This window comes from Aedes albopictus, chromosome 2 (assembly GCF_035046485.1).
Source record: "Aedes albopictus strain Foshan chromosome 2, AalbF5, whole genome shotgun sequence".
NCBI lineage: Eukaryota > Metazoa > Arthropoda > Insecta > Diptera > Culicidae > Aedes > Aedes albopictus.
The window spans coordinates 202,595,178-202,739,356 of record NC_085137.1 but is presented as its reverse complement, the minus strand read 5'-3'; the positions used below and the strand labels follow the sequence as shown (position 1 = coordinate 202,739,356).

The 144,179-nt window shown below is 40.4% G+C and overlaps 1 protein-coding gene across 1 annotated transcript; it reads right to left on the bottom strand.

Moving 5' to 3' along the window:
* Positions 1-28,095: 28,095 nt before the first annotated feature.
* LOC134288789 (uncharacterized protein DDB_G0271670-like) lies at positions 28,096-133,683 on the bottom strand. Its single transcript, XM_062854664.1, has 6 exons — positions 133,606-133,683; positions 121,712-121,929; positions 37,042-37,184; positions 32,340-32,355; positions 32,097-32,290; positions 28,096-28,100 (listed from the first exon to the last, which is right to left on the bottom strand). Exons 1-6 carry the CDS (start codon positions 133,681-133,683, stop codon positions 28,096-28,098), a joined length of 654 nt encoding a protein of 217 aa, XP_062710648.1.
* Between the last annotated feature and the right edge of the window lie 10,496 nt (positions 133,684-144,179).

Below are 144,179 nucleotides of genomic sequence, written 5' to 3'. Positions count from 1 at the left end.
TGTTTGAACCCATTGTGGTACGCTTATGCGTTATTACAGTGTCCTTTTCAGGACGCTATGTGAACCCATTGTGGTACGCTTTTGCGAGTTTGACGATCCTATTCCCTTAACTGTCCTTTCACATGTCCAATCCTTTTTCCTTCCCTTCTCCGTCAGGTAAATGATGAATAGGCTCATGTTCATGGCGATGGCACAAATTTCCCGAATGGAGGAGAACGTGCCTCTAGAGCCGACCTACTGATACCTGATACCACAGGGAGCTCCATCTAAGATTCTTTTTGTAGTTCCCTTTGAAATTTTGAAAAGGTATCTCCAAGAACTCCTTCCGGGATTCCTTCAGAGATACTTTCTGGGACTTGAAAGGATTTCTTGTGGGATTTCTCAAGGACTTCTATCTTAGAATATCCTTATAGTTTTTTTAAATATCTTCAGAAGTTTTTCTTCCGGAATGCCTCCAGGAGTTCTCTGGTGGATTACTTCAGGAGTTCTTTTTAAATTTCCTTCACTATATTGACGACGACTGTTTTGAAGACTTTCGAATAGTTTTGGCGTTTCAGTCAGAAACTCAATCCAAAATCAGGGATTCATTCCAGGAGTTCCATGCGAGATTCCTCTCGGAGTTCCTTCTAGGGTTTCTTCAGGAACTCTTTCTGAGGTCCTTCCAGAAATCCTGCAAAAATTTCTTCAGGATTCTTCCAAGAGCTCCTTCCAGGATTTTTCCAGAAACTGCATCTGGGGATGCTTCAAGAATTCCTTCTGGGATTCTTATGGAAATTCTACTAGCAGCTCCTTCCGGGATTCCTCTAAGAATCTCTTCCGGGATTGTTGCAGAAGCTATACCTCCAGGTCGAAACATTCCAAAGAAACTATTAGAAGAAGCTTAGATGGAATTCTTGGAAGATTCCAAAACCCCTTGAGCAATCCCGGAAGAAATCCCTTGAAGTCCCAGAAGGAATCTCAGAAGGAATCCTGAATGGGGTTCCTGGAGGAATCTCAGGCGAAACCTTCAAGGAACCTAAGAGAAAACTCCTGGAAGCTCCCTCTGGAAATGGTAGAGGGTTCCTTTAACAATTTTGTATAGAAACCACGGAAAGAATTCCTGAAAAAATCTCGGAATTAATTTCTAGAGAAATCCCGGAGGGAATTTTGAAGAATTCCAGGAACTGCTGAAGTAATCTCAGAAGATATTTCGTAAGAAATCCAGGATTGTATCTATGGAAGGACCCCGAGAGGCAAGAGCTCTTGAAGGGATCCCAGAAGGAACCTCTTTAGGAATCTCAAAAAAAAAAAACTCTTAGAAGAACGCCAGAGTGAACTTCTGAAGGAATCCTAAGTAAACCCCCAGAAGAATGTCATCAAGAACTCCCTGGGAAACCCCGAGAGAAACTCCTGGAGAATCCTGGAACAAATTTGTGAAGGATTTTCAATAAAATCAAACTATTTACCCAAGTCCGAATCGTAAACAACAAGACCACGAAACGTAAAAAAATTAAAAAAAAAAGTCAAGGAATGTATTGATTTAGTTATTCCAAGATGATATGGAGCCTGATAATATGGTTGGTTCACACATGACGGCTCAGAATCCTGCTTACTGCCATGAGATGCGTCAATATTTTCCTATATCCGGTCAAATATCACTTTGCAGAGGATTCTGATAACGATACCTTGAACGATACATGATTGCATGAAGCCCTGCCAATTTTCTCATACAGCTAGCTCACCTTTTTGGTTACCTTTCGGCCGGAAATGTCGCGATTTCCCATATGTTGCAGAATAAATTGATGCAGCAGTTGTGCAGTGGGACAGCTTTGATCATCTCAGCTGATATGCAATCGACCCTCGGGGATCTGTTCGATTTCATGCTACGGATAGCTTTTTTATCTCCTACATTGATGGAACTTCGGTCATGTAACACGGGTAATGTGTCAAACCCTTGACGAATCATTGAAATAGGTTTTCAAAGAGCTCGAACCAGCGTTTTAGCTGGCCAGCCGAGTCGGACAATATCTGTTCTGGCATGTCCTTCACAGGTATCGTAGCATTCATCTATGTCCCACTAAGGCGACGTGAAACATCTTAGGGGAGACGAGTGTCGCCGTTGTTTGCTGCTTTCTCGCCTTCGTCGGCTAGGGAGTCCGCCCACGCTCTTTTTCCCCGCCTATATGAGCGTTTCACTTCCCACTTGAGAGCCAAATAGCGTTGACGGCTTGACGGGCTACGGCTTTGGCTCCTCGTGTTTTTGCTCGCTTTATCGCAGCTTTGGCGTTCCTTTGCCCCTCTAACTTGTTCGGGTAGGTGTCATCTGTGGCGATGAAGGTGTTCTTGATGGTGATCCATTGATCTTCTACGCTTCCACCTTCCGGAACATCCGCAGCACGGTTCTCCAGCTCCTCGACGAAGAACCTCTTCACCGCAGGTTCCTCTAGTTGACGTATGTTGGACCGGCACCCGATTTTCTCCTCCTGTCGATCTTTGAAATGAGCATCCCAATCTTGAGATTAGGAGATGATGTCTTTTTTTCCTGACGTGTCAAGAAGATTCTGTCTCCAATTTTGGCTAATGAAAATATGGTCGATTTGATTTTCCGTGACGCCATCACGGGAAACCTATGTCACTTTGTGCACTGGTTGATGGGGAAGAACGATTCCGCATGCAATCACTATGGCATTTTTGTCACAAAACGCGGCAAACAGCTCTGCGTTCTTGCTTATTTCACCAAGATCCAACGACGTGCTCATAGTCTGTTGGTAACAAACCTCGCGTTGAAGTCGCCTATGAGGAACTTGATTTCACCTTTTGGAATTTTGTCCAATCTTACGCCAAGATGAAGAAAAAGAAGTATGCAATTATAAATTCGCGCGCTTTCGCTGTTCAACCGATCTAGCACTGAAAATATGGCACAGTCGATTTGATGTTTCGTCGAGGAAACTATATTTAAATTTACACGCTGTTATCAGCCAAATTTAAAAGGTCATACAAATGAGCATAGCATGAGCATAATCAACCGCACAATTCGTAGTTGCTACTTGACTGACCACAACAATCGAAATTGCACAAGGAATCAATAAACGTAGTTGGGGAGTAGCTTACGGTCATTGAAGAAGGGACGGAATGTTAGTATGGCGTGCATGGCTGATAGAGACCGAGATCACTTCTACACGACTGTCACGGGAAGGAGTTCCTGTTAGTGGGGAGGGGTAACAGTCACATGAGCTGGATACACTTTGGCAAGTGATGTGATTATGCAACCTCTATTCGAATCATAACACTTATTTTTCTTTTGATTGAAATGTGCTAACATCTACACCGTAGATAACGAACCATTCAAAATTTTTCGTGAATCATAAAACAAAATAAAAAAAATAGATAGAAAATATTATTAACATTAACTGACTCAAGAACCGGAGACGACTCTTGATGTCACGAATTTTGCAATATTTGTTAGGTAAACATACGAAAAGTATTGTTCATTTTTTATATTATAAACTGTTAATAATTGTAATAATTGTAATAAAATGGAACGAGCTCACTAATCAATATCCATCCAGTATCCAAGTATGTCTGGGGATGGAAGCAGCATCTGGCCACTGACTTATTGGCATCACCATAGCGTATCACACTGAACTACCCCGGCTTCACACGAGAAACGACGACGATATGATAGAATGAAACCAGCAAATTGCTTTGAATCAAACGCTTAATGCTTTGGTCAAAACGAACTCAACGAACCAAAAAAACTTCTACTTGATTGCAAAAACAAACGAACGGCGCGATGAAAACAGGTAAATCACCAAATCGATTATCTTCCAACTTAACTTTCACTTGATCTTCCAGCGAATTGAAATATTGACTTGACCTCCAAAGAAAAGAAAAGACCAACAAGCCACACGCCATTCCACAAACCCAGCATTCTTTCATTGGTTTCGTTTTCCCGCTCGTTTATATGTACCTACTTTTGTCAGTAAAAACTACTTATCTTAATGCACAAAAATGAAGCGAGCACCGTTTTGGCAGATCGTTTTTCGTCTTTTCTCCGATGGATTCCATTCAGAACAAAGCACCAGCCAGCCAGCGGTGATACAGCTCTCGGAAGAGTTCCTCCCCCTCCATCATCATCTACTAAACCGTTGACCATGTTTGCCCGTTGCGTGCCGGATCATCATTGTTGGGTTTCCCCCAGGGCACCTAGTGGCTGGCGCACATTTTAATAGCGCCAACACTAGCAGAATATTTAATTTATATCTATTTATATTACTATCATGTTTTCTGCAACTTGGTTTTACAAGATTTTTCGGGTCAAAAGTTTTCTATCCTTCGTCCATCCGGGGAATCATCATCATCGTCGTCCTTTTCGTCTCGGGTGATCCGTCATGAGTCACGGGACCCCACTACCGTGCCTGCTCGAAGACTTTCTCCGTCCGAGGACCAAGACATTCATCCGGGAACATTCTTATTCATTCGGGTTGAATCACGGAATGATGGCGGGAAGACGCAGAAGATTTATTGTCGGAGATGATTGTGAGAGCGCATCAGAAAAGATTAATTTCGGAGTACGGAAGAAAGCAACGCACAGTGGCTCTGTTAGGTGGTTAAAATGCTGATCAATTATTATGACTTTTTCAATACTCCCCATATGATTTAGCTCTTTTGTAGATTTTTCGTAATCATTGAACACCAGGTAGAAAGACTCTTGAAATTCATTGATTTGTTCCAGGATGGTATGGAGCGTGACAATATGCACTACACAGGATTGTCCGGCACGGAATCCTACTTGCTGCCGTCGGAGAGTTGCGTCAATCTTCTCCTGTATCCAGTTAAGGATCACTTTGCAGAGAACTTTGAGAACGATACATAGTAACATGATGCTCCGCCAATTATCGCATACAGTCATCTCACCCTTTTTGGGTACCTTTTCTAGTCGACCGGAAATGTCGCAGCCGTATTGCAGTCGTTGAGCAGATACTCCGGGTTAGCTTTGAGCTTCTCGGATGATATGCGATGGACTCCCGGGGCCCTGTTTGATTTCATGCTACAGATGGCTGTTTCCATCTCATGCAATGATGGAGCCTCGGAGTTGGCACGGGTATTGCGTCGAACCTTTGACGGATCATGCTGAGGTGTTGGTGGCGTGGCCGACACTTCAAAAAGATTTACAATGTGCTCGAACCAGCGTTTCAGCCCTCAGGTGACGCGAGATATCGTAGAGGAGAATAATGTCACCGGTATTTGCGGCTTTCTCGCCATCGTCGGCTAGAGAGTCCGTCCACGCTCTTTTGTACCACCTACATAAGCACTTCACTTCCATCTCGAGAGCCGAATAGCGCTTACGGACTACGGCTTTGGCGCCTCCTGTTTTTGCTCGCAGTATCGCGTTATTTCGCTCCTCTTTTCTTTTTTTTTTCTAAACCATAGGGGATAATCTGCTCAACAGACACCCTAACAGGAAGGTTAGGGTAGTGTAGGTCTGAGGCCGTCTTCTACAACAAAAGTAAAAGCCAGGAATACTCTCTCCTCGTACCCACTAAACCATTCCTATGGTCGCCAAACCTTACGTATCTCCGAAACCACCAAGAAGGTATTGCTTCAGAGAGGGGCTAGTGTACATCGCACCCTCAAGGTTAGCTGCGTAGCCTAGCAGCAACGAACATCGATGACTCGCCCTGAAGAGTCCATCACGGTAAGTTTCCCGAGTGGTCCTCGCCACTCCCTTTGTCCTCGGAAGGCGGGCAGGGTCAACCCCACCCGCACCCAACTGCTTTGCAGACATCAAGAACTGATGCCCACGTGCAACCCGATCTGACCTGCTGATGGCAAGGGTATCACTACCCTTCAGGTCCTATCAGCTGCACCAGAAGGTTGCTGACAGCAGGGTCTTCACCTGCCCCGACCCTTGCTGGGGATCCCTTTGCAACCGCGGGCTCGGATCCAACCCAGTAGACCGACGCCACGACAGCACCGCTACCGGGACTTAATCGCTGTAAGGGTCGATCTCGACCGCAGGGCACCGGTATGACCTACGAAGCCGACTCCGAACCCCTGGACCACCTCTTGTACTGCATCTGGACTAGCCACTCTCCGAGTCCACGCGCCACCTCTTCTGTAGCTCCCAGACGATATGGGTGATAGCCGTTGAAACGACGTTCCAGCCAAACTCATCCCTACACATCCTCTGGACCAAGGTGTCCGGGTTTGTGTCCTCCCCGCATGTGGCAAGCATGCAGTCACGCATTGTGCGAAAACGCGGGCACACGAACAAAACGTGTTCCGCCGTTTCCTCTAAATCATTACACACTGGGCATTCGGGAGAATCCGCATGCCCGAAACGGTGTAGATACTGTCGGAAGCAACCATGGCCTGTACGGACCTGTGTCAGGTGGAATGTAACTTCCCCATGGCGCCTATTAATCCAACTATCTACCCTCGGTATCAACCTATGGGTCCACCTTCCTTTGGTGGAACTGTCCCACGCGCGCTGCCATTTGACCATAGAGGCCATCCTGGCAGTCCTGCGTATGCCTCTTGTGCCGCGCATTTCGAAGCACTCCATGTCCTCACTGATAAGAATGCTGATAGGCACCATACCAGTAATGACGCAGATAGCGTCGTGTGACACGGTACGGTACACGCTCAGGCACATTAGCCTGTAAGTACTTTCCAGCTTCCGTCGGTAGCATTTAGTACTTAGCGCGGTGCCCCACGCCGGGCCGCCATACCTAAGTATGGAGGTAGCAACACTAGCCAGAAGCTTGCGCTTACTGGCGTACACCGCAGAGCTATTGGACATCATCCGGGACAGTGCCGCAATAGCTGTGGAGGCTCTTTTACAGGCATAATCGACGTGGCTACCGAAGGTAAGCTTATCGTCGATCAACACGCCCAAGTGTTTGACGGAGCGCTTTGACAGGATAGTGCACTCTCCTACACTGATCTCCGTCTGCTGCTCCGACTTCCGGTTGTTAACAACCGTCACCTCTGTCTTGTGATGAGCCAGCTCCAGTTTCCTGGATCGCATCCACGCCTCCACAACCTTGATCGAGTGGTCGGTAGTCAACTTCACCACCTCTATTGATTCACCGTAGACTTCGAGCGTAATGTCATCGGCAAATCCGACAATCTCCTCTCCCACTGGGTACTCTAACCTCGACACCTCGTCGTACATGACATTCCATAACACCGGACCCAGGATGGAACCTTGCGGGACTCCTGACTCATGAGTCCTGAGATTATGTGAAAGCACTTCCGACCCACCTCCGTACACGATTCTGAAAGTAACTTCCGAGAATCTTGTACAGGTACTCCGGTATCCCCAGACGCAAGAGCGCATCGGCAATAGCAGACCAGCTGGCGCTGTTAAACGCATTCCTTACATCCAGAGTCACTACCGCGCAAAAGCGAATTCCCCTCCTCTTAGGCTCGAGTGCTTTCTCGGTGGTTTTTGTAACCAACAAGATAGCGTCTACGGTGGAGCTCCCCTTCCGGAAGCCGTACTGGTTGCTCGAAAGACCATTTTCGCCCTCGGTGAACCTCAACATTCTATTGAGGATGATCTTTTCGAGCACCTTCCCCGCCGTGTCAATCAAGCATATTGGTCTATATGCCGACAGGTCTCCGGGTGGTTTCCCCACCTTTGGCAATAGAACCAGGCTCTGCCTCTTCCAAGCTTCTGGGAAAACTCCCTCGTCCAGGCATTTCTGCATAGCAGACCTGAACATCTCGGGAGCCTCTGCAATAGCTACTTTTTGGGCCAGGTTCGAAACTTCGTCCGGACCTGGGGCCTTACCTACGCTAAGGGACTTAGCTATCCCCGCAAGTTCCACATCGGTGACCCTCTCCTCATCGCCAGCCCCAGTCCCCGGCTGTCCTACGAAAGGAGGCCAAGGACTAGGATCATGACACGGAAGAAGTCCTCCAATGATCCCCCCCCAACATCTCTAGGGATTGCTCTGTAGGAACCATCACACCTGTCGTCTTGGCCATAACGATCCTGTAGGCGTCACCCCACAGGTTCGTATTGGCACTCTGACAGAGACCCTCAAAGCAGGCCTTCTTGCTTGCTCTTATCTCGGTCTTAAGCGCGGCTTTTGCGGCGGCGAACACCACCCGCCGTTCGTTTCGCTCTTCCTCTGATCGTGCTCGCTGCATCCGCCGCCTAGCCCGTAGGCAGGCGCGGCGCAGGTCCGCAATCGCGTCGGTCCACCAGTAAGCTGGTGGCCTCCCATTTCTAGGGTGGACTCGCCTAGACATGGTCGCATCACACGCACGTGAGAGCACCGCTACCAGCTCGTCGCCGTCTAAACCGATTAAGTTTCGCTCACGGCGGAGCGCCTCCCTAAATAGGGTAATTCATGTATTTTGGACAGGCTGAGGACAACGTTGAAAAAATCGTCCCCTAGCTTCCTTAGAAAACAATTGATTATTTTGCAAAGTTACCAATACGCTTACAATATGATTGTACTTTGCGTTCCTGGTGACAAAAACCTTAACGAAAGCATTTTAAGCTGAGAAAGTCGCAATTTCCGGTCGCCTGTAAGAATTGCATTTTGGACACCGAATATATGTTTTGGACACCCTCATGTATATATAATTTGGACAGGGCAATTATCTCAATGTTTAGCCATGAATACTGCTAAATCATGGAAGTAGCATAAATTAACAAATATTTTCTTACAAATAATCAAATTTCTCCGCTTAACAGGCATCTATTTTGATAAATATTACAGTTTTTGTTTAAATCGAGGAAATATCGCCAGACCCACAGAATACGCCTCCAAGTATGCAATCGCACAGCATCCCCATGCAATTCGTCAGATGACCAAAATATATTAACAGTAGAAAACTAGTAATGTATTTTGGACACCAACTATTTTAAGCGTTCTAGATAAATGTTAAGAGATTGGCTGCCTAATGCTTCTATATTGAACATTTTTCATTGCAATAAGGCTTTCAAATTTCTTACAAGTATTAATTCAACGATTTTAAGGTGAATATTGTATTTGACTGTGAAGCGTATGGCGTCTTGCATACCTGTGCATTTGAGGGGTTTTAGTGACATAATTTACATTTTCGGTAATTTTGAAGTAAATTCTTAATTGTTAAGCGTATTTTCAACGTAAATCATCAGAATAGGGTCTATTTGACCCAATTATCGATATTGAGAAGTATCTTCTTTTATTAGCTCTCCGGAACAAGGCATGCAACGCCGTGCATGTCCAAATTATATACATGTCCAAATTATATTTTTTACCCTACCTCATCGTCAAAGTATGATGTGTTCCACCTGCGAGGGCTTGGCCTTGGCCTACCCGCCTCTTCTTCTATCCGCTGTCTGCTGTTGTTGTAGTCGATACTGCCAGGTGGTCGCTGTAAGTGTAGCCATCATCTACTCTCCAGTTCGAACTACTTGTTAGGCCAGGACTACAAAAGGTCACGTCAATAATTGACTCCGCTCCGTTTCGACTAAAGGTACTCTTGGTACCGACATTATTTCGCTCCTCTGTCCTTCTCCAAGTGTCATCTGTGATATATTGCTTTCTCTAGATGCGTAGATCATTCAAATTTCGCCGGTGGCGATAAAGGCGTTCGTAAAGGAGCTCCATTGATCTTCTACGCTTCCACCTTTCGGAATATCCGCAGCACGGTTATCCAGTTGGCCGACAAAGTACCTTTCCACCGCGGCGTTTTCCAGTCGGCGTGTATTGAACCGGCGCCCGATTTTCTCCTCTTGTCGATTGTTCCTCGCAATGCGCAGCCGGATCTCGCTGATTAGGAGATAATGGCCGGACGCAAACTCGATGCTACGTTTGTTTCGTACATCAAGAAGGCTCGAATTCAAGTTGTCGGAAATAAACCTTCGCGTTGAAGTCGCCCATGAAGATCTTGATAAGGACTGTATCGTTAATCATGAGTACACCTGAAAATGGCTGTATTTGGAAATGTTGTATTTATTTTATAAATTAAATTCAATTACATTATTTATTGACCATCAGAAAAGCCCATGACATAATTGTATATTTAATTTTTCGTGGTTCTTGCCACTTCTCGAACTTTCTTCTTGGTGTTCTTCATAAGGTTTTGGACAACCGTTCCGACGATGGTTTTGCTTACGCTGACCCAGTTTTTCTTGAATTTTGTGACGTCCTCTGCTCCTCTATCCTTTATCCGTAGTTTCCCTTTCATCAAAGTTAACTATTTCTCAACGGGCCTTATTTGCGGGCGATTTAGAGGATTCATTGCCCTTTCCACAAATTGACCATTGTTTTCTTCGTACCTGTCAAAGGTGTCACGCGCATAGTGGCAGGATGCCAAATCCGGCCAAAGTGATGTAGGACCTTTGTGCTTTCTGATAAGTGTCAGAATAAGTTTCTGGGGACATTCCGTCCGGTATATTTCGACGTTCATACTTGAGAAGTTCAAGAAAGGTGACGATTTCATACACACTTCGAAAAAATCTTGTAATTTTGTGTCATATAAGTCCGACATATAAAAGCAACACATTTGACGCAAAATTGTGTGCGATCTTATTTTTACAGGAAACGGAATATGATTGACTCATGTAATTTTACCGCAACAGCTCAGCGCGTCGGCTGCTTGTATACATGATTGAGAACTGTGCTATTTATAGCAACAAATATTGAAACAAAAAAAAAATACAAAAAGTTCCATTCGGGAATCGAACTTCGATCCTCAGAGTGTCAGTTTTCGATCTTGGTCTCTCGGCTGACTCACTACCTTGAAGAGATGGCAGTCGAAGATGAACAACTTCTACCATATACAAACTTGCCGGTTCGGCTGTCGCGTCGTCACTGTTGGCGTGTGTGTATGTACTGAGACAGCCGTCATCGCAGCCAAGCAGACAAAGCCGCCTTCTGATTGACTGAGCGTGGCTGTTTTCGTTTACCGCTGCATCGGCTGAAGGCAACGGATTGTCATTTCCAGGTTTGTGACTCAACTCGGTGTTAAATTTATGAGCGGTTTTCATACTGTTTCACCTTCGTAATAAACAAATTTCCAATCGACTGCAGTCTTCATCTGATTTTGTAAGGTGCTGTTTGACAGTTCAACATCAGTAATCATTATGTTTCTGTAACATATCGCGTAAATTTACAGCATAGAGAACTAAATTATCAGTTCTGTGATTTAAAATTATGGCTGGAAGAACTCAAACAATATAAACTTAATACGTACGTCACAAAAAGTGTAAAAATGTGGCACATTTATGTCTATGTCAAAGCTTTTTCAGGCAGTTCGATCAATTGTGTCACTATTAAAATTGAGATTTTTTTAGTGTGTACCACATTGTCAAATTGCTTGCCAAACCAACACATTTTCCCAATTTTTTCGCAAAAAATCGATTTCTCCTACTTCGTAACATCCGTGCCACACTTCACAGTGAAAAACTGTGCTCCTGGAAGTGCCTTGTAGTTCAATTTGACATACGTTTCATTATCCATGAATACACACATGCAATTTTTGCTCAAAACATCGTCGTACAGTTTCCAAGCCCGTTTTCATATAATCCGCTAGAATTTGACTGCGTTTTGGACATTTCTGTTTTGGGTAGGTCTTAAGGGAATTACGCTCCTTGGCACGTTGAACCATACCAACAGTCGTTCCGCACTTTTTTGCGTAATCTCTAATGGATACCTCCTATTTTCTTCAACGATTTTGCAAATTTTGCTGTCCAAATTTGACTTGGACGCACCTGTTTTTTTGCCGCGTCCGGGTAAGTTTTTCAGTGTGTTATGCATACCGAATCGTTTGATAGCATTTTGGACAACAAAAACCCTAACACATTTATTTTTTGCTAATTTTCTTAGCGATGATCATTTTTCATTGCAGTGCCTGGTCACAATCGATTTTCGCTTCTCCTCCGTAAATCCTCGCATTGTTCCACTTGAGGAAAAACTTTAAATTTTAATGAAGGTTATCGTTTGTTTACAACGTTAGTAACACATATACACATAGCAGTTGTCAAAATAAGGCATAGTCTTTTTAATACAGAGCCTCAAAGGTGTACTCATAATTAACGATACAGTCCTTACATCACCTTTTGGAATCTTGTCCACGACATCATTCAGTTTGCTGTAAAAGTTATCTTTGTCTTGCAATTCGGAAGCATCGGTTGACGCGTAACATTGGATCATGGTAAGGTTTCGAACCCGTGTTCTGAATCTGGCTACAGTTATCTTTCCATTGATAGGTTCCTACTTCATGAGCGCTGAGCATGAAGCCAACCCCACGGTGGCGAGGAGCGTGTTCACCTCGTAGGCCAGAGTACAGCAGAATTTGGCCCTACGCCAATCTATGGTCACCAAAGTCCACCATTGGACTTCGCCAAGTCCTAGGATTTCGAATTCCATACGGCATGCCTCATTTGCTTAGTTATGCAAGATCACCCTGCTGGGCTAGGGTTAATACATTCCAAGTTTCAATTCGTGTCCATTCACGCTAAATGCCGTTGCCGTTGAATCAGTTCGTAATCCTTCATTTTCGGTTTCTGTAACGATTTTTGAATTTCGTTTGTTGGCCTAAGGTCCCCTATCTAGCATGATGGGGCTGCCACCTTAGGTATAGCTACTGGTAAGGAAACATTTTATACTCAGCCGCTGGATGCCAGAACAGACGCTGTTTGACAGACGCTGTTGTTGACGCCGCATCTCCTTGGTGACCAGACGCTCGAGACGTGCCTCCTCAATCTTGCTGAAGTCAGATGGACAACAGTGCTCAGGCTACACAACTAGCTAAGCGCACAACTCTTAGCTGGCGGTCTTTGTCACCGCTTGACCCGTGGAAGCATGAGGTAGGAACTTGTGAAGACCAGAGCTATGTTGGATGCTTTCCCTATCGACTCGCCGTTTTGTAGCCCAAATATAATGCGTTGAACCACTAAAAATTAGAAATAAAAAAAAAATGTTAGTTTTAACCCATCATGGTACCATTGTGCAGCATTTCCTGAATCTGCTTGGAATGGCATCGTGAATCTGGACGGGTTACGTACACGGGTGATGAACTTTGTTCGGTAAACGCGGTTGTTCCCCCGCGCCCCTTCAACAAAGGCCACGACTCGCCTGGTTCGAACATGAATTCTTGTCACGAGTTTATCAATCTTCTTCTCTGCTCACTTATGCATCACCATCGAAATTTTCTTTCGCTTGATCCCACGGCTTTCGGCGGTGCGAAAGGAGGTTGGCCTGCCGAGGTTGGCAAGGGCACCGACTGACTGGCTGACTGTGGATATTGGGTTTATGGTCCCATACGGATGAAGTCGGGCGATGACGACGGAGGCTATAAATTCAAATTAGCTGCTAAACTGTTATGGGCGGTCAAGTTTGACAAAGTGCTAGTGCTGGTGCCAGCTGAATGGAAGAATGATCGGGATTGCAAAAGGGACTCATTGTGTATCGGAGCAAACGGACTTAGAATTGTCCTATGGGCGTGACATGAATTGATGTTGATAGATTCAATGAACAGTTTACAGCCAGTCCTCGCGTGCATCAGACGTGTTTCTTTTGTCGTGATCACATTCGTTCGCAATTCTCGGAAAATGTGCGGTGTGCGAAAAAACACGATAGTGATTGACTTTAGCGTTCTCCCGGCTCGCCCCGAGATTGGGAAGATACAGACTTTTCTAGATAATGTGATAAAAGTGCAATATGAAGACGTTATCAGCATCCAGTTGCACCATGCACGCAACTGTGTGTATGTAGAAATGAAGTCTTACGAGATTGCTTTGCGCTACCAGTCAGAACATAACTGGAAGCGAACAATGGTTTGTGTGGATAAAGAATTCAGAATTCCTATTTACGTGGATTGTGAGGCGGTAACCGTCAGGGTACACGACCTCCCTCCGTCGGTAAGCCATTCTGCCGTCGGAGAATTCATGTTGAAGTTTGGAGAGGTTATCTCTATCAGAGACGAAATGTGGATGCACTATTTCCCCGGCATATCGAATGGCGTGAGGGTATTGCGAATGAATTTACTCCGCCACATTCCATCATACGTTACCATTGATAATGAAATTACAATGGTCTCGTACTTGAACCAGCCTAAGTCCTGTCGCCAATGCCACAAACCTATCCACCCCGGTAAGAAGTGCTCGGAATCAAACAGCGCAGCATTAGTAAACCACCCACAAGCAGTATCTGCATCATCGACTCCACCATCCGACGGGCTTTTTACTGAGGCCGATTTCCCACCAATAAAGCAAGCACAAAAGGCATCATCTCTATCATCAAACCTACCTACAATTGAAGAAACAAAGCACCAAAACGACGACGAATGGACGGACATCGACGACAATGCTTCGACGAGTTCATCATCCGACTATATTGAAGCTACAAACAAGCGGCGGCGATCAAAGCGAGAGAAGGCTGAAACGAAAAAAGTTTGTAGTGAGCAGTGTTCCCCAAACCCAAGGGAACATGCTACTCGCGCCTCATCAAACCAAGTGTTTTCTTCGAAAAATAAGAGCGGTAACAGCTCGAAATAGTTTTTTATTTTCATATTATAGATTGTCGGCTCTGTAAAGCTGGTCCCGGCGGGTGAGCCATTAAATAAACGAACTAGAAAAAAAAAAAAGATTCAATGAATAAACAGACTTCAGTTCATTCAATGCTAGTATAGGATACCATGAACGACTGTCTTTGAAGGAACCAATTTCGGGACCAACAATTTCAGCCACACTGATAAATAATACGGCAAAGAATAAAGCTCTCTCTTTATAAACAAAGACAATGCAATGCAAAAAGCTGTAAGGCAAATAGTACAAATTGCTTAGAACGTCAAATGCTAAGAATATAATAGGTGGGTCAAAGTTGTATGGGAAAATACAAGTTTGATCACCTCAACCCGGAACATTTTTTTTTCGAGGTCTTTAATTCTTCAGGACGCGCGCTGTTGTAAAAAGTACAACACTTCCTAAAAAACCTCACTCGTCGTATACAGCTCGAGCGCAGTGCACTTCCGGTTGCTTGATGGAGTGCATTCTGATGGGTAGTACCGTAGTACGCAGATCTTAAGAAATTTCTTGGCCTATCTCGATGAGTGGAAAATTCAGGCAAAGAATCGCTCAAGAAATGATAAAGCGTCGGATCCTTGTACGGAGCTGAAACGAAACATCAAATCAATTGGGCTTGCTGTGTTAAATTTCTTGACCATTCCAGCCACGGAAAAATAATGCACTGAACGAAAATTACTTGAGCGATTCCGTGCATACCTCGCATGAAAGGTTGATGGTCCCAAACAACTGTGCAGAATTTGGGCACGATCGGATGCGTCCCCACCCAACATTCCATATTGCGTTTGAAATTTTTATGAGAAAACATATTTCTTGATGATTAACCTGGGCTTGTTAGGGGAATATCTATATTTTGTTTTGCAATGATGTAAAAGTATAGCCCACTGATGATTTTTTCCAAAAAGAGTTAGGTGCTAGAGCGACTCTGAAAAAAGTCATATCTGTCCAAAGTGGTTTCACTACTGGTGGAAACTTTACGAATTTACCTTAATCTAGGTTGCGACGAGCGGGCCCATATAGCCGAGGCGGTAAACGCACGGGAATTCAGCATGACCATGCTGAGGGTGACGGGTTCGATTCCCGGTCGGTCCAGGATCTTTTCGTAAAGGAAATTTCCTTGACTTCCTTGGGCATAGAGCATCTTTGTGCCTGCCACACGATATACGCATACAAAATGGTCATTGGCAGAGGAAGCTCTTAGTTAATAACTGTGGAAGTGCTCATAGAACACTAAGCTGAGAAGCAGGCTTTGTCCCAATGAGGACGTTACGCCAAGAAGAGAGAGAGAGAGAGAGGTTGCGACGAATGAAACTCCATGGCATTACAAAACAAGTATAATGTGAGAATTCTTGACTTTATTAGTGGAGTTCTGGAAACTCCATGAACCCCTCTAGTACGACTAGAAAACATTTTGGCCTTTTTGATCGAATGACCACCACCACCAAGGTACATAACGGATCCAATTTTCGACAAATTAGATTGCCGCACACTTAATTTTGAATACCGTGTTCGGTAATTTTTTGACGAAATTAGAACAGCTGAATACAGCTATAATGGATTGTTTACCTTTTGCACCCGTTTTTGACAGTTGGTGCACTGAGCCTCAGTAAAATCGATTACCGAAACTACCGAAATCGTACTGCTGTTCTATTTTCGTCAAAAAAGTACCGAACAGGCAATTCAGGATTGAGTGTGCGGAGAATTCGATTTTCGGAAATTATTAGCTGCATATTGAAAATCTAGTAGGCGCGTTCATCGGAACAGCTACCTACATCAATACAGGTTGTCGTGTGGAAAGGAAAGTTTTTCGTTGTATCAGTAATTAATTTAAGTGTTTGATCACAAGTGGTGGCGTGAACTTTGGAAGTGTCAAAGCGAAGAAGACCTTGCCTGTTACGTTCTGATTTTGATATTCCGTTGGTGGAAAAAATGGTGCCGAATTTACCCGACAACGTGATTCCAACAATGAAGGAACTTCTTAAGGATGGATAAATTTAAACGTTTCCAAGAGGAGTTTAATGCAAAGTTAAACTCGAGTGAAACGTTGAAACACCGAACGTGGTTTCTGTCGCTCGCTTGAACGAGATTATAGCATCGTGACGTCATCGTGTTATTGAGTTTTGTTCAAATCAGCGAACGGAAAAATGTGAAATTCAGAAAAGCAGAGAGTATCAGCAAGCACGTTGGATGGCTCTGAAAATCTGGATAAACCACGATAATTTCCAAAGTTGCGACGAAGAATTAATAGACCTACGCATATGTATTTTTATCTCGAAGTGCTATGTCCGTTATTGGATCAGTCTGATCAATTCAGTAGGTATATTAGTTGTTGTGCTGTAGAAATGAAATAATAATTTTATTTCAGATCACCGGCCCTCGGATCGATATGGAATTTGGGATGGCGATCAGTCGCTTTGAATGCTATGCCAAAACTGCCGTAAAAGCTCTCAAGAATCAGCTGTAGTACCAAACACCGAGGAATGTCGCACTGGCATTTTTCGACGACACCGTAAGTGGAGAAGAAAAAAAAAGTATGAAAAGAGCGTTTTCTCCAAAACTGCGGCAGGTCACAAGTGCTAGATGTTCCGGGGTGGCCATATTAGTTGATACTGACTCAGTCATTCGAAATTATGAAGATTGACATGTTGCATGGCATGTTTGGGTTGAAAATCAGAAGTGTCCCCAATGAGGCCCTGTGGAACCTGTCACGAAGATTCGGATGAGTCAACTTGTTCAAATCTGGTTATCGCAGTTGTATTTCACTGTTCGCAACAAAAAAATAGCTGAAATCGAAGGTTTAAACAAAATCACAAACGGAATAATCACTTGTAGCCATTTTGGCAACCCCCTGACCCCAGCACAATCCGGAATTACCCCGGAATGGTTTTGGATACTACATTGCCACTTGAGTATAATAAACTTGCACCAATTTATGATCGATTGAGGGCGACTTCAAAAGAATCACATGAAAATTTAAAAAAAATGTCAGTATTTTGAAAATGAGATTGGGGGTGGGGTACGTGAAGGTTAAACCGGTCAAGATCCCGATATATTTTTACCTTTAGCCATCGAGGATGCACTATTCGCCGTCATATCTTTCCTCTTTGAAACGAGCCGGAACTGATTTCGAAGAAACTCTAACTTATCAATTTACACATGTGGATAGGGGATGTAATGTCAATAGAAAAAAAAAACAATAACCTTCCAGCTTATGGCTAGTTCCAGTGTCTAACTCTGTCAAGCGCTCCATGCTCGTGGTGTTGAATTTGACACCGGGGCAGCTCCTGAATTAATTCCCGAGTTTGAGAAAAGCGGCAGCAGCGGTCAAAAGCAGGTCACCGGTCAACACCAAACGGTCCGATACAGGATTACGCAACGGGTGATTGCACCTAAAAAGCAATATTTATATTTGAATTTGTTTCTAATAGGCGAATCCGGATGACCCCCAATTGTAGAGGTGCTAGGTGAGATGAGGAGAAAATCGTTTGTTCACATCAAAAATGCAATTTTTCGTCTTCAAAATTAACTTATATTTTGCCTTGGTAGTTGCTATTTTCCATTGGTAATGGCTCCTATTACACTGCTCGACAATTTTTTACAAAATTTTATGTTATGGGATGAGAAAAAAAATAACAGGGGTTTGGGACCCTAGAAGTGTCATAGTGAAAGAATTTTTGAAAAATATTGGACCGGGCCTTCACAGTTTAAAAACGAAGTTTGTATGGAGAACTTGGGGTGTTCAATTGATATGTGCATTAGAACTTGCCGTGCATATTTTTAGGCGTTTTCGGCATTTGGGTTGGTTTCGTTATTGTCTAACGCCTAAATATATGCACAGCGTGTTCTAATGCGCATATCAATTGAACACCCCAAGTTCTCCATACAAACTTCGGTTTTAAACTGTGAAGGCCCGGTCCAATATTTTTCAAAAATTCTTTCACTATGACACTTCTAGGGTCCCAAACCCATGTTGTTTTTTTTTTCTCATCCCATAACAAAATTTAGTGTTGAACGGTGTTATCATCAATCTCGATGCCCACGGCGACAGACATCGGATTGGCCAGCTAACAAAAAATCCGGAAGATCGCCCGCCGGAGGCATAGCAAGAGCTCCTCAAATTTATCACATAAAATTTTCGTAAGTACCTACCGGATCTAAGCGCATCTGAGAGAATTAAATTTTCTTTCCAAAAAGTGCTCGTTTGTTTCTCTACGATGCGGAATTCGATATGAAAAAGTGAACAAAGTGCACTTTGCCTATGCTGCGCCATGTGAAATTTTGGAGGAGTCACGTTTTTCATAGGGTTCTTATTCCTGCCACCAGATGCGGTGGGATCGTTAGCTTCCGTTGGATTTACCTATTCTGCAAAGAAAACAAAAAAAGACTCACTTTTGGGAAAGCGGCAGCAGCGGTCAAACGAAGGTCACTGGTCATCACCGAATAACCAGATACAGGATTGCGCAGCAGCAACGGTCCCTATACAGGTAGCGGTGCCTTCTGCCGTATATCACGGTACGATAAGTTGGCAGCAGGATCAATCGGACACCGGCAGCAGAGTTGGGCAGCGCCAGCGGGACAACACCGGATGGCCAATGGCGGATTCAGGTGGGCACCGGCTGCAGGATTGTGGAGCCACAACGGTCAATACGCAGGCAGCGGGCGACGATTAGCGACTGGTGCACCGCCGTAAAATTGAGTTTGAAAATAGTGGTTTAATTTGCGCGAAAATCCGCGACGCGACGAAAAAATTTCGAACAGCGCCGTCAGAAAACGAAACGGAAACGACCGAGATGGCAACGGCAGCAGACTCTGCAGTACATTTTCACGCACGATTTTACTAACACAACAAAATATGGTGTATCCGACACAAGTGACAGCTAAACGATAAGAGTAGACAGTAGCGGCACTTCGAGGGACCCCAGTTGATGACCGAAATATGTATGGAAAACTTGGGGTGTTCAATTGATATGTGCATTAGAACGCGCTTTGCATATATTTAGGCGTTAGACAATAACGTAAAAACGTAAATAATGAAAGCGCCTAAATATATGCACGGCACGTTCTAATGCGCATACCAATTGAACACCCCAAGTTCTCCATGCAAACTTCGGCCATAAAGGGCTGTTTGCAGATCCGAAGGAATTTTTTGGCCTATCTTGATGCATGGCAAATTCCTTGCCCGAATCACTCAAGAAACTGTGTTTCTTCGATCGCAGTACGCAGTTGCAAAGAAATGATAATTCAAATGGCAGTCACTGTAGAAAGTTTCTGCCAGGAATGGGTCAAGAACTTTCTTGAGCGATTCCTTTTGAACACAAAACTGTGAAGGCCAATATTTTTCAAAAATTCTTTCACTATGACACTTCTAAGATCCCAAACCCCTCTAGCTCCTCTCTGAAGCAACACCTTCGTGGTGGTTCCGGAGAGACGCAGGGTTTGGCGACCATAGGAATGTGTTTTAGTGGGTCGAGGAGAGAGTAGTCCTGGTTTACTAGTGTTGTAGAAGACGGCCTTAACCCAACACTACCCTAACCTTCCTGTTAGGGTGTCTGTTGAGCAGATTTTCCCCCTATGGTTTAGAAGGAAAGAAAACCCTTAACACCATATTTTGTAAAATTTTGTCGAGCAATGTTATCGACGATGTCGCCGAACCAACACCAAATCAACTAGATATTCTGAGCAGTAGCATTATTTGCTGCAAGTTGTAGAGAAACCAGTATCAAACAACCCATGACATCGTTATAGCCAATTTTATTTAACAATCATAAAGGATGTCGTAAACAAAACGATGGAAATTCAACTATTCAAATTTCGAATAAAATTGTAGAAATAGTTAAATCCTTGGAATCTCAATGATGACAATAGAAAGCGTATGAACTGCTTTATTTTAATAGAGTTATGATATTGAAATCATATACAAAGATTTCAGAAAGAGGGTTCTAAAGTATAATTGTAATTTGATTGCAGAAATCATAACAATAATGAAGTGACAGTCTCCTCAACCATTAGCGTTCATTCGCAAATTTAATAACGCCAATTATTGCTTAAAACACTTTGCCACCCCGTTTGTACCGCTTTTTGTGTGGTTGTCCCAGCCTTATGAAATTTGTAAATGAGTCCTTATGCAATGGTTTTCAGTTGTTACGCGGAAATATCAATCTTTGAACAATATTAACTTTTTACAGCACAATAACTTGGGGGAACTGATGATACTGTGCCTGCAGGGAGTGGAAGGTCGTCCCCTTCCAAACGCTCCTTTCATGATCCGGAAATCGATCTCCAGGTTTATTAACGGCAGGATCGACTCTGCCTTCAAGGAGGGCGGCGGACGGTCCTACGCTCTAAAAACTCGTAGCCCAGCCCAATTCCAAAAGTTGATGGAGATGACGAAACTCGACGATAACACGCCTGTGGAGATAATCGAGCAGCCGATCAACAATTCAGGCAAATGCATGGTGTTCAACCGCGACGTCATTGATTTTTCGACCTCGGTACTCGAAGAGGAACTCGCTGATCAGGATGTCACGAAAGTCCATCAAATCACCAAGCGGGTAGGTGACTCGAGAGAGAGTACCCCTCTGCTCGTGTGTACCATTCGCAGAACAGTCAGGACCGAACATTTGTATTTTGGTTACGACCGAATCCCCACCAGGCCGTATTACCCGGCGCCCATGCAGTGCTTTAACTGCTGGGCCTTCGGGCACACTAAACTCCGTTGCAAAGTATCCTCTCCAGTATGCGGCACCTGCTCTGGTACGCACCCGATAGCGGAGGACCGAAAATGCCAGGAGCCCGCTTTTTGCAGGAAGTGCAACAGCGGTGAGCACACCCTGGCTAGTCGAGGTTGCCCGGAGTATCAAAAAGAAAACTCAATCCAAAAGCTGAGAGTAGACCACGATTGCTCCTACCCGGAAGCCAGACGAAGACTAGAAGAAAACGCCAACAACCAGCGCCCAACCTACGCACAAGTCGCCGATAATAGCCAGAACACAGCGAGATTCCCACCGGCAGAGGAAAGACCTAGTAGCAACCCTGAGTTCCAGATGCTTAGCAACAAAATAGAACAGCTCATTACCGTCATAGAGCAAAGGGATCGACGGATCTCGGCACTAGAAGCTTCCGTCTTCAGTGGCCCTGTTGCAACCCCCTCAACACCCTCAGTCGAAGAACTGCTGGCCCGGCAAGAGGCTAGATTCAATACGATCATAGCCAAGCTAGAGAAGCATAATGTGTAACGTTTTGACGTTTTTCATCTTTTTAAGTAAAATAAAGTTTGAATTCAGTTTGATAAATTTGGATAAATCTGTTTTTTTTTCTTTAAATTATTACTATTTTAGTTAATTTGTAGCTTTTGACGTTTTTATCTTTTTTAAGTAAAATCTCGTTAATTAGATTCGTTGATTTTGGCTTGGAGTTTGAACCGTTTCCTATAATAGAGATTATCCGTTTCATGTAAGGTTTGTGTCTAGACTAAGCTAATGACGATTCATGTTGCGTATCTTATAGGACTTTTTTTCGATGGCGCAAAATAGATTTACAGCCATGTGCGAGTTGAATTTGGCGCACTTGTAAATAATTGTTTGTACATTCAATAGACGACTGCTTCAATAGCAGGAAATTTACTTGACTAGAGAAATCGACTTGACTCCATGACTTCATAGTTGAGTCGGCTGGAGAGCAGAAGTGAGCTTCGGCGACCTTCTCCCAGTTTGTTCTGTTTAAAGTGTTTAAAAATTGGATTTTGTCGCCAGGGGCAGACACTCTGCTTCCTGAGCATTTGTTTAATTTTCGAAAAGCGTCCAAAAAGACGCTTTTTATTTTGGGCTTTAAGCCATTTTTGCTGCCACAACGCTCGTCCTCGCCCGCCAGTAACTGGCAGTTAAACGGAGTACAGGGGAATTATTTCCGGCCTACCTGCGTGCGGTGACGCACGATCGGGCAGAGTACCGGACCGCCGACGCCCCTCCGCACCTATAGTCCGGCGAATATTTAGGACAGCGAGCTAACGTCGACGATTGGCCAGGAGAAACCACCGTCGACGAATAAAACCTGCGCAGGTACGTTTCTGAGTTCATGGCCATGATCACACACACACACATACACACACACACACACTTGACGAGCATATTTGTGAAAAGAATATAGACTAGAATGAATTCAATTGTTTTTTCGTGTTTCTATTGTTTCTTTTGTTCCTTTTATTTAAATAAATTCACGTCAAATTCTTGTAATGGTTTATTAGTTCTTGTTCATTCAGTTGTAGTTCCCTTTTAAGTAAATTTCCGTTATAGTTTCAGTCCGTTTTGTGTAAATTTCCGTTATTGCTTCAGTTATTTGTGTATTCGATTTGATAAGTTTAGGGGTTTTATTACGGCCAACGACCGTTCGAGAAAGCCCTTGAGATAAGAGTCGTTCAAGTCGGGCAAACTTTAGAATGAACCGGTGGTCTCTCGTTCGCGAGAGTGGCGCAAAAGCCACCGCGTTTTATAATCTCTCGAGCAAATTCGACGAACGGTTACATTGGCGCCCAACGTCAAAAACTATAAATTTCAAAATTAAATAGAAATTTGTATGTTTGTTTAAATTTTCGTATTTTTGATTAGTTTTTTTTATGTTGAATTTTGGGTTTTGGTTTAGGATGGATTGAATTTGTTAGTTTTGATTACGGTTTTGCATTTAATTGAGTTTTATTCAGTATTTTTTTTTTACTTTCGTACAATTTTCGTTAATTTTTCGGTATTTCAAACTTTATTTCGTTAAATTTTTAGTTCTGTTCATTTTTTTAGTTAAGTTTGAGCCAAATTTGATGCTAAGATCTACTTAAAGCATAAATAGCATGTAAGTTGACCTTTTTCTATGACCAATTGATGTTTTTGTCCAGATTTTCGTGTGTTTTCATTTGATATTTTGAGTTTTCTTTAGAGCACTTAGGTTTTGCATATTCTATTAAAATTTCTTGTTATTTTTTATTAATTTGAGCCGATTTGACCAATATTAGTTGAAATATATGTAAAGAAAAACGTTTTCGACGTTTTTCTCTTTTTAAGCAAAATTACCATTGAATTCGATCAATGAAATTTTGTGTTAATGCAAAAACTTTCTGTTGTTGTTTTGACGTGTTTGGATGACTGCTTTAAGCAAGTCAACCAAATATTTCTCGCTAAATATTTTGCTTTCGTTAGCGTAAAGGCTTACATGGCTAATTTAGTTTCTTTTTCCTTATACTACGTTAGCTCTAAATCTAGAATTAGTAGAAAAAGTAAACTGACTCACCCGTTGATCCGGTTTTTCGTCGCGATAACGTCTAGCTTCATCGCCGCTGCGTATCCATGGGATGAACTTCTCCGTCGTCAGCGTTCCAAATGATGAAAACCGTCCGCGGGAGCCAAGCAGTTCTTTCTCGTTCCATTCCGGATTTATTCCTAACCGCCGTCAAAGAATTGCCGGAATTGTCGTCTGGAAACCTGTAAATAGAAAATATTAATTAAAAAGCTTTATAAATATATTTTTTTTAGTTAGTTTTGTTTTAGTTTGTAATTGAACTCGGAAAAACGAAAATTATTGTGATCAGTCTCGGGTACATTCCCCAGACAACAACCGCAATAAAAATCTATGAATTAATCGGTCGCATCGGAAATGGAAACCAAGTCCACTAGCGATGTTTACTTTCCCCGACGTCGTCGCGAAGAAAGATTTCGCCATCTTGTAACACAATTGAATTCCAAATATACTTTACCTTTTTACCGTTTTCTATCCTGCCAGACGAAGTCCCGCGACGAATTCCTGTAATTATATGCAGAAAGCAATTAATTCTTAGAATAAAATAAACAAGTATTGAATACTCCCCCGGTTTATCGGAAAAAATCCGTTTTTCGCGATTTCCGACCGCGATCACGACGAACACCACACCGATATGTAAACACAAACTGATTAGTGTTTTTATTTTTTCTTTTTCCGTTCCTTTTTCGTCTCGCGTCGGTGACAGCGCAAACGTCACTCGCGTTGACAGTACGTTTCGTTGCAGTTGGTAGTAGAACTTGCATGCAAGATTTTATGCTGTCAGTTTACATTGGATGTTTACATAGAGCTGTTCGATATTTTTCGCAGATTCCGAGTTTTGTCAAATTAAGTTTGATGTTTGGAATTTATTTCTGCTTACGTTTATGCAGCGTTCGATTGCAAATGAGTCAAACAGAGTTTTGATGTGTAATCAGCTGTGGTTTAGTTCCGTTACGTTAAGGAGAGTCAGGGAGGAGGTCAGACGCAATGGGCTGATGGACTCTGACGATCCGAGTTTAAGCAGTTTGGTTTGCGATTATGTCAACAAGAGTGTTGATGATGCAACCAGCTGTAGTTCCGTTACGTTAAGGAAAATCAGAGAGGAGGTCAGACGCAATGAGCTGATGGACTCTGATAATCCGAGTTTAAACAGTTAGATTTGCGAATGCGTCAACGAAGGGAAGGCGTTGATGATGCAACTAACTGTAGTTCCGTTACGTTAAGATCACGGCTATGTAAGTTTTTTGACATTGCGGAGTTTCCATTGTGGTAATCGTTCAAAAAGTAACGGTTATGTAAGTTGTTTGACAATGGAAAATTCCCTTTGTGGTAGTCGTGTTCGAGTCTTTCCGTGTTGTTAATTGCTCTATGACCATCAATGTAAACTGGACATAAGTTTTGTGTTTTACGTTAAGTTTGATTCAACTGTGCAGTTTTTTTTTTTGAGTATTTTGTGAGTTATGAAAATTTGATCAGTTCCTCTGATCAAATTTTCATAAAACTGGGTGGTGTGATGTAACGTTTTGACGTTTTTCATCTTTTTAAGTAAAATAAAGTTTGAATTCAGTTTGATAAATTTGGATAAATCTGTTTTTTTTTCTTTAAATTATTACTATTTTAGTTAATTTGTAGCTTTTGACGTTTTTATCTTTTTTAAGTAAAATCTCGTTAATTAGATTCGTTGATTTTGGCTTGGAGTTTGAACCGTTTCCTATAATAGAGATTATCCGTTTCATGTAAGGTTTGTGTCTAGACTAAGCTAATGACGATTCATGTTGCGTATCTTATAGGACTTTTTTTCGATGGCGCAAAATAGATTTACAGCCATGTGCGAGTTGAATTTGGCGCACTTGTAAATAATTGTTTGTACATTCAATAGACGACTGCTTCAATAGCAGGAAATTTACTTGACTAGAGAAATCGACTTGACTCCATGACTTCATAGTTGAGTCGGCTGGAGAGCAGAAGTGAGCTTCGGCGACCTTCTCCCAGTTTGTTCTGTTTAAAGTGTTTAAAAATTGGATTTTGTCGCCAGGGGCAGACACTCTGCTTCCTGAGCATTTGTTTAATTTTCGAAAAGCGTCCAAAAAGACGCTTTTTATTTTGGGCTTTAAGCCATTTTTGCTGCCACAACGCTCGTCCTCGCCCGCCAGTAACTGGCAGTTAAACGGAGTACAGGGGAATTATTTCCGGCCTACCTGCGTGCGGTGACGCACGATCGGGCAGAGTACCGGACCGCCGACGCCCCTCCGCACCTATAGTCCGGCGAATATTTAGGACAGCGAGCTAACGTCGACGATTGGCCAGGAGAAACCACCGTCGACGAATAAAACCTGCGCAGGTACGTTTCTGAGTTCATGGCCATGATCACACACACACACATACACACACACACACACTTGACGAGCATATTTGTGAAAAGAATATAGACTAGAATGAATTCAATTGTTTTTTCGTGTTTCTATTGTTTCTTTTGTTCCTTTTATTTAAATAAATTCACGTCAAATTCTTGTAATGGTTTATTAGTTCTTGTTCATTCAGTTGTAGTTCCCTTTTAAGTAAATTTCCGTTATAGTTTCAGTCCGTTTTGTGTAAATTTCCGTTATTGCTTCAGTTATTTGTGTATTCGATTTGATAAGTTTAGGGGTTTTATTACGGCCAACGACCGTTCGAGAAAGCCCTTGAGATAAGAGTCGTTCAAGTCGGGCAAACTTTAGAATGAACCGGTGGTCTCTCGTTCGCGAGAGTGGCGCAAAAGCCACCGCGTTTTATAATCTCTCGAGCAAATTCGACGAACGGTTACAAATGAGAACCTCCGAATCCTCAACCTCCGTCTTGTTAACGAGGTCAGTGAGCTCAGGAAAGCAGTCGGTCAACCCGCCGCCAGCTCAGCCGAATCTGAACCTGCCAACCAAGTAATTCCGCTGATTCTACCCCGACGGCACTAAACCCTGAACCACGTACCTTGGGGTCCACCCCCAGAAATCTCGATCCTTTCCTGGAAGGGGTTTTCTCCGACAACGAGAACCCCTCCCCTGATGACAGCCCGAACCCGCCGTTTAGTGGCAAGGATACTCCTCGCCCTAACAACAAGGAAAACATCTTCACCACGCCTAAAGGGCAACGTAGCCAGACCCTAGTCACACCGAACAACTCGAAAATACCTAAAAGAAGTCTAGCCACTGCGGAACTCTCCTCGCCCCAGGAAGTTAGAAAACCAAAACATAAGGGAGCCCCAGGTAACCTGGGGAAACCTCCGAACAAATAGATGGCTCCTCGAGGGAGGCACCATAAACCGCCTGGTAAAGACGGTAGGTCCCTCCTCCAGCCATCCAACATCAACGTTTTCACCGTAAGAACACGAAAGGGAACCGGTGGGCACCCCCGAAGGGAAGGCCGGGGGGTAAGTCCCACCCAACATTCGCTACTACTATACGTACAACCACAGAAACACGAAGCTTGGAAGAACTGCGGAAGCGAGTACCCAAAGAGAATTTGGAATACCAGCAGCAGCAGGAGCTGCCGCTACCTGTCTACCCCGCTCACAGGAAGTATCAGTAGTCTTTTGTCCACAAATCCATTCTCTATCGGAAAAGTATCCAAGGGCACCGGTGGGCATCCCCGAAGGGAAGTCCGGGGAGTAAGGCCCACCCCACACCCACACCGAAAATCTCGTCAACTGCAAACCTGGGAAAACCGGATGAACGCAGCCACTGGCAGCGTGAGCGGCGGCCATCCGGAAGCCGGACGGGGACCAGAATGGCCGAAACGACTCGCGCACCAGGCGGGCGAAGTCAGGAAAAGCTCCAAAGCAGGAAATGAGGACGGAAGGAACACTGAAGAAAATGCCACTGGCAGAAGGGGCGACGGCCAACTGGAAGCTTTGTTGGGACCAGAATGGCCGAACCGACCCCTGCACCAGGCCGGCAAAGGAAGCAGGACGGCAGCACCAAAAGCAGACATACTCCACAGCACGGATCCCAGGCAACCGAGGACCCAACAAAATACGAAAGGACCAGACCGATCATCGTACCAAACCACCGAAAACAAGCGCAGAACGGTAAACCAAGGAAAAATTCCCAACAAAAAGCTTTGGATTTCTCGCATACCTACCTCATCCGTAGCGTATTCCAGTGATTCTCTTACCAACCAAAAATTCTTAACCGAGAAGAAACCAAAGGGCACCGGTGGGCATCCCCGATAGGAAGTCCGGAGAGTAAGACCCACCCCACACCGAAAACCCCCAACTCGATGTATCAACCTAGCGCTTTACTCTCTTCGGAAATATTGATCAGCATCCCCTAGTCTAAAATTTAATACATATCGTTGGTCACATAATTCAAAACAAATTTAAGCATATCATTAGGAAAATGCAAAAAAGTATGTTTTCCCTTTTAAAACTCCAAGCAAATTTCAAAAGCAATGCAAAATGTGGACAGGCGACCAATCGCGCCTAAATTTTGCACAATTTCTTGGGACGATAAAAGCTTGGATAAAAGGTAATTCGGTTCACTGGTTTCCGAGATATGACAGTTCAAAAATGTCCAATTGTCTAAAAAATAGTGTTTTACCCGAACGGTTCTAACTTTGCGAAAAATTATTCAATCGAGCCCAAATTTGTACCAATGATGCACGTATAATAGGTTGACAAACAGTCAAAATTTGAGATTTTTTGATGCACTCTATGAAAAATTACAGCATGTTTAATTTTTTTGTGGGAGAAAAAAAGTGGCCTATCCCAAACATTTTGGCCATCACCTGTAGGTCTATTTCGAGTAGGAGCGGCTGTGCCGGGCCTAAACTGTGAAGGCCCGGTTCAATATTTTTCAAAAAATCTTTCACTATGACGCTTCTAGGGTCCCAAACCCCTGTTCTTTTTTTTCTCATCCCATACCGCCAGTCGGGGTGACATTGGGCCTGGGGGGTAACTTTGGGCCAAAAATCAAGAAAGATGTTTCGCTCAAAATACTAACATTAATCAAAGTGATTATCAAAAAGTGGATGGTATACGGTAAATATAACTAGCGTTGACCATCCGATGTAGAAAAAAGTCACATTTAGTCAATTTTCTATTAAGAAAACTTGATGTGAATTTTATGGTTAGGCGTACTGTACAATATCCTTGTTTTAAAATGCCCAGCAGAAAACAGCTGAAAACCGAACATGTAATGAATTACTATTTTCGCGGTGTGTTGGGTAGTTGTTTTGAAAAGTATAATAAGTTTTCTTGGTTTTGTATGCTATTTTGCATTAAAAACTTATTTACTCAAGCTGCAGTACAAATACCGTAAACCGGGGTCAAATTGATCAGCGGGGTGAAATTAATCACTCGGGTACTACATTATAATTCCATACTAGGAACTCTTAAGCGTCGTAATGATCTTAAACTTTTTACGTCATCTGATTCGTAGATGTCTAGAGATGAGTGTAGACTTTTAATTTTTTGAAAAAAGTTAGTTTTGCCTTATATTTTCAAGGCATTCGCAATGTATTTCTCATTTAGCTGAAATCATTGCTACTAAACAATCAATTGCTAATAGGACTTCCCGTGAATTTTCTATTTTAACATTTTCGTGGAGCCTTGGTTGGGGTGTTATGCAGCTAATCAGAACATGAAATAGTTATCAAAAGTTCATTTTATGAAGAAATAGTCATTTATTGTAATAGAAATCACTTATTTCAAATGAAATTGCCTACCTTTAGGCGTTTAAGGGGGAAATTTCAAAATTTAATTTTGTATTTAAAGTATTAAATTCACTTGTTGTAAGATTTCAGACGCGTTATTCGGTTTTAGAAGAGCAAAATTAAGCGGTGTAGGAAATTTCCCTGTCCAACCGATGCTTAACTATACTGATCAATTTCGCCCCAAAGTATACTGATCAATTTCGCCCCAAAGTGGCATTTCCAATATTTTGATATTTGGAGTTATTTAACTTAAAGTTTAAATTTGTTGAACAAAATTCTGTCACATGGTTCCATGTAGATCCACTGGGTACTGGTTTCACAAAAATTCTTTTGGCAATATTTGAACAGGCACTGATGTTATCCGCAAAAGTTGTTTTAAAGTGATCAATTTGACCCCGGATTACGGTACTTTGTTTTGGGGGCGACTTTGGGCCATATAAAAGCAATGCAATCAGTACGAGAACCTTACAAATGCGAATTAAAACGACATTATTTTATGCACAATACGGTGTAAAATTTGGGAAATAAATGTTAGGTGCATGCAAAATTAAAATTCACGCATATCAGTTGCTAGGCAGATGATAAAGAAATATTACTTTCGTCTTTAGAGAATGTTAGATTGAGTTATATTTATGTGATATCGGATATATTGTGTAGGAACGTTGATCGTTTACAATGAATGTGGTAAAATTGTTACGTTTGTTTGTCTGTGATGTTATTTTGAAGTGACTAGACACTGAGAGGTTGTGGGTAAGTATCTATATATTTGATAGTTTCAATTTTCAAGCGATTTTATCTCACATTTAACTGTTTTGTTTGAATTTTAGTGTTTGGCCCAATGTCACCCCCTAGAAAGGGTGGAATTGGGCTAATTTCATTTAAGCTATATCATTGTCAAAATTAAATTTAAAACATTTTCACTTTAAACAATCCTAAACAGTATAAAAATGAACGTGTCTACCGAATACAACATTGATTTAGAGCTAAAATATTGTTGTAACGACCTACTAAGAGATGAACTATGCAATTTTGGCCCAATGACACCCCCACTGACGGTATCAAAAAATCTATATTCCGGAAAAATTACCATGTTGAACACGTCTAATAGCCATTGCATTGCACAATACATCTGACAGAAATACTATATAGCCGGAATAATGAACTATTTGCATAAAATATAGAACTTAGACGAAGTCAAAACACTTACCTTTTGTGCTTATAGAGAGATCTGTTCTCAGAACAGACACATCCCAAAGGCCCTTGTTCCGACAGCGATCAAATTAGCGAGAATATTTCCTTCATTATTACACCACCCGCATTAATCTACAAATAGCCCCACGTAATGGAATGGCCTCACAATCAATTTAGTTCAGCAATATGTCTGACGCCGTCGCCGCCGTCTCTCTGGTAATAGCCAGCAGCTGCAGCATCCTGGGAGCAAACCAAACACCATGACTTCCCTCACTTCCGCTCGAACTCGATACCCCAGCCCCCCGCCCTCCTCCCCCCAACCCAAGCAGAACAACGCCAACAACGAAACAGCAGTACATCACTGCATATTCCCATTTCACCTATTTCTGCGAAGTGCTGAAGTAAAAGTAACCCCATTTTCATAGTTGTCCGATACATTGCACACGTTCTCTGCCGCAGTAGTCCACGGACGCGCATCCGACGAAACCATCCGACAGGCAGCCAAGCAGCCAGCCGACGTCGGTCAACGGATGATGGTACAAGGCAACAGTTTCCTTTCTACTTTGTTAATATATTAGTTTATGGCTTTAATAGCAAAATAAACGAGGAAAATTGTTTCTGCCGCAAACTCAGTTCGGCGATCGGCAGAGATGCGAGGCGGCCAGAGTGAAAAAGCATCCTATACTGCTGGGAAAATATTCCTCCTCTGCCGCTTTTTCCGTAACAGATATGGGTGGTTTTGCTCTTCAATGTAATATGTTAACTTTCTACTGAAACTAGAACTTGAAGTAAAACTATATGTAGAAGTAGAACTAGAATTAGAAGTAGAACTAAAAATAGAAGTCGAACTAGAAGCATAACTAGAACTTGAATTAGAACTAGAAGTGGAACTAGAGGTAGAACTTGAAGTAGAAGTAGAACTCCAAGTTGAAGAAGAACTAGAGGTAGAACTAGAACTAGCACTATAACAAGAACTAGAATAAGATCTCGAATTAGAACTTGAGCTAGAACTAGAAGTAAAAGTAGAACTCGAAGTAGAAGTAGAACTAGAAACACAGTGAACAGACGTTTAAGCTCGAACAAAAATACATCGAAATCGCGTGTAAAGGATGGAGTTGTATCCTTTGGTGTACCTCAACGCTATCAGCGGAGACTGTCCGACATATAAACTCGATTTGACCACACGATGGCAGTGTTCATCGTTGAAACACACTAGCCCAAAAAGTGGCACGAGCGCTCATATACCGAAAACGGCGAACACCGGAAACAAAAATGTCAACACGACAGCTTAGATGATGGGAGGCTAGCGCCACGCAACGGGAGCATAACGACATACTCTGACATTATCGTTACAAAGTTTTACACAAAGCAGAAAGCAAAGATAGACGTCTGTTCTCTGTGCTAGAAGTAGAACTATAACAAGAACTAGAATTCGAAGTAGAAGTAGAACTATAACAAGAACTAGAATTCGAAGTAGAAGTAGAAGTATAACTATAACAAGAACTCGAAGTGGAAGTAGAAGTAGATCTGAAAGTAGAACTTCTAGAACTAGAATTAGAACTCGAAGTAGAAGAAGAACTCGTAGTAAAAGTAGAACTCGAATTAGAAGTAAAACTAGAACTAGAAGTGGGAGTAGAATTAGAAGTAGAACTAGAATAAGAACTCGAACTAGAATAGAGCTTGAACTAGAACAAGAACTCGAACTAGAACTAGACCTAGAACTTGAACTAGAATTACACTGTACGACAAAAAAAAACTTTTGCCGTGATCAGAGACCCCATTAGTAGGGCATACAAGCGCATGGAAAATCTAGAAAGATGCCATTTTCAAATCTGTTGGAGCACCCCAAGAAACTTTTTGAGATGAGTTTGAATTTTATTAATTTTTGAAGGTTTGACACGAGCTTCAGAAATCATCAAAAACACTTTTGAAATACAATATCTTTGAAATGCAATTTTGTGTACCGCTGAAATGTTCACAGATCTAAGAAGTAACTTTGATAAATAACTAGTCAAAATTTCAGCCTATTACGACATTCCGTTTCATTGATACATATCGGGGAAGAATCAAATATGACAAATATAATACAAATTCTTGAAGTTTTCTCTTAATTCAATCACAAAAAGCAAACCCCTATCCTTATCTAATAATAACAAAATAACTATTTCACTTTGATTAAACTTCGAAATTCTACACTTATGATCTAAATAATTGAATTCAAATTTTCGAGAAGAAAATCCGGTCGATTTTTCAAATTACTAACGTGGTAAGCCTGTGTAAAAATAAAAATAAAATCTAATACATTTATATTTTGCGATCAGTACAAAAAAAAAACGTTTCCAGTGTTTTCGTGGGTTGTCTATATGCACTTAATGTTTCGAAGAATCTTCTAGCCATACCAAGGTGGTAAAATTGATAACTTTATTGAATAAAACAAACCTATTTCAAAACAATGAATTGAAGCTGGCATTGTGCAGAAAACATGGTTTAAGTTCACGACTGTTCAAAACAATACAACCCTAAAAAAATGCAAGCCATATATGAGAACATTCTCCATTTACTATTAGTAATCGTTGTTTTCATCACATTTTAGTTAGTTTTACAATACAGAATGTGTGTGTTGGGACATTACCATTGAAGACACTTTTATGAAATTAATTAGAATTTGTCATGTAGTAAAATATTTCCAATCTTAATTCCAAGCTTAATAATGCCCTCCGCGATTGTAAAATTGCTTTATGAGTTCCAGCGGCATAGGGTCTGGAACCATTTGGGCAGGATCACCTATTTTGGGCACTTGTGTCTATGACTCAGTCAATTTAGAATCGATTGACTTGATTTTTGAGACATGATCAGATACGCATAGTATCTAGCTATGTGCAACAATTCAAGTCAATCGGTTTGGAATTAACTGAGTTATAGCAGCAAGTGCCCAAAAAAGGTGCTCCTGCCTAAATGATCCTAGACCCTATCATATATATAAAAGCCCAGAGTTGTCTGTCCTTCCGTCACGCTTCGAAATGGTTCATTGAAATGTTTCACAATAGCTGTATCACTTTAGAAATAATAAGAAGAACTGTTTTGGAATGATCCGGAACATGAATATTATGAACATTCCAAGAACTTTCTGGAAGTTACTGAAAGCTCCAGAAAATAGAAGAAGAAGGTTCTGGAATTTTCCGGAGTATTGAATTTCTTAAATATTCGAGACCTTCTAGAAGTTTCTGGACGCTCCAGAAAAAAGATGCAATATTATGAAACATCTTCTTCTTCTTGGCATAACGTCCCAATTGGAACAAAGCATGCTTCTCCGCTGCTAATTTTGTTGGAATTACTGAAAGTTCCAGAAAAAAAGAACGTTCTGGAATGTTCTGAATTATCAAACTACTTTAATTTTCGAGAACTTTCCGGAAGTCTCTGGAAGTTCTCTTACCCTCAGTATAATTTTGCTTAATACCCGCGAGTTTACTGCTCGGCTGTATGCGCTTCGCACATTAATTCACGGTGACTGAAATGAAATGAAAAAATCGCAGTTCCTGAGAAGCTTCTAGAAGTTTCTTACCATTTCAGAGATCAGAATCCTGTAACAGTTAAAGGTGTATACTTTGAAGTATACTTTCTGGCGTTTTTCATTTCTGAATACATGATAGTATACCTTCTGGCGCTTCTGATGAGTCCATTGCTGAGTGAAATGTTTCGCATATTTACAATGGCTTCTGAGGAAACTTCTGGAAATTGTTATTCCAGAATGCTCAAGAATCTCTTTGAGGGATGACCATTTTCTAAATCTAAATTAAGGAGATCAAAAACGGCATATGAATCCAGGTGTTGTCTATCTGTCCTCCCGTCAGGCTTAGCAAAGTTTGACTGAAATATTTCACGTATATTTCGGTGAGGCCAGCATGATATGATCTGAGTGTTCGAGATTGAAGTCGAATCGAAATCGAAGAATTGAATTCGAAGAAACTCCTTTTCGATCAGACCGTCAATGAAATTCGGTAGGTTTCTGTTTCAAATATGAAAACATTTTCCTAACTTTCCTGGGCAAAGAGGAAGAAGCAGAAGAGAAGAACAATATTCTAGAACATTGCGTATGACCCGTTGAGATGAAAATACTATTTATACAAATGCTCAAGAGTTTTCCAAACATAATGAAAATTCTCGGCTTGGAATACAAAAAAAAAACAAGAAGAAAAATAAGTTTCTGGAACATCCTAGAATATTCTTTGAAGGAATCAATATGCTTTTCTTCATTATTGGAAGAAATTTTCCTGAACTAAAACAAGGAAAAGAATATATTCTAGGACATATTTCGAAGGAAGGACAGGCGTATTTTAAAACTTTCCATAATAAATTAAATACATATTCGTGAACTTTTCGTTTCGAATTAAAAGAAATTTCTGAAACTTTCCTAAGCGAAGAAGTTGGAGAAGAGGAACGAGAAGGAGATAAAGATACGCATGTTTTTGGAATGTTCTAGAACATTTTCTGATGCAGGAAATTCTAAAAATGTTGTGAATTTTCGATAAATAATGGAATATTTTGAAGCTTTCTGTTTCTAATTCTAAAAAAAATAGGAACATTCCTGTGAGAATCGAAGATTCATGAACATTCTCTAACATTCTTCGTAGGAATCAAACCAATAACATACATGTTAAAGTATTTTTCACAAATCATAGCATATTTAAAAACTTTCTGTTTAAAATTCGGAGAAGTTTTTGGAGCCTTACATTGCAAAGAGATTAAGAAGAAGGAAATTCTAGAACACTTCAGAGGAATAAATATGGTTTCTGAATTAAGTTGTAGATAAGCAAAAAATGCATACCAACATTTTTGAGCCAGCGTCATAATTCTCGGGATTGTGAAAACGTGGCTAGCCACGTCGGGTCAGCTAGTTTGTTAATATAGTGTTAAATACTATCTATCCAGAAGCACTAAGGCGAGTTAATATAATTTATTTAGTCCAAATAGTCCAAATTTGTTTCAATGCAGAGGTCGTTGGAAATATTTTCCGCATCGTTTTTAAATTTTTAAGAACATGGAACTGCTTGATATCCACCAGGTCAAGCAATCTGGAATGGTAACTTAGGTACACACCAAATTATTGAAAAGCATTCTCATCCATATGCGATATATGGATATTTCAATTTGGGCACGACTCGAAATTCGATCAAAACAAAATACTTCCTTGAATTAAGTGGACGAAGTGTATTTTGCCTGAATTGTGTTCCTAATCCATCGCATTAAAAATCGCAGTTTATTGGTATTTAAACATGATTATGAAAGTAACATTTGATGTCAAATGTTACAATAAACTTTGTTCATTTTCATAAGCGACAGAAAAGTTTTTGAAAACTGCAATTAGAACATTAAATTTATTTGGAAAAGTTTTTCCTTAAAACAGTCATGCTGACCTCAATGAATTAATCTAGCTTTCTTCCTGTGGATCCTTTGCAATCATATCCTAAAATTTCTCGTATAGCTTTCCAGAATCATACTTTTTTTTTTCCTCCACTGTTGGGGAATTTAAGCCACTGCGTCCAATAAGCTGAACTTTTGTGGCAGAATCATACTTAGTTAAACCAGATGTTTGAAATACAATTTTCATCTTCTTTAGTCAGAGACTGAAAAATACATTAACACTAGAAAACGGACGTCACATCTAGTGACCTAGTGGAGCACTTGTGAAGAAACGTTTTCTCCTACTGGAGCGGAAATCCATCCAATATTCCGAGGCGTTCGAAGTATCCGAAAGACTGACACTGCACGACATTAACGCATAGAAGTTTTTTAAATGGATATGAATATGGGGGTGCTTTATGGGATTAGATTAAAAAACCTAAAAGATTTTCACTATATAAGTCAGAGTTAAGCCTTCGCGGATATGTATCAATGGAACGGGATGTCGTAATAGGTAGAAATTTTGACTAGTTATTTATCAAAGTTGCTTCTCAGATCTGTGAAAATTTCAGCGGTGCACAAAGCTGCATTTCAAATATATTGTATGTACATTTGAAATGTGTTTATGATGATTTCTTAAACTCTTGTCGAACCTTCAAAAATGAATAAAATTCAAACTCATCTCAAAAAGTTTCTAGCGGTGCTCCAACAGATTTAAAAATGGCATTTTTCTAGATTTTCCATGCGCTTTTATGCCCTACTAATGGGATCTCTGATCACGGCAAAAGTTTTTTTTTGTCGAACAGTGTTAGAAGTAGAAGTAGAAGTAAAACTCGAAGTTGAAGTAGAACTCAAAGTAGAAGTAGAACTCGAACTAGAACTAGAAGTACAAGTAGAAGTAGAACTCGAATAAGAACTAGAGCTAGAACTAGAACTCGAGGTAGAAATAGAAATCGAAGTGTAAGTAGAACTAGAAGTAGAAGTAGAACAAGAAGTAGAAGTAGAACTTGAAGTAGAACTAGAACAAGAAGTTGATCTCGAACTAGAAGTAGAAGAAGAGCTAGAACTAGAATTAGATTTACGACTAAAGCTAGAACAAGAACTAAAACTTGAACTAGAATTCGAAGTAGAAGTAGAAGTATAACTTTAACAAGAACTCGAAGTGGAAGTAGAAGTAGATCTGAAAGTAGAACTTCTAGAACTAGAATTAGAACTCGAAGTAGAAGTAGAACTAGAAGTAGAACTCGAAGTAGAAGAAGAACTCGTAGTAAAAGTAGAACTCGAATTAGAAGTAGAACTAGAACTAGGAGTGGGAGTAGATTTAGAAGTAGAACTAGAACAAGAACTCGAACTAGACCTAGAACTTGAACTAGAATTAGAAGTAGAAGTAGAAGTAAAACTCGAAGTAGAAGTAGAACTCAAAGTAAAAGTAGAACTCGAACTAGAAGTACAAGTAGAAGTAGAACTCGAATAAAAACTAGAGCTAGAACTAGAACTCGAGGTAGAAGTAGAAATTGAAGTGTAAGTAGAACTAGAAGTAGAAGTAGAACAAGAAGTAGAAGTAGAACTAGAAGTAGAATTAGAACTAGAACAAGAAGTTGATCTCGAACTAGGAGTAGAAGAAGAACTAGAATTCAATAATTCAATGCATCTTATACCGCTCTGGTCCCAAGCGTTCCACTACGTATGAAGCCGACCAGTAACCAAACTGAAATATGGGTGGTTGCGAAAGTGAGAATCCCTGGTCTGCAACCGACGACGACGCAGCAGCGTGGAATGGGAGTGAAACTACACCCGTCCAACTGGCCATCAGCTATATTGCCTGTAAGCGGAAGCGCTGCGCTGGCTGCTCGTTCTTGCCATCAAGGACTAGAAGGCTTCTACCTACTTTTGCCGTTTATTGCCAAAGCTGAATGCTGCTGTCCGGTGTCGGTCGGCTTCGGCCCAAGCCCGGGAGCAGCCAAAGTTGAGGCGAAGATGTTCGTAAATAATTTAATTTTCTTTGTTTTTCTTCGTCTTCTTGATCTTCGTTCCGGCCGAGGACCAAAGACGCTGGTGGTTCAAGCTTTTCCCTCCTACTGCTGGCTTTCACTCACAAGCACGACGGAACGAACGGTCGCGCTAGGCTCACTGCAGGAGTCCGTCTTGGCCCGGGGAGTATGATGCAAAAGTTTGTTTCACAATTTTCAATGTTCCTTTTTGCTTTCCTTTTTTTTTGTTGAAACTCTCAAATCCAGACGATCTGATAGATAAGATTTTGTTGATGGTTGCTTTTACGAGCAGACAGAAGACGAACAGTAGCAGAACTGTCTTACGGTCGATGATTCCAGGCAGATTTCAAGGGCAGCCAGCGATGGACGTAGTGAATAATGTAGCATTAAGTGGAGTTATTCCGAGCTCTTCAAAAATCATCTTGAAGATATGGTGTTTGATGTCTTATCCACTCGGTTGTGATATTTATTTGCATAAACACGGTTCATTGTTACGAAACAAACAAAAAGTTAAGTGAATGGACTTCTATTTTTAAAATTCCTTAAATTCGTATTTGTACCTGTATTACTGAAAATTCAAACTTGAAGTTGAAAAATACTTGTTGCCATACTTTAAAAAAAAAAGTTTCAATAGTTCATATTAGGAGCCGATTTAATGCATAAACCTTTGACAAGAAGTGGCGCCTTAAGTCTTACACTTGAATATAAATATCAACATCAACATTCTTGTCGTAAAATAAAACTAAACTGTGTCCAAAATTATCGTTTAGATTTCTCATGAATATACAAAAAAGCAATGACCCGGATAAATTGTCAAATACAGAGGCTAATTATGACACACGATAGTAAATTTTTCCCTCGCAAAAGGCTAAAACCCTTTTCCGAAACGTCGGGTAGAATAAAATAAATCGACTGACATAGTCGTTTCAACGCATTAACATAGAGTTCCAGTCGAATAATCCCAAATCGTGATGGATAAGAAGATGCGACTGAAAACCAATGTAGGTAGAAAAAAATGGATTCACTAGCTAAGCTTTTCATAAAAATACGAAAGAAATAATCAAATATTACCTTGGTGATCGTGACGTTTAAGCAGGAAAATATTTATCGCAGCGCAGGATTTCAGGCGTACAAATTTCTAGCAAGCTTCAAACAACAATGTATTTTTTTTTATTTTGTTCTTGCTCAATTGAGTATTCCAAGGAAGCGGGGAAAATGTGCGAAGATTTGAAGTTTGTGGAACTTCTCATTACCCACGGGAAGGTGATGCTTGAGAAGTTTCAAGCACCTCCTGTGAAGGCCCGAAAAAAAGGATGCTGCCAAAGAAATTTGAGTGCAGATGATTGTGCAGTATGGGGTGGACACGACATTTACATCAAATTTACATCAAATATTCGAAAAATAGCGGTTTTTTCGTGACTTTCTTGCAGAACTGGTCTAGCCGCACAAGTTTTTCATATACCGTAATCCGGGGTAACATTGATCAGAATTTTCGATCTTTCTTGAATAAATCTCTTGTCAAAGCAAATGTTACATGTTTTATATTTTTAAAAGAAGTACTGGCCCTCTGAGTTTGTGTTAAGCTACTCGAAAAAGTATTGTAAAACTTAAAAACATGTTTAAAACGGTTTTTAAATCTAATTTTTGATTGTGTTGATTTGGGGTAACATTGATCATGTCAGTGATCAATGTTCATTTGTGTTGAAAATACCCTTACTTACTAAATTCGGGGTCGCTGATTTCGAATATGTTGTCTAAATTCTTACAAATAATGTACTTTTTAAGTTATTTTAGGATTAAAATCCTCTAAACCACGAATAACGCCTAAAGGTAGGCAATGGCTTAAGGAATTGATAGTCGACTTTTAATAAATCGTAAATTTTACTGAAAAATAGCATTTTCATAAAAGTTTCGTTTATTAAATCCAACTCTAGGATATCATATTGAAGTAATACAGTGATTTCGAACCTCATATTATATCTAGTATTCACGCCAAGCATGAATGTTTGACAGTTTATCTCATTGCGTTACGAAACACAGTTATGGAAAAATCGATTTAATTCAATGTTTATGAAATTCAATTTTCATAAATTGCATGTCATTTAATAGCTAAATGATAGCAGATTACGATATACCATTCCATAGTAGAAACTGATTCAATGTAAAATGCTTGTTTGAAGATTTCATGAGGTGGGTCTAGCCGATCAATGTTACCCCGCTGATCAATGATACCCCGGATTACGGTACCGTATTTTCAGGTTCAGCTTCTAAAATGAGCGGTAGGTGGTTGAATTTAAATATGACGAAATGATATTTTCAGCACTGAAATAAACTATTCTACCCGCTGATATAGCAGACTCCATCCCAAATTTCACTTAAGTCTGATACCCCTTGCATACCTCTACATTTGAGGGTTTTTAGTGACACAATTTATATTTTCGATAATTTTGAAGTAGGTAAATATTTAATTGTTAACATAAGTTCACATAATAGGGTATCAAATAATTGATATTGAGAAGTAACTACTAAGTTCTTCAGAATAAGACATACATGTCCAAATTATATTTTTTACCCCACTCACCAACATGCAATCAAGGATTGCAGAAGGTTAGTGGTTGTACAAATGAAAAGAAGCCTAGCTGCGGAGCGGACCTGGTGTGATGGTTAGAACACATGACTATCACGCCGAGGACCTGGGATCGAATTCCACTCCCGACAAAACTCACAAAATGTGAGTTCTTCCTTCGGAAGGGAAGTAAAGCGTGGGTCCCGAGATGAACTAGCCTAGGGCTAAAAATCTCGTTAATATAGATAAAAAAAAAAAAAAAAAAAAAAAGAAGCCTAGCTCAGTACGCAGTATATATGCATCCAGAAGGTATACAATGTTCTAAACTCTAAATAGGTTGAGCAAGCTCTGAACGAAATCGAGCGAAAACAATGTTATGATGGAAATGAATTCATCCTTGCGATGTCAGAAATATTCATCAACCTTGCTATTTATCGATACGGAAATAGTAAGGCAAACCGGTCGAAACAATGCTGATTATACTACCACGAATTTCGACACTTTTCTGGAAGAAGCTCGAGAGCAAACCATTGTTATGACAGCATTGTCAAATGTGCGACCGCGATATACAAATGGACCACGCCCAGACATATCTGGAGAACTGAAGTTGAGCCACCTGGTGGCTAGAGATGGGAGGAAATAAAACGCGAAATTCTTCGAAGGACCGCCGCACTCACCGATCCTACCGCAATATGTCTTCAAATGCGTGGCATAGTGTCTTCATCATGGGGGATAAACGCCTTGCAGCTCCAATATAAAGTAGAGCAGTTCAGAAAGAATGAGCACGTCAACATGGAAACTTATTTTGGCAGGAGCCAACAACGTTTTATGTAAAAGAATGACAATCACAAATGAAGTTTGCGAGAGATTGGTAGAAGTGGTTCCAGAAATGCAACTCGAAAACACAAAACTGAATCCTTTGTTTTGATGCAGAGAGGCACCGAATGGGCAGCAGCCTGACTTGCACAAGAAAATGGGAGAGGATGGTCTGGGGCAGGAATTTACTCCAAAATTATCGAAAATATAACCTGTGTCACTAAAACCTCTCAAATGCACAGCCATGCAAGAGGACATACGCATTATCGTCACATACAATATGCACCTCAAAATCGTCAATTAACCCATTGCAAGATATTTGAAGGCCTTGTTGCAATAAGAAATGTTCAATAAAGAAGCATTAGGCAGCCAATCATTTAACATTCATCTGGAACGCTTGAAATAGGTGGTGTCTAAAATATATTACCGGTTTCCTACTGTTAACATATTTTGGTTATTTGATAAACGACATGGGGATGCTGTGCGAATGCATACTTGGAGGCGTATTCTGTGGGTCTGGCGATATTTCCTCGATTTCAACAAAAAACGGCATAAGCTACCAAAACAGATGTCTGTTAAGCGAAGACATTTGATTATTTACCAGACAATATTTGTTACCTAATTTAAATTACTTCCATGATTGAACAGTACATACATACATTTATTTGTTCAACATCATTAAGACAAGACATAATCAACAATACTCGGTTTGTGGCTGCCGCTCTCCATCCTCGGTCGCGCCCAATGCTCGCCAGGTCACGCTCCACCTGGTCCGTCCATCGTGCTCTCTGCGCTCCACGCCTTCTTCTGCCAATCGGATCAGTTGCAAACACCAGCTTTGCAGGGTTGTTGTCCGGCATTCTTGCAACATGCCCTGCCCACCGTATCCTTCCGGCTTTGGCCATTTTCTGAATACTGGGTTCGCCGTACAGTGCAGCGAGCTCGTGGTTCGTCCTTCTCCGCCACACACTGTTCTCCTGCACACCGCCAAAGATCGTCCTTAGCACGCGTCGCTCGAAAACTCCGAGCACGGGGGTGCTATGGTGATCTGATTTTGTTGCCGCTTATCATGCGCAACCAGAGCTCACTAATACCAACGTTCACTCAATACAGCAGCGGGAGAAAATAAGGAAAAACGCACTTTGGCGAAAAGACGTGTTGTGTGTCTTTTCACAAACAATTCCCTCTCTCTGTAGAAACTTCACCTAAACATTGACACTCTCAAATTGAAAATTATCAAATATGCCCCTTTTTCATTATCAACACTTCTATGAGATCTGATGTGATGTAAGCGTTTTGCACCAATATCCCTCGTTAAAAGGTAAACATTCAAATTTCATGATTGTTTTGGTGAATATTTTGGCTGGAGCATAAATTTATGCTCCACGTAAGGAGGCACAATCTAACCTGTCAAACTCCATAGTGAAAAAATAGGATGCCGTCCCCTTGACTCCGAGTGCTTGCAGGTCCATGTCTCGTGCCCGTAGAGGACTACCGATCTTATTATCGTTTTGTACATGGTGCATTTGGTGCGTGGGTGAATCTTTTCCGACCGCAGTTTCTTCTGGAGCCCGTAGTAGGCCCGACTTCCGCTGATGATGCGCCTCCAAATTTCACGGCTCACGTTGTTGTCAGCCGTCAGTGAGGATTCGAGGTAGATGAATTCCTCCACCACCTCAAAAGTATCCCCGTCTATCGTAACATTACTACCCAGACGGATCCTGTCGTGTTCTGTTCCGCCTACCAGCATGTACTTTGGGCTATGGCTTATTTTTCAAAAGTTGTTGAAATCTGGAATTCGTAAGCTCTTTTGGATTTAAATGACACAAAAAGAAAAACCACTGAGTTTAAGCCAAAAATATTGAGACTTAGGGGTCGCGCAATCGCTTCATAGTTGAATTTTCTAGTAATAAAAAGGTGTTTCTACTTCAAGTGCCATAACTTACTTAATTTCCAACCGATTTTCAATCTTTTTTTTATGAATTTCTCACAAATTAAATTTCGAATAAACTCGTAGATTATCATTTTTTTTCCAAAGTCAAGCAAAATATGAATTTTTGAAGGTTTTTTTTCCTTCTTTTTACAAAAATATTCAACTTTAGAGTCCTATAACTTTTTAACCGTTTGTCCAATATTAAATTTTTTAGCTTGCTTTTGTAGATATTTTTGTTGCCTATCTTTGTCTTAAACAAACTTTTCATCAAAGTAGTCATTTTTATGATACTTTTTGCCAAAAACTGCCAAAACATGCCTTAAAACTTGATTTTTTTTTTTATGCAAAATTGGAGTTTTTGACGATTATTTGCAATTTTTTACTCCAAACCAGATACTCAACATCATATTTAGGGATATGGAACACATTGGAGGATTTTTTATTCAAATTTTTTCCTCGCATTTCGAACATGAAAATATTTTTTGATTCATAACACTTCAGAAACTGAAGTTTAAGGCTTCCATATGATTATTGAGCATAATTTTTTCACTTTAAGCCAAAAACAACTATTAAATTTTTACCAAAATTCTGATTTTTCCAATAAAATACGTGTTTCTGAACAGTTTTTGGTATTTATCTATTTTGAAACGTTTTTTTTTAAGGTACAGTTTATTCACAGCATTCTTAGGCAACAAAAATATCTACGAAAGCAAGCTAAAAAAATTCAACTTGGTCAAACGGTTAAACAGTTATAGTACTCTAAAGTTAAAAAAAATTGTAAAAGAAGAAAAAAATGAATTAAATCTTCAAAAACTCATATTTTGCGTGACATGGAAAAAAAATGATGTTCTACGAGTTTATTCGAAATTTAATTTATGAGAAATTAATAAAAAAAACCCAGAATAATCCACCTAGTGGTGATAGTGCCTTTCTCGTCGAACATGTACTCATGATCTTTCCTTGGTTGGGATACGACTGGGATAATTTAGATTCACAATGTTGGCTTCAGCCTTTTGGGGGAATCGGAAACACTAGTTAATGATTTTTTCCGACGTTTCGGTCCGTATGGGGACTTTTCAAGAGTTCAATCGGTCAAGGTTTCCTGGTCAAGATGGCCTTGATTAACTTTAAAATGTCACACGGAAGTTTTGGTATTTATTAAGTCCGTTCGGTTTGAAACCGTCGTGATGCGGACAATCTCCTACCTATCGGGCGGTCTAGAATTCGGTCCCTGTTTTTGGAATCTTCGAATATTGCTTTGTTTAGCTAGTTTCTGTGCATGGGCCATCATTCCGAAGCATGCTATTTCCGTCGACGTAATGCGAACTGAGAATACCTTATTTAGAAAAGCAATAATTTTAATAAAATTGGGAAACTTAATAATTGAACATATTCCGACGTTACGTTAAACGTAAGACAGAGCTGAAAAATATCAGAGTTTTCAGTTGACTGCTTGAGCACCTTCACTATCACTGAAGACCGATCAACATCAAGACGATTATTACAAGCTAGTATATAACGTCTTTCACAATCACAGATGACTTTACGGTGTTTGACATAGTTTTTTCTTCACACTTTAGGCTATATTTTATTATCATAGGTTTCAAAATTCATGTAAAATTTGACAAAAAATGCAAGCAAGTGAAATTTTCCATCTAAATCCCATAAAAAAATTCCCAGTAGTTTTAGACGCAAAAGAGGATTGAAAAAGCTTTGATGCGATAATTTTCATTTTCTCATATAACGTTGACCTATCCTACTGTATATTTTTACACCTCAGTGATTTGATGAGATGGCTTTAGTACAGAAAAAAAAGACATATCATTTGTAACATATTGCTATTATATTCATCGTTACAAAAAAATAATCGCCAAATGCTAATCAGGTTGCGTTTCACAAGCCGCTGCTGGCTTGATGTTGGTAGTGAGTAGACGTCAAACGAGCAAAAACGATTAATATTTGATTCAACCGTTGAAAACAAGGACGATGGAGAGCAGTCCTGCAAAATATCAGTGTCAGGGTGAAAACACTCAAATACAGAAAATTGAATGGAAATTTAGCCCGGTCAGCTCTCGCTTTCAGCACGCTGCATGTGAGTGTGAGTACCTATTTCATTTCGCTCCCGTGTTGCTAATCGGAAAGCAACATTGACAGGAAAAACAAAACGAAGAAAATGAAAAAAGCAAAATATCGCTATCATAAAGGCCTGTCGAAAAATTGCAGCATTGCTACTCACTCTCCAATGGAGAGTGAGTAGAGTAAGACGTCTGTATGTATGTGGCCTTAGTTCAGTCATGATTTTGTTCTCTTACACATATTTATCGCTTGCATTGACTTTGTTCATTTTTGTAGTTCCTGCGAAGCACCCTAGGAAGCACCCAATGCTGGTTTTGCATCACTATCGGTAGCCTCTAATGTGGTCTGAGCCTATTTTCTTGCTAATCGTTCCTCATGGTTTACAAAAGACCGCGGTTTGATGTGTCGCATGCTTCCGGCTGGACACCCTAGATCGGTCCCGGAACACTATCGGTAGCCTTTATAAAGATCTTCGTTGTGGTCTGAGCCTATTTTCTGGCTAATCGTTCATCACGTTATTCAAAAAGTCGCTGTTTAATGTGCCGCAGGTATGGGTTTTGATCTCTACTTACTACATTTGACCACTTCCAGCGGGACACCCGGAACCGGCTCCGGAACTCTATCGGTTGTTCCAAATATGAGCTGAAACTATTTTCTTTTATTAATCGTTTATCAGGTTGCCTGAAGAGCTTGCGATTTGATGCGTCGCATGTAAGGTTTTGGTTAACTTTTGTACTTGACTACTTCCGGCGTGACATCTGGAACCGGTTCTGAAACACTATCGGTTCCTATATGGTCTGAGAATGTTTTCCTGCCTACTGTTCATCAAGCTATCGAAAAAGCCGCTGTTTGATGTATCGCATGCATGGGTTTGGTTTACTTTCATATTTGGCCACTTCCGGCGGAACACCCAGAACCGGTTCCGGCATACTACCGGTTCAGATATTATCTGAGGATGTTTTCCTGCCTACTGTTTATCAGGTTATCGAAAAATCCGGTGTTTGATGTGTCGCATGTATGGGTTTGGTTCACTTTCATATTTGGCCACTTCCGGCGGGTCACCCGGAACCGGTTCCGGAACACTACCGGTTCAGATATGGTCCGAGACTATTTTCCTGTTTACCGTTCATCATGTTTTCGAAAGTGCCGCAGTTTGATGTGTCGCATGATTGGGTTTGTATCGTTTTCATATCTGGCCCCTTCCTGGGGTACCGATCCGGAACACCTAAATGGCCGTAACTCCGGAATGGCTGGACCGATTCGAACCATTTTCAATAGGAAACAATGGGACCAGATTCCGCGTCGAATGAACCGTTGGTCATTAAAATCGGTTGAGGTTTACTGCCAAAAAGTGATGTGAGTTTTTTTTGTACACACACATACACACACACATACATACATACACACACACAGACATCACCTCAATTCGTCGAGCTGAGTTGATTGGTATATGTGACTCGACCCTCCGGGCTTTCTATCAAAAAGTCATTTTTGGAGTGAACATATAGCCTTTCCAGTACACTTAGTGTACGAGAAAGGCAAAAAGATTTAAAATCGGTTGAAAATTGAGAAAGTTATGGCACTTGAAGTGAAAACACCTTTTTATTACTCGAAAATTCAACTTTGAAGAGTTTACGAATTCCAGGTTTCAACAACTTTTGAAAAATAAGCCTAATGTACTTTGTTTTTGAGGCATTCACCACCAGTCCGACCTTTGCTGCTTCGCGTTTCAGGCGGGTGTACAGCTCTGCCACCGTTCCAAATGTTCTGGCAATAATGTCCATGTCGTCCACAAAGCACACAAATTGTCCGGATTTTGTGAAAATCGTTCCCCGGCTGTTGAGTCCGGCTCATCGCATCACATCTTCCAGAGCAGGGGTTTCCAACCTTTTTGAGGTGGCGACCCCCAAAACATCCGCGGCCCAATGAAAATTTTTAGAAAAAAACCCTAATTAATCCACCTAGCGGTGATGGCGCCTTTCTCGTGCCTTCGAAAACACATTTCAACACAACTCAAGTGACATGTTGATGGATATTGCACATTCATACATTTAACAGAAATCCATTTCATGGCATCAGAGACCATATCGTTTATCTGGTTTTTGATTCTTGAGCCGCCGTTTAGGATTAAAGTCCGGCAGCTTGGAAATTCTGGTCGCTATTTTTGGACTCCAGACTTCTTCCCCATACAAGATACACCCATATTGTACGGTTTTAGAGCCCAAAACTCTATTAAACAGAAATCATTTTAAGTTTTGAACTGCCATCTTGGATTGTAGACCACCTTCTTGGATACTCTGTTTGTCATTTTTGGAGTAAAGATTTCTTCCCCACCATTGCATGGTTTCAAGTCCTAAAACTCAATTAAACAGTCACCATCTTGAGTTTTGAGACGCGATCTCTGGTATTTTGGTCGCCATCATATTTTAATCGTCATTTTTGGACTTCCCACATCTTTCCAATACCAAATATTGCATGGTTTGAAAGCCTGAAATTCCTTTAAACAGCCGCCATCTTCAATATTAGGATGCCATCTTGAATTTTGGACCGATATCGTGGAATTTCAGGTCTCCAGTTTTCATTTTCGCATAAAATTCGTAAACCATGCTAAAGGTTACAAAAATCGCCGCAGTTTGATAAGTCGCATAATGGGGCTTGGTTCAGTTTTATATACGGCCAGTTCCACCGGTGCTGGTCTGAATCACTGAAATGGTCATAACTCCGGAACGCCTCGACCTATCCGTACCATTTTTAATAGCAATACACAAAAGACTGGATCAACAAAGTCGATTTTTTGGAACACAGCTTTTTCGATTCCTTTTGGCGTCCAAAACAACAGTGCTAAATTTGGGAGCGATTGGTTGCGTTCCCGTATTCTGCATTGCGATTGAAATTTGTATGGAGTTTAGTATGGAAAAACGTGTTTTTTTTGCATTTTTCTCCTAAATTGAATTTTTTTGTCTAAAACGATCCAACTGATGACGTTGAAGTATAGCCTAGCCTACATGCTGAAAACTTTGCCGAGGATCGCAAAATAATCCGACACTTGTGAAAAAAGTTATAACGTGCAGATTGCCCAGTGGTGCTTAACATTTAACATGTAAAGGAATAACATCAATAAAATCTCAACTTTTGGCCTAAGTTACCAAAAAAATAACTTTTTTCACAAGCGTCGGATCACTTTGCGGTCTTCGACGAAGTTTTTCGGCATATTCTAGGCTATACTTTAACGTCATTAGTTACATGGTGTTAGACAAAAGAATTCAAATTGAGAATAAAATGCAAAAAAGTACGTTTTTCCATACTAAATTCCATACAAATTTCAATCGCAATGCGGATTACGGGGACGCAACCAATCGCTTCCAAATTTTGCACAGTTGCTTTGGACGCTAATACAGATTGAAAAAGCAACGCTTTTTCAGCTCCATACAATGTTGACCCACTCAAATTCACACATACAGACATCATCTCAATTCGTCGAACTGAGTTGATTGGTATATGTGGCTCGACTTAGTGTTCTTAGAGCACTTTAATTGAAGGGCTTTCTTCGCCCGCCATTGCATGAATTTGTACATTGCGTGGCAAGTACAATGGTACATTATGCCCAGGGAGTCGAGAAAATTTTCCCGACCGGAACGGGAATCGAACCCGCCGTCTCCGGATTGGCGATCCATAGCCTTATCCATTAGCCTAACTGGAGACCCCTCTATCACTCCTTAAAAAGTTTGCATCCACCCATCGGGACCCCGCAGAACCGGTTCCGGAACACTACCGGTTCAGATATGGTTTGATACTGTTTTCCTGCTAACCGTTCATAAGGTTACCGAAAATGCCGCTGTTTGATGTGTCGCATGAATGAGTTATGTTCAATTTTGGCCTCTAATATTTGGCCACTTCCAGCGGGACACCCAGAACCAGTTCCGGAACACTACCAGTTCAGATATGGTCTGATACTATTTTCCTGCTAGCCTTTCATCAGGTTATTGAAAATATCGCTGTTTGATGTGTCGCATACATGGGTTTGGTTCTCTTTTATATTTGGCAACTTCCAGCGGGACATCCGCAACCGGTTCTGGAACACTCCCGGTTCTGATATGGTCTGAGACTATTTTCCTGCTAAGGTAATCGAAAATGCCACTGTTTGATGTGTCGCATGAATGAGCTATGTTAAATTGTATATTTGGCCACTTCAGGCGGAACTCCCAGAACCGGTTCCGGAGCACTACCGGTTCAGATATGGTCTGAGACTGTTTTCATGCTAGCCGTTCATCAGGTTATTGAAAATGCCGCTGTTTGATGTGTCGCATGCATGAGTTTGGTTATCTTTTATATTTGGCCACTTCCAACGGGACATCCGGAATTGGTTCCGGAACACTCCCGGTTCTGATATGGTCTGAAACTATTTTCCTGCTTACCGTTCATCAGGTTACTGAAAACGCCGCTGTTTGATGTGTCGCATGAATGAGTTATGTTCAATTTTCTCTCTCTCTTCTTGGCGTAACGTCCTTATTGGGACAAAGCCTGCTTCTCAGCTTAGTGTTCTATGAGTACTTCCACAGTTATTAAGCTTCCTCTGCCAATGACCATTCAGCATGCGTATATCGTGTGGCAGGCACGAAGATACTCTATGCCCAAGGAAGTCAAGGAAATTTCCTTTACGAAAAGATCCTGGACAGACCGGGAATCGAACCCGTCACCCTCAGCATGGTCATGCTGAATACCCGTGCGTTTACCGCCTCGGCTATATGGGCCCTGTTCAATTTTATATTTGGCCAATTCCGACGGGGCACCAAGAACCTGTTTCGGAACACTACCGGTTCAGATATGGTCTGAAACTATTTTCCTGCTTACCGTTCATCAGGTAATCGAAAATGCCGCTGTTTGATGTGTCGCATGCATGGGTTTGGTTATCTTTGATATTTGGCCACTTCCGGCGGGACATCCGGAACCGGTTCCGGAACATTCCTGGTTCAGATATGGTCTGAGACTATTTTCCTGCTTAGGTAATCGAAAATGCCGCTGTTTGATGTGTCGCATGAATGAGTTATGTTAAATTTTATATTTGGCCACTTCAGGCGAAACACCCAGAACCGGTTCCGGAACACTACCGATTCAGATATGGTCTGAGACTGTTTTCATGCTAACCGTTCATCAGGTTACCGAAAACGCCGTAGTTTGACGTGTCGCATGCATGAGTTTGGTTATCTTTTATATTTGGCCACTTCCGGCGGGACATCCGGAACCGGTTCTGGAACACTACCGGTTCAGATATGGTCTGAAACTATTTTCCTGCTAACCGTTCATCAGGTTATTGAAAACGCCGCTGTTTGATGTGTCGCATGAATGAGTTATGTTTAATTTTATATTTGGCCCATTCCGGCGGGGCACCAAGAACCGGTTCCGGAACACTACCGGTTCAGATATGGTCTGAAACTATTTTCCTGCTAATCGTTCATCAGATAATCGAAAATGCCGCTGTTTGATGTGTCGCATGAATTAGTTATGTTAAATTTTATATTTGTCCACTTCAGGCGGAACACCCAGAACCGGTTCCGGAACACTACCGGTTCAGATATGGTCTGAGACTGTTTTCATGCTAATAGTTCATCAGGATATTGAAAATGCCGCTGTTTGATGTGTCGCATGCATGGGTGTGGTTCTCTTTTATATTTGGCCACTTCCGGCGGGGCATCCGGAACCGGTTCCGGAACACTACCGGTTCTGATATGATCTGAGACTATTTTCCTGCTAACCGTTCATCAGATGATCGAAAATCCCGTGGTTTGATATGTCGAATGCTTGGGTTTGCTGCATTTTCATGTCTGGCCCCTTCCAGGGGTACCGGTCCGGAACACCTAAATGGCCATAACTCCGGAACGGCTGGACCGATCTGAACCTTTTTCAATAGGAAACAATGGGACTGTATGCCGCGTCGAATGAACCGTCGGTCATTAAAATCGGTTGAGGTTTACTGCCAAAAAGTGATGTGAGTTTTTTGTACACACACATACACACATACACACACACGCACACACACACACACATACACACATACACACATACACACACACAGACATCACCTCAATTCGTCGAGCTGAGTCGATTGGTATATGTGACTCGACCCTCCGGGCCTTCTATCAAAATGTCATTTTTGGAGTGAACATATAGCCTTTCCAGTACACTTGGTGTACGAGAAAGGCAAAAATATGAATTATATGAACGAAACCGAGTTTTTTGGGTACAGTGAGTAGCTATAAATTTATTATGGGAGGGGTTTTCAACGATCAATGACACTCACATTTCGTAAAAATAATGTCATCAACATTCAATTTGAATCATAGCTGAAAAATAGCGGCGCAGCCGACAATTTTTTCTTCTGAAGGTGTTTTATACTGAAAATTTGTTCCACAAATTGTGGCTTTTGGGGGTGGCGGTATACAAAATTAAAAATTGATATAATTTGCACAAAATAGAATACAAATTTAACATTTTTGTTGGTAACTTCGCGGCCCCCCTAGACTGGCTTCACGGCCCCCCAGGGGGCCGCGGACCACCGGTTGGGAACCCGTGTTCCAGAGCGATGTTGAAGAGTAGGCATGAGAGTCCATCACCTTGTCTCAGTCCCCGGTGAGATTCGAATGAACTGGATTGCTCACCCGAAACCCTTGCGCAGTTTTGCACACCGTCCATCGTTGCTTTAATCAGTCTAGTCAGCTTCCCAGGAAATCCGTTTTCGTCCATGATTCTCCATAGCTCTGCGCGGTCGATACTGTCGTATGCCGCTTTGAAGTCGATGAACAGGTGATGCGTTGGGACCTGGTATTCACGGCATTTCTGGAGGATTTTCCGAACGGTAAAGATCTGGTCCATTGTCGACCGGCCGTCGATAAAGCTGGCTGGATAACTTACCACGAACTCATTCGTTTTAGGTAACAGACGACGAGCTGGGATAGCACTTTGTAGGCAGCATTCAGAACAGTGATCGCCCTGAAGTTCTAACATTCCAAATGGTCGCCTTTCTTGTGAATGGAGCAGATTACCCCTTCCTTCCACTCCTTCGGTAGCTGTTCGGTTTACCAGATCCTGACTATCAACCAGTGCAGACAGGTGGCCAACTTTTCTGGGCCCATCTTGATGAGTTCAGCTGCGGTACCATCCTTACCAGCTGCTTTGTTGGTTTTGAGCTGGTGAATGGCATCCTTAACTTCCCTCAGCGTGGCAGTTGATTCATTTCCGTCCTCCGCTGCACTGGCGTCGTCGTTTTTTTTCGTTGCCGGGAGCCTAAATTCTCCACGCCGTTCAGGTGCTGATCGAAGTGCTGCTTCCACCTTTCGATCACCTCACGTCCGTCCGTCAAGAGGCCTCCGTCTTTACCCCTGCATATTTAGGCTCGCGGCACAAAGCCGTTGCGGGATGCGTTGAGCTTCTGATAGAACTTCCGTGTTTCTTGGGAACGGCACAGCAGTTCCATTTCTTCCCACTCCGCTTCTTCCAGACGGCGTTTTTTTCTCCCGAAAGAGGCGGGTCTGCTGTCTCCGCTTCTGTTTGTAACGTTCCACGTTCTGTCCGGTCCCTTGCTGCAGCATTACTGCCCTCGCTGCGTTCGTCTCCTCTAAAACCGTTCTGCACTCTTCGTCGAACCATTCGTTCCGTCGATTCCGTTCCTCGTACCCGATGGTGCTCTCGGCTGCGTCGTTGATGGCTGCTTTCATTGTACTCCAGCAGTCCTCTAGAGGGGCCTCATCGAGCTCGCTCTCGTCTGGCAACGCGGCCTCGAGATTCTGCGCGTATGCTGAGGCGACATCCGGTTGCTTCAGTCGCTCTAGGTTGTACCGTGGCGGTCGCCGGTACCGTACATTGTAGATGACGGAGAGTTTTGGGCGCAGCTTGACCATCACCAGATAGTGGTCGGAGTCGATGTTGGCGCCACGATATGTCCTGACGTCGATAATATCGGAGAAGTGCCGCCCGTCAATCAGAACGTGGTCGACTTGAGATTCGGTCTGCTGTAGTGATCTTCAAGTGTAACGATAAGGGAGGCTGTGTTGGAAAAAGGTGCTACGTATGGCCATATTTTTGGAGGCGGCGAAATCAATGAGTCGTAGACCGTTTTCGTTCGTCTGCTGGTGGGCGCTAAACTTACCAAACGTCGGTCTGAATTCCTCCTCCTGGCCTACCTGAGCGTTCAAATCTCCTATGATGAGATTGATGTCGTGATTCGGGCAGCGAACGTACTCGCGTTCGAGCTGCGCGTAAAATGCGTCCTTGTCATCATCAGTACTTCCGGAGTGTGGGCTGTGCACGTTTATTATCCTGAAGTTGTAGAATCGGCCCTTGACCCTCAACCTGCACATTCTTTCGTCGATCCGCCACCAACCGATCACGCGCCTCTGCATATCACCCATCACGATGAAAGCTGTTCCCAGCTCGCGTGTGTTGCCGCAGCTCTGATAGATGGTATGATTACCGTTAAACGATGATAACCTTTCAACATACCTCCTGCAGCGCTACGATGCTGAACCCGCGGTCCTTTAGTAGATCGGCGAGTATGCGGGTGCTTGAGAGATCGGCAGTTCCACGTACCGATTTTGCAATCGCAAGTCCTTTTTATTTGCTGGGGTCGTTGCCGTTGGTCTCGGTTCGTATTATTCTGTTGCTGATTTTCCGTTACAATGGTTTTTTACGGCTGGCTCGTAGGGCCTGTCACCAACCCCCTACTTTCCGGAGGACCATAGTGCACAGTTGAGCTTAGAGACCTTCCCTGGCACTCGGACGTAGATCAGCCGCCCCTAACATGGGGATCAGACGCTGTTGTGAGCCGCTTCTCCTGGAGAACAGACGCTCAGGTTTGCCGAAGCAAACCCCCCCCCCCCCTTCCCTGTCAGCCTATGACCAAACTTCCCACCGGGATTGGTTACCCGATCTTCCCTAAGGTTGCCCATAGTTTCCGGCCGGTACCACGAGGAGGTAGGGATAGGAGTTGCTGGGCAGAGGCTAGTGGATCACAATGGGATCTGAATTGCGCAGCATACCCAGCCTTTACCGTGCCTAATTCAGCTGAGAAAAATTCCTCCAGAACTTTTAAAGGGACTCTCCCATAATACAGAGGATTCCTCTAAAATTCTGTGAGAGATTCCTTCAAAATGCTGAAAATTATCACACCAGCATCCTGACAAACCTTATTCCAGAAAAGAGAGAAAGGCTCTTCCAATAGGAATTCTAACTGAATTCTGGGAGAGATTACTCCAGTTTTCTGAGATGGATTCTCTCAGAATCTTTAGAGAAATTGTACCAGAATCATGAGGGATTTCATCAGATTCCCGAGATGGATTCTCCCTGAGTCCTGTAATAGATTGTATCAGAATCCTGAGAGAAGTTTTTCCTCGGGATTCTCCCAGAATGCTTAGACGGATATCCCCAGAACTCCCAGGCGGATTCTCTTAGAATCCTAAGAGAAATTCTCCTGTAGTATAGAAAGATATCCCGTTAGAATCCTGAGATTGCCCCAGAACCCTGGAAGGGATCCTAAGCGGGGATCTTCCACATTATTGAGGAAAATTTTCAGGATTCTATGAGGAGATTTTGAAAAAAAAATATTGCGACCCAGAATAATGAGAAGGATGCGCTAGAACCCTGAAAGAGACTCTCTAGATCATAAGAAGAATTTCTCCAGAATCCTGAGAAGGATTTACTTAGACTACTGGGAAGAATTTCCCAGGGAACCTGATATATACAGGTATACCTCGATTTAGTGGACCCTAGGTTACATAAACCCTCAATTTTATGTATATTTTTTAATGGTAAAATTCTACAGTCCTCCTCTCCTCTTCTTGGCGTAACGTCCTCACTGGGACAAAGCCTGCTTCTCAGCATAGTGTTCTATGAGCACTTTCACAGTTATTAACTGAGAGCTTCCTCTGCCAATGACCATTTTGCATGTGTATATCGTGTGGCAGGCACGAAGATACTCTATGCCCAAGGAAGTCAAGGAAATTCTACAGTGCATTTCGGAAAAAAAGAAATTTAATATTTTTGGATCGAAAGAAAAATCGAATGTAAAAAATCGATTCTGTCGATTTCGTGGGGGTTCAACATCGATTCAAAAAATCGATTAATCGGAACAAAAACGTCGATGTTGTGAATAACGATTCAAAATTGTCCAACGCTCATTCTAGAATCTTCATTTTGTAATAACGAATCGCTCAAAATAAAAAGAAGCCTCGTCAAACAATTAAAGATTAGCCACATATCCTTCGAAGCTCCAGCAAGTCCCTACAACTGACCAAACCAATCTTCTGTTTAACTAAGTGCCGCAAATGTCATGAAAATTGGATCAAAAAACTCCCCAAAGCTCAACACACGCTTCTTGCAACACGTGCACGTGCCTTCTCATATTTAACTTCATAAAAAAAATCCATTGGATGAATTGTGTCTCAATTGCCATCATGCTCGCCGGCCGGATCTCGAAGAACAACGAGAGGAGAATTACATTCCAAACCCACTTTCCGAAAACTGGCTCTGACAGAATCGCATGATTGACTACACCGACCAGACCCAAACCAACCCCCACTCACTCAGTGGAAATGTCTGGCAAGAGAAAAGAATCGTAAATTGAGCGCTGAAAGACGATCAAAAGTGACAGCGAGCCAGTCCGCTGCGCTGTGTTCTTTTCCGAATAGGTATTCCTATCCAACGCCTCTGTCTTTTAAGGTTGCTGCTTGAGATGAGAGGCTTCATCGGAAACATCTTGTTCTCTGTGCGGGGATGGGATTGCGGGACCGCTTGGTTAGCATTATGCGATGGAATCAATTTTCCGACCGAAGCATTGGAAAACCTAATCGGGAAATCATCTGTCAATCGGATTGGGAAGCGGCCTTTCCGAAACGGATTCCGATGGATGCGCTCTTCTATGGTAAATAGGGTGGTGCGCTGCTGTCGCTGTTGGGAACTATTTTTGACTTGTTGGACGTTTTCCTTTGATGTGGGATATGCTGTGAATGTTGGGTGTTCGTGCGGAATAATACAATTCGGCAGGCGTGGTTGGAAACGTTATTATGCTGGATGAATGACGCTATTGTACCATTTGATATTTTTTTTTTAATTTTTGCAATTGCTCTTATATCAGCTTCGAGCTGATATTTTGGTATTGGTGATGGAAAGAATTACCATAGAAAGCTTGGATGGAGCTGCTGTAGAAATTGCTGAAGGGGTCCTCACATGAGGTTTCTAGTGGATTTCTAAGAAGCAAATTGTGAACTCCTGGAAAATTCTTTCTGGAGTTCCTTTAGGGAATATCTCCAGGAGTTCCTTTAAGTGATTTTTCTTGGAGAATCTAAAGGTGTTCTTCCTGGGGAGTACTTCTAGCTTCGTTCAAGAGATTTCGCCAGGTTTTTCGTCTATCTAGGCATACCTCTGGGAATTTCTCTAGAATTTCCATCTAGGGATTTTTTAAATGCTCCTTCAAGAGATTTTTCCAGGAGTTCCCTGTGAGGTTCTTGCAGGTATTTCTCTAGGGATACCTCCAGGAGTTTCCTCTGAGGATTCCTCCAGAAGTGCCCTCTGGAGATTCCTCCAGGAATTCGCTCTAGGAATTCATCCAAAGGCTCCCTTTGGAGATTCCTTTATGAGTTCCCTCTTGGGATATCTGCAGGAGCTTCCACAGAGGAATCATCTAGGGACACCTGCAAATGTTATTTCAGAAGTTCTTTCTGGAGATTCCTCCAGGATTTCTATCTAGGTAATCTTTCAGAAGTTTTGAAGACTCCTCCAGAAATACCAGTGTTTTTTTTTCAAGATATGGGATTCCCGCTGGAATTCCCTTTGCAGATTTTGGAGCCGAACATTTCTCCTGTAGTTCCTTTCGGGTATTTCCTAGGTGTTCCTGCTGGATTCCCCTGAAGATCAAAGAATTCATTCAACTCATTCCATCAGAATTCTCCAAGGATAGGCACTCTTTCACATTGTAATTCAGAAAATCTGATTATAATTTCATCGGAATTTTTTTCAAAGATTTCGCCAGGAATTCTTTTTCCATAAATTTAAAAAAAACGATTTTTAGATATTCTTTTCAATTCTTCCAGAGATTTCTCCGAAAATTCTTCCAGGATTTCCTGCAGAAGATGATAGAAAAAATCTTGGCAAGAATTCCAAGGAAGTGCCCTTGGGTTAAGGACAAACGTCATCAAATCCCGCTTCAACAGTGCGTCAAAACTTCAAACGCACAAATCTCAAGAAGGAAGCTTCAAGCGACAGTATGTACATTTTATTATTCTGTTTTTGGTGGAAATTTTGTTGTTGAAATGCTTAGTAGAACTCTTGGAGGAAGTATTACAAAAAGCAAATGTAGTAATTCCTGGAGGAATCGTTGGCAAAATTTCTGGAGTAATCTTTGGAGTTTATGGAGAAAGTCATAATAAAGGCATTTTTGGGACAATTTGGGAAGGGGGGGGGATACTGTAATAATTTCCGAATAAAAAATTCCGGAAGTATTTATGTAAGTTATTTTTGGAAGATTATTACAATATGAGAACTCCATATTGTAATAATTTCAATACGTGGAATAAGAGTTCAAATAATCTGAAGGAATGTTAGCAATATAATTTTTACTTGGATGAATGCTTAATAGAATTATTTAGAAACTTTCTGGATGATTTTTTGGCGAAATCCCTGAAAATACCTGGATGAAACATCAAAGAATTCCCGGAGAAGTCTTTGAAGCTTTCTTTCAAGATTTTTGAAGAGTCTTCAGGGCTAAAAAAATCCCGAATCAATGAAATCAAACACTCCCGAAAAAAATCTTTGCGAAAATTTCCGGGGTATACGTAAAAGAAATCTTGGAGACGTTTATGGTAGGATTCCTGGAAAATTCGTGAAACTGTGCTAGGAGGTATTTAAAGGTAAATCCTAATAAAAGCTGTTGGAAAAATGCCTGGAAAAATTAAAAAAAAATGTTTGAAGCCTTCTCGGAAAAACGATTGCAAAGTTTCTTGGATGATTGCACCGAAAAAATTCCTCATGGATACTTGAGGGATTACCTGCGAAATTCTTGCACGAGGACCAGTCTATCGTCTAGTGTAGTGCAGGTCGGTGATAATTTCTATTGTGTCCCAGTGCCCCAAAATTACCAAATTTAAGTTCAAAATTATATACAAGAAGCTCCCCCTCAAAAAACAGGCAAAAATCAATGTAACGAGGAACGCTTTCACAACCCTAAATGTACCAGAGATCCGGCTGACGATAGCCAGAGGCCATCATTGTAGACACCCTGAAGGAAGTTGTGACGTAATGATGAAAGTTTTTTTTATATACGACAATGTGAATATTCCCTGCTCTCGAAGAACTGGTCAAGAAGCATGCCGACCCTAAGGTCAAGAGTCTCAGGAAGGCTCCCCTTTGAACTAGTCGGCAGTTTTCGACGTTTTGTCTCTTTCGACGTTTCGGTATTCGACGTTTTGGCATTCGACGTTTTATCTCTAAACCTCTCCCCCACAGGAACGCTCCAAACGCTATTCCACAGCTGTTTTTGTCAGAACTCCTGCAACAATGCTGTGAAAAAAAACTTGATGACTTTCTGGACGAATTTTCAGAATCACTTCTGGAACAACTTAATAAGGAACTCTTCAAGAAACTTCTGGAAGATCTTCGCGTGGAACATCTGGAAGAAATCTCGAAGCAATGCTTCAAAGAATTTCCAGAGGATTTCCTGAAAGGGAGACTTCTTGAAGAATTTCGCGATGAATTTCTGGAAGAATTATAGAATTAACAAAAAATAAAGACATCACACCGCACAACTGACGAAGAAATCTAGGTGGAATTTATACAAGAACTTTTGAAAGCATTTTTGGAAGCTCTTTTTAATATATTCTCTTTCAGAAAAAAATCTAAAATTTAAAAAAATATATTTCGAAAAGAATTTCTAGTATGACTCTCACAATATTTCTGAAAGAAATTTTCGGGACGCTTCTGTGAAAGCCTCGCAGAAACTTTCATAAGAATTCCTCGTAGAATTTCATGGAAAATTCCCGGAAGAATTAAAAAAAACAACTTCAAAAGGAAGATTTCCGGGAAGAATTTCTGCATGTAAATTAGGACGATTCTGGAATTCTAGAACAAACATCAGGAAAAAAATAAAGAAGTTTGCAGAAGAAATATACGAAGAAGAATTCTCAGAAACAAGCTTCTGTCAGAATTTCTAAATGATTTCTCGAGCAACCTTTTGGAATAATTTTCTGAGAAATTTTTAGAAATATTCTCTAGAAGAATTTTTGAAGAAAGCACTGGAAGTATGCCATAACTACTCCTTGCAAAACTTCTTGAGAAACTTTTGAAAGAACTTTCAAAGATTTCTCTCTACAAAAATTACCGGTGAAACATCTGGAAGTATTCTCGAGTACCTGGAATTAAAAAATGAAACACGTCGAATACTATCAGAAAAAGATATAAAAATATTTTTGTTCCATCACGCTTAAGAAATATAACCTCTTAGAAGCACTACTTATTGCAATGCGATGCAAGATTTCTTTTGTTAAGAATTCTCACGAAAACATCGTTCTCTAAAATTTATAAACTCAAGGTACACCGGGGCAAGTTGAAACGGGTGGGGCAAGATGAAACACAAAGTTTTGATATAGGTTTTCATACAATTTGGAAATTTATCCATCGCAGAAGGATGGTTTGAATAAAAAACTATGTGTTATGGAAATTGAATTGTTTATCATCATTAGAAAACATCATGTTAACCCGCTGTTTCATCTTACCCCACCCATTTCAACTTGCCCCGATGTACCTTATACTTTAGGCTGGTTGTTTCAAGCAGTTTGAATTCATGCTTATACGGATATGGGGATTCTCTCGGCTTTTGCAGTCGGTGACAGCAGCGAAAACAAGTTTGCCTCAACTTCCGACGGTTTCGGTTTATTTTAAACCTTCTTCATGCTTATATTTTATAACTTCGTCATGCATATCTTTCGCGATTATATCGCGATAGTTGAAATTTGATTCAGTAGTGACAGCTTTTCAGTTCTAATATTGCGCATAATATAATGAAGATGGTAACTTCGTAAACGGCGGCTCTGGAAGAGCGAAAGGAGATCTCCTGAAAATCTAGGGGAGGGCGAGACAAATTAGTGATCTATGTGGTTTCCGGGGCGGGGGGAGCAATAGAGAATCTCAAGAAGGATTTTACCTTCGCGTAGATTACAGGGAATTTAAGATGATATCAGAAGGTTTTTAGACAGATTCGTAAAACTTACAAGGATGTTTCAAGAGTTTTTGAGGGGCATTTAGGGGGTTCTAGAAGGGTTTCAATAAGAAGTTCCATTGAGATTTTAAAGAGGTTTTTGAGTAGGACAACTTGTAGGAGGAGAAGCGCGCGACAATTTTCGTGGGTCGGTCGGTTTTCGCTGTAGAATGATAGGAACTCGAGTGTGGGATGCGGAATTAGAATTACTCGAGATTTTTTTGTGTGGTGGACGCGAATGTAGAATGCGGAAACAGAATCGCGTGACAATTCTCGTGGGTAGCTTGGTATTCACGGTTAAATAAACGATCAATGCGCTGACGCAAACGACCGTTGACGAACGTGCATTACCCTAACTATTGTGTGGGGTGGTCAAATAAATCATAATCATGATGAAGCCCGCGACGTGTATTTTTATATAACTAGTGGACTATATCAACTACCAAAGCTGGCTCCAAGATCCACACTTATTAAACTAACAAATATTCTTTTTGGAGACGACTGTGGGAAAGCTGTGGATTCCACGGTTTCTAGAAACTAACATTCCTTCCTTTACCGATGATTGTAAGGACGTGGCCAGCGCCGTTGTTGGCTTTCAAATATTGAGCTCTTGAACTGTGCACATTGAGAGTGTGTAGCTAGTCCCAAGCACCATGCATTAGTTCTCGGTGCAACTTCGATTGTTCTGGTCAATCACGGAGTAGCAACTACGATGAGTACGGTTATTTTTGCTTTGCTTTGCTTCAGGGGAACTTAAAGGGGATTCCAAGAAGTTTAAGGGAGTTTCAAGGTGTCTCAGGGGGTCTCACTGATGTGTAAGTGTTTTCACGGGAGTTAAGAGAGTTTCAGGAGGAAGTTTCAGAGAGGTTTCAAAAGGTTTCAGGGACATTTCAGATGTTATCATTCTCAGTAGCTTTCATAGGGTTTTATTGAGTCTTATGGGCGTTTCAGAGGCATATCAGGGGGTCTTAGAACGGATCAGAAGGGGTTTTAGTAGCGCTTCTGAGGGCCTCAGGAGAATAATTTTTATTTATTCATAGAAGTTTTGGGGGGTCTTGTGGATTTTTATGGGTTTTGTGAGAGGTTCTGAGGTTTTCAAGAGCTTTGTATGGAATCTCAAAGGCATTCCAAAGAGTCAGGGGTCTCAATGGGGTCTCAGAGGCGTACACGGTGATCTCAGAAGGATTCAGAGTGATTTTAGAGGCGTTTCAGGGAGTATTAGGGATTCTCTCTCTCTTCTCTCTCTTCTTGGCGTAACGTCCTCACTGGGACAAAGCCTGCTTCTCAGCTTAGTGTTCTATGAGCACTTCCACAGTTATTAACTGAGAGCTTCCTCTGCCAATGACCATTTTGCATGTGTATATCGTGTGGCAGGCACGAAGATACTCTATGCCCAAGGAAGTCAAGGAAATTTCCTTTACGAAAAGATCCTGGACCGACCGGGAATCGAACCCGTCACCCTCAGCATGGTCATGCTGAATACCCGTGCGTTCACCGCCTCGGCTATATGGGCCCGAGTATTAGGGGTTATGGTGGGGTTTTAGGTGACTTTGGTGGTTTCAACAATGTTTGTGGGTGTTTGTAGGGGCGTTGAATGCCCCTGAAGTGCACCTGAAACGCCTTACCTCTCGGCGACCAGCAAAAGTCGCGGTGTCCCAGATAGTTCAGAATAGTTGATGCAACATTTGCACGGATATCATGGGGTCAGCTTCAAGCATCTCTGCTGATATGCGATCATCCCAGGGAACCCCTGAAACTCAATACAGTCTTCACAGATACTGTATAAAACGCATAATGAGAAACCATATAGATTATCTTCAAAGCCATAGACAACATGTTTATAATCGCATACTAATAAGGCCTCAAATTTTAAAGGTAAAAACTAAAAAGTGCAGCAGCTACATTATTTGGCTGCCCTCGAAATCGTTATAACTTTTTACAGTCCATACAAAATAAATATTTATATTGCGGTCACTGATTTAAGAGAAATCAATTTCCATCACTAATGAATAAATGGACTTCGCTGATTGCATACGTCCCCTACCCCAAAATCCATCTTCAAAGTACTATTATTTTTACTACCCCATACGGCAAATGACTTGGCTGTAGGTAGCACTCCGCAAACAAATCCACACTCAGGCGGAATCAGGTGTCTGGCTGACTGAGTGAGTGACTGGCATCGGTTGACTAATGAGTATAAAGTGCCCTCGTGCATGCTGGAATGAAAATCGTGACACATTCCTCCGTCGTCGCCGGTTGCTAGCTGGCCCTCGTTTGTGCACTTGCTGCTACCCACAGCCACAACACAGCCACGGACTGACTTTGACTGCCGTCGTCGTCGCCGTCTTCTTCGGGCCTCAAAGTGGACCAGCCATCTTCTCCTCACCTCCTTACTGAATCCGTGTGGCAATGATGGCGAAGCGGCTCCGTATGAAAATATGTATATTTAAAACTGATGCTCACGGCTCCGTAGATAAACTTTACGACACTCATGAATAAATTAGGTGGATTTTCTCGAAACGATAACGGTGAAAAGCGATAAAATAATTCTCGTTCTCAACTGTGTTGTTCGCCCCCGCTATGTCCTTGCGGCTGTGCTGCTTTTGACGACCCTCTCTCATCAGCGCCCACTCCGCCATAGTTCCAAGGATAAGATTAATGAGCTCTTAAAACTAAGCGCGCCGTTGATTAATGCTTTCTCGATGACACACGAAAGGGGTGTGGGCGGACCTCGATCAGCGAACACAACCATCATAGCTTCTTGGCGTAATATTTATCTATCATTTAGCGAGCGAATGACCCCGAATTTGTGACAAAGTGCAGCACGCTCTAAGTTTTCTCGTTCACCCATAAACATTATTTTTCCTTCCAAAAGTCGTTAAAAATTACTCCGCCACCTGACAGCTGGGACGTTGTAAGCAGGTCATCAGCACTCGTAAAAGCTGTTTTGTTTCAATTTACTTTCAATTTTGTCTTCTCGTTGCTTTTTTATCACTTTTTCGATTATGGCGAGACCCATTTGGATGGGTCTTAACCTCAATAAGGTCCTTCCTCGTGAAGACTTGATTTTAAACAATTGTGCTTTGAGGTGTAATTAATTGCTGGTTGGTATCCTTAACCCGTTAACGCCCAAGGTGCCTAACAATTTAAATCTTCAAATAAATTTGTTATCAAAGGTCAAGTTCCAATAAAATAAGCATGATTTGATAAAAAAATGGAAGTCTATGGAGTAGTTCCAGAAAAATTCTTCATTGTAGGTCCTCAATGTCTGATAATTTTCTTGAGTTCTACTTCAGCACAACTTCTACGCTATCGTTATATTCTGATCCGTATAGATAAAATGCAGCTCTAAACAAGTGAGAGAGATGATAACCACTTAAAAAGAATAGAAAAAGGACTTATAAATTGGGGCAGAAATATAACCCGATAAACGCCTAAAAGTATGCAATGCATGGTCTTTGTAATTTCATGAAGTTTCGACTGCAGTGTTCAACATTTCTCTTTTTTTAACAAATCAAATAAAGAGAGCTCACTATGTGTGGCATAAGCAAACGTTAAAATAAACTAAACTTTTCAGAAGTTTTTTTATATTTAAAAAAGAAAATCGTGTTAAGTAATGTTCCATTTAATTTGTCTCCTTTGACAGATACGTACTTCGGCCTTAACTATATGGTCGTCTTCGGTGTCTCGTATTTACAGGTACTCTACTAACACGCCCTGGTTCATCATCATTCCATGTTTTGATATAAAATTTATACTCTACACGGCTTCTCCACTTATGTTTGTACTGCTCCATGATTGTTTATTCGTGAACACTATTTGAATATTATGGTGTTATCATAGTTACATCGAAAAGATAATGTGAAATCCCCGAATGAATCCCTGGAGCATATACAGAAGGAATTCTGAGAGTCATATCTGGTAGAGTTCTGAGAGAATCTCAACTGAAAGCTTGGTAGGAACCCCTGAAATAATCACAGAAAAAATCCCGGGAAGAATTGCTGTATAAATCTCGAGCGAGGATCCCGGCTCATAGAAAGAATTCCATTAGGATTCTCAGAATATGCTTCGACAGAACACTTTGAAAGTATACTAAAATGAATCTTTAAAGTAATTCCAGAAGAAATCCGTGAAAGAATGCTGGGTAAAATTTCTGAAAGAATCCTTTCAGGATTTTCTAAAGCAATTCTGGCAGAAATCCCTGAAGTTATTCCTGAAGGAGTCCCGTAAAGAATACCTGATGTATTCCTTAGAGAGATCATGACAGGAATGCCGGCCAGTAGCTGAGCAGACATTCCTGCAAGAACCATAGAAGATGTCTCTATGATCTAGGGTTGCCTGAAAACAATCTCGGAAAAAACATACATTTTTTCTTTTTTTTTTTTCGGGAGGGATCCCTTAAGGAATAAGAGCAGGAATCATGGAAGGAATCTTTGATCGAATTCCAGCACAAATGCCTGAAAGAATGCAGAAAAGAATAACTAACAGAATCCTTACAGGATTTTCCAAAACAATGCCTGCAAAAATCCCTGAAGAGAACACCGGAGCAATCCATACAGCAATCTCGGAAGCAATATCTGAAGGAATCTCGGGAATAAACCTGAGAAGATTCTCAAAAGGAATGCCTGAAAAAATCCTGGAATGATTCCTGAAGGTATCTAAAAAAAGAACCTCAGCTCATCTAATCTCATCTCAATTCTTCACCCTATTCTCTAGCCTCTACCTTACTGTCTATTCTCTACTTTCTCTCTACCTTCAACCCTACCATCTGCCCACCCACCAAACTATCCTCTACTATAACCACTGCCATATCCTTTACCGTACCCTCTAGTCTATATTGTGCTTAATCGTACTGTCTACCCTACTCTCTACCCTAACATTTTTCCTACCCTCAAACCTACTCTCTATTCTACCCTTCTCCCTACCGTCTACACTATCCTCTACCCTAACCTTCTACTCCACTCCACTGAGCTAAAATAATGCAAAGAAATTAAAGTATTTAACCCAATCGAACAAATTAAAGAAAAGTCGCAGACATACCGTACTTCTACCTCACGCCTTTGTGACAGTTAGTTGTTTAATGAAAAGTCATGACATACTATACTAAAAATGAGTCGGCTGACGGTGAAGATTAGGACATTAATATTTATTAGGCGGTATTAGAGTCGGTATTAGAAGCTGTCCCGCCCCTAGGGTCAAATATCGATTTGCACTTCTACTCACGAACTCCGATCGATAGATACCCATCTTGGTTTTCGAAATACACACTTAATTTAGAATGCCGAATCTCGGTTTACGTATGCCGAGATTTGCACAGCCGAGTAGTCAGCTAAATGTTTTAATGAGATCTCAGCTAATAAATGCCGGGAATCAGTATAACATGCCTCGTTGCCTAGCAACCTACCAGTTTGTTAGCTGAGCCTCGGATAAAATTCAGAAACCGAGATTTGCACAGCCGAGCTCGGTGAATAAAACTAAGTGTGTAGGGTCAATTGTCGATTTTTGACTTCTACTCATGAAGCCCGATCGATCGATACCCATATTGCATGGTATTATAGATCAAACTACCATTCCGTGGCCGCCATCTTGGATATGGTCCGCCATCTTGGATTTCAAAATGGTGTAAAATATCGATTTTTGACTTCTAGTCATCAAGCCCGATCGATAGATACCCATATTGCATGGTATTATAGATCAAACTGCCATTTCATGGCCGCCATATTGAATATGGTCCGTCATCTTTGATTTCAAAATGGCGTCGGATATTCATTTTTGAGTTCTACTTGTGAAGCCCGATCGATAGATACCCATATTGCTTTATGTGATATCACAGTGCCCTTTTCAGGGCGCTGTTTGAACCCATTGTGGTACGCTTATGCGATATTACAGTGTCCTTTTCAGGACGCCATGTGAACCCATTGTGGTACGCTTATGCGTGTATGAAGACCCTATTCCGTTACCTGTCCTTTTCCCTGTCCCATCCTTTTTTCCTTCCCTTCTCCCTCAGGTAAATGATGAATAGGCTCGTGTTTATGGCAATGGCACAAATTTCCCAAATGGAGGAGAACGTGCCTCTGAAGCCGACCTACTGATACCTGATACCCATATTGCATAGTATCCGAAGCAACATTGTCGTTAAAAAGCATATATTCTGGAGTTTTGACCGCCATCTTGGAACCTAAGCCGCCATCTTGAATTTAAATATCCTTGCTACCACCTCCACATCCTAAGAAATGTGTGATTAACAACTCTGCCGAAGAAATGAACTGTAAATTATTAACCATTGTCAAGATTCCAGGGAAGTAACTTTTTTTCGCATTGGAAATGATGCTCACAGATCGTGAAAATATGCATTCTTTGCAGCATCGTTTACGCCACCTAGTGAACCAGTCACATACTATATTGTCCACTATGAGTAAGGTATGGCTGTGGAGAACATCTTCTCTGAAGAAAGTATTCTAAAATTTTGCATAATTCTGGAGATATTCACATCCAAAGGACTGTTCTATTTATAGGACGCTGGGCGTTCGGGGCATATGTCCTATAAAAAGGACGCTGGGCGGATATGGGTTAAGTCAGTCCTTTTTAAAATGTTGACAAGAGTTGATGTTAACATGTTGAAGACAATGCTAAACCTAAGAATCTTATGTCATGTCATGAACAATGTACGGTATCGACAATCGTCTCTGTAAGACCTGGAACGGTTGAAGTAAGCGGATATCGTCTTTGCACACGGAGTAAATGGCTCGATGGGTAGGGCAGATAGGTTTTGAAGAATATAAATCAAGCGCGGGTCCTAGCCTGTCAAATAGACGAATTACTAAAAAATCAAGCGTAAGAGGTAAATTACCTGCTGCATGGAACCCGGAAGAAAGTAGATCGATAAAAACACATTATAGAAATCCGTCCGAAGATTTTTTTTTTTAAATTATCTACATAATGTCTTCCATGACTAAGTGGAGTTCTTTCCATAACTAATAAATCATCCTTGCCGGAATTTTTCTAAAGACAGGTTTATATATTCATACAACATATGCTCGTCGCAGAGCATAATCGTATAGAAATATCAATTGACATACTTTCGGAAGGATCCTTGGAAGAATTCTTGAAGATATTCTCGTAAGAGCCTTGTAATTTTCACTGGAGAAAACCCTCGAGGTATCCCTGTAAGAATTTCTAAAAAGAATCCCTAGAGAAAAATCTTTAATTTTCTGGAGGCATTTCCGGTGAACTTGTAATGGTATTCTTGGAAAAATACTGGAATTTATCTGATGGAATTCCTGGACGAATCCCTGGAATGTATTCAAAAAGAAATGTCTGGGGGAATAAAAGAAGAATATCCTTGAGGAATTCCTGGTGCATTTGCTTGAGAAGGAAGGAAACACTGGAAGAATTCCGTTGAAGTTGTTCGTGGGTGAATTTCTGAAGGTTGGTTTTTTATTCTTTTGGGGAAATCGAAAACACTAGATCCGCGTGCGCGTCGTCGTCGTCGTCGTCGTCGTCTATTTGACTGTGTTCATCTTCGTACGGGGCGGTTTAGTGAGTTTTTGGAGGCAAAGTGTACAGGCCGCTTTTTGGAATTCAGTGTGCGGTGGACGCGTCGTGGCTCGAGTCGGTTCCGAATTTTTCGCTTCCCGTCGGCGCTAGTTCCCAATAGGCCTTTTCAGCTGACAGGTCCGTGTATGCCACTGTTTACAACTGCCGAACAAAGGCGCAAACGCTAAACTGTCATTTTCATAGGAGAACTGTCAAAGGCCTGAGAAATGAGCTGATTTAAGACGTCAAATGAAAAGGCCCATACACTTTTAGTTCATAATAAATATTTTCATTTTTTGCATTTAGGTACACAAAAGAGTGAAAAATGTTACTTCGGGCTCGCCGGTCGAGAAAAAAATCCGGACGCCGACAAGTGAGTCGCGTTCAGTGCATTTCTGTGTGGAATAGACTAAAGGTTTCTGCTTCCTAGTGGAGTGGAGACGCGCGATAGAATTTTTCTTTTTGACTAGTTTTTGCGTCGAAAAGTGGTCGGTTGTTAACGGCGGTTTGTGTATATTGATCCATTGTCAAATCATATCACCAACCATGGGTGACTCCCGGACTGATAATGTACTAACAAAAAAATCCTTCCTGAGACAACGTGGAGATGCAGCGATTCGCGGTCTTTATAACAACGTTTGTCTTACTAACATTCCCTCCCATCCTCGATGACCGTAAGGACGTGGCCAGCGCCGTTATTGATCTTATTGAAGTTGAGAGCTCTGGAACTGTGTACATTGAGAATAGTAAGCTAGTCCCAAGCCCTATTCATTTATTCCTTGTGCAATTTCGATTGCACTGGTCAATCACGGAGTAGCAACTACGAATTGTGCGGTCATCTATGCTCATGCTCATGCTTTTGGGGAAATCGAAAACACTAGTTTATGATTTTTCCAGACGTTTCGGTCCATATGGGACCTTTTCCAAAGGTTCCTAAATATAATTACTTAACTATCAATACATATTTTTTAAACATTTAGTTAGTTCTACAAATTACCAATCGGTCAAGGTTTCCTAGTCAAGATGGCTTTGCTAAACTCAAAAATTTCATGCGGAAGTTTTGGTATAAATGGAAGATTTAAAGGTCAATTTTCATTCTATACATATTAGTTTTCCTGTACTGTACTCACACAGATTCAGTCCGTTCGGTTTTGAACCTTCGTAATGCGGACAGTCTCCTACCTTCGGGCGGTCTAGAATTCGGTCCCTGAAATCTTCCACCATTGCTTTTCACATGATATTCTTTTTGTTTGTATCGCTTTCTCTGATTCGTTTAGTGTGTGTCTTAACTATCTAATCCTGAGTAGAATCTTTCATCTATCCATTTTGTTTTGATCGTCATCAAATATGTATACAATTAAAATTGACCTTTGAATCTTCCTTTAGACCAAAACTTCCGCATGACATTTTTGAGTTTAGCAAAGCCATCTTGACTAGGAAACCTTGACCAATTGGTAATTTGTAAAATTAACTAAATGTTTAAAAATTTTGTATTGATAGTTAAATCATTATATTTTAGAACCCTTGAAAAAGGTCCCATACAGACCGAAACGTTGTGAAAAATCATTAACTAGTGTTTTCGATTCCCCCAAAAGACTGTAATGCCAACATTTCGAAGCAAAATCATCCCAGTTGTGTCCCAACCAAGAATGTCTGAAGGCTTAAAAAAATTCTGAAAGATTTCTGATGACTTCTTGGAGAACTTCCTGGCCCCGGTATGCATCCCACTAAAATTATCTTAAAGAATTCCAGTACAAATCACTGGAGGAAAAAAAATCAGATAATCCAGGAGACATTTTTGGCTGCATCTCTACGAGAAGTTTATATAAGGATTTCTGAAAATTATGATAAAACCGCTGAATAAATTTTTGGAAGACATCCCGAGTGGAAATCCTAAGTGAACACTAAAGAGCTTTCTGAAGCCATCCCTGGAAAAATTCCCAGAGCAATCCCTGAAGATATTCCTAGAGAACTTTCTGAAGAAATTCCTACAGGAATACCAGGAGGAAATCCTAAAGGAAACTCTGGAACTCCTGGAGCAATTCCAGGAAAGTTTCCTGGAGGGATCGCTGAAGGAATTTTTGAAAGTATATCTGGATAAATTCCTGAAACAATCTCTGGAAGAATTCCTGAAGGAATCACTGGAGGGATGCGCAGTCTTGATCAAACTGCGCGGTTCTGAAGAAATCTCTTGAGGAATTCTTCGAGAAATACCTAGAGGATTTTTCAAGGATTCCCTTGTGCATTTCCGGAAGATTTTCTGAATTCTTTGAGAAATCACGGAATGATATAATGGAGGAATCCATGAAGCAATTCTTGGAAGAACTTCTGGACAAATTCCTGTGGAAAATTGATAGAGGATTACTTGGAGGAATCCCTGACGGAATTTCTGAAGGAATACCAGCAGGAATCCCTGTCGAAATTCCTGGAGCAATTCCTGGATAAAATCCTGGAGAAATCGCTAGATTACATCCTGGAGGATTTCCTGGAAGAATCCCTTGAGGAATTCTGGGAGGAGTCCCTAGAGAAATTTCTGAAGAAACATCTGGAGTTTGGTAGAAGAATCCTTGAAGGAATTCCTGTAGAAATTCCAGAAGAAATCCTAGTGAGAATTCCTGAAGGAATTCCTGGAGAAATTCGTGGAGAACTTTCAGGAGGAATTTCTGGATCCCTGAAGATATTCCAGGAGAAATTTATGGAAGCACACCTGGATACCCAAGTAACACACTTGTCACCGAAGAGTCACGGCGGCGCAGGTTTTTGTTGCGCAAAAGTCACTGTGACTTACTTCTAACAAATAAACACTTACTTGCTAGAAGTAAGTCACAGTGACTTCGGTGACAAGTGTGTTACTTGGGTAGTTGCTGGTTAAATTCCTGGAGTAATTCCTGGGCGAATTCCTGGCGGCATTCATGGGGAATCCCTGAAGCAATGCCTGGAGGAATCTCTGGAGAAATTCCTAACTGAATACCTGGAGAAATGCCTAGAAGAAGCCCTAGAGGAATCCCTAAAAAATCCCAGGTGAAATTCCAAGGGGAATCCGTAGAGCAATTCTTGGAGAAATACCTGGAGAAGAAATTTTTCGATAAACACCATGAGGAATACCTGGAATTATTCCTGATGGAACTCCTGAAAGAATTTCTGAGAAAATCTCTGGAGGGTTTCTGGAGGAATTCCTGGAGGAATTGATGTCGGAATTGCTGAAAAAATTCCTGGAGAAAGTCATGGAGAAAGTCCTGGAGAAATTCGTGGAGAAATTCCTGGAGGAATTCTTGGAGAAAATCCTGGAGCAGTCCCTGGGGGAAATTCCTGGATGCATTCCTGGAGGAATTCCTGGAGAAATGCCTGCAAGAAACCATGTGGGATTTTGTGGAGGAATACCTGTATAAATTCCGGCAGGAATTCCTGAGAGAACTGCAAAAGTTATCCTTGTAGGATTTCCTGAAGAAATTCCTGGAGAAATTGCTGTATAATCTACAACAAATACAGTGTAGATATTCTCAAGTAATTCTTGGATAAATTGACGAAGGAATTCCTGGAATAATTCCTGAAGGAATTATTGAAGCAATTCCTGGGGGAGTCCCTTGAGATATCCCTGAATGAAATCTTGATGCAATGCCTGCAGGTATGCTTCAATTAAAGCATAGAGAAGTATATGGAGAAATCCCTATGGAAATCTCAGGAAGAATTCCTGGAGAAACGTCTAGATGAATTCCTTGAGGAATCCCCAGAGGAATTATTGGAGAATTCCCTGGAGGAATTCCTGAAGGAATCCCTAGAGGAATTCCTGGAGAAATACCAGGAGGAATTCCTGGAGAAATTCCAGGAGGAATTCCTGGAGAAATTCCAGGAGGAATTCCTGGAGAAATTCCAGGAGGAATTTCTGGAGGTATTCTTGGAAGGATTCCTTGAGGAATGTCAATAGGTATTCCTGGAGAAATCTCTAGAGGAACTTCTGGATGAATCTATAAAGAAATTCCTGGAGGAATCTCCGTAGGAATTCCTAGACTTCCTGAAAGAATTCCTGCAGAAAGTCCTGGACGAACCCCTGAAAGAATTCCTGGAGAAATCCCTGGAGAAATTTCTGGAGATATTGCTGGAGGAGTTTCTTCGAGGAAAGCCTTTAGGAGTTCCTGGAGGAATCTGTAGAGAAACTCCTGGAGGAATCTCTGGAGATATTCCTAGAGAAATAGCTAGAATTCCCGGAGGAATCGCTGGAGGTATTCCAAGAGAGATTCCTCGAGAAATGCCAGTAGGAATTGCTGGATGAATCTCTAGAGGCAATCCTTGAAGAATCTGTAGAGGATTTCCTGGAGGAATCTCCGTAGGAATTTCTTATGAAATGTCAAGAAGAATTTCTGAAGGATTCCTTGAAGTAACTCCTTATTTTGAAGGAATCCCTGCAGGAACTCCCAAAGCAATCCTCGAAAGAACTCCTTGAAGAATCCCTGGGGGAATTTCTGGAAAAAACCCCTGGAGAAATTTCTGGAGGTATTGTTGGAGGAATCTCCGTAGGAATTTCTAATGAAATTTCTAGAGAAATTCCTGAAGGAATCCTCGCAGAAATTTCTAATCGTAGAGAAATCCCTGCAGGAATTCCTAAAGGAATCCCTGGAAAAAACTACTTAAGGAGTCCCTGGAGGAAATCTTTGAGAAATCCCTGGAGGAATTTCTGGACGTATTCCTGGAGGAATTTCTGGACGTATTCCTGGAGGAATTCCTGATGAAATTCCTTAAAGAATTCCTGTAGGAACTCCTGAAGAATCTCTGGAGGAATTCCTAGAAGAATCCCTACAGGAATTCCTGGAGGAAACCCTGCCGAAATCCCTGGAGGAGTTTCCGCAGGTATTCCTGGAGGAATTCCTGTAAGAATTCTTTGAAGAATCCTTGGAGGAATTCCTGAAGGAAACCTCGCGAAAATTACTGAAGAAATCTTAGAAGAATTCCAGCAGGAATTCCCAGAGTAGTCCCTGAACTCCTAGAGAAGACGCTGGAAGAATTTCTGGAGGAATCGCTTGATGAATTCGTGGAACAATCCCTAGATGAATCCCTAGAAGAACTTTTGAAAAATTCGAAAAGGAATTACCGAGGGAATCCCAGGAGAAGTTTCTGAACAAATTCCAGGGGAAATTACTGAAGAGATCGCAGAAAAGATTCTTGGAAAAATCCTGAAGTAATCTTAAGAAGAATTCGTGGAGGAACAGCTGGGCCTGTGTGAAGAATTTAAATTAGTTAAAATTCATGAATATAAACTATCTAAAAAAGGAACACCTGGAGAGATCCCTATAGCTCTTCATGGAGAAATCCCAGGAAGAGTTCCTGAAGAGTGCCAATTTTTAAAATAACCCCTGGAGCTGTTCCTGAAAGACCATGGAATTCTTGGAGGAATACCTGGAAGAATTCCTAAAGAAACGCCTATTAGGAATCCTGAAAACAATCCTTTGAGGAATTCCTTAGGAAATTCCAGTAGAGCTCAGTTCAAAGAATTCCTGGAAGAATTTTTGTGTGAATCCTTGGAAAAAGTCTGAATGAAGGATGGACTCTTGACGGATTTTTGGCACATTATGTTTAAGGAATTCTGATTTAAGTTTTTGATCATCTCTGTCTGGTAAAATTTCCTGAAAATATTCCTGGAAAAAAAATCCTACAGAAATACTTCGGATAATTCCAGATGGAATTATTGGAGCAGTCTCTAGCGGAATTCTTGACGAAATCTCTTCAGGAATACATGCATAAATAAAAGAAAGGATCTCTGGACCAATTCCTATGGAAATCCTTGAAGAAATTCCTGAAGGAATCGTCGGAAAAAGCACTGAAACAATCCCAGGAGAAAATCCCGAAGTAATATCTGGTGAAATGTCTAGAGGAGTTTTTGCAGGAATCTCTGAAGGAATCCATGCTGGAATTACAAAGGAAGCTGTGGGAAAATTCCTGAAAAAAAATTCTTGATACTTCATTGCAGAAGTATCTGTAAAACATGATCAAATGAATGAAATGAACCGTGAAAGGAAATCTGGAAGCATTTCGTGGAAGAAGCCCTGGAACAATCACAATTGGAATCCCGCGAACGTCCATGGAGGTATTCACGAAGGAAAAATTCCTGGATAAGTCCCTTGAGTAGTTCCTGAAGGAAGCACTGGAAGTTCCTAAAGATGTACCTGTATGAATTTCTGAAGGTGTCTTTAGAGGAATTCATAACGAAATCCCAGGTTCATTGCTCTTACCATAACGTTTGTTAAATTTGTTGTTATTGTTTGTTATCTAATCTAATCTAATCTCACACTAACGCAGGATCTGTGGTCAAATTCCTATGGAAATCCGTGAAGAAATTCCTGAAGGAATCACTGGAGGAACCTCTAAAGATATCCCAGGAGAAAATCTCGGAGGAATATCTGGTGAAATGTCTAGAGGAATTTTTGCAGGAATCTCTGAAGGAATCCATGCTGGAATTACAAAGGAAGCTGTGGGAAAATTCCTGAAAAAAAAATTCTCGATTTTTCATTGCAGAAGTATTTGTAAAAAATAATCAATAATTCCCTGAAACAATCTCTATTGGAACCCCGCAAACGTCATTGGAGGAATTCACGAAAGAAAAATTCCTGAAGAAGTTCCTTGAGGAGTTCCTGAAGGAAGCACTGGAAGTTCCTGAAGATGGACCTGTTTGAATTTCTGAAGGTGTTTCTTGAGCAATTCATAAATAAATCCCAAGTTCATTGCTCTTAGCATGACGTATGTTGTTTTTGCAAACTAGTGACAATTCGTGAATTTTGAGCTACTACAGTCTTTAGCAGCATAAGGATATAGAAAGCTCATCTCTTTCTCTACCGGAACCGGTTTCAGGATATCCGTATAATTTGGCATGTTGTTTTTGTATTCTATCAATTAAAATCACAAAATTCAGCCATTCAACCGAACTTGTTGTTTAGTATAATTATATGATAGCATTGAAGTGGTGCTTTTAAAGAAATACTTTGTGAAATTTCTTGTGATTTTCGAGGAAAAAAAAGTTTAATTGTTATGGATGAAATCCTAATTTCTAGAGATTTTTTCTATAATTCTTGATAATCTTGAATTGGCTCTATTTAGAAGAAAAACTATGTTGGCCAGGGGGGGGGGGGGGAACCTCCCTCCCCCTGACCCTCTCTGGCTACTCCTATGAACCCGATCATTGACTTCCATGTTCTGCCTCATGTAGATGATTCAAAAGGCTCATTTTTCAACATTCCGAAATGAAAAATAAAAACCGTGCCGCTGTATTCAACCTTCTAATACCAGATCCCTGATGTGTACTATCACACAGATAGGAGAGATAGATTACGAAGATTGCATATCAACCTTTCAATTATTTTGATTGGTATCTCAGTGTCATTTGATCGTACTGCACAAAGTTTCAAATTTGCTCCATCCATAACCTATACCGTGCAGCTCACACTATTCTCGCTAGAAACTAATTGGTAAACTTTCTCCATTCCGATGGCACGGTGATAATGTTTCACATTGCATGTGACTCGTTGCATCCGAACAACAACAGCCAGCCAGCCGACCAGATGAGGGGAAAAGCTTGTCTTTGCTGCTGCTCTGGGAAAACTTTAGCCGTCTTTCATGCTAAACTGTGGCTGTAGTAGCACGTTGTTTTCTTGAGGGAGGGGTGGGGGAAGAAGGGAGGGGTTATTTTAACAAGAATTTATGCGAGCCTCAAGTTAAAAGCTACCGACCGACCACGTTGGATAAATTTGTTCCTCAGTATTTTTCATGCCCTTATGCCTGTACGGAGGAGAGCATAACTTTGAAGGGGTTTTCGGAAGATTGACCTATGGAGATAGTTTTGAAAGCTACAAAGCATAGTTTGCCTGTAATTGAGGTTAATTGAACATGAACATCTTATGGTCATCTTCTAAGTAAAGTTGTTGCTTTTGCTTTTTTAACTAGTATGGTGTAGGTTGTGTTAAGAGTGGGTTGGAGTGGTCAAGCTTAAGGTCCAAACACATTTTAAAAATTGTGCGTGAAAAAATATCAATGAGAACCTTGATGAGAACCGATTTAAGGAAAATATCTCAATCATTACTAAGCATGTTGTTGATATCCTAATGTGCTTTAAACATAGTAGTATTAAGAGGAGATCCGCCTCGTAAAGATTCCGCCAAAGCTTTATTTCTATGAATTGGTGATCGGGTTTTCAAACAGTAAATCTAATCAAATCTTTAAATTTATAACTTCCATAGGAACCATTCACACGGCAAGCCCAGATTTGATGCCAAACGAGCTGATTGCAATACCGGTAATACAAAAACAACAGAAAACAGTTTCGGTTTGCCGTCGAAAACAAATTCCCGCATCATTTCTCGAATGAATATCAAGCCAATGAACGATGATTTCAGATTCTGCAGTCCGCATGATGATGTTCATATCATGAATAAATTGATCGCAATCAGACCTCCATCACTGCTGCTGTGATGGCATCGGTGCCGGAAAGTGAAACGAATGAACCAACCTCAAATCCTACTGCCCGAATTATTTGCGTCTTCCTCCATCAGGTTCCCCCTGGTCGTCACCTTGGCTCAGTCCCTCAGTGCTACATATATAGGTTCCTAGTCGTTTCACAAAATTCCACCACATTCGTTCGCAGAGATAGGTACCCGCCTACGCTTGTGCCGTCGTTCGTCTATTATGTTAATCTGATCGATTTCCAAATTCACATGCCACCGCACACCAGTCGATTTTGCCGAGAGTATTAGGTAGCTGGTACTGTATGGGATATTAGGATGAAACGCGTCGTTCATGTTACTACTAATCATCCGTATCTGTGAATTCATGAAAACTGTCCAAAGGTGAATAAGTGATGGAAATATTCCTAACAGTCATCAAAACAATTGGTTCGTATGATATCCCGTATCCTACATCTTATTATTTTCACTCGATCGGTTTTCTAAACTATTGAAAGGCGCTTTTACTAGGAGCAACACACTATGGATGTCCTGATGTAGACTGACTCGTAGCACTCACATACTCCCCAGCTAACACAAAGTCTTATATGGGTAATTCCATATGAAGTGACCGAGAAAATGTGAAAACTTGCAACCGATCATCACGGATTTGAACCAAATTTGGTTGAAACATTTGTTTAGATGGAAAAAGAAAAAATCCAAATTTTGATGCCGATCGGATCACCCCTCGGCCCGTGGCAGCACCCCTCGTTTTGGCCGATATAAAAATTATCCTCTCTTTCTTTTATTCTTATCATTGAAACGATTGCACCAACACATTTTCGACCTTCGGCTTTTTTAAAGGAAATCGTTCAGGGAATCCAGAAAAAATACTATTTTTTTGATACAGTGTTGCCAGATATCGTATTTTTCAATTTTAAAACTAAAAATCGATTTTTCTCAAAATACGTATATTTTGATTTTAAAAATTTTGATTCCATCGTGTTTATCAGACGTTTTTCGATTGAAAAAGCTTAACTCCCCAAAGTAATTTGCGTCGTTCCTGAGATATAGCGTTTTTAAGAAAAAAATATTCATTTTTTCATATAAAGTATCATATGAAATCAGGTGCAGTTTATAAATTTCACAAAAAAAAATGTTCGATGCCATATAAAAACGTTTTGTGTTGATTGGAACAATATCAAGTATAAAAAGGATTAAAAAAATGTTACAGTGTTGCCAGTTCATCAATTATGAGTCTATCGTAATGGACTAGCATAACTTGTTAAACTAAAAAAATGTATCTATTGAGATCATCAATTCTAAACAAATTTCATATATTTTAACATTATCTGAACGGAAGTGCTGCCAAATATGTAATATTTATTGTAGAAATCTTAATTTTACTAAAACATTAGTATGAAATCTAATTAACAAGCTAAAAGTATTTTTTTATTTAGGTTTAGTACATTTGGCAACATCGACGTAAAATATATTCAGGAAAACATTTAATGAGTGTATTTATAAGCAACAGTGCTGAATATGTCATTTCGATATAACTATATTAAATGACCCACAGCTAATTTCAGAAGCTGAATCTGAAAATATGGAATATGATAAAATATGAAGTATGATATCCTTTGGAATAAGATAATATTAGATACTACGCATCGTCGTGCAACTGGTAGCTCAGACTTCAGTATTTTTATTTTATAATCGAAGGTCCAACTCCTTATAAAAATCCCTGTAAAAATATCTTTTGATTGATTTTTACGGCAGTGTTGCCAAGTATGCTAATATTTAGCGGAAACGAAAACAATAGGTGCGGGGATGCTTAGTATTGCGTTTACTCTTACTGGATTGCAGAATAATAGATCATGTCCTTTATTGTCCCGGGCAGAGCAGTGAAGAACAGTGTTGAGTATTGTGTTGTCTATTGATGTGATTGCATATGGTATGAGTTTTTGTTTGTTCTTCGTGGCGAAGAATGAACAAAAATTTCTGAGTGAAATGGATAAGTGGCGTTTGCTCCCTAGAGCCTACTTTTCATAGGCTTTTTTTGCATGGAAAAGAGATCGGTTGTACGATAAATCAAATCGATTATTCGATCAATTATAGGTGACTCCCAGATCGACAATGTATAGTATCATATTAAGGATCGGTATATTCGCCTCACTCCATTCATGTTCACTCCTCTATGCTGAATCGAATCGAGAAAGATGCAGCAAACGGATTGTCGTGATCAAGCACGCAACCCCATCACCAGTGGAAAGCCATGCGCAAATTGCTTGACATGGATATTCGTTGTCGTTCGTCGCAGTTTTGATCGCAAGCGAATGAATGAATGGCGAATGGTGAAGGATGCTGGTGAGTGATCGAAGTGGCTGCTGTCGTCGCTGATAAGCAAACACACAAACTAAAGCGACAATCGTTCGCTGCGATTAACCATGGAGTAGCAATTATGAATTGTGTTGCCATCTATGCTCATACTCATGCAGTGTTGCCAAATGTGCTCGTTATGTACAAAAACAGAAATCATTTGTTTTTATTTGGTGTTATCTATTCACGGAAGCTTTCGTGTAAATTAGATGTTAACAATAAAAATGTGTGGCAACACTTCCATCTAAAACACCGTTGAAATGAATAAAATGACAATTGAAATGAATTTCACAATAAATACATTTTATATTTTAACAATTCATCCTCATCTTTTCCAATAAACCAATTTTTATTTGCTAACTATCAAACTAACAATATAGATATTAACGGGCCATTTTGTCAGATAGGACCATAAACAAGAAAACACAGACAAACAGACGTAACATTGGAAAAAATCCAACGACCACGGTTTTAACGATCTTTTCAAACCTTTATAGTTGTAGCTTTCACAACCAGAGGTGCGCACATCATTTATCTTAGCGTTAGACGTTTCACCTAGTGTGAACTAGGCGATGGATTTTCGCGAAAAAAATTCTAGATGTTACGTCTGTTTGTCTGTGAAGAAAAGGTCAACAACAGGGTCGTTAGAGAAGATGTGTATTGTTTTTATCTTGCTCACACATCTTGCAACACACATGGTGCGATTTTTTAGAATAACCTGTACATTGTCAAACACTTGAAGGTTAGGTTTCATGGTATAATAAAAAAGGTAAACTGGCAACACTGTCACAATTTTTTAATCCTTTTTATACTCGATATTTTTCAAATCAGCACAAAACGTGATTATATGGCATCGAACAATGTTTTTTTTTTACGAAATTTATAAACTGCACCTGATTTTATATAATACTTTATATGAAAAAAATGAATATTTTTTCTTAAAAACGCTATATCTCAGGAACGACGCAAATTACCTTGGGGAGTTAAGCTTATTCGATCGAAAAAAGTCTAATAAACACGATGGAATCAAAATTTTTAAAATCAAAATATACGTATTTTGAGAAAAATCGATTTTTAGATTTAAAATTGAAAAATATGATATCTGGCAACACTGTATCAAAAAAATAATATTTTTTCTGGATTCCCTGAACGATTTCCTTTAAAAAATCCGAAGGTCGAAAATGTGTAGGTGCAATCGTTTCATTGATAAAAATAAACCCAAGTAACACACTTGTCACCGAAGAGTCACGGCGGCGCAGGTTTTTGTTGCGCAGAAGTCACTGTGACTTACTTCTAACAAATAAACACTTACTTGCTAGAAGTAAGTCACAGTGACTTCTGCGCAACAAAAACCTGCGCCGCCGTGACTCTTCGGTGACAAGTGTGTTACTTGGGAATGAAAGAGAGGATAATTTTCATATCGACCAAAACGAGGGGTGCTGCCACGGGCCGAGGGGTGATCCAATCGGCACCAAAATTTGGATTTTTTCTTTTTCCATCTAAACAAATGTTTCAGCCAAATTTGGTTCCAATCCGTGATGGTCGATTGCAAGCGGTCGGTCACTTGGCGTGGAATGACCCATATGATATTGTTGTGGAGGCCATATGCGTATATGCTTGCATTTGACTGCGTGTAAAGTGTACGTATATCGCCTCCACTTTTACATTCTATTCAACATCATATGCGATCATGTGTTGACTGGGTCATATCAGGATACCACAGTTCGGTATATTCATGATTGCTGCAAATCATAGTAGCGATCAATCCATGCAGACTGTTTCAAAATGGTACCGCTCAAGTGACTTTAGTACAACAACCTCTATCTAAGTAACCTTGTGAAACCCCATGCTAAGGAACAAACAATTTTCAGTAAGAAATAAAATGAAAAAGTCGCGTGTCATACCTCGAGCATGTATCTTTGTCAACTAAGCTATCGTAGTTTATCTCTAAATTAACCACCACAGATGTATGTGCTGTCTCAATTGAAGTATCAATTGGACACCTCAATAGGAAGTAGTCTACTTGTAAGTAAAATAAAATCGGGTTGAGTGCTGTTCCTGTTAATTTCATATAACAGTCATAACAGTCATAACAGTCAATAACTCAGTCAATTCCAAACCAATTGACTTGAAATTTTGGACACAGATAGATGCTATACGTATCTCATCGCGTTCCAAAAATTGTGTCAATTGGTTCAGAACTGGCTGAGATATAAGAAAAGTGCCCAAAATAGGACCCCTGCCGAGATGGTTCCACTTCCCTATCTACACATTGAAAACAAAAAAAAAAACACACACGAGTAGAATGATTTTTCGTCGAGTTAAAGATTCAGATAATTCTATTTTACTTGATATATAAACTGGTACGAGCATTACGCTCCAATCACCCCAACTAGATTGGCGGATGGATATGGTACACTGGTCCGGTGGAACTACATCTATATAGCTATGGGAACGGAAAATGGCAAGTTCGCATCTCGGGGCCGTCAAAACGATGTCCTTTCAGTCAGAGACGATCGAAACTGACGACTGATGGTTGCTGGCACCAGCAAAGGGCGAGGACGAGGATTTTCGCGGTAATGGGTGGTGGTTGGCTGGCTCCCCGCCCGGTGGGAGTTGCAAGTGAATTTGCGCTATGACGGGTTTCGTGTTCGTGTGCATCAACACTGTGACATGTACCGTTGACAAATATTTGCATTTCTCATAAAATTTGCACATACTGTGGGGATCTCCAGACTAGATGCACGTCTGATGGTTGATGATTGGTATATGCTGGAACGACGGGGAGGGAAGGGAGGCCTTAAAAGTAAACGCTAAAAGGAATTTCTGGGAAAAGGGACACATTTCCGGTGAGGATGAAAGGAAGCAGGTACAAACAGAATCGACGCCCGTTGATTTGATTGTGGTAAGGGATGAAGGTGCACCGCTGACATATTGATTACTGGTTAGTTTCTTGAACAAATGCAAAAATTTACATAGCATTGTTTCCGTTTGAAAGCAGTCTTATGAACAGGGAAAGTTATTGAAGTATCACTGGTTGTTACATACAGTCCTGAGTATCCATTGTGCTGCAGAGGGCTGATATGAACGATCTCCATCCTCCATCCATATTGGAGGTAATACCGAGGATTCATCTTCAAATCATTAGTAAGTTCTTCCACCCTAATTAATTGCACAAGATTGTTCCTCAAAATGTGAAATAAATACCAAGCCATTTTGTGTGATTATCAAATATTCACGAATGCAACCGCATAACAGTCACACTGAGAATACATATCAAAAATGTTTTGATCTAATTATTTTTCTTACCTATTCATCCAGCATACAAGAAGATCTGTAAAAAATCATTGCAAAATACTTAATTTTGAATTTAAGTCAATTTTTTAAATTTCATTCCTTATCCATACCTGCACACCAACACTCCGACAGTCGCATGAATTTGTGCAGACGCAGAGGTATATTCGATCTGTTGGGGGTTACAAACGATTGCAATCATCACTTCCTTCCCTGTTCCCACACTGCACGGCAGCCTGACGTAGCAGGTGGCATGGGGTCGTTGAAAAAAGTAGCGAACTACTACTGCTTGTAGTATCTACTCAGAAGTAAAGTCCACAAAGTTTACTACATAGTTGGTATGAATAAAAACCCTAATTAATCCACCTAGCGGTGATGGCGTCTTTCTCGCGGGTTCGAAAACCCATTTCAACAAAACTCAAGTGAAAAAAAAAACATTTCATAGCACCAGAAATCATATCGGTCATCTAGCTCCATCTTGAATTTTGAGCCGCCATCTTGGAAATTCTGGTCGCTATTTTTAGACTACAAACTGCTTCCTCATACCAGATATTCAAATATTGAATGGTTTTAGAGCCTAAAACTCCATTAAACACCCGTCATCTTGGAGTTTAGACCGCCATTTTGGATATTCCTGTCGTCGTTTTAAGGCTCCGGACATCTTCTACATATTAAATATACCCATATTTCATGATTTTGAGCCTTAACTTTCATTCAACAGCTGCCATTTTGTATTTTGAGACGCCATGTTGGATATTTTGGTTCTCAATTTTGTCTTTCCTTTACCAAATATAACCATATTGAATAGTTTCAGAGCTTGGAAGTCCATTAAACATAACGGCTGTTGGAAGTAATAAAATTGTTAGTAAATAAATAAATGACATAAAATCTTGAATATTCTGTTCGCCATTTATGGTCTCCGGGCATCTTCCTCAAACCAAATATACCATATTGCATAGTTTTAAGGCCTTAAACTCAATTGAACAGCCGCCATCTTGGATGTTAGACGGCCATCTTGTTGATTCTGGTCGCCATTTTTTGGACTTTAGACTTCTTCCCCATACCAAATATACCCATATTGCATGGTTGTACAGCCTAAAACACCATTAAACAGTCGTCATATTTGGTGCTGCCATCTTGCATTTCAAGGCGGCCAGAATATACGAACCTTGTCGTCATTTTTGGACCCCGGATATCTTTCGCTTACCAAATATATCCCATATTGCATGGTTTATGAGCCTCACACACCATTGAACAGCCACCATCTTGAATTTGGAGTCGCCATGTTGGATTTAAGACCGCCATCTTGAATATCTTGAAAACAGCCGCCATCTTGAATTTGAAGCCGCCATTTTGAATATTAGGCCGCCATATTGAATTTTGGGCCGACATCATGGAATTTCTGGTCTCCAGTCTTGATTTCCGCACAAAATTCGTCAACCATGCTAAAGGTTACAAAAATCGGTGGAGTTTCATGTGTCGCATGAAAGGGCTTGGTTCAGTTTCATATACGGTCAGTTCTACCGGTGCTGGTCCAGAACACTGAAATGGCCGTAACTCCGGAACGCCTTGAGCGATCCAGACCATTTTTAATGGCAAACAATGCGATTCGAGCTATGATTCGAAAAATTGGCCAATGGGAAGTGGCTTACAAGTGAGTGACGCCTTTTTTTGTAAACAGGCATACATACATACACACAAAGACATCATCCTAATTCGTCGAACTGAGTTGATTGGTATATGTGACTTGACCCCCCGAGCCTTCTATCGAAAGTTCATGTTTTGAGTGAACATATTACCTTTACTTTGGTGTACGAGAAAGGCAAAATTTTTTCGAACATGTGCGTTTACTAGGGAATCGCGCCACTTGGGCAGTGGCTTCTATATTCGTCTGTTTTCCACTATAACTCAGTCAAATTTGAACCAATTGACACAACTTTTGGAATGTGATGAGATAGGCATAGTATCTACCCGTGTACAACATTTCAAGTCAATTGGTTCAAAATTGACTGAGTTATAGTGGAAAACAGACGAATATAGAAGCCACCGCCCAAGTGGCGCGATACCCTACATAAGTCAAAACTGCCAAAACAAATCTTTTACGAGTACCGCTGCAGATTCTTACTGAAAGATTGTGGTTCCGCGTATAAATTGTATATTTATCCGGATCCGGAAAGCAAGTTGAATCCAGCAAATTTTGGATATTCGTACTGGAGGGACAAGACCAGAGCTCACAAATCAACCAGACATTTCCAGCAAGCCCGCGACTCTGAAAAAATGACTGAAAATTTTAGGTGGAGGCGGATGAATCTGGGAGATAAACCTGGAGTTATATTTCCCACAAGGACTTCTCAAATACAGTCCGGATTCGCTGGTTGGGTCACGACTGCGCCCCGATTAGCGAATCGTGTTCGTTCGTTGGGGCAACTGACAACTGATCAAAATGCTCTAGACACACGCAATTGACGAGAAATACGTCACGGAACACTCACATACTTGCGTAAACGTTCTGTATACAGGAGCTGTGATGCGACGGCGATCAGACGTCAAACTCGTTTTGACATCTATTTTGACATTGACAGTGCTTTTTAATTGGGTTTTGCCCCAACCAGTGAACATTCAACCATCGAGACAGCCCATCTAACGAGCTCTCAACGAACGAATCGTCACTGTATCTATCAGGGACTCTTTCTGGAACTCTTATAGATGTACCTCTTGAAATGCATTCTAGAATTTCTCAAAAAGTTTCTTGCTTTCACGACGTTTTTCTTAGTATTCCACATTCAAGTCCTCTCAGCTGGTCTGCCAGATTCCTACCGACATTTTCTGAAGATTTCAGCACTTCTTTCCGCAATTCCTTCGTGCGAACCTTCCAGAACTCCTGAATGCTGACTGATTTTGCCTGAAGTTTTTGTTTGCAGTGATCTTGTACGATTTTTTTTCGCAGCAATAGTCCCTCACGCATTTTCTCCAAGAAATTTAAATGGATTTTTTTCCAGGATTTCTTTTTGAGTTTCTGCCAGGATATTTCCCAGGTGTTGTCGCGGAGCTTCTCTTAGAGTTTCTTGCGGGATTCTTCTAGATTTATTTTTTGCAATTAATTTCTCAGAAGTTCAGTATTTCAGGGATCTTCACTAAGGTTTCTCCCAGTATATTTCAGAAATTTTTTCATGGGTTTTCTGCAGCAGTTCATCCCGTAATTTCTTCCAGAGGTTTTTGTTTTGCGGAATCGTTCCTAGGATCCCTCACGGGATTACACTCGAGTTGCTCTTGAAATTCTTAGACAAAAACCATCGTGCGCTTTTGTCTAAAGTTTCTCCTGAGGTATTTCTGAAAAATTCTCGCGGGGCTCCTCTTGAAGTTCCTTTATGGATTTCATGTGGAGTGTCTTCCGGAATTTATCTCAGAAGATTCCTTCCAGTATTGCTCACAGGACCATAGTTTTTAAAAGTTTATCCTAGACTCGGGGTTCGTCCAGCGTTCCTTTTGATATATCTACAGCAGTTTTTGTTAATATTTTTCTTGGAGGTCTTCTGACGTTTTCATTCTTCGGTTTTTACAGGCTAATCCTTTTAATTGTTTCCGAGACTTCTTGCTGTGATCGTCCTGAGATTTGATGTGTTTCAAGAAGCGAGCGATTGAAGACCTCCTACGTCATACGTGAAACCCCAGAAAACGCTAAAATACATCTGAAGCACTCTAAACCATCCTAAATCGTCCTATGATCCCTTTAATCCACCTCAGACTCCCTGGAACGCTAGCACTCCATGGAAGCCCATAAAACCCGCTTAGACAACCTGAAATGTCCATGAACCTCCCTTTAAATGTCCAGAAATCTCTAGAAACCCCTTGTAATCCCCTGTCATCCTATGACGTCCCTGAGACCCACTGAATTCTTCTTGAGCCCCTTTGAAATCCCCTGGCACGCCCCTGAGATCCCCACATATACCCATGAGCCCTGTAGTTTCTTTATTGAATCGTCCTGAGAACAATTAAAACCCCCTGAGACCTCGTAAAATGCCCCTGAAAACCACATGAAACCATCTGAGACCCCTGAAATTTCCAGAGACTAGCTATGGCACCCACGATACCCCTCGAAACTCCCTGGAATCCCTCGAAACCCCTTTGAACCACGTGAATACTTCTGGGATCTCCTCAAATGTACATGAAACCCTCTCAACACTCCTGAAATTTCCTTCAACGCCCTCAAACTAAAATTTTGAAGTTTCTTCGGAACACCTGAAACCCGTAGAAACTCTCCTAGAAATTCATTTGAAAGTCCCCTGGAACCGCCTAAGCCCCCTGAAAGCTTTATGGGCGTGTTTCATGAAACCCTTTTTAAGCCTTCTGAAATCCCCCGGCATTACCCTGTAATCCTCCCGAAACCCACGAAAAAGCCCCTCTGTAAACACTATTTTTAATTATACCGAATGTTTTGTTTGTAGAGTAATGCGGGGCAAAAGTTCGCACCTAACAGACTTCACAAAATAACTATTGAACGAAAAGAAAACAATATCGTTTTTCTTCGTTAAACGGGTCCCTATCATGTTGCCTTCAAAACGTAGTACTAGATTTTTTCGCGTTCCTTTTGTAGTTTTAGTAATAAAATTTTAAAAACAAGTACTCCAATGCGAACTTTTGCCCCATAGTGGGGGCAAAAGTTCGCATTATGCGGGGCAAAAGTTCGCACCTTGTACAGGGTAGTTTTATGGTGTGATCTTCGTTTCTTTCATGATAATTCATGTTCATCGTTTCACTCTAGCCATGAAATCTGTTTCTTTCTGTTCTTAGCATTACGGCCCAACTGGAATACGACCTGGTGTTCAGCTTTTGTATAGTGTGTTTTATGAAGACTTCCACAACTATTAACTAAGAGCTGTCGTTTACATTGTTACTGAAGTTGTCAAAATACATTGTGGGGTAATCATAGAGATACGTGTTGCACAATATACATGAAAAAAAAAAACTCAAATATGCAGCAAAACTGTTGAACAGGGCCGTTATCGAATCTTATCCCCGTCAGTATGGTGATGAATTATAACTGTGAATTCACAAACTAAGCTATGAAAGACCCCGGTAAAGTAGATGAACATAAGACCTTCAGAAACATACGAAAAGACACTACGAGGATGATAAAGAAAATGTTGTAAAATATTTTTTAGCCATTTTTCGTTTATTGATTTCAATGCATGAACATAATGTTTGCCTTACAATCAATCTTCTTACAAAACTAAGTTCAGACCCTCTGCCGTAACGAGTTCAGGGTGCATACTACTCATATTATTCATATATAGTAGTTTCTATACGACATTATTAATGCTTCAAAGATTCTATAATTATATTGATGTACTAGACTCAGAAATCTAGTGCGAACTTTTGCCCAACAGCTACTGCGAACTTTTGCCCCGCTGTCAAAGTTTTAACAATGTCCCTTTCTGCAAGAAGCACTAGTAGTTTATTATTTATTCGAGTGCACTTCGCGAATTACTATGGAATAACATTTCTCCTACATAAAGAGGTTATGAAATTCTTCTTCTTTCTTTTACTACAAATTCTTATTCCAGAAGGTCCAAAAATTCTATCAAAACCCCTAGAAACACATTTTTTCGCATAACTCTGCCAAACCATAACGAAATCGTTCCAAATTTTTTTGATGAGTAATTGACTTGATTATGCGTCGAACTCATACAGATTTGTTTGGGTTCTTAACTTGTACTCAGAAAAGGACCCACTGCGAACTTTTGCCCCGTGCGAACTTTTGCCCCGCATTACTCTAGTATGTTCGAAAGTTGTAGTGTAGTAAACTGGTTTTATTCATACGAACATGTTACACAAGTAGCATTTACTACCAATAATGTAGTAAACTCGAGTTTACTACTTTTTATTCATACGTCTTATTGTCGCTAAAAATAGAAGATCAACAACACTCACACACTGAAGATACGTGTTCAGTCCCCGGCAGATATCGCATTGGTACCATGTGTGAGTCTAACGATACTGGAGTGGCATCTACGGGCGGTCAATCAAGCTCAGCAAGCTCAAGCAATTTTACTTGCGTCACCTAGCGAATATATTCAGTTCCAACTACCTTGTTATCAGATAGCTCTTAATGCTCCGATCAGTTTTCCTGAAGAAGATTTTTTTTACATAGTCAGATTTCCGAAATACAGAAGTATAGAATTTTTAATACCACCATCACCTAGCGAATAAACCTAGAATCAACTACTTCACTGTTGGTTAGCTCTTGGTGTCCTGATAAACTCTGCCGAAAACGAAATTCTTCTATATGGCCCAATTCGAGATACAGCAGTTTAAAATTTGTAAAACTTCCTAGCGCCATCTAGTTGATAAACCTAGAATCTAGTAGTTCATTATCGGATAGCTCTTGATGTCCTAATCAACTTTCAAAGACTCACTAGCGCCACTTAGCGGATAAACCCAGAATCAAGTAGTTCAATACCGGATAGCTATGGATGTCCTTATCAACTTTGTCGAGGACTCTGCAGTCAAGAATGGTTTTAACTTATGCTAGGTACACTAAGTATTGCAAACCCACGCTTGATGTTCACAACACAAGCGCGACGATACCGGCAACAGCTGTTGACTGAAAGCCTATCAAAGCAAAAAGTTTTATGATCACTAGCGCCTCCTACTGGAGCAAATATGTATTGTGGATTTACCGGCTACTTGTATTATACCGGTCGCTTTAGTATGGCCTCCAAAGTAGCCGTTTTATAAAAAGAGTAACTTTAAAATGATTTTAAACATTTTTATTGTATGCGCTATTCCTTGTTGCCACTAGCTAATCAGCGACATTCATTTTTTGACAATCAAGTTGATTTTTATATGAAAACGGCTACTTTGTAACGGCTACTTAAGTATCCGGTAGAATACAAGTGGCCGGTAAATCCACAATACTAAATTTCGAACTATCGTAGAGCTACTTTGGCTTTGGCTACTCGTGTTTTCGCTCGCTCTATCGCGATTTTGGCATGCTTACGCTTCTTTATCTTCCTCTAGGTATTTCTCTATCCCCATCTCCATCCCAAGCTTCAACTTTCTTCCTTCTTCGTCAAGATCATGATGAAATGGGCTCAATTTCATGTCTGTTTCACTAATGTCCCAAATGGAGAAAAACGTGGCTCTAGTGCCGCTCTTTGACACCTGATAATTGAGGTGTATTCACACAGATAGAGGATAAATCACAAAGAGCAGATTAACCTTTCATTTCATATGACTGATATCTCAGTGTCATTTGATCGCACTGCACAAAGTTTCAAATTTGCCCATAACTTATTTTGTTCAGCTCAATTCCGATGGCACGGTGATAATGTTGAAAAGTAATCTACAACATTTGTTATTTTTTCAAAAACATATACAATAAATCTTAAGCTATCTCAGCCAAAGAAGAATTACTCCAACTGCATGCTCAATTGCGCAAGCTTTCTCGTTAATAGTACCGACAAGTAGAACATGCAGTTGGAAAGTGAAAATGGAAATTCAATCGTTTTCTTTTTTCGAGAATCGTACACTCAACAGCTGCAGACAAAGTCTCCACTTGCTAGCATGGCAAGCATCGTTGATAACTGTTTCTGCAGGACTCTGTTGAGGTGTGGTTGCAAGAAGTGGAAGACGCTCTACAGAGCAATAGCTCTGACAACTCCCAGAAGCGCCCGTATGTGGTCTCGGAAAGAAAAATTATAATAAATTACAGTGCATGGAAGCGTTTTGCACCACCGAACCGAGCAAGAGTCACCACAATCCTTTCCTGCTCTGGGCCTCGGTCGCAAGCAGTCGCTCGATCTTGGGTTGTTGGCTTGGTGGTTTCCGAGAACTGGCTGGCTTCCTGGGCTGGGTCTGCTTTCGTCTGGGTTTCAGGTCGTTCAACGAGCGAAGAAAAGCCACGTGAATGCATGAAGGCGTCTTCATAGAGATTTTTTACACCAGGTTGAACCGATGAATAAAAGAGAAGCTGCTGCTTTGCTGTGGCGCGTTCTAACACACACATTGAGGATGTGTTTTCGGGTGTGCGGTTTCTCATTAGAGAAAGAGAATGAATGCATGCGAGGACTTTTCATGGGGAGAGCTCAAAAGTTCAAAGGCAAAAGCGTTGCACCTATGACCGAAAAGGTTTCCAAAGGAATAGAAAAAAAAACACGAGTTGGATAACCCTACGATGTGCTGGGTAAGCATAAATGTAGAGTATGGTGAGCCAGTCTTGTGTGAAAATTAGTTGCATGGAGATATTGCAGAGAAACTACGCGATAATTGATCTGCGATTAGAGGATGAAAGTCAGGTCTTGGCAGTTATGGTTTCTCAAAGCGAGTCCTAGTATACTGAAAGGAGGGTTATATGCATCATACGGGTAAAAAATGTGATAATTTTTATAATAATACATATTCAATTATAACGCTCATCAAGTTAAAGCTAGACAATTTTATAAACTAATCTTATCTGGTGTTATTGCTAATTAAACATTTCCTTTGCCATAGCCGTAGGCGCTAACTTGCGACGAAAAGGGGGGGGGGGCGTGGTTTGTGGCGTAGCCAGGGCCGGATTTACAAATGTGGGGGCCCGGGGCCACAGTGTTGTGGGGGCCCTTTTTAGAGGATATATTTTTTCTGTTCATGTAACATAAAAAAAAATCTAAAAAATATTAATCATTCTTACAAATAAATATCATTAAGAAAATTTAATGTCGTTGTGAAAAAAAAATGAATCAAGAACAATAAGTAGAACTAGGAAAAATGTTGATATCGATTAAATTTATTTATTTGATCCCATGCCTACTTGAAATTCATGTCAAAGTTCCTAGAGAAACTGCAAGAAGAGTTCATAGGTGAATTGTTCAAGAAATTTCTAGTAAAATTTGTAGCACAATCGGTGGTGCAGTTTTTACGAAATCCAGAAAGAACTTCTAATGAATCAGTGCAGCAAACTAGAGAAGCTGCTGGTCGATCACCATAAAGAATGAACACTTAACAAAAACATGTACTAACACGACTGTTAGTAGAGGTTCTGGTGGCCTCCCAAAAGAATTTTCCACAAAACTTTAAAATCAAAGAGTAGATTTTTATAAAGAATGCTGAAGAAATTTCAAAGGGAATACATGATAAGTTCCTGACAAATTTTCTGATTTTATTTTCAATAGAATTTTCAGTTAAATTTCTCAAAAATCTTTGGCGGAAATGTCTGAGTTTTTAGCCAATTTCTCCAAAAATGTACTTAAAGGAGCTGTCCATTTATTACGTAAGGGAATTTTCACGATTTTTCGATACCCCTCCCTTCTTTGTAACCCGTTTATTTTTGTATGACACGTAAGATTTCTCAAACACCCTCTCCTCCATAAACCCTTACTTAATTGATGAACAGTCACTTTAGTCCAGCGAATCTCTCATCCTAAAAAACAGCGTACTGATACTCTTCAAAATAATCAGAAACTCTTCCAAAATTCATGCTAGATTTCAACAGTTTTGGTGATCTACAATTTGAGTCAGTCGAAAGCTGTCTAAGTAAAATAAAACTCTAGAGTACCCAAAAAGAAACTTTCAAATTTTGAGAAAAAAATGCTTAACTCCAACTCTATGAGAAATTGTTTAAGATATTTTCAAAAGCATTAGACAAAAAAACAAAGCAGGAATTCTTTAGAATTAAGTCGAAGATTTTCTTCAATATTTCCGTTAATTTTTCTTAAGCAATTGCATGAAAAAAGTAAATGATAATAAGTTTTGGAGGCAAAATTCATTATTTCATAAATATCTGAACAAATAGTTAGCAGTCTTTCTCAAAAGAATCACAACATAATGCATAAATCTTGCCAGTAGACAGTAATTTGAAGTTCTAATGACAAAACACAAATCAAGAGAAGTTTCTTGCACTATTATTTTTTCATGCTTCACATTAGCTCTCCAAAAATTGGAAAATATTCAACTTTTTTCAGCTCAATGCAATAGTTTTCACGTGAATATGCCCAAACTAGATAAACTGCATCGATATTTCACGAACATAATTATTTTGAGAGGCTTTGCCCCCAACTACGTATGGCGCGTAGCTGATAAGACATTACGCTAACAAGTCAGAAATACATTTCTTTTTCTTTAAATCCAATCATAGTCTAACTTCTAGTACTGGTTTTCGTCGAAAATGTACACATAATTATGTAGATGTTTGTTCAAAAGCCTCAATGTTCAAAGTTCTTTATAAACCATTAGTACAAGGTATAATACCCAAGTTACTTTTTGATGACCAAATAGCCTTGCAGTGGTTTTGAGAACCGTCATAAACCTCATACCATTTATTTTGATTTTATGATGGTTTTAAGAACTAGTAGAGGCCTATTTGACTGAAAAATGTTACTTAGGATATGTACCAACATGATTAGTATTGGACAATTTGAACATCATCATCATTTTTTTTCGGAATCATCTGATTTTATTTCTTCCTAGTATAACAACAACTTTATTTTATTGGACAGCATTAAAGTGTACAACCTATGACATCCCAACACAAAATTTCCCGAAATTTAGTTATTTCCTGAAGACTTTCGTGATGAATGTTTTTGAGGTAGTTATTTTAGCTCACTTTTATAAAAAAAAAACATTTGAGTGACAAATGCTAATTTAAACCCAGGTTTTAATTTTCCTACTGGAGAGAATTTAACAATTAAACAAGGGTGATGCTAGGTTTCCGATGCATGACCATGGCCAATTATCAGTGCTCTTGTTTTATTTTCTATAAGACGATGCACTTGAATTGGGATTCCTCTAGAGTTCCTTCACAGATCTTCCTGGAATTTCTTCTTTAATTCCTCCCGGAATTTCTTAAGGGATTCATCCAGGAAATTTCATGGCTTACTTCAGAAATTTCTTCAGGGATTTCTCCAAAAAAATTTTCAGAGATTTCTCTAAAGTTTTCTCAAGGAGTACCTTCAGGGATTTCTCCAGGAATTCTTTCATCAACAGTTCCTTCGAGGGTTCATATAAAAAAAAAAATGTGTAGGAATTCATTAAGAGATTTCTTCAAGAATTCTTTCCGGAATTTCCCTTAATATTTCTTGAGAGATTTCTAGTGGATTTTTCAAGGTAATTCTCCAGGAATTCCTTCTGAAATTCATCCCGGATTCCTCAAGGATTTCCTCAAATATTTCTTCTTGAATTCCTTGATGGATTTCTTTTGGAATTCCTTGAGGGATTTCTCCAGGAACTTCTTAAGAGGTAACTCCGGGAAATCTTCAGGGATTCCAGCAGGAATTTCTACTAGAATTCTCTGTGGATTTTTTTCCGGCATTCCTTGAGAAATTTATTCAAAAACTCCTTTATGGGTTACTCCAGAAACGTCTTCGGGAGTTTTTTTTTATTGATTGACAGGAAGTTCTTTATGCATTTCTCCAGGGTTTTCTTCTTAAATCTTTCGGAAATTTCTTCACCATCTTCTTCTGGAAAATCCGTTAGAGGTTTCTTATTGAGTTCATTCAAGAATTTCCCTAGATGTTTCTTCACGTTCAGAGATGTTTCGCTTGGAAATGCTGGACAGATTTCGCCTGTTATTACATTGGAGATTTTTTCCCAGGAACTCCTTCAGGGAATCCTCCGTAACTCCTTCAGGGACTGCTCCGGAACTTCTTCAGGGATTCCTAAAGAAACTCATTCCAGGAACTCCTGCAGAGATTCCTTCAAGAATTCTTCCGGGAGTTTAATCATCAAGCGATTCCACCTGAAATTTCTTTTGCGTTTCTCTAGGAGCTCGACCAGGGATGCCTCCTGGAGTTCCTTACTTGTTTTCTTCTGATGTTCCTTTACTGATTCCTCCAAAAGTTTCTCCAGGGATACACTCAGGTGTTCCTTCATATATTCTCTCAAGAGTATGTTCAGGAATTCCTTCAGGGATTTCGTCAAGGATTCTTCCTCGAGTACACTCATAAATTCCAGTAGAAGTCCCTTCAGGGATTCGGCTCGAGCGTATGACGACACTGTCTGATGTGTGCAGCGCTTGAAAATTGAATCGTTTTACCTCAGACGAATCAAAATTTGTTCTTCTTTGACCGGCGCTTTTCAACCCAATATGCCTTCATTTGGCTAACACACGGTTACAGAAGTTACACAGATTTGTGTACTACTAGATCAGCCTCACCGCTGTGTCAAATGTACACAGATACTTTTCCGGCTCCAGCGCTGGCATGAAAACAAAATTAACAATTATTTTTGCATTGATCGATTCCTGATAATGCATGTCATCGTTCAGAGAAAATTAGTTACGAACTTTGCTCCCATACCAGCGCTAGAGCCAGAAAAGTGACTGTGTACATTTGACACAGGGGTGAAGGCTGATCTAGTAGTACACAAATCTGTGTACATTGTACACAAGCCTGTGTACATTGTACACAAGCCTGTGTTTTTTCGTTTTAGGGTGCATGCTTCTGAAGCAAGTGGGAGCGGGAGCAATAAAAATATGAGTGAGAGTGAGGAACGACGATTCAGCGCCGTGCTGCTCTCTGAATCTCTCTCTTCACCGGTGTATACGGCAATGGATATACTTGATTTTTATCTCGTTATTACAGTGCAAATACCGTCAAGGTACCATTCACCGTGGATCTAAGAGGATTCGGGGCAAATAAGGGCTGTCATTTGACACCAGTCTTATAAACATTGTTGGTACCGCTTTTAATTGCCTTCATTATAGGTTAAAATTAAAGCAATATCCACAGAAGTAGAAAATTTTTCACAAAATTTAGTGATATAGTACAATTAGTAAAGGGTAGTAGGGTCGCCTAATTCCGTGGTAGATCACCATTCATCGTGGTAGTAGGGACCCATTCACCGTGTATGAGAAATTTTATTCTACTTTGTTTAAAAATGATCGAAACAACCCAGCCAAGGGAATTTTCTTCGTTTAGATTCATTTCAAGTAATAACTTGCAAGGTTTTATTGGAAAAACGAATGTTCAAATTTTAGATTTTTTCTAGATATAAATACATACCTGATATGTGAATTTAATTGCTTCTTGGTGGAATAAAAACGTTACTACATTTAGTTTATCGCTTAAATCACCTTAGCGCATTTTTCGTTTTTTCACTATGAATGCAGTGAACGAGCAGAAACCCGCTTCAAGTAAACACACTTTAGTGTCAAAATGATACTTTTAAATGTTTCTAATGAGCGTTTTGACATGGTAACAATACATTAGCGTTGTATTGGTGAAATTGAAGGGAAATTGTCATATCATTCATTTATGGAAATAATGAAAAAATATTCGAAGGCACACGGTGAATGGCGCCTTGACGGTAACATAAACTCAAATTACATCGATTATAATAGTCACGTCCATCATTCTCTTATGGACAAATTGATTGTTTTTACAAGTTTTGAGCAAAAAATAAATCCACTGAATCGTTTACGCATCTTCAGCCTCACCGCAGCAAGTGAGAAATTATGGTTTCCAGTCACTATGCTTCACTAGCCAACCGACCGATGAGGAATACTCCATTGCACGGTGACGTCATCAAAAAATCGCTCTCTTTCTCTCCCGCGGGAAATTAGAAAACAACAGGACCAACACCTGTCAAATTTGACAGGTAGTGGTCCTGTTGTTTTCAAAGTCTCTGAAAGAGCAAAAGAGATAGAATTTCACCGTGAGGTGGTCTATAGTGGTCGCGGTTCGTTCGGTTTCTCTTTGCTCCCTGTGCGTGTTTGTTCTTAGTGATAGTTGGCGCTGATGACTGATCGCATCATTCATATTCACTCAAATTCAAGCACTGGATGTGTGCAAAATCGTTTGTGAGTTACATCATGTTCATTTTGCTACCTCTTTGCCTCTAATCATCGCTGATCGGTGCACAGTTCATTCGCACGTGAAAAGAATAAGTTGATAAGTTTTTAATGAGTACTCATTGCTTCTACTGTAGTATGGGTATACTCACCGACTTCCTACGCACTGGTGGGGATAGTCTAAGAAATTATCAAGTTTCATAGAAAACTAAATAAAAGCTGTTTAAAAATCGATACTGCATTGCCCTTTAATGGCTTTGGAATAATACCCTAAGGATATCTCTTATGGAATTTTTGTCAGTACAGTAGGGCACGGCTTTCAATTTCACAAGGCAGGTTAGTCAGTTCTAGACGTAAACATGTGACGTCGTTCTTATCGTTCTTTCACGTTGATCAAATTTATGTGGAGTACTAGATCATTTCGTTTACGTCATCAGAAAACTGTCAGATCTCCGGAATGTTGTACACCGTGGTGTGGGATACATTGTCAATCTAGTAGTCATCTATGGTTGATGATGTAATCTGACAACTAATACACTGAAACAGCCACGCAAACCGATTACTATTACAAGCGCCAACCAAATAACAAAACCGATGACGTGAAGGATGCGTTTAGCAATGTCTTGACAAGACCTATCGAGAATGCCCTAAACACGACATTAAGATCACTGATGGAAAATGGTGAAGATTGCAGCTGAGCAGACACAAACCAAAACAAACCTACTCGTGAACCAGGGGGAATGACACTTCCTTTGCTAACCGGAAAAATCCGCATTTATCCGTTGCCAACCGTCGTTAACCGCGTCTAACTGCTGCTCAGTTAGCTGCGGTTAGCGACGGTTAGGAATGGATAAATGCGAATTTCCCGGTTAGAAAAAGATAGGTCATTCGTCTTGTCGTGAACAACAGGGGCCCGAGAACACTCTCGCTACTTTATTCGTGAGTAAATGAAGCTGGCAAGCATCGCCTGTGATTCGCAAAGCTTCTCTGAGCTTTTTGCATTTTGATGAAAAACGCATTTTCACGACTGGCAGTGCTGCTTTTCAGGAACAATGAAGCATAAAGCATTATAGTTTAAGATGGATAAACACAGGATTTACTATTATAGCCACACTAAAATGCACTTCCCACACCTCCACTAGTTCTTCACGAATAAAAACTCATGAGTGTTTTTGTTTTCGTTTTACTTCTTACTCACGAAGCAGGCGGGTGCGAATAAACTCACTCACTGAAATGATGAGTAAGCTTTGTGTTGGCATTGCACTCGCGAATTGCCTCACGATGAGAACAATTCCATCACTGGAAGAGCATGAGCATGAGCACACCGTGATTGACCAGAGTAATCGAAATTGCACAAGGAACCAACGAATAGGGCTTGGGACTAAATTACTATTTTCAATATGCACAGTTCGAGAACTCACAATTTTAAAAATGTCAATAACGGCGCTGGCCACGTCATCGAGGAGGGAAGGAAATGTTAGTAAGACAACCGTTGTTATAGAGACCGGGAATTCCAGTGTTTCCACGCTTGTCTTGGGAAGGAATTTTTGTTAGTAGAGTAGGGTACATTGTCAGATCTAGGAGACACCTATGGTTGGCGATGTGATCTGACAATGGATCAATAAACACTAATTTTCGCGCACAACTGGCCACATTTATATACGAAAATATGTCTAATTCAAGAAATTTTGTCGCGTGTCTCCACCTTATTAGGGAGCAGGAACTTTAAGCCCATTCCACACAGAAATGAACTGTACGCGACAAAGGACACACCAATGATCCAAACCACATGCATTCACAACAAGAAACAACACATAACTCGAGAACAATTCCATCAGTGGAAGAGAGTTCTTTTTGCGACCAATCATCGGTACGAAGAGCCTTCACTCCATCACAAACGACAACGGCCTGGGATTGATGGCACAAATTTCCCAAATGGAGGAGAGCGTGCCTCTGGAGCCGACCTACTGATACCTACTGATACGTCCTGGGATTAGTCAACATTACTGCTGCCTACACTGCAAATTTTGTTTACTGGTCAGAGTAAACATTGCTGTTTTTTTTGTGCTGATTGCACACAGCAATACGAGTTTACTGAGTATCAGCAATAATTTTTCAACTTGCTGAACCATCCAGCAACTTTGACAGTTGATCAGCAACGTTGTGCTGAAGTTCAGCAAAAATGTTGCTGAGATTTAGCAATTTATTTTGCTGATTTTTTTTTGTGCTTGAATCATTTCAAAAATTTTAGTGTGTAGGGAATGGCCATTAGTAGTGTCTACTTTGCACGAGATGGGTTATCAACCGTGTCGGACTCTAGACCCTTCGATCGATGCGTTTAAACATCCAGTGTTTTTCAGCAAACAGTACAGTAGGACTAGGTGGAGAGAGCACTTGGGATATTGTTGAGCGGTGAAAATGGAAGAGCGACGGACATGATTCGAATCGAAGACGCTGGACAGGCTGTGGAACCTTCAACACTAGACGATGTTGAGGCTGTTAGGCTGATACTCGCAACCCTTGATGGATCATGTATTCGGATCGCTGGCGAAGTCTATACCTAGTTTGTAACCTTGGATGAATTGAAGCCGGGTGATGCTCTGTCACTCTTATTTTATTATGATACGATTTTCTTCTAAAGCAGTGTTACTACTGCCACTTCCGAAATTGAACTTCTTTCAAGTCATGGCTCATTTTCAGCCAATACTATCCGGTAGTTCTATTAGCATCGGCGCACATTATACACATATTCAGCCAGCCGAGAGGAGCTTGGAACGTTACCTAAGTGGAACTCACACGCCAGTGCCATGCGGTCGTCGGTGGCAACGGGATGAAGAAAAGAGTGAAAATTGCATCCCATATTTTGAAATCCTGGCTTCGCACCGTACCGAGTGGGTCTTTTCGTTTCTTGCTATCAGCTGGTGGAGAATCTATCTATGGTATTAGATTCTTTTTTCATGCACCTATGCCTTCATAAGCTGGCTGCCAGACACATTGACCCGAAGCCAAGTCATTATTGCTTCTATCGAGAAGCTATAGCTACTCAAATATCGGGGGAGTGGAAGGCAATCTCATTTTTCACACTGATTTTCATTTCCACCAATCAGAAGCTTTACGCTACGGCTACTACTTATGCACCTGGTGGTACTGAAGGCGGACAGTAAGCTTTTGGCCTGCAGGCAGCCTGGGCGGCACCCCTTGAAGTACATTTTTCGTTATAGATTCTTATCGTCCAGAATGGTTGCACGTTATTTATTGTTGCGTGATTTCATAATTCTCGTTTTATGCTTTCGTAGCACTTGAATGCTCATATCTTTATACGTTTTCGATAGATTCTAACAATGTATGCTTTAGACTGCTAACACGTATGAATGAAGTAGGTATTTGAATATTAACTCCGTGAGGGAAATGAGCAGATCGGCACCAACATTTCAAAAGGGCGTAACTGCATTTTGAAACAAACCACTCTTTCACATCTGTGGGTCATATTTTAAGTTTCCCACGAAATTCACAAACATTACTAGATAGAGAAATTGCTCTTCTTTCCTATACTGGCGGTGATTTGCATGGCGGCATTGAAATACGATCCACAGATGTGAAAGAGGGGTTTGTTTCAAAATGCAGTTACGCCCTTTTGAAATGTTGGTGCCGAGATGATTTTAGAATTATTATATCATAGTCAACGTCTTACTAGGGAGGGATTGAATTATCACATTTATCGCCTCAGCTTCTGGATATGACCAAAGATTTTTAAGTAATTATATTTGATATGACCCATGATGTTAAATCGATTGTCAAGCATTCCACAGAAATACAATATAGAAAAGAGTCTTTCCATTACTAATCGTACCTACACGTGAAAAAGTTTCAAGATTCGGTTCAGATTTAACTGAGTTATTGCAAAAAAAATGACACAAAAAAATGTATCGGGTGTATACGGCTTGGCAACTACTGGCTGTCAATCAAATAGCACAATTATGGGCCACCCACAGTTATGGGTCAGTTCCATTTGAATAGCATGGTAAACTGACTGACTAATAATTGTGACAAAGTAACCCATAAATGTGAAATGATTGTACTATATCTTTTAAAAGATTAGGTCACGCTGTTACTACATTCAAACACCACAAAGTAAAGAAAGTAGTGGTTAATTTAATGTGTGAAATGTGTTGTCAAATAGTGAACCCGTTATGACAACTATAATCATCAAAATTTCAAGAACAAACGTAACTCAATCCCACACATGTTATCAGTTTAAATCTGTGGAATGATGGGCAAGGCAACATGCCAAATAATGGTTTCGTCTCCACACTCGAGACATAGCATATAGTAGGTAACCGCAGACTGACGATGGCACAATATGCGTTCTGATGCTCATTTTTCTCCTGTAGTTCAATAATAGGGGTGCTCATTTTCTTCGAAAATTGATGTGATTGCAAATTTACAAGCATTTCGACACAGAATAATTTTTAACTATAATCCTCAGATAAGGAAGAATCTAACTTGAAAATCTTATACGGCCATCCCACTTACAGTATTCTGGAAGTCAATCCGTGGAATGATTAGAAACAGCTGAAGCTGGAACTTAATACACGGAGCCCAGAAAGATTTGTTGTGCCACCTCTCGTGAGTTATGGAATGGAAAACCGACAGCCAACTGGGTGCATTCGAGATGCGATTCTACATTATGCTCTCTTCCATAGTTTCCCCATTGTTCCTATCATCACCGGGCGGCGCTAATATTGGTTCTGCTAGACAATGGTTTTGAACAGTGGACATTCACGTGGGGAATCAGTCAAAACATTGTTTTAGTTGAAATGAATAGCATGAGCATTACATTACATTTCTGTCTGTCGAAAAGATGTTAAGAAGTTCTAGGTACAAGCTCACACCTTTGAAAAAAAAAATCAAAGGAAAAAGTTATTGTGAAAGAACCGTGTTTGGGGGGATCACTCTAAGTCAAAACTTGAAATTGACCTACTATGTTCAAATTAAAAACTAGATAAAAGGTAGCCTACAACTTTGCTGGAGAACTCGATCGTATATCACTTAAAATTAAAAAGTTCCATTCCAGATTTGTGTCGAGAAGAACACCATCCTAATAAAAAAAAATGGAAAAAATGCAGCAAACAAATAAAAAAAAACTTCTGTGAAGACACCAAATGACTAAAATTAACGATTACAGAGATACGGATTTTTTTGCTGCTAAAAAGTGGATCCGGATCATTGTGCAATGTTTCCTTCTGGGTTTTCTCCAGAGATTTCGCCTGGAATTCCTACAAGTATTCGGGCAAAATTCTTCTAAAGATTCCTTACTAGATTTCATCTTGGATTCATTTCTGCTTTCCTCATGGGATTTCCGCATTGATTTTAAATGGTATTGCTTCAGGGATTTCTCTCGGGATTCCTTCATTGATGTCTTTCGAATTTCTCTTAGAGATTACTCCAGTGGTTCATCATAGGATCTTCGTATGACTCCTTCTGGGTTTTCTCCCGGGATTCTGTAAGAGATTTTTTCCATACCAGGATTCTTCCCGGGATTCTTTCACTGATTCTTCCAGTCCAGTGTTTCTGTTTCACCTGAGATTCCTTCAGGGATTGCAACTGTGATTCTTTTAAGGATTGTTTTAGGTCTCCGTTAGCCTTTCTTTCTTTTCAGAAATTCCTTCAGAATTCTTTCAAGGATTTCATTGCTACCTAAGAATTACTTCAAGGGTTCCTTTATAGATTCTTCCTGGAATTCTTGAACTCCAAGACTTTAGGATTCTTTCAGAGATTATTCCATGGATATCTATGGACCAGTGGTGTCATCGTGGTTACTCCAAGTTACTCACTGAGTAACCAGCTCTTCAGTTAAAAAAAAAAAAATTTTTTCAGGATGCGAATTTAACGCCCTGACCACATCAGTTTTAGTGAATATGGATTTTTAAACAATTCGACATTCTGAACCGCCCCCTCGGGATGTGAAATATAATAAAATACCAATTTTGGTTATTTTGGGTGCACACTGTTAACGCCCTGACCACATCAGTTTTAGTGAATATGGATTTTTAAACAATTCGACATTCTGGACCGCCCCCTGGACCCATAACATATATGTTTTGGCAGATAGTAGTGAAATCGCTCCATCTGAACCACGCTCTATACTCCAAACGACTTCATTAAAAGCTCATGTAAAAGATACTGTGGAAAAATTTCATCCCGTCAGAGCACATAGTGCACCCACTGCACAATTCTGCACATGTGGAAAGCTGGTCAAATTGGGTGAAAACCTCAAAATCTACGATGAGCTTGCGGTGACGGTGCCGAACTGATGGAAAGAAACACATGGCGACCGACGACGACGATGCCAGGGAAAATGACAGAAATATCAAGAATCGACAAACCGTGGTCGTCGTCGTAGCTCGGGTCGTATCATGATGAATGCATGTGGGCTGGGAAAATCCAACCAAAACAAGGGGACCCACCAGCCAGGATTCGTTAAGAGTGCTATTCCGGTGCGGAAAGGGTAATTGTGGTGTGGTCGATGGTAGTGGCGACGATAAAAAGACAAAATTATATTTATCTTTCGTGAATAAAATAAATTATTCGGTTTATGGCATACACGCTGGTACGCTGTGTGGTTGGGAACAATTTGGCACAGCTTACAAAGCTTGAGGTTTCTTGATGGGACATGGAGGGTTGAGTAAACTGCGAGAGCGGGCTCAAGGGAAAAGCGAGGCGTACGGTGCTTCGGTGATAGACGTACAACACTGTGAGAAGCGCTGAGCCTTTAAACAACGTTGATTTATGGGATTTTAATTCCGGCTGTTTTGTCGTCTAATTCTGACACTAAGAGCCCTTAGCTTATTAGCAATGTCATTAGTCTTGTTATCTTTTAATTTATATACTGTTGGAGCGCTATAAGATTTGGTGATATATGGGATTATTGATGTTGCTTGAAGATTGGGCGCTTAGTTCAAGGCCAAACACGAAGATTGAATGATTTATCTTATTGTGGAACGCTTGTCTGGTACACCTTAGTGGAATCCAGTAATTTATGTCTCACTCACTGATTCATGAATCCTAAGGCTTAGGGCCACCGTGAAAGATTTCCTCTGATCTTCTTAGTCAATTTGCACACATCAGATTTTTATCGACTTACTACATTTCAGGCTTCCTTATCGTGAGACCCTAGATCTGTCTGCTGCGATGGCCTGCCGGATTTCGGTGACACGTCTTTCTCGTGCTACTCTCGATGGACGACTTTAAGTGGCGCATTCGATGCTTGGTGAATGCTACTCGTATCGCTCGTTCTGTAGTACGTTGAGGTCAGTTTTACATTTACATTTATTCACATTTACATTCATCTGACATTGTTTAGTCTTAATGAACTAAATTGACATTAATTTAAAATTAATAACAAAATACATTTCACAGTTACATTTTGTAGGTCAGGACACATCAAACTCGCTTATCGCCTTTACCTTGTTGCAAGCCTTGTTGCCGACTGACAGAATGCTCCTCAGAACACAGTTGCCATGATGCAAGAACTTCTACAGTTCTTTCTTGATTGTTGAGTGAGATGTGAAAATGTATCTCTTAGTTGCAGGAAGCCGAACTTTTTGTACGCTTCGCTTTCAACCATATTCCGAAACTTCTCGAAAACAGCTAGCATCCACTACTTGATCCTGGCAAAGATGGATTGGTAGGCATTTGTCAATTCCAAAGTCCATCCGGATTTCGTTGGTACATATCACAGTGTGCATTGATTTCGCAAACATCATCAGGTCGTCCAAAAAGAAGTTGTGGGGTTATTGTTGTACTCCTTCCTCACTTTCAGATAACCATAGTTGCATTGATTTTAATTCAGTCTATCCTGTGCTGGTACATTGCAAGGCAGAATGTGTTGTACAGTTGACTTCTAAGAGATCCGAACGTAGCATTTACTTGTTTTTTTGCCTTTCTCGTACACTAGGTGTACTGGAAAGGCTATATCCCAAGTAACCAGAAGTTCAGATAAAAGGGTACATCATATTTAAGCTAAGGGGCTGTCCATTTATTACGTAAGGGGATTTTCACGATTTTTCGGCACCCCCACCCCCCCTTGTAAGATTTTTTGTATGAGAACCCAAATATTTTTGTATGGCGCGTAAGATTTCTCAAACCCCCCCTCCCCCCGAAAACCCTTACGTAATTAATGGACAGCCCCTAAGCAGCTTGTTCGAGGTTGCTCATTAGCCTCTAAGCAGCTTCATTTTTAAGTAATTCTGGAACTTGAAGTTCATATAAGCACGCTGGATTACCTTCTAAGCAGCTTCCGACAGAACTTTGACAAAATTCATGCAGAAACAAAAATGTGTTTTTCAGAATCACAACCCCACCCTGTTGGTGGGTTGTGTCCTGGAAATTGCTTCTGATAATTATATTTTCACACATGTCGTTGCTATGTAGATTTGAACTTTATCATCCCGCGTGATAGCCTGCCGACTTACCGCTGCGTTACTGAAGACACATGACAAAGTCAAACTAACATCACTACTATACAAATGTGCCGACAGAAAACCGATTCAAGTCAGACTTTACCTGCTGTTCACTCAATCGTAAGAGCGTAGGGTTCTCACTCAGCGACTATGTCTATTTCGAATCCGATGAGCGGCATATTTTTTTTTGCCCAAGCCTAGTATTCATTGATTTGATAAATTCATATTTGTCTTTTATTATTGTATGCTTAAACAGTTGTTTTCTGTAAAAGAAATAAATTTAATCTTCATTGAAACACAACGCTACTGAACTGAACTTCTATGAACTTGAAAGTTCCGACAAAGTTCCGAGTAGCATCTTAAGCAGCATCAAGTTCCGCGAAGTTTAGATAATGTTCCGAATAGAACTTGCTGGCTGCTTAAGAGGCTAACAATGAGCCTTGCCGGAACTTGTGACCGAAGTTTCAGCAAGGCTCATCGTTAGCCTCTTAAGCAGCCAGAAAGCTCCATTTGGAGCTTCATCTGAACTTCGTGGAACTTGAAAGTGCATTTTGTCATGGGAAGCGGAACTTTTGGTTACTTGGGATGTTCACTCCTAAAATGAATTTGTGATAGATGGCCTGGAGAGTCGAGTCACATATACCAATCAACTCAGTTCGACGAATTGAGGTGATCGGTGTGTGTGTATGTGTGTGTACAAAATAAACTCACATCTCTTTTTGGAAGTGAACGGCAACCGATTTTAATGACCGACAGTTCATTCGACCCATTGATTCCTATTGAAAATGGCTCGGATCGGTCCAGCCATACCGGAGTTATGGCCATTTAGGTGTTCCGGACTGGTACCCCAGGAAGGGGCCAGATATAAAAATGCTACAAACCTATACACAGTGTTGAGAATACTCACTTGCAAGAGTGATACTCACTTGCTTCTATCTCAGTCCAGAAGCACGCTATAAAAAAATGATGTTTAAAGGACTTTTAGATTCTAGTTTAATCTAAAAGTTTGCCGAATAAAGTAAACATCGCAGACGCATACCAAAGTTGTGAGAGAGCTGTGAGTACGAGGTGAGTAAAATTCGTGTAATTCTTACTCATCTTGTGCTCACAGCTCTCTCACGGTTTTGATATGCGTCTGCGACCTTTACTTTATTCAGCAAACTTTTAGATTAAACTACAATCTAGAAGTCCTTCAAACATCATTTTTTGATAGTATGCTTCTGGACTGAGATAGAAGCAAGTGAGTATAACTTTTCGCAAGTGAGTAAGGACTATTCAATAAAGAAAGTGGACACCTGTTTTTCAATAGAAAATATTTATCTTCAAACAAATTCATAAATTTATTTTTTATATAAGACAACCAACAACCATGTGGCCGAATTCACATGAGTTTGAACATTCACTTCGCATTTCTGAAGAACGCTCGGACTTTCCTCTTGATACCTCCCATTAGATTCTGCACAACTTTCTCCGTAGCCTTTCGTTGTGCCGCAGACCAAATTTCCTTGAAGCAATCAACAGAGGTTGCTTCTCTTCCATCTTTCTTGAGATGCCGCTTAATTATTGTCCAGTATCTTTTTACAGGACGCAGTTCAGGGAAGTTTGGTGGATTTTGCTATTTTTCGACAAAATCGACTTTTTTTGTTTTGAGCATCTCTAGTGTAGAAGAAACGTAATGAGCGGATACCAGATCCGGCCAAAATAATGGAGGATCCGTATGTTTTCGATGGATGGGTAGATGTCGTTTTTTGATGCATTCCTTTATGTTATTTTCACCGTTGATTGTTGCTGTTGTGAAATACGAAGAACTGTTTAAGCCGAATGAACAATTGGCTTGCCACACCTAAAACTTTTTCCCAATTTTTTCGGTTCTGATGTACCCTACATCATCCAGTACATCTGTCCCCTGCTCAGCGTTAAAAAATTGCTGTACCGGAAGTGTACTAGTATGCCAATTCTCGAAACGACAACTTTTCGGTGTTCCAGATTGTGCAGAATTTATCTGCTAGTCGCAGAGCTAATTCAACCAATCGCTCAAAATTTCTCACTTTTTCCGTTTTTTGAATGTGTTGCCGAAGCGAACAATGTTTTTACACACTGAGCAAAAATGCACAATTTTTTGTTTAGTTTTACCTCTAAACCAGTGCTGAAAAATTCATTTCGTCATATCTAAATTCAATCACCTACAGCTCATTTTAGAAGCTGAACCTTAGAATATGCTATATGAAAAACTTGTGCGGCTAGACCAGTTCTGCAAGAAAGTCACGGAAAAACCGCTATTTTTGTAATATTTAAGGTAAATGTCACGGACTACCTTCGAAAAATGCCAATGGTATTCACGGTGAATATCATTTGGCATTTTTCAAAGGAAGTCCGTGACATTTACCTTAAATATTCGAAAAATATCGGTTTTTCCGTGACTTTCTTGCAGAACCGATCTAGCCGCACAAGTTTTTCATATACCATATTCTCAGGTTCAGCTTCTAAAATGAGCTGTAGGTGATTGAATTTAGATGTGATGAAATGAAATTTTCAACACTGCTCTAAACTATTGGTAAACAGATGTCCACTTTCTTTAATGAACAGTTCTTATTCCCAACACTGCCCATACATGCGACACATCAAATCACGGCATTTTCGATAACCTGATAAACGGTAAGCAGGAAAATACTCTCAGACCATATCTGAACTGGTGGTGTTCCGGAATCGGTTTCGGGTGTCCCGCTGAAAGGCGCCAAATGTAAAAGTGAACGAAACCCATGCATGCGGCACATCAAATAACGGCTTTCTCGATAACCTCATGAACGGTAAGCAGGAAACCGGTAATATTCAGGAATCCGTTCCGGGTGTTCCACCGGAAGTGACCGACCAAATATGAATGACGTTTGAACCATTTTTAGTTTAAACGATGTGCATATTATCAGGGAAGGGCTTGGTGGTCTAGTGGCTACCGCTTCTGATTCGTATGCAGAAGGTCATGGGTTCAATCCCTGGCCCGTCCTTTTCATCCTACTTTGTATCTTTCTAACCACTTTCTCTCACTCTCTCTTCTCTACATATACAACTCATGTATATTCATATGCTCATAGCTATCGCTAGAACCAGAAACGAATTGAAAAAGTCGTTTCCCTCCCTTCCAACTTCCACTCACAGCACAGTGTATATATAACGCCTATAAGTTATGCAACCAAAGCGTGCTGTGCCGCTTGACCTTATTCACCTTATTCACCACACAATCTATCACGAACACTATAAATAACCCAATCCATGGATCGCATCACCGACCCAACGGTGACTCCCAGATCTCCCATCCTTTCCGTCTAACAAATACCCCAGTCCGTGCGGGTTGTGGGACGCAGAGTGCTCTCGGTCTCTAGTAGCAACAACCAGTACACTCTAACATTCCTTTCCCTTCCCAGCTGACTATAAGGACTTGGCCGGCGCCGTTATTGATCAAATATGCATGAGCTGCTAAAATTGCACTTTGAGAATAAGTGGAATGTCCCAGCCCCTTATTCAGTTGGATCACAGTGCAACTGGTACCAGTTCAGATCAATCACGGAGGAGCAACCATTGACATGTATAGTCAGAATTGATCGTTTGATCGATCGTTAAACGATGTGCATATTATCAGGGTTCAAACTGAAAAGTGTTCAGATTAGATACGGCCAAACCAACGGACGTAGACGGTAAAAATGAACAAATTCCATGCAAGCGGCACATCAAATCGCGATGTGTTTTGATAATCTGATGAACGATCCCTGCTTATCTTAACAATCTCAAACCCTATCTGAACCGAAAGAGTAAGTTTCCCAATTCGATGATAGTTTTGATAATATTCTTCTAAATAAAATATTTCATGATTAAGAAACAACTAGGCGTACGCTGAGTGTTGCGGACTGACTCAATATGCTCTCTGAGCGGGAGCCAAACATCGGGAGCCAAACATTGAAAATTGAGGTTATGTAAAACCTTGTTGAACCTGTGTGATTGATTGAAGAGTATTGTAATCTAGGTGCTGCGGATGTAATCAAAACTGTTGTCACGATATCTCCATTTGCCGCTGCCAAGCCGTTGGAAAGCGAGGAGAAGGGTAAACATGGTTTTGAGCCTATTTCAGCTAATTTTTTAACAACTATCCATCAAAATTTCCATCGCGAATGGAAAATAACACAGCGTAATAAAAATTTACTTTTTGTCTGTCTCAAGAGCAAACTTATGTGTCTCCGAAGCATTTTGGGCCGCTGAATCCGAATCCGGGCTCAGATTTGCTCTAACACGTCACAATTTTGAGCTATACCTCAATTTATAGGGCAAAATATGCGATTTTGGGCTTTTTTGACAGCAAGCCATTAAGCAAGGAAATATTTTTTTTAAGCAATCAAAAGGTTAATTGGTCAATTAACATCTAAATTAACGACTCATAGGGTTTGTGTTCCATCAGTAATCTCACGCTCCCAATTTCATCCTATTCGAAAACAAGCGATTACGGCACCGATTGATCCGTTCTTTTTGTTTTCATGCGTGCTCACTTCTAACAAAAAATACAAAAATAAGAAACAAAACAAACAGTGCTTCATTCCTTTGATTTTCGTAGGATGAAAATGGGAGCCACATGCTTAATAAGGGAACCATTACCCTACAAAATATTTCGTTTTACCCAATCAAATTTGATAGTTTTAAGCAATTTATGTTAGGTACGATATTTCCCATACAAGTCACCCTCCAAAAGTTGCATGCAAGTTTTCATACTAACATAAAATGCTAAAATCTATGAAATTTGATTAGGTAAAACGAAATATTTTGCATGAGTCGTTAATGTAGATGTTAATTGACCAATTCACCTTTTGATTGCTTAAACAAATATTTCCTTGCTTAATGGCTTGCTGTCAAAAAAGCCCAAAATCGCATATTTTGGCCTATAAATTGAGGTATAGCTCATAATTGTGACGTGTTAGAGCAAATCTGAGCCCGGATTCGGATTCAGCGGCCCAAAATCCTTCGGAGACACATAAGTTTGCTCTTGAGACAAAAAAATGTTGCGCTGTGTAATAAACGTTTAACAAGAGAACAAAATTGGAATAATGTTGGATTGATCATGTTTACCATTTCCGAACAGCGTCGCGACGGCGTGTTTGACAACCGCGCTGAGAGAGGTGGTTGCAAGAAAATTGAACGCTAGTGCGTGTTTACAAGCTGTGTGCCGGGAGTGTGTATGTGTGCGTTGGCTAGCTTGAAAAATAAAACCGTTTCTATTCGCACCACTCAGTTCGTACGTCGACGGAAACATCATGAGTACATATTAGCGTGGGACACAAAAAGACATTTTACTCCTGTACACTTTTTGAGTTCCATTTTGGTCCCATATCAACTGTGCAAAATTTCAGCTCGATCGGAGAAACTATATTTTAGCGCCAGCCGTTTTAAGTTTTCATGCGATTTACTATGGGGAAAATCATTTTTTCAAAGAAAAATCGACACAGGTTGCCCCTCAATCCCTAAAAATATATCGATGAATGATTTCTGTTGGAAATTTTACGAGGAACAAGCCCTCTAAAGACTGCAAAGCGATCTAAGGCATGTGGAAAAAGCTATTGACTGAAAACCGAATGGCATGCCAAAGCTGTCTAACATGTAAGGAATAACAATAAATAATAAAATCTCGTCATTTTATCGATCGGGAAAGGCTTAATAACTTTTTCCACGAATGTCGCATCGCTTTGCGGTCTTCGGAGGTCTGATTCCTCGTGAAGTTATCAACAGTAATCATACAACGACTTATTTTTAGGGATCAATGGATGACCTCAAGTGATTTTTCTTTGAAGAAGTAAATTTTCCCCATAGTAAATCGTATGAAAAACTAAGAATGGCGGGCGCTAAAATATAGTTTCTTCGATCGATCTGAAATTTTTCACAGTTGATACGGGACCAAAATGGAACTCAAAAAGTATACAGGAGTTGGAGTTTTTCCATTTTTTATATTTTCCCATATAAACCGTGTACCAGGCTAGTACATATTCGACAAGAAAGGCACTATCACCACTAGGTGGCTTTATTTGTTTTTTTTTTATTCCATACAGCATGTAAGGAGTTTCAGAATCAATCCATTTTTCTCTGATTTATTGTAATTTTTCTTATCATCGTAGAAAAAAACCTCATAACAGTTCCAAAAACTTGAAATCTGAAGAATTTTATGATATGCTCAACCTAAAATCGACAATATGGTCACTTACACCCCTTTGCATCTGAGCCCCTGGAACCGTTGGTTCCAAAGTAGTCTTGTGGCTTCACCACAATTATTGTGGATTTACCGACTACTTGTATTCTACCGGTTACTTGAGTAGCCGTTACAAAGTAGCCGTTTTCATATAAAAATCAACTTGATTGTCAAAAAATGAATGTCGCTGAATAGCTAATGGCAACGAGGAATAGCGCATACAATAAAAATGTTTAAAAACATGTTTAAGTTACTCTATTTATAAAACGGCTACTTTGGAGGCCATACTGAAGCGACCGGTAGAATACAAGTAGCCGGTAAATCCACAATATAAATTTTCCCAATTTTCTTTCCTACATTTCCCCTCAAGACGCCCCTGGTAAATATTCCACAATAAACTTCGGGTCTGTGACACTCATATTAGAAGTGGTGAGTGTATCAATATGCCACACCTCTCATAAGCAGCTGTCATGTTGCGAGTGTCACGGGGCTGTCCATTAATTACGTAAGGGATTTTTTACGATTTTTCGACACCCCCTCCCCCCCTTGTAAGATTTTTTGTATGAGAATCCAAATATTTTTGTATGGCGCGTAAAATTTCTCAAACCCCCCCTCCCCCCAAAAACCCTTACGTAATTAATGGACAGCCCCCACTGAGGTCGAGCAGTTTGAGGATCGGGGCAAAACATTACTTCGCCCTTTTTATACTCGCCGATAGATGGTGCGCACCTAATTGATGAAATAGGGTGGGACACGAAAACCAATAAAACATAAATGTTTAGCATAAATAAATGTTAAATGTTTGTACCGTCGCCTATATAAGGCATCGTACACAAATTACGTAACGCTATAGGGGGAGGGGGGGAGTCTAGCTTAGCGTTACGAACCATACAAAATATTTTTGGTTTTCATACAAAAAGCGTTACAAGGGGGAGGGGGGGAGTCTGAAATCGCCGATTTTAACGTTACGTAATTTGTGTACCATGCCTAAGCTCCAAGCATCGAAGCAAATGTTCTCTTTTTGCGGCAAATGCTGGAACGTAATAGTAGTGCGCGCGTGTGTAGTTTGTTTGTAGAAATTGAGGTTAGTGTTATTTGTATAAAAACCTCACTTTAGTGGAAGAATTATTAATTAGTGTTTTTTTCCCTTTTTGTTAGTTGTTAGTATGTCATGCGCAATATCGAAAAGTGTATTAAGAATAACTGTTAGTACGTTAAAAGCCAGTGTTAGTTTTACAATTACGTTGGGTTAGTGCGTTAAAAAGTTAAATGTTTCCTTAATCTAATTGTTAAAATTGTTATAGTTTCATGCAAGACAAACAGTTAAAGTACGAAGAACAACTAATTTAAGAAAAATATCCACAAGAAAAGGTAATAAAGTTGTAAAAATTATGAAGATGAAGATTTGGTGCGGTTAGTTTTGTGAACGTTCAGAATGCTAATACCTGGTGGTTAGGTCTAGACATTGGGCATTTCTTTTTATTTTATGGCCTTTCTCTGCCAGAGACACGGAACCGTGAGCCATCCGGTTCGATAGTGCGCGCTCATTGTGCGAATCCAGCCAGCAGAAACCGCCATTGTGCTCCAACCTGTATTCGCAATAGGCCGTCGACAGTTCCAAGCCGCCATCTTAGCCAATAAGTCGAGTCGGAGGGCACCGATGAGTCCGACTACCGTATGCCGAGACCCCGATCATCACCAACCAAAAAATAGCGGACTGATTAGCCGCTCGTCTGTTCCCGACAAGCCAAAAACCGCAAGTAGAACCACCAAAGAACATGTGACGTCACAATAATAAAATTTTAAATATTTGTAAGAAAATTGCCGTAAATCAAGTTCTTTTAAAGAGTAAATGTCTATTTAATTGTTTTTCCACTACTTTTGTTATTTGTTTGTTTTTCCGGGTTAAAAACAACCACCAAGCCTCGACGTCCCAGTATCTCCCCATTTAGTGAAATTTCATCTTTCGATCTTGTTCGGTATCATCTTTGTGTCTTTGCATTATTCATTTTTGTATGTGTGTTCCCTTTATTGGCCATCGTAAATATCAGTGCTCCTGCTTACACCAGTGTCCCCAACAGACAGCTATTCCGAGAATGTGCTCTAAATTACAGTTAACGACCCTGAAGATCCCTTACCCCTTAATCCCTGAGCTTACAAGGTTACACCCCTCAATTACATTTTTTTAATCCAAATAATACATTTTAAAAATTACTCCATGACATCTTACAGTGGTTTCATCACCGTCCGTATGACCCCCTTATACAGGAAGTGATATCTTTCCTACTTAACAATCAATATGTAACGGCTGCCGCAATCGGTTTATTATGTGCCCCCTTTGTTTGAACTAGGTAGGTACCTAGCATATTAAGGACAAACGTCTAGAAATCCCGCTACAACAGTGCATCAGAACTTCAGATGCACAAATCTCAAGAAGCAAGCTTCAAACAACAGTGCATTTTATTATTCTGTTCTTGCTCACTTGTAATAAGCTTAAAATAAAAAGCAGAGGTTCGCTGGGTTTGTTTACGAAGCAATTTGTGCTCTCAAAATCGTGAGTGGGTGCCAAAGTCGGCCATTGTGGCGACCATTTTGGGATTCTAACAAGTCTGTCCTTAAAGCGTTCAATGTCTACTTTCAAATTGACGGCAGCTTCAGCACGTTCATTTTTTTTTTCAAAACGCCACAACGACAACACTTGAAGAAAGCCCTCGAGCTCGATTGCTGTGGTATCATTATTCTTACAGATTTCTTTCGCCGTACGGCACGGTGTAAGCACGATATCTGCTTCAAAAGCCATTTCTCGAATGGAGGTTGTCCTCACGGAAAGTGATGGGCGTAAGGCAGCAGCCGACTGAGCCGAGTACGAATAACGATAAATTTCAATAAAGATAATCCTGATTATCGAAAAGCAAATTCGTAAACATCTTCTTTCCGATGGGATAGGAGAACGTCTCAATGCAATGCTGGGTGACGCGCGTGGGGTGGGGGCTGATCGTTATGAGCAATTGAGTCGAACATAAGGACTCTGTCATGCCGTCGCCGTCCCTTTGCGATCAAATCGGCGATGATGCCGACGTCGACGACAGAAAAAAAAAACACGCAACAAGATGAAGCCATGTGCCACCTTAGGCTTTCGCCAAATCCATCTTATCCACTTTCCTTCCAGTTAGCAAGCGTCGTCGCAACCGTAACATCCGATCGCTCACTTCCATGCCAATTCATTCGTTTTCCCATGCCATGCATTTTTGGTTAGGGTTACCAGAGAGCCATGGAAAGGGCTTTAAGTTTTATTTCTAAGCTGCAACATGCCATATAACACTTTTCGCGTCTGTTACTTCCCATCTTCGATCACGTCCAATGTTCGCCAGATTTCGTTCCACATGCCTCATCTTCACCACGTTGCACTTCTCACCTTCTTTTTCCGTTTGGATCTATAATGAACACCAACTTTATACTTTATACTTTATACTTTATACTACACACCGTTCTACTGCACACCGCAAAAGATCGTCCTTAGTATTCGTCCGTCACGCAGTATATACATCAATTTCCTGAGCTTTTATCAAAATGTCGTTTCAAAAGTGACAACTGAAAGGCTACAGTACCATTGGTTTATAATAATGTCAAACAAAGGGCATGGAAAATAAGTTTTCCTGTATAGTATAGTATGATGCTACATGGTCATGGTCACCCTTATTTTGGCTCATCCTTCGCCGGATATAGGTAAATTTGTCTCCGATAAAATAAAAAAAAATACACATTCCCTCTACTTCCTTTCTATGTCAGACTTTTTTTTTTCTACCAAACCATCTCTCAATAAATCTGGTGCCGGATTTGGTCGGATTTCTTCACTTCGCCTTTTGCCGTTTGTGTCGCCTCCTGGCAATCAGGCTTAGACGCACTGCAGTCTGCCGCTTATACAGTCGATGAGAAGAAAATAAACAACATATTTTCCTTGGTTCCTACTCTGATGACGACGGCGGCGCATATCCACGTCTCAATCAATAACAGGATGCCGACTGTCGTCGACCGGGAGGACAAATTGGCCGGCTTAGTCCGCTAGCAAGCTCGACTTCGCACGCAATATCTGCCGGGCCTGGCCGAATCGAGTCGCACCGTCATCGTCATCGTTGACGTCTGGTCTGGTCTTCTGGTGGTGGGCCACAAGTCGAGTCCTCATAAGCAACGGCCCCTCAGCCGGCCGGCAAGTGGAGCAAAACAGAACGATTACTAATTGAAAGAACTGTTTTGATATGGTTATCCCCGAAAGGCCGTGCCAACCAACGTGTACCATCCAATCCAGTTTGAGCCGACAGACGACCACCGGTCCCTTATGTAGGAGAGGACTGGGAAGGAGCCGTCAAGCCTTGAGGTCTTTTCGACTGACAGGGAGGAGTTTTCGTTTTTATGACACATCGAAACCAATCTATCAAGAGTGTGACAACGGCCTAGGATATGACGTTGAAGAGTAGAAACGCTGCTGTAGGGCGACATCGATGGGGAACTACCTAAGCCTACCTCGTTTGTTGACGAAATTATTCGTTCTGTTGTCCCAAGCGGTGAATAGGCAATCTGGCTGGAAAAACATATTAATCAAATGGATGGAATTAGTGCTTGTATTGTGCAAAAGAAGAAGGAATGACGAGAAAACAATTTCAGCGTGAAAAATCTGGATGAAATATTATTCCTTTTCAACAGCGTAGGTTGCATTTGCACGAAGTTGCTGGATTCTGCTCTTACCAATTTGTTGGCAAATAGGCAAGTGCAAGATGCAGCAACTTCGAGCAAGTATAACCTCCGTAGTTGATCAACACTAAATGAATGATATGTTACGGCGAACTTTATTCGATCGTAGAGCTCTGTGGAGTCAAAAGTAAGCACGATTTCCTGCCACAATGCGCCTCTGAATTTCTCTGCTGGTGTCGTTGTCGGCGGTCACCAGTGAGCCCAAGTACACGAATTCTTCAACCGCCTCGATTTCATCACCGTCGATATAAATTCGGTGTGGCGAGCGCGGTGAATCCTCCCTGGAGCTCTTTGCCATCATGTACTTTGTCTTCGACACATCAATGATTAATCCGATTCGCTTGGCTTCACTCTTTAGTCGGATGTACGTTTCCGCCATCGTCTCAAATTTACGAGCAATTATATCAATATCATCAGCGAAACCAATCAGCTGAACGGGCTTCGTGAAAATCGTTCCACTCGTGTTTATCCCCGCTCTCCTAATTACACCCTCTAAAGCAATGTTGAACAGCAAGCACGAAAGACCTTGCCGTAACTCTCTGCGAGATTCGAAGGGACTCGAGAGTGTCCCTGATACTCGACCTACGCACATCACTCGATCCATCGTCGCCTTAATCAATCGTATCAGTTTATTCGGGAATCCGTATTCGTGCATAATCTGCCATAGCTGTTCTCGATCGATTATATCATACGCCGATTTGAAATCGATGAACAAGTGATGTGTGGGCACGTTGTATTCGCGGCATTTCTGCAACACCTGGCGGATGGCAAACATCTGGTCCGTTGTAGCGCGTTCACCTATAAATCCAGCCTGATATTGCCCCACGAACTCTCTTGCAATCGGTGATAGACGGCGGCATAAAATTTGAGAGAGTATCTTGTAGGCAGCGCTCAGTAGTGTGATCGCGCGGTAGTTCCCGCAATCCAACTTGTCGCCCTTTTTGTAGATGGGACACACGATACCTTCCATCCACTCCTCCGGTAATACTTCTTCCTCCCAAATCTTGGTAATGACCCAGTGTAGTGCTCTCACCAGTGCTTCCTTACCGTATTTTAGAAGCTCGTTTAGTAGTTGATCTGCTCCAGCGGCTTTGTTGTTTTTCAACCGGCCAACCTCCTCCTCAATCCCTTGGAGGTCAGGGGCCGGAAGTCTTTCGTCCTGTGCACATACTCCTAGATCTGTTACCACGCCACCTTCCGTACTTGCAACGTCGCCATTGAGGTGCTTATCGTAATGCTGCCGCCACCTTTCTGTGATTCGGAGTCGCGAAGCCTAGTGCTGTAGCCGAGGTACTACCTATGGCGGATCGGATGTCTCTCCAGCCATCTTCAAGAGTAGCTGCGCCAAGCTGCTCTTCCGTTAGTAGGGCCACTGCTAACTGCTGCGCGTAGTCTTGAGCCACTTCTACGTTACGAAGTGGTTCGATGTTGAGCCGCGGCGTTCGACTTCGCCGCGTGGTGATAACTGTCGAAAGTTTTAAGCGCATGCATACAGCGACTAAGTAGTGATCCGAATCTATATTCGCATGTTGAGAGTGCGGACATTGGTTATATCCGAGAAGAATTTACCGTCGATTAGAACGTGGTCGATTTGATTTTCTGTTTGATGGTCGGGTGATCTCCAGGTGGCTTTGTGGATATCTTTGCGGAGGAAGAAGGTGCTTCGGACTACCATACCACGGGAGGCTGCAAAGTTTACGCTTCGCTGGCCGTTATCATTCGATACGGCATTCAGGCTGTTTCGCCCGATTACCGGTCGGTACATTTCCTCCCTTCCTACCTGCGCGTTCATGTCGCCGACAACGATCTTCACGTCACGCGGCGAGCAACCATCGTATGTTTGCTCTAACTGCGCGTAGAACGCTTCTTTCTCGTCATCAGGTTTCCCTTCGTGTGGGTAGTGGACGTTAATGATGCTGTAGTTGAAGAAACGGCCCTTAACTTTCAACATGCACATCCTTGCGTTGATCGGCTGCCACCCGATCACACGTTGTCGCATCTTGCTCAGCACTATAAATCCTGTTCCCAGTTCAATGGTGGTGCCACAGCTTTGGTAGAAGGTAGCCGCTCGATGCCCGCTTTTCCACACTTTCTGTCCAGTCCAACAAAGTTCCTGCAACGCCACGATGTCGAAGTTGCGGGGATGTAGTTCGGCGTAAATTATCCTGTCAGATCCTGCGAAACCTAGTGACTTGCAATTCCATGTTCCAAGTTTTCAATCATAGTACTTTTTTCGTCGCGTGGGTCTTTGCCGATTGTATCGAGTCGTATTTTCTCCTATGTTATTCGCAATGGGGATTTTTATTGGGCCTACGCTAACACTCCTATCTCGCCAGAGGGCCATCGTGCCAGTTCTGTTTAACGTCTCAAACCACACTGGGACGACCACTCTGATGGAGCTACCACATTGGATCTAGCTGGGCGTGGTGCAACGTTTCTTACTCAGCCGTTGAATACCAGAACAAACGCTGTTTGAGCCGCATCTCCTTGGTGAACAGACGCTCAGGCAGAGCTGTAGTGTGCGGTTGGCCAGGTTGGCCCCCGCCAAGGGCGCCAGCCTCAGAGGGGCGCCGAAAAGGCCTAAGGCTAGAAGGAAACATAATGATGCTATTGTATTCTTGAATGATATCAAGTTTTCGCTAGTTACAGTATCTTAAATTGATCATGTGTTTTTTACGTTCTGTATTCATAAAAAAATCAGATTTTTATTCCTCCAGAAATTCTCACAGAAACTCCTTCAGGAATGCGTAAAAAATGAAATCAAGAATAATTCTGAAGATTCCTTTCGAAAATTTTTGAAGGACTTCTATAGAAATTCCTCCAGACATCGAGTTATACATACATACATACATTTATTTGTTCAACATCATTAAGACAAGACATAATCAACAATAGTACGCCACAATACTCGGTTCGTGGCTGCCGCTCTCCATCCTCGATCGCGCCCGATGCTCGCCAAGTCACGCTCCACCTGGTCCGCCCATTGTGCTCTCTGCGCTCCACGCCTTCTTGTGCCTACCGGATCAGTTGCAAACACCAGCTTTGCAGGGTTGTTGTCCGGCATTCTTGCAACATGCCCTGCCCACCATATCCTTCCGGCTTTGGCCACCTTCTGGATGCTGGGTTCGCCGTATCGAGTTATCTAGGGATTAATTCAAAAATTGGTCAAGGTTTCGATATTTCTTGAAGGATTTTATTAGATAAACTTTCATTGTTTCCTTAAGAAAATTCTTTTAAAAAATGATTCATGGATAAATTTGGAGATTTTCTTAGGATACCTTCAGAAAGTTCTCCACAGATTTCTTATAACTGTTTATGCTTCAATTTCTTAATAGTTCTATATCACATTTTTTTTTTATTTCCTTATAGAAAATCCTTTAGAAATACCTCCAGGGAATTCAGAAATGCATCTGAGAAGAAATCTCTCATATCGCTTAGAAATATGGAAACAAATAAAATTACTGGCGGATTTTCTAACGGAATAACTGGGGAAATTTTTGAAAAAAAAAAATCTACCATTGATTTCATATTTTTTTCCAAAGATTTCTTTTGGAAGCCTTTCATTCAGAAATTCATCCAAAGATTTCTTCGTAAAACCTTCTGGTGATCTTTAAAAAAGAACTCGAGGGATTCCTTAAATTTTTTTCAGGAATTCCTTCTAACATTCTTCCAAGCTACAAAGACGAACCAGCCAAGGACTGAAAGTCTTTTAAATAAAGACAAATCAATCAATCTTTCAAGCATTCTATCAGAAATACTTCCAGTGGTTCTCCACATAACCTTACAGGTATTCCTTTATGTATTACTTCACAATCTGTTCCAGGAATTCCTGCAAGAATTACTTCATGAATTACATTGAAAATTCTTTCTGAAATGTTCCCCGGATTTTTTTTTCAGAGATTCCAGAAGTAATTTCCAGAAATTCATTCAATGGTTCCAGCAGGAATTCTTCTAGAGATTCTAAGAAAAACTAATAAAAAAATTTTTTCCTCCCGGCAATGCCACTAAACTAAACACTAAACTAAGAAGAATTCTCTGTCTGAGATGGAACACAAAAAAGATGGAGAAATTATTATGTAAATTTAACAGATTGTGTAAATAACAACCACCAAATGATTAAACGAATGTTCCGTAGACTAATTTTCAATCAGTCAACAAAATCTTTCAGCACACAAAATCAGCGGCACCATAAAACCTCAGCCCTTACGATAATTGCACAACCACAATCCGCGATCAAGACGACACGCCCCAGACAGCAGCAGCTTCGCCTTCGGACAATTTCAGCGATTCATTATCTGCTGCCTTTAACCGTCATCGCCCATCAGACCGACCCCTGACCAGAGACCGTATCCAATGACATTGAAAAAAGACATGCCCAGAGAACCAACCCACGACGGGTCTTGGTTCCGCAGCATCATCGTCGAAAAAAAGCTTCCCTCACCCTCCCACACTCCTTCACCCGGCAGTCAACCAACACCAATCGACTCCGTAAGGGTGGCAAAGTGACTGAATGAAAAATTAAACAGGATCACTTTGGGACGCTCCGGCCCTTCCTTTGTTTTTGTGTCTGTCTCGTGTGTTGCTTCACGCGGAATGCTTCATTTTTTGCTTCTTTTAATTCAGTGCTACCAACCATTTCCATGACGGTGTCTAATGTTGCCAAATGCTTCCGCAGGTTCTGCTTCCGAAAGATGGAAAAATGTGCGCCTAGTTCTCCTACGGTGCAAACTAACTTTTCTCTTCAATGTGAATAAAAGACCACATCTACACTTTTTCATAAAATTTTCCTCGGGGTATTAACTGCCATTTCATTCTGAATCAAATCTGGAGATCATCTATTCATTCATTTCATATATTAAATATTCAAGATAAAACTGGATCAACAATATTTCTCCATACTTAATACAGGGTTCGTGGCTGCTGTTCTCCATACTCGGTCACGCCCGATGCTCGCCAAGTCGCGCTCCACCTGGTCCGCCCATTGTGCTCTCCGCGCTCCACGCCTTCTTGTGCCAACCGGATGGTTAGCAAACACCAGCTTTGCAGGGTTGTTGTCCGGCATTCTTGCAACATGCCCTGCCCATCGTATCCTTCCGGCTTTGGCCACTTTCTGGATGCTGGGTTCGCCGTAAAGTGCAGCGAGCTCGTGGTTCATCCTTCTCTGCCACACACCATTCTCCTGCACACCGCTAAAGATCGTCCTTAGCATAACGTTTAACGTTTGTCCAATCAATTGCATCATAGTCTACCTTCAGACTGATCGACAACAGTATCAACCTTACTAACGTAATGTTTAGCTAGCGGATATTGTCATCGCATGCAACTTGCGGAACTTGTGAACAGATGTATTCCAGAATATCGTTCCATCATTTTGTAACTTTGGTTCATGTAGGATAGTAGACATGCAATGCTTTATCCTTCCAAGAAAAGTAAACCGTCATGCCGCATGGCCATAGTTTTTTCGTCACTCCTTTGGTACGTACAGTCCAATTCTTTGTCACCATTTCGCTCACTTCATCCAGTCACTAGCTGCTGCGCGGTGGTGCCGAGTGTCATTGTCGTCTTCTCCGTTGACTGTGTGTAGGTGTCTGATTTGCCTGAAGAAAGTTTCCAGGCAAGATTTCGTCCACTCGGTTTCTTACACGCTAAAAATCACTTATACAAAATTTGGAAACCAGCAGTCATCCAAGCAGTCTTCTAAAGTTTGTCCAAATGACACAAAGTTTCGAATACAGTAATAACTTTTGTTTGGAAAAAGACAAGAAACTACAAAACCCTGAAAACATATACTTCTGGAAGTTGGGTTTAAACCCAGCTTCTTGAATAGGGTAGCGAACCACTTGGGCAGCGGTCGGTATTTTGGGCACTCTTCGCTATAACTCAGTCAATTCCAAGCCAATTGATTTGAAATTTTGTACACGGTTAGATACTATACGTATCTCATCGCGGTTCAAAAATTGTGTCAGTTGGTTCAGAATTGGCTGAGAGATAACAGGAAAGTGCCCAAAATAGGACCCCTGCCGAGATGGTTCCACTTCCCTATTGCTAAAAAGCTGTATTGTGAATTATGCAAATGAACTTAAGGATTTTTTGCGTATATTCGGCCCTCGAATTACTTCAAAAACAATCATTTTGAATTTACCCGACATTGTGTAAATTAGCTTTAGAGCGCTGCTGTACTTATAGAGAGCATCACGATGCCAGCCAATCGTCACCAACGGAATGGGGTAGCTTTTTGCCTGGGATTTTGGTCGCACCGCCACGCCACACCAGGCCAAGCGAGGCTGGGCTGGGAACTAGAGATTCGCGCTGAAAGAATAACAGAACCGTGTGCATCGTCGTCGTCCGGCAGAAGCCGAACTGAGGCGTGAATTTTTCATTTTCGTTCTGCTCTCCGCCGGTGTGATTGTTGCTCTGTTTTATTTAACACCGTGAGAAAGCAAATTTAATAGCCCGAATTTGGAGCACGTGCGCTGATTAAAATTGATCGAGTATCAATTTCGACTGAAGTTTATTTTTTGGGAAGGGCGGAGATTGGGAAAGTTATTTGATGTGAAAACTTTTACTTACAGAGCAGCAATCGTAATGAAGCAATTGATTTCGTTCGGCACGGGATGGTTGAAGCCATTTACGAAAGTCACTTAAAAAGTTCAATCAGAATCAATGTCCACCGCTCTGATGAGAATACAGTTTACGCTCCGACCTCTCAAATTGATTCTGGAAACATGCGTTTTTGTAATTCACTTCGTAGGGAATAGTCTACCTCTTGGCGCCGCGTGTTCTGAGATTGAGTTGAGAAGCAGGCTCAGTGGTTTGTAAGCAATGTTACCTAATAACTAATAAGGTAAAAGATTAAATTGCCTAATTATAATTGTAGCATTCATAGGGAGACTGCTCCATCTGTTCAAAACTCAAAACAATCGATTGATGCACTTTTTGTTTGGGAGCAATCGGTGGCGTAATAGCTATGATTTGGAATGATACTATATGACCAAGAAAATTAAGAATATATTCATTACGAAAAGATCCTGACCCAACCGGAAATCGAACTTTTCACCTTTAGCATGGTCTTTCTGAACTGCATGTTTACCGCTTTGGCTGGCTATATTATGGGCCCTGGATGCTAAAGGTATGATGTCCCAGATATGGACAACCAGATTTCAATAATCATGGTAAGATCTCAAAGGGATCTCATTTCAATATAAACTCAAGGTATTTGAATCGTTTTATTTAGTTCAACGAGATGTACTGAAAGGACCCAACTATGCAACAAGTTTCTCACATATTGAACGAGAAGCAACACAACCTGCAACATGGCTCGTTTGGATCGTTTATTGTGTTGATTCACACAACCACCCATTCTGTGTCTGCAATTACATCATCCCTCCCACAACAATCGATTTATATTAATGACCAACCCGCTCACACCCGGATCGATACTAAATCAAAGCAAATTCACACACTGATACCCTCGGACGGCGACAGTAAACCGATGTCGCCACCGTCGCCACAGCCGAGCCCACCACACCACAACAAACACTCCGGTGACATTTGGATTCCTTTGAGTTGGGATCCAACCGAGGACGACGACGACGGCCAGTTCTGCAGCTTCCCGTTTCCATCTGACTGAATCCAAAACGTACGTACATACCTACCTAAAACACAGTCGGTAACGAAAGTCAAACAATGGCCTTCTCGCCGGCTGTGGGTGAGCAAAAGAGGCAGGATAGCGGAAAATAATTCACTTGGCTACTGGGTTTGCCCAGATTTCAGAAAGCCACTCACCTTCAGCTATATACGACTCTTGAACAGATGAACAGTGGGAGGGATCTGTGAGAAAGACAGTCAAATTTTTATGAAACGAGGGTTTAGTCACTAGTCAGCGATTGCTTGTCTTTTGAAAATTCGAAGCCAACAACCGATTTTTACGAGATCCAGTCGATTTGCCTGTTTCGCATGTGAATAACGGTAACGGTATAAGAATCGCCTGGTTAAGCAAGTTTTGCTACTTTTTTCGGCTGCAATGTTTTATTAATAAAAAAAAAATAGTATTGCTCAAAAACTACTAACATCCTTTCTGTAAGATTCTAATTGAAATATCTCAATCAGACCAACCCACATTTGTATGGAGAGAAGTAAAAGCAGTCAAAATTCACGATTCAGCTCATTTGTCACGCTCGATTTAACTCAGAATGTAAACTTCCGCTGATGATGCCTCCGAATTTCACGGCTCACGTTGTTGTCAGCCGTCAATATGGATCCAAGGTAGACGAATTCCTCCACCACCTCGAAAGTATCCCCGTCTATCGTAACATTACTTACCCAGACGGATCCGGTCGTGTTCGGTTCCGCCTACCAGCATGTACTTTGTTTTTCAGGCATTCACCACCAGTCCGACCTTTGCTGCTTCGCGTTTCAGGCGGGTGTACAGCTCTGCCATCGTTCCAAATGTTCTGGCTATGATGTCCATGTCGTCCGCAAAGCACACAAATTGACCGGATTTTGTGAAAATCGTTCCCTGGAACTGGATAGTTCACCTTAAACCCTTACGCAGTTTTGCACACCGTCCATCGTTGCTTTAATCAGTCTAGTCAGCTGCCCAGGAAAGCCTTTTTTGTCTATGATTCTCCATAGCTCTGCGCGGTCGATACTGTCGTATGCCGCTTTGAAGTCGATGAACAGGTGATGCGTTGGGACCTGGTATTCACGGCATTTCTGGAGGATTTGCCGTACGGTAAAGATCTGGTCCGTTGTCGACCGGCCGTCGATGAAGCCGGCTTGATAACTTCCCACGAACTCGTTTGTTTTAGGTGACAGACGACGGAAGATGATCTGGGATAGCACTTTGTAGGCAGCATTCACAATAGTGATCGTCCTGAAGTTGTCGCATTCCAAATGGTCGCCTTTCTTGTGAATGGGGCAGATTACCCCTTCCTTCCACTCCTTCGATAGCTGTTCGGTTTCCCAGATCCTAACTATCAGCCGATGCAGATAGGTGGCCAACTTTTCTGGGCCCATCTTGATGAGTTGAGCTGCGATACCATCCTTACCAGCTGCTTTGTTGGTTTTGATTTGGTGAAAGTAAAAGTATAACATAACCAAAAAACCTCGTACACACCACGAGCGCGGTGAGGTTTAAGCATTGGCGTAACTAGGATTTTTCCTGGAGTGGGCCCAGGGGGGGGCCTGACTTGAGATGAATTTTAAGCGGGATGGGCGCCCGATATGTGAATATGCAAATCGGTATTGTAGTTTTGAGTAATCAAAATGAGTGTTTCAGATTTGTTCATAGTTTCGTAAACTATATGAGTACGAACAATTCCTCCAAGATTATTTTCCATAGTTTGCTTCAGTGATTCCATCATGGCTTCTTCCAGAAATTCAATCAATAATTTATCTAGGGATTCCACTAGACATTTTTTTCGGGGATTTTTCCTGGGATATCTTTAGAGGTTCCTCCAGTAATTGTTCCAGTGCTTTTTTCGAGGTTTTCTTCAGGAATTTCTCCAGAGATCCTTTAAGATATTTTTGAATGTATTCAGAGATTTCTACATCGATTTCTCCATATATGCCTTCCAGAATTCCACTAGAGATTGCTCCAATAATTACATCTGGAATGATTCGAAATATTTCTGCAGAAAAGTATTCCTGAAATTATCTTGGAAAGTTTTACTTAGCGATTATTAAAAAATACTCCGAGAATTGCTTGAAAAATTTGTTAAAAAAACCTTTAGGGATCCTAGTATTTCTTTAACAATTACTGCAGACATTGATTTCTTCATTTTTTTTTTATCCAGGAATATTCCTACAAAAATTCTTCCAGGTATTCGCTAAGAAAGCTCTCCTGTGATTCGATAAAGAGTTCCTCATGGGGTTGCTTTCGGAATTCCTCATCGGGTTTCTTCATCGGGTTTCTTCAGAAATCCCTCCAGGGATAAACCGGAAATTTCTTCTGTTATTCTTTCAAAAACAAATTCCGGGATTATTTTAAACATTTCTGCAAGAACTCTTGTTTGGACTCCTTCAGAAACTCCCGCAGGAATTAATCCAGGATTTCCTCAGGAATTTCAGCGGACTCTTCAGTATTTCCCTTGAGAATTCTTCAGAAATTCCTCCAGGAATTTCCTCAGAAATCGAACTTTGTATTTCATCAGGAATGAATCTTGAGATTCCTCCAGGAACTCCTCAAGGGATTTCTTCGGAAATTCCTCCCGGATTTTTTTCAAGAATTATTCCTGGTATTCCTACTGGCATTCCTCTAGGATTTCATTCAGGCATTTCTGCAGAGACTCCTGCAAGAGTTCTACCAAGAATTTCTCCAGGAATAACCCCAGGTATTTCCTCAGGAATTACTCGAGGAATTTATTCAAGAATAGATCCAGGATTTCTTCCATGAATTCCTCCGAAAACTCTTCCAGGGTTTCCTCCAAGAATTAATCCAGGAATATCCTCTGCACATTCCTCCAGGATTTATTTCACGGATCCCTTCAGAAATTCCACCGATGATTCCTGCAGTAATTCCTCCAGAAAATCCTCCTGGAACTCCACCAGAAATTCCTTTATGAATTCCTCTAAAAATTTCTGGATTCCTTCCAGAATTCCTCTAGAGATTCTTCCAGGAATTCATCCAGGGATTCTCAAGGTATTCATTTAGGGATTTCTCCTGGAGTTCTTCCATGAATTGAATAGTCCCACGGAATTTCCCCAAGATTTTTTATACAGATTTGTCCAGCAATTCCTCCTGAGGTTCTCCCAGAAATTGTTTTGGGGATTCCTCCAGGTTTCTTTTGAAACGAGGTGGTCAATACTATCAGTGCTGGGCCGATTCAAGACGCAAGATTTCTCCGGCAATTCCATGGTTGGCTAGCTACTGGGTAATCAAGGGCACATTTCGCGATACAAAAACACTACACCAAGAACTTTCACCCAGGGATTCTTCCACGTAAATCTCTAGAAATTCCTCTAAGGATGCCTCCGGGAATTCCTCAAGAGGTTTCTTAAGAATTACCCTAAGAATCCCTTCAGAAAGTCCTCCAGGAATAGAATAAGGAACTCCCATAGGAATTCCTTCAGTTACCGCAATTCCTTCAGGAATTCCTCCTGAAATTCCTCCAAAAATTCCTCTGGGAATTCCTCTAGAAATTTCTCTTTGAATTTCTTCAGAAATTTCTCTTGGAGTTTCTTCGGTATTTTTCGCGTTTAAATATCATTAGGCGGGAGATTCTGGAATTGGTGATTCGAAATCGGTGGAGTGTTTTTGAGTGAAAATAACAATTTATTGATAAGGCTGGAAGGTTGGAGCTGGGAACAAAAATTAGATTGAAGCGAGTGTAAGGTGAGAAGCGCTAATTGTGTGGTGGTGCTGCCAGCCGACCAATGGCGCACATAGAGTTAGACGAAAAAGAAGTAGTCGGCAGGTGAATAAAAGAAAACGTTTTGGTATAAAGGAAGTGCTCGTAACTGTTGAGAAGGGAAGTGTTCATTGGCCGGATGATCTGGCGATCAGTGAAGTTGGGACATAGTTGGAGTCGTGTAAGAAAAAAATGAAAAGTAGTGGTAGAGCGTTGAAAAAAGAAACTTGATGCCCAGAAAAGAGAGTGAGCTGAAGATCTCAGCTGAGCTGTGAAAAATAAAAAAGACCGGAAGAGAAATAAAGCTGGAGTGTTGGAAGAAAAGTTTCTTAAGGTTTTGATGGAAAGTGGGCGAAACATGGAGAGAAGCGAAACAGGGGCTGATTTTAAGTGAATTTCCTGTGAGAGCAAAAGCTGATGAGCAAAGAAAAGCTCAAGGTGATCGTGATCGAATGATACAAACTGGTGATTGTCTGACGGCGCATCGTGACGGGCCATCGGAGTGCGGCAACCGTGGCTGATGCATATGAAGGATAATTGGCAAGAAAACGCCATCCGGGTGAGAGAATTCCAGTTTCATACTTGTTAGGAACAATGGCGTAAACTTAAATTATTGCCAATAGAACTAGATATTTTAAGCATAAGAATGTGCGAGCGCAAAAATCGGTTGCCTTGGCGAAACGGAGAGGAGACAGTCAAACAACCCTTTTTACATTTCATTTTGTCGTGCCTCTTTTACTTTTCACACATAAGGCTTGTTTTAACGGTTTTAAAACAACATTTATGTAATATTTATCCATCTTCTCATAAAATCACAGTAAAAAGTATTATTAACAATCAAAAACTTCACCAATTCCCATACCAAAATCCCATCTCCTTTCTATTTACGAGGGCGTCGGTGAGTCGCTGGCATCTCGATAAATAGATATCCCTTCCCTGCTACCCCTTCCCATCTACATAACGTATTTCTTATCGTTTCAGAGAGCGAGCAATGGCGCTTAAGCCTAGGCTTGTTAGCCAGGACACAGTGTAAATGCCTGTGCCCCATCCCTGAAGAAAGATGGCCCAAGGAGTGACAAAACTTTTTAGCTACGTCACTCCCAACGTTGGTGATCAAACATACTAAAACACTTACACTCACATCAACACATCTACACTGCCGTAATTCTGCAAAGTGACGTAAGCGCCATTCAAAATGTCGATATTTTTTGGTATATTATAAATAATATCTGGTGTAATAATAACACTGTGGGATGCCTGCTGTATTAGAATGCAAGATCTAATCGTAATCTATCATCTATGGAAAGAAACTTAGAGGATGAACAAGAGGTTTATGTATAATAACCAAAAAATGGGTCAAAACTATCAATGTCGCTTACGTCACTTTGCAGAATTACGGCAGTACATGTACTTCTCAATCAAATACACTCACACAATCTGAATCTTGTCGGATCACTCGCTTATAGTGAATCCCAAATCAACCCATTCCAAATATCCAACTCCTTGACACCTATGGGGGCGCCGGTGAGTCGCTGGCCTTTCATAAAGTAGGTGTCATATCATCACATCCTTTCCTATCCTCGTAACGGAGAAGATGGGCGTGGCCGGCAATGGAAGTTTTCATGTCTTTTTACTTCAACCTCTAATTGGATAGCTATTCCCTCCCAAATAGCATTCCATAAGCAGTTAGAATAGGAGTATCAATGTTTTAACATAACAACTTTCAGTATGCAATCTACGAATTACTCCGTTACCACGCAACGCAACGCAACGCAACGCAACGCAAATTTCTCTTGGAGTTTCTTCAGAAATTTCTCTTGAAATTTCTGCAGAAATTTCTTTTGGAATTTCTTCAGAATTGCGGAAATTGCTTCAGGGATTCCACAAGGAATTTTTCCAAGAATTTTCCCAGGGATTCTTCCAAGAATTTCTCCATAAATTTCTCTAAGGATTCCTATAGGAATTTTTCAAGAGGTTTCTTCAGAAATTTTTCCTGGGAGTTTCTCCATGGACTCATCCCGGGATTTCTCCAGGAATTCATTTAGAGATTGCTCCGGGAGTTCTTCTAAAGGTCCCTCCCAGAATTCTACTAAAAACTCCACCAGGAACTCATCTAAAAATTTATCCTGAGATTGCTCCAGGCATTACCGCAATTTCTCCAAGAACTTATCTAGAAAATCCTCCAGGGATTCATTAAGAAATTATCCCAAGAATTCCTCCCGGAGTTTATCCAAGAAATAATACAATCATTCTTCCTGAAATTCCTGAATGAATACCTTCTGAGATTTCTCTAGGAATTCCTTCAAATATTTTTTCAGAAATCCTCCAGGAAATCCTCAAGGGATTCTATTAAAAATTTCCCAAGAAATTCTATCCGGAATTAATTGAAGAATCATTCCAGGTATTCCTCCTGGCATTCTTCCAGGATTTTATCCAGGCATTTCTCCAGGGACTCCTCCAGGAGTTCTACCACGAATTTCACAAAAAAAAAAATACCCCAGGTATTTCTTCAGCAATAGCTCCGGGAATTTATTCAGGAATGGATCCAGGAATTTCTTCGGAAATTCGTACAGGAATTCCTTCAGGAATTCTTCCTAGAACTCCTCCAGAAATTCCACCGATGATTCCTCCAGTAATTCTTCCAGAAATTACTTCTGAAATTGCTCCTGCAATTCCTCCTGAAATTCCTCTGGAAATTTCTCCTGGAACTCCATTAGAAACTCCTCTCAGAATTCCTCTAGGAATTTATCTAGGAATTTCCCCAGGAATTTATTCAGAAATTCCTCCATGGATTCCTTCCAGAATTCCTCTAGAGATTCTTTTAGGAATTCATTGAAGGATTCCTCAAAGAATTAATTAAGGGATTCCTTCTACAATCCTTCCATGAATAGTTCCATGGAGTTTCCCCAGGATTTCCTATAGAGATTTATCCTGAAATTCCTCCTGAGATTCCGCCTGGAACTTGTCCGGAAGTTCCTCCAGGAATTCCTCCTAAGGTTCCTCCAGAAATTTGTAGCAGGGATATCTGCAGGGTACTTTCCAAGAATTCCTCCAGGGATTCTTCCAAGAATTTCTGCAGAAATTTCTCTAAGAATTTTTGCTGGAACTCCTTAAGGGGTTTCTTCAGAAATACCCCAGGAATTCCTTCAGAAAGTCCTTCGGGAATTCATATAGGAATTCCTTCAGGAATTCCTCAGAAATTACTACCAGTCTCAATGTCTCCAGCGGCACCTCCAGAAATTCCACTAAGATTTACCGCAGGTATTTCTTCAGAAATTGATCCAGGAATTTCTTCGGAAATTCCTACAGCACTCCTCCAGGAATTTCTGCAGGAAATCCTTCAGAGATTGCTTCCGATATTCTTTCAGGAGATTCTTCAGCAAATTCTATAGGAATTTCTCTAAGGGACTCCTCCGGAAATTCTTGCAGGTTTCCTCCAGGAATTAATCCATGAATTTTAACTCCTCTAGAAATCAGTCCAGGAGTTATTTTACGGGATCTTCTAGAAATTCCACCAGGAATTCCTCCTAGAATATACCAGAAAATCCTGTAGGGATTCCTCTAAGGATTCTTCCATGAGATTCCTCCAGTAATTCCTCCAAGAATTCCTCCTGGAATTCCTCCAGAAATTTCTCTGGGAATTCTTCTAGAAATTTATCTTGGAATTTCATCAGAAATTTCTCTAATGCTCCAGGCGTTACTCCAGGAACTTCTCCAGGGATGCCTCCTTCAGAAATTTCTCCATTAACTTCTCCAGGGAATCCGCCAGGAATTTATCCAGAAAATTTTCTAGGATTTCTGCCAGAAATACATCTAGGAATTGCTGAGAAAATTTGCTTTTGATTTGGAAAATGTTTGTTTTTCACTGGAGCTTTCCGGAAAATTAGGCGACCCTGATTTTTTTAGTTTAGTGTTTCAAATATATATGATCCTTACCTATGAAAAAAAAATATTAACCTTCAGAACCTTCGTACCAATTTGTACGATAATAAAAAAACCCCTAATGCTCCAGGCATTAGTCCAGGAACTTTTCCAGAGATTCTGCATGAAATTTTTCCAGAAGGTTCTTATTACGAAAAAATAATGAAGCACTATAACTGCACAAAAAAATATAACATATCATAGTGGAACACTACAAATGCGTAATAAAATAGGACATAACAGAAGGACAAATACAACACACAACATATATCTTGCCCTGTTACCTAGTGGATAACAGTTTCCGATGACAGGATGACGAGGTTTCATAAATGTTGTTGGTCCATCAGTCAATCCTGTAATCGTATTTTGTCTGGCAGGTTGCCTTTCGTTCGCAGCATGTGTTGCTTTCATAGCTTGAGTTTTGTCTAGGAATTTCTAATCCTAAGGGGGCCGTTCGATTCGGGTTTCATCACTAGAGTTCTATAACTTGAAGTCTGTGCCTGGGGAAGGTTTACATCTCTAGTACTTAATCACAGCCCGAAATGGCCTGAATGTTGGCAATCGAAATAAGATTGCGGGCCCCTATTCTGTTAGAGCCCTATAAATATGCATTAATACTAGGAGAATATTTACAAGTTAAAATAGCACATTTAGCACAAAAATAAAACTTGTAATATTCTCCCGGATTTCCTCCAGAAATACATATTGGAATTCCTCCTGTGATTTCTCGAAGAATTCCTCCTGGGATTCCTCCAGGATTGCATCCAAAAATTTCTCCAAGGATTCATCTCAAAAAAAATTCTAGTAATTTCTACAGGGATTTTTGATGCAGATTCTTCAGACTTTTTTCCTGAAATTCCTCGCATAATTGCTCTTCGGATTCCTCCAGCAATTCATCCAGGGATTCCTCCAGGTATGCTTTCAGAAACTATTCCAGGGATTCCTGCAGGTATTGCTCCGAGATTTCTTGTGATGATTTCTTCCGAAATTTCTCTCGGGATTTTTTCAAAAATTTATTCAGCGATTAGTTAAAAAATTTCAGTATTCCGTTCATAATGTTTTTCAGGGATTCACCCCAGGTTTTTTTTGGATTACTTGTAGATTTTCTGAACAATTTGAAGGATTTCTAGAGGAATTCGTCCAGCGATTTGTATTGAAATTCTTTTAGATAATTTTAGAGGGACACAGAAGTCAAGAAATGCTCCAATAAGTCATCCCTAAATTCTTTCACAATTATCTCAGTACAATTCTCAATTACTTAATTGTCAGCACAGTTTCAATTATCTGAGTACCAAGTCTTTCACAAGTCCAATCATGAATACCTTCAAGATTACCCCTTGCAGCATCAGCTTTTGAATATATTAAAACTTCCTCAATGACCATTTGAATTTGTGCGTTGTTTGATAGACGCAAAAATACCCCTGGTCCACGAAATAAAAGAAATTATTAATTATGTGACATCTATTCTCACTAGGAATTCAAAAACTTTTGGTGGAATTCCATTGCTAATTCAACCAGATTTTTTTCCCACATGATACTTGAATTCCATAAAGAAGCACTTAACCGAATTTTGCAGCAATGCTGCTAGAAAATTCAAAGATTCTTAAAGATACTCATCAAGGAATTTCTGGAAATTATCATTTAGATTCAATTTCTCAGCGACTTAAAAAAGAAGATGTACAAAGTATTGATTTTTATATAATGCTGGTTATATAAAATTTCAAAACAAAACCAAATTATTACATAGACCATTTTGGACAATGATTTTGTAAAGAGTGACAAGTTGAGAATTGTCTCCCCCCCCTCTAGTTACGCCAATGGGTTTAAGGTTCAAATTGGCGCACGTTCACTGTCCAGAAAGGTTAACCTGCCGAGATCCACTGTTGATGGAGGGTTATTCAGTACCAGTGATGTACATAAAGCAATATCAGAGGGCTTTTAGGTGGTTTCAGGAGGTTTTAGGGGATTTCAAACAATTGTTCAAACGTGTTTTAGCGTGCTTTAAGGACTTTTAGGGACGTTTCGGGGAATTCAAGGGAGATTAAGGAGCAGGAGACTCAATGCATATTGCAGTGGTTTTAAGAGTTTCAGGAGGTTTTCAGGGGCATTTCCAGGGGTAACGTAAAATTTCAGAGGCGTTTAAGTTTTCAAGCATTTCCGGGGGCCTGAAGCCCTCAATTCAGGGGATCGGTTGTTTTACTATCTGAAGGCAGAATTTCCAATAATCGATATTCTAAAAATAATTATGTTTTTTGCATAGATGTTTTTTGATCCTAATTTCCAGTTTATATGCCACTGTGGAACGGAGAAAACTCTGACACACCGTATACAATTGTGTTCGGAAAACTTGGCACACAAGTGAGAACATTCGGATCTCTCTTTGCTTCACCGCACCGAGTCCTATCTGTCCACCGACCCCGCTTGAATTCCGGCTAAACCCAACCGCACACTCTGCTGAGTAAATACAAAAGATTAAATTTAAAATTATTCCATCAACCTTTTCGTCCGGACTGGCAGCTGAAACAGCAAAGAGTATTGGTAGCTGGAGCTGGGCAGAAGCTTCAATATTTCTAAATCCCTCCACGTTTCCAGCATCCCATGCAGTTCCGAGCAGTTCCGATCCAACCGGCAATGCAGAACAGGAACAAAAGCTGTTCTCTGCATCACCTAGCTACATGCTGCACGTGATACTTGGTTGATGGGATTTCGGGCTAGATATTCGTTCAAACCTTCCAGGGCAGTCACATATGCATCGGGCCTGCAGCATCTGCCACACCTGCTGCAGCAGCATTACATCAACACCTACACACCTACCTACCTCTCTAGGCACCATTCCATGCCGGAGCATCTCCAGCTTCGGATTATTATCGGAGAACGTCGATGAAAGTGCAGACATTGGCACTGCCGCTCACATTGGCATTGTTCTTGGGTAAGAAGGTGAGAAAATGTTCTTCTTCAAGGACCATCAAACACCTTCTGGAGCCTACATATTACAAAGAAAAAGGGATGTGTTTCCTGCAATCAATATTGGAAACTGAGTCGTTCTATTTAAAGCGGAGCTCGATTTGAACAGCTTGGCTGCTGGGAGATGTGCTTATACATATAGATTTCAGCTACATCTGATGCATGAATTATTTGAGATGCTATAAGAGGGAATAACTTATGTGCAGTAAATGGACTGCATACGGAGGGTTTCATCCTTGATTTGTACTTCGATATAGTAAATGGAAAAAAAATCAATAATCAATATTGATACTTGAGACTGACATGAACTTTCGGTAAGGAAAGAAACACTGATATGGGACAATATATCCGAGCGATAACAACACCAATTATTTAAAAAAAAAGTTTAATGTTGCTTATTACTATGATATATTCCAAGGAAGTTGATATTCTACATTTCAACGTTCTCAAACTGATGTTTGTTTTACATTTGGCATACTTTTTCGTTACCTAATTGAAAATGAAATTTCAAATCAATGATGATAAATAAATAAAACCAAGTAGAGAAGCTCCTGGAATTTTCATTTTTCAATAAATTGAAATTTATTATCAAATGTGCTACAATATAAACCAGAGTGTGATAATGTGGCCCACAAGAAAACTTGCTTGTTACCATCGGCAATATGCGTCAATCTTCTAACAAGAATAATAAGATCATCAAAAAAAGTTTCTGAAATGTAAATCCATTTATCCTTTAGGAAATCAGGATGGAGAAACTCTCGTTGAGATACTGTCCCACTACTTATTCCTTACCTTTAGCAATGTTTTTATTTCGAAAATCCTCACCAAGAAAAAAAAGAATGAAGGCGCTTTTGATCAAATTGATATGCTCTTGCACAAGCTTTTGCGCCTCCATAGATGTTAAAAGCCTATGCAGAAGCTGGGAAATTTGTGTTCCATTTATTTAAAATCCATTTTTATTTTCTATTGTCTTTTTTGCTTGCATTTTCATTCATTAATCGTGTAAAAAAACCTTTGTAATTCTAGAAGAGTGGAAAAGCAGCTTTTATTGTATACATGCTCATTTGAATTTATTACGTAATTATTTTATTTTTAAGAAAAGTTAGCTGTGCCATTTTCCAAAATTTTTGCTTTCTCAAATTGTAAGATCAATCAACTTTTTCATACCGAGACATTTTTATTCAGTCTTTCTAAATCTAATGATTATATGGCTTCTTCCAAGAGTTCTATCAAAAATGTCTAAAAACATATTTTAGGGATTTTTCCAGAAACTAGTCCCCCAAGGTTTTTTTTTTTAAATCAAGAATAACTCCACAAGTTTCGCAAGAAATTCCTTTTCGGGATCTTCATCAAATTTTTCAAAACTTCTCAAAAGATTTTTTTAGAAAACCTTGCATGATTGCTTTAGAAATTCTTCCATGAATGTCTTCAGAAAAAGTTTAGTGATTGCTTCAGAGTCATTTGGAAAACCATCCATGGATAGCTTTAGAAACGGTCCATGGATTCCGGTGAAAAAACCTCCAGGTATTTCTTTAGAAATTCGTCCAGCGATTACTTCGGAAAATCTTCCAGGAAACGTCAAAGAAACTCTGCCAAAAATTTGGAGATTTCTCTGAGAATTTCTTGAACAAACTTTTTGGGAACTCGTTTAGAAAACTCATAGTTTCCTTTAGAATTTCCTTCAAAGATTACAGAATTGAGGTTACAACAGAAACTCATGGTATTTCTCTTTTGTATTATCTTGGATTCCTTCCAAAACGACTCTTGGATTACATTGAAACACATTCCATGGAAAGCTACAGAGATTTCCCTAAAATTTGCTTCCGAATTTTCACTAAGGCATCTACCGGATTTTTTTCCGAATCATCCACGGGTCCCTTCAGAAATGCTTTCAGAGCTTCGGAAATTCATAATTTCAGAACTTCTGCAGAAATTTTTATTCGGATTTCTTAACCTTCCAGGACGCGCGCCATCAAGCAACCGAAACTGCACCGCGCTGTATACGAAAAGCGAGGTTTTTTGGTAGTGTTGTACTTTTTACAACAGCGCGTGCGCTGAAGGGTTAAGAAAAAGACATTCTTCCAGAGATTTCCTAAAAAAACCCGTGAAAATCCATTCAGAAATTCTTTATAAAATTCTTTCATAAATGTGTCAGATTTCTTTGAGAAATCTTCTATTAATCCCTTCCTAAATGCCTTCATGGTTAACTTTAGAAATTCCTCAGGGAATTCTGTCTTAAAATCTGCCAAGGATTTTGTCAGAAACTCTAGCAGCGGTTCCTTCGGAAATTCTGCCAAGGATTTTAAAGGGAATTTCTCCAGGGATTACTTTAAATATACCCTCAAGAATTTCAAAAATTCTTCTAGATAGCAACTCTGTCGGGGATTTTTTAAAAACTCTTCTTAATAAAAAAAAATCTTTCCAGATAATTCTCGGAAATTTCTCCAGGGATTCGCACAGAAATTTATTTAGCTTTACATCCACTAAATTTTTCAGGTTTTCTTGCATAACACAGCGCAACATTTTTTTTTGTCTCAAAAGCAAACTTATGTGTCTGTGACAGACTCCGGGCCGCTGAATCCGGGCTCAGATTTGCTCCAGCACGTCACAATTATGAGCTATACCTCAATTTGTAGGGCAAAATAGACAATTTTGACCTTTTTTGACTGCAAACCATTAAGCATGGAAATATTTTATTTAAGCAATCAAAGGGTAAATTGATCAATCAATATCTAAATTAATGACTTATGCAAAATATTTCGATTTATCAGATCCAATTTGATAGATATAAGCATTTTATGTTAGTAAGTAAGCTTGCATGCAACGTTTGGAGGGTGACTTGTATGGGAAAAATCTTGCCTTACATAAAACCTTAAACTATTAAATTCCATTTTGTAAAACGAAATATTTTTGGCATGAGTAGTTAATGTCCATGTTAACTGTCAATTTAATGTTTGATGGCTTGAAAAAAATGTTTCCATGCTTGATGGTTTGTAGTCAAAAATAGCCCAAAATCGTATATTATACCCTATGAATAGAGGCATAGCTAGAAAATGTGACGTGCTGAAGCAAATCTGAGCCCGGATTTGGATTCAGCGGCTCAAAACCCGTCGGAGGTACGTAAGTTTGCTCTTGAGATAGACCAAAAGCTTTTTTTGCTGTGTAATAAATTCTAGTGAGTCAAACAGAAGCTTCTCCAGAGATTCCCGCAAAAGCTTATACAGAAAGTCCTTCTGGATTTCTTCCGCGTATTTCTTCAGAATTTCCTTCTATAGACGCCAACGGAGTGTGCATTAACCTTCTTAGCAGCACCAACGATTTTATATTCAAACACCATTGCCCCTAAAACGAAACGGTTGGTACGGTTGTCCCCGTTTCTTCCTTCATTAAATTCAAAAAAGTTTGTCAATCATGTTATTCATAAGTGGATAACCTGATTGCTTTAAGTTTTTGAATTATCTTCCAACCCATTAGTCTGCACAGTGGGCCTGGCCGTTTTAATATTTGTGTCACATCATCTCTGATATGCTGCAAATATTAATGCTGACAAGAAAATATCGGAAGAAATTTTGGTATTTCCAGGATGCTTTTCAATACTGGCTGTGCAAGCACTAGAATAGAATAGAATAGAATAGTATTTCTTCAGAATTTCCTTCTATGAATAAATCCAAGAATTTCTAAACGAATTCTTCATTATTATTATGAAACTATTCAATAAAAGACACTTTATCAGATAAGTTGGAATTCGTGTGCGTTTTTCCAGGTATTGCCACAGGAGTTCTTTCTGAAATATAATACAGAACAAAATGCTCCAGGAGTGCTCTTGGAAAATCCTCCAAAATGTTTTCAAAGAAATTTTCTAGAAATTTTCCTAAAAATTACTCAATAAACTTTTTTAGGAATTCCAACAAGAGTTTCTCCAGGACTTTCTCCAGGTATTTCTCCATGAAGTTCTTCGAGATTCCAGCAGGAATTATTTTGGATATCCTTTCTATATTCTTAGATTTTTTTCAGAAACTCTTCCAGAAATTAAGCAGAAATTACAGGAAGAAATCGTGAAAAAAAATGTCCGAAGAAATTCCTTCAAAAGCTCCATTCACGTATTTTATAGAAGTTTTAGAAGTGTGTAACAGTTGGGAAAAGCCAACAATAACTGTTTATTTAAATGCCGATATAAAAAAGCTCATCAAATTTTATAGCAAAAGCATTCGCTTCCAATCGGTAAACCGATGGAACATGAGTGTAGAACAGAAATGTGGACTGAGATGGGCGGCATGTAGGCGTGAGCACTTTTAACATCTACAATATCTAAAATCTACCTAAGATCTAATAACTTATATTGGGTACCAATGTATTGGGGTTTCGCGACGAGATTTGGACAAATATCTACAATTTAAAACGAGACAGACAATCGGGAACAGGTTTAAAAGCTCGTTGGAGGAATAAGGACAACCTTCGAGATAAAAAAAGGAAAACGATCAACTTCCGCCAAGGAATGTATACGTAGTAGTTAAACTTAACTGTCGTATGGACTACTTGACTCTCCTTAGCCTAAAAACTCGTCCATTTCTAGTTTTGATCTGAAACCTACAAGTCGTGTCTTAAAGTGATCCCTAGAAAAGTTCCAAGTTAGTAGCACATGGTGGAAAAATCTAAGGCTGTGTAAAGATTTGCTTTAAACTAAAACAGTGGAAGCTTTGCTTTAAACCATAGTTCCAATCAAAGTTAATAATCGTTTTGTAAAAAGGTGATAAAAAAGTGGTCCGAGTAGTTAAGTGACCACTGTTGAGGTAAAATTGTCTAATCAACTCAGTAAATCAAAGATTTAACCTGTAGTGCTCTTTATATAGAAATTAAAACGAAAGATTGTGAACAGAAGTGCAGGCTACGGTAGGAGCTGGAAGAAAAACGAAAAGGTAGATATTTGTGTGGTTTTTTAATCATGGGTGTGTGTTAACCGATTTGTGGCTTAGCCACATCACGTGGCTTTTCTTTGGTTTTTGGATCTTAATCCACAGCGATCCCGTCGTGATCCACCTGGTAGGTGGAAATCAAACCGGCGTCCGATTACACGCCGCGTGAAAGAACCGTGTCACTGCTCACACCGCATTTTGTGAACGACCCACGAGCACGTGGTCGATCTCGGAACTCACCCAACATCGTGTTCCGATCACGCCGACGCCACTACCTACGATCGGGTTTGAGCGGAGAGCGACGCGAGAGGCTGCGGGCGCGTGCTGCTCGTACGGATGAGATCGGCGCCGCGTACACCTGAATCACGCACCTGAGCGAGCAGAAAAACCTCGCCGGAGTCCCACTAGCCTAGAGCCGGTGGTCGAGAGCGACGCCTAGGAGCGCAGCATCGGGAGGAGTTCATCAACGGCCGCAACGTATAAAAAGGTACCATTAGTATAAGCCACAACCACACCCCTAGGGTAGAGTAGTGATAGAGGTAGTTTTGAAAGCTGTATGAGATACGATGAATACAGAGATATAGGCCTAAACAGCTCACAGTGAAATTCTAGCGGTGTATTGAGTTTTCTTAGGGGAAGGGGAGTTTTATTTTGCTTATTTTGATCGGTCGTGAGAATTGAAACATTTCGGTCGCTGAATTCGTTGGCATTGGTTTTGAGTGAGTACGTAACGTATCCGGGGTTAGAATTTTTGAATCTGATAGGCTGGAGAACCTGCCCTGAGGGTCTCTCTCGGGTTAGTCGGGCACGCAACTACGGTATTGGCATCTCTGCTCATCGCAGGGTTGGCGCAAAAAGCCGGTACCGGAAATAAGGTACTATTAGAAAATCCCCGCCCTTTACAAGAGTTAGAAATTTGGTTTTATAAGTTTTGTTCCTGGGCAAAAAAATCCCAAAGCAATTTCAGAGTAATCTTTGTAAGAAATCCTGGATAAATGCATGGAACATCACATGAAGATACTCCTCAAGCATCTCTTCAATTATCTCAATCAAAAAAAAATCATGGCAAACTTCTACAGAATCTCTTGACATATTTTTGGAAGGATTTCTGGAGAAAATCGTAGAGGAACTTTTGAGGGAATCTCATCTAATATGTCTGAAGAAATTGCAGTCAAAAGCTTTGATGGGATTTTTGAGAAAATCCTTCATTTTTTTGGGGATCCTTGCAAGAAATCCTGGTGATACCTCTAAAGCAATTCTTAGAAGTATTTCTTGAACAATTTCTAAAAGATTAGTACACAAAAAGAAAATAAATCTGAAGAAAATCTACCAGCAACAAAAAAAGTTTGGAGAGTGATTCAGAGAATCATTGAAAAAAAATCCCAATATAAAATTTATTAATTTTATCTTCAAAATATACCTGGAAAAACTGGAGAACTAACGTGAATTTTAGTTTGACGGGATTTCATTCCATTCCGACGGTTAGCCAAAAAGTTTCAGAGGGTCATACGAAAACAAAAGTAAGTAACCAATTTTTAATTTCGGTGGGTTACTTACTTTTTTTCTTTAAACCACCCTCTGTTACTTTTTTATCACCATCCGGAACGCAATGGAATCCCGTTAACGTACACGAAATTTGTAGATCGTGGTCAAAAAATCAGCTTAATTGGACCACTCTCAAATACAAGGTTCCAAACCAGAGCATTTTGTATATAAAACAGCAGTCGATTACTAACTTTTGTCACCGACTTATATGGCGGTATCTTTTTTTTTCCCTGTTTGGGGCATAACCACTGCGACCAATATTTGATCTGTTGTGGTATACTGTAACTAGTTACATTGGCGGTATCTAATGTACACTGAACATATAATTTGTTGCATTGTATGAAGTTGCAAATCCATTTTACGTTAACCAATTTATGATCAACGTTCCATGATCTCTAACAGGCTTATTTTCTGAAAAGCTTTTTTTTTTTCAAATCCCATTTTGGTCACTGATCTTTACAAGACGGTGCCTGAAGCTGGAGACAATCAGAATTTTCAAACCACTAAAATGTACGAGACCTGTGTAAATTTCATATGTGATGAAACAAAAATTTTAATTTTCTCTACGATATTATAAAATGTATGTGCTACATGCCTCTGGATTAGTATGGCCTGTTTTTTCATCGAATTAAAGCTATTTTTTTACTATTTTAGCCATTTTCTCTTATAACCGGGCGCGCAGTTTATCGATACCCACTTTTAAGGCTTGCATTATCACTTGTTAAAAATCAAATATGTTCATTTTTATTTTGTAGTGCTAGAATAGAGACATTGACTGATAAAAAAAATACCGTCGATGGGGGTGACAATGGGTCTGGGGGGTGAGATTGGGTCAAAACAGAGAAACATATAATTTGAAATAGCTCCATAACTATCGATAATTTTTATTGAAAACTTTATATTATTTCAAAGGGGAGATGTTTTTACACGTCATGATACAGAATAAGATGTTTTGCAATAATCGTTTTTTGTTAAATTTGTGGCTAAACTTATATGATGAAACTACTAGTAAATCACTCTGAAAAAATTTCTCCTTCGTAATGTTTAATACAAGTACCTAACCATAAATTTTCTTATAAGTGGTTAGCTGTAGGTATTACCTGGTTGATGTAATAAAAAAAGCGGGCTGTCATTGCTCTTTTTATTTAAAAACTTAATATTTTCGACCCTTTGTCTAAATATTAAGAATGGGGGTGAGATTGGGTCAAGCAAATTATCGAGTGCACATAACCTTAACTAAAAATTCAACTTGTTATCCAGTCCCCATTTGACGTTAGAGTGGTGCCATGTTTACCGTATTTTCACTAAGGCACGCTTTCTTTCAAAAATATGTCGAGAAGCGTCAAACGAGTGTGTTAATACGTTTAGTGCCTAAAATCATTTATAACAATACACCCATGCGTGTGGACAGCTCCTCTAATCATAGTGTACTGCAATATCGGAAGCTCACAAAATAGACTTAACATAATATTTGGACGACCCTCTATCTTGAGATAGAGTGATTTGCTTTAGCAATATAGAGGCCAATGATCATGTACATAAGAGTTTATAACGGAGGGTTTGGTTAGACATTTCTTATGCAGTATACAAAAACTAGCATGTTTTTTTTACAATCAATCTTTCATTCTTTCTTCGCCCCTCCCTCATTGTAATTTCTCCTCCTCTCATGGAGGTTGAAACTCTTAATGATGATGATTATGATGGCTAAAAATGATGATACAGTATACAAATGTTGTTTTATCAAATTTCGACCATTTTTTCCGTTGTATTAGCCCTTTTAGGTGGATTAATCATCTTTTAAAATTACCTTAGCTTTTATTTGTCATGACAACATTGTGTTTAAAGTAGGTTTACTATATATGATCAATAAAATTAATTTATATTCTTAGATAGGTGATTTCGAATACTTTGACCCATTCTCACCCCCTCTAAGGGGTGAGATTGGGTCAATTTTCAATCATTTGTAGTTTACTAAGCAATTCATATAACGTGATACTTTCTTGCTAAACTATCATTACCACATAGGAGAGTATACATACGAAATAAAAAGTTACTCCGACTTCAATTGCATTTGTTATCTAACAAATAATCTTTGAGTATCGTTTTTTGACCCATTCTCACCCCCAACGACGGTAGTCATAAATATCCCATATTTAACGTGTAGTAGCGTCTTAAACTTTTCGCATTTTTTTTTTCCTGCCACACCCTGTATGCTTGAAATCTCAAAAACTCATTTTTTTTTCTTTCTTATTTGTCGGACAAACATACAAGATGCTAAAAAAAGCACACGTATATCAGCTTGCTTTCTCCCAGACTCCGTATCTTCTGATTCATACCTACCAGTGCTAGACACCCATCTGTTGGCGCTTATTGAAAGCATTCTGAAACAACCAGAACGCTTTCCACACTGATTTAAATTACAGGAGATAGACAAAATGATCGGGAAAGGCAATCTTTTCACTTTTCAAACAAGAGAAAAGAACTGTAACTTCTGGAAAAGTGCATCAAACAATCTAAAATTTTTACTGTAGGTTGTGTATCAATGATCCAAATTTGGGATAGATTGAGCTATTCTACATGAAGTTAGAAAGATTCTAGAAAACGTAATAATTATCCGATTGCCAACTTTGAACAGTTTTATCTCCGGATTCAATGAACTGAATGCAATGACATTTTGAGCGTTTATGACTCATATAATGAGCTTTGAAAAAACTTTGACTAAACTCAAAATTATTGATGAGAGAAAAAGTTACAGCGATTTCATTTATTTTCTTTTTTTTCTTTTTTGTAAATGGATCTTCTTTTAATATGCTTCCCATTACTTTTTCAACTTATTGCCGGTTATTTTATTACTTTCTTTCAAAACATATTCAATTTAGTGTGGGTCATCGGAACCGTTTTCTCAGATCAAAGCATTTTGGGTTCCGTTTCGGGTCCTGAGTGTCTGTGAAAAATTTGAGCACGATCGGTTGCGTCCACAAAGTGTGGACGCAACCGATCGTGCTCAAATTTTGCGCAATGCAATTAAAATTCGTATGGGATTTTACATTAAAAAGTTTCAGACAAACTTTTTCAACTTATGACAAAAATGCAAAAAGGTATGTTTTTCACCTTTTTGCATTTTTGTCATAAGTTGAAAAAGTTTGTCTGAAACTTTTTAACCGATACTGTAAAATGATAGCCTAGGATGTTCTGAAAAACTTTGTTGAAGACTGCAAAGCGATCCGATGCTTGTAAAAATAGTAATAACCAACGAACCGCAAGCATGTGTTTATGTTTTAACATGTAAAGGAATAACAATAGCAACAAAATCATGCTGTTTTGTCAAGCAATGCCAACGCTATAACTTTTTTCATAAGCATCAGATCACTTCGCGGTTTTCGGCAAAGTTTTTCAGGACACTAGGCTATGTTTTCATTTTATCGGTTACATGGTTTTAGAAAAATTCGAGCTTGTTATGAGAGAAATGCAAAAAAGTGTGTTTTCCCATGTAAAATCCCATACGAACTTCAAACGCGATGCGCAAAACGTAGACATTACCGATCGTGCCCAAATTTTGCACACTTATTATTGGGTCCTGAAATGGGATCAAAAAAGCTTTGATCTGATGGGATACCATTGAATTTTCCATTTTTCCATATAAACGATGACCCACTCTGATATTCATAATTGAAGTCAATTAGAGGAAATTCAAATAAACTATAATTACCATCTCAAATTTTGAAGTGATGTTGAATTTTTATCTAAACGCTATAATTTTGTTCCGTGTCAATAATTTCGGGCTATGTCAAAAGTTTTTCAAAGCTTATCATATAAGTCATGAACGCTCAAAATTTCATAGTATTTGGTTCATTGAATCCGGAGATATAATAGTTCAAAGTTGGCTGTCGGATAAATAATTATGACTTTTTTAAGAATCTTTCTAACTTCATGTAGAATAGCACGATTTCTCCCAAATTTTGATCATTGA

Bases quoted from the DNA above. Each gene is read 5' to 3' on its own strand.
- LOC134288789 (XM_062854664.1), bottom strand. From the start codon at position 133,683: ATGTCTGCACTTTCATCGACGTTCTCCGATAATAATCCGAAGCTGGAG. The intron at 121,930-133,605 runs GTAGGTAGGTGT...TAAATAAAACAG, and splicing joins ATGGAATGGTGCCTAGAGAG to AGCAACAATCACACCGGCGG. The intron at 37,185-121,711 runs GTGATGCTCTCT...TTCGAATTCTAG, and splicing joins GGTGACGATTGGCTGGCATC to TTCAAGTTTTAGTTCTTGTT.